General features: G+C 43.9%; 1 protein-coding gene across 3 annotated transcripts; it reads left to right on the plus strand.

Annotated features, from left to right (window-relative positions):
• The first annotated feature begins 31,775 nt into the window (after window positions 1-31,775).
• On the plus strand, window positions 31,776-121,284 carry LOC141052031 (cytochrome P450 2C8-like). Of its 3 annotated transcripts, XM_073549207.1 has the most exons (19): window positions 31,782-31,949; window positions 34,593-34,827; window positions 39,509-39,671; window positions 43,223-43,372; window positions 43,939-44,099; window positions 44,242-44,418; window positions 63,440-63,581; window positions 77,215-77,402; window positions 77,670-77,811; window positions 81,493-81,655; window positions 96,875-97,067; window positions 98,750-98,912; window positions 99,744-99,893; window positions 101,585-101,745; window positions 101,885-102,061; window positions 102,148-102,289; window positions 119,749-119,936; window positions 120,208-120,349; window positions 120,965-121,284. In XM_073549207.1, the coding sequence occupies exons 2-19, from the start codon at window positions 34,648-34,650 to the stop codon at window positions 121,144-121,146; spliced, it is 2,964 nt and encodes a 987-aa protein (XP_073405308.1). In that variant the 5' UTR covers window positions 31,782-31,949; window positions 34,593-34,647; the 3' UTR covers window positions 121,147-121,284. The 3 variants fall into 3 exon arrangements, 2 of the variants coding, with proteins under 2 accessions (XP_073405309.1, XP_073405308.1); XR_012220730.1 differs by lacking the exon at window positions 120,965-121,284 and having other exon boundaries at window positions 31,776-31,949; window positions 119,858-119,936; window positions 120,208-120,343; XM_073549208.1 differs by lacking the exons at window positions 119,749-119,936; window positions 120,208-120,349 and having other exon boundaries at window positions 31,777-31,949.
• The last annotated feature ends 612 nt before the right edge of the window (window positions 121,285-121,896 follow it).

Genomic DNA, 121,896 nt, shown 5'->3' on the forward strand with positions numbered 1-121,896 from the left:
GTCATGATGACATCTGGGTTACCAGAGGACTGCATGAATCAGGAAGTCTTTCAGTGCTGCTTCATCTGCATGCTATAAAAGCGATTAGCCTGCAAAAAATAATTGTCCCATAGTGGGACAAAGTAAAAAGTCAGAAAAAAGTAAAGAAAAAAAAATTAAACTGTAAAAATATTTTTCAAAAATATAAAAAATCAATATATTCTATCACTAAATAAATATTTGAGAAAAAAAATCTAAAACAATAAAAGTACACATCTTTGGAATCGCCACGTCCATAACGACCTGACCTATAGAACTGTCCAACTAGTTAACCCCTTAAGGCCATGTGCACACGATGCAGATTTGCAGCGTTTCCGCAGCGGATTTTACCGCTCAGAAACGTTGCATATCCGCATTGTGATGTACAGTACCTTTAAAATGAATGAAAAAAAAAAATGCTGTGCAGACGCTGCGGATTTTTCCGCGCGGTTTTCCTGCGGTACAAAATCCGCAGCATGTTACTTCTTTTGTGCGGTTTTCTATCTCCCCTGTTACGAAATCCGCAGGGGGAAGACCGCAATGGAAAACCGCACAAAAACCGCATGAAAACCGTGTGAAAAATGGAAGAAATCCGCAGGAAAAATGCAGGTCATTTGACCTGCGGTTTTCTTCCATTCTGCACGGAAAAATCCGCAGGGCTCAAAACTCCGTCTGCACTCAGCCTTAGTGAACAAAATAAAAACAAGGCAAACAATGCTTTATCATCATACTGCCAAATAAAAAGTGGAATAACACGCGACGGATATAAATAAACATGGTACAGCTGAAAATGTCATCTTGTCCTGCAAAAATCAAGCCCCCATATAGCTAAATCACCAGAAAAATAAAAAGGTTACAGCTCTCAAAATAAAGCATTGCAAAAATAATTATTGTATAAAAGCGCCAAATCATAAAAAAGATATAAATAAGGTATTTGAGGTATTGTTGTAATCATACAAACCAGAAAAATAAAACTGCCTTATCAATTTTACCACACACAAAATGGTATAATTGCCCCCCCCCAAAAAAAAAAGAAACTCATGAATTGCTGGTTTTTGTTCACCCTGCCTCCCAAAAATTGGAATAGACAGCGATCTAAAAATGTCATGTGCCCGAATATGGTACCAATAAAAAAAACGTCAACTTGTCCCGCAAAAAACAAGACCTCACATGACTCTGTGGGCTAAAACATGGAAAATTATAGCTCTCAAAATATGGTGATGCAAAAACTATTTTTTTGCAATAAAAAGCATCTTTTAGTGGATGACAGCAGCCAAATATAAAAACCCGCTACAAGGCTTCTTCTATGTGTCCTGGTATTTCCTGTACCAGAGATATCTGTGTCCGTGTGTGTAATACTTGCGGCACATGTGTGGCATGCATGTGCTGCATCACTACCAAAAGGACGGGCACCAGGAAAGAAGTGTTACAATAAGCGCTGTTTCCCAGCGCCGGGTGCTGAACTCGGCTCTCATCATTCTCCCCTGCTCTGTCGGCGATCAGCGCGAGCAGGGTAGAATGATGAGTTACATTAAAATAGTAAAAGAGACAGCAGGTGGCAGCTGATGGGATGATTACCCCCATCAGCCTACCTCTGCAGGTTCGTAAGGGGCCATGGTTATTGATCCCCCCAACCCAAAAATAGCAGCCTGCAGCTGCCCAGAAAAGGCAAATTTATTAGATGCACCAATTCTGGTGCTTGGCCCGGCTCTTCCCACTTGCCCTGTAGTGGTGGCAAGTGGGGTAATAGTTGTGGAGTTGATGTCACCTTTGCATTGTCTGGCGACATCAAGGCCACCACCAGCTTACCAGCCTGAGAATACCAGCCCCCAGCTGTAAGTTTTGTCTGGCTGGTTATCAAAAATAGGGGGAACCCACGTTTTTTGTTTAACCCCTTTCTGACATCAGACGTACCATCCCGTCCATGTGACCCAGGCCCCTATGCCCATGGACGGGATAGTACGTCTAGCGCGATCAGCGGCGCCCACGTGGTGATCGCCACTGATCGCAGCCGGGTGTAAGCTGATTATCACAGCTGACACCCGGCACTGTGTCAGGGGCGGTCACGGACCGCCCCCAACACGTTAACCCATTGCACACCGCGATCAAACACGATCGCGGTGTACCGGGGGTTAAAGGGAAGCATAGGCAGGGAGGGGGCTTCCTCCGTGCTTCCCTGAACCCCCCGCAGCAGCGCTGCACATTGCTCTTTCCCTGCAGGTCCCCGGATCCAAGATGGCGACGGGGACCTTCGGGGGCCTGCAGGGAGCTGGCTTCCTCAGTGCCTGCAAAGCGCAGGCAAGGAGGAAACCTGCACACTGCCTGTGACAGATTGCTGATCTGTCACAGTGATCTGTGATGTGACAGATCAGCGATCTGTCACAGGACAGTGATGTCCCCCCCTGGGACAACCTAATAAAGTTAAAAAAAAAAGTGTAAAAATAATTTTAAAAAATCGCTAAATAAACTAAAAAAAAATATTCCCTAATAAATTCATTTTTTGGAAATAAAAAAAACCAATAAAAGTACACATATTTGGTATCGCCGCGTCCGTGCCGACCTGCCCTATTAAACTGTCCCATTAGTTAACGCCTTTAGCAAACACCTTAAAAAATAAAAATAAAAAACGAAGCAAAAAATAATCATTTATTATCACACCGCCAAACAAAAAGTGCAATAACGCGCGATCAAAAGGACGCATATAAATATTCATGGTACCGCTGAAAACATCATCCCACAAAAAACGAGCTGCCACACAGCATCATCAGAGAAAAATAAAAAAGTTATAGCTCACAGAATAAAGCGATGCAAAAATAATTATTTTTATATAAAATTGTTTTTATTGCATAAAAGCGCCAAAACATAAAAAAAGACATAAATGAGGTATCGCTGTACCCATACTGGCCAGAGGAATAAAACGGCTTCATCAATTTTACCGCACGCGGAATGGTGTAAACGCACCCCCCAAAAGAAATTCATGAAATGCTGGTTTTTGTTCATTCTGGGTCCCAAAAATCGGAATAAAAAGCGAATAAAAAATGTCACATGCCCGAACATGATACCAATAAAAACGTCAACTCGTCCCACAAAAAATAAGACCTCACATGACTCAGTGGGTCAAAATACGGAAAATTTATAGCTCTCAATATGTGGTGATACAAAAACTATTTTTACAATAAAAAGTGTCTTTTAGCGTGTGACAGCTGCCAAATATAAAAACCGCCATAAATAGTAAATTTAACCCCCCATTATCACCCCCTTAGTTAGGGAAAAATAATAAAATTTAAAAAATGTATTTATTTCCATTTTCCCATTAGGGTTAGGGCTAGGGTTAGGGATAGGGCTAGGGTTAGGGCTGAGATTAGGGTTAGGGGTGTGTTGGGGTTAGGTTTGGAGTTAGAATTGGGGGTTTCCACTGTTTGGGCACATCAGGTGCTCTCCAAACGCAACATGGTGTCTGATCTCAATTCCAGCCAATTCTGCGTTGAAAAAGTCAAATGGTGCTCCTTCCCTTAGAAAGCTCTGCCGTGCGCCCAAACAGTGTTTTACCCCCACATATGGGGTATCAACCTACCCAGGACAAATTGGAAAACAACTTTTTGGGTCCTATTTCTCCTGTTGCACTTAGGAAAATAAAAAATTGGGGACAAAAATATCATTTTTGTGGGAAAAAAATATGATTTTTTTATTTTCACGCCCGGGCGTTATAAACTTCTGAGAAGCCCTTGGGGGTTCAAAGTGCTCACCACACATCTAGATAAGTTCCTTAGGGGGTCTAGTTTCCAAAATGGTGTCATTTGTGGGGGATTTCCACTGTTTAGGTACATCAGGGGCTCTCCAAAGGCAACATGACACCCACAGACCATTCCATCAAAGTCTGCATTCCAAAACGTCACTACTTCCCTTCCGAGCCCCAACATGGGCCCATACAGTAGTTTTCTCCCACATATGGGGCATCAGTGTACTCAGGACAAATTGGACAACAACTTTTGGGTGAAGCCCTTGGGGGTTCAAAATGCTCACCACTAGTGTTGAGCATTCCGATACCGCAAGTATCGGGTATCGGCCGATACTTGCTGTATCGGAATTCCGATACCGACATCCAATATTTTTTCAATATCGGGCATCGGAATCGGAAGTTCAAAGTTGATTGACAGCCGAAATGACGTCATCATGATGCGCGGTGTGTGCGCATCATGATGCGCCGTCATTTCGGGCCTTCCGGGGGTCTCTGCCGGCCTGCCGGGGGGCTGTGCCGGCCTGCCGGGGGGCTGTGTGGACTGCCCGAGGTCTGTACCGGCCTGCCGGGGGGCTGTGCCGGCCTGCCGGTGGTCTGTGCACCCTGTGGGGGTCTGTACCGGCCTGCCGGGGGGCTGTGCCGGCCTGCCGGTGGTCTGTGCACCCTGTGGGGGTCTGTACCGGCCTGCCGGGGGGGCTGTGCTGATGTCCGGGGGTCTGTGCAGGCATCGTCCGATGGGACTACAAGTCCCATCTGGCGATGCCTGCTACCATGACAGTGATTGACACATTAGCCAATGATGGGACAGTAGTAGTCCCATCATCCGGCTAATGTGTTAAATGTTAAAAAAAAAATAAAAAAATACTACATGCATGCTACATACATACTACATGCTACATACATACCACATATATACTACATGCATGCTACATGCTACATACATACTACATATATACTACATACATACTACATGCTACATACATACTACATACATACTACATTCATGCTACATACATACTACATGCTACATACATACTACATACATACTACATGCATTCTACATACATACTACATGCTACATACATACTACATACATAAAAAAAAAATAGTCCCTAGTCTCACTTTTGACATTGCTGTGTGAGAAAGTTCCCACGCAGCTTTTGCCATAAAGTGAGACTAGGGACTTTTTTTTTTTAAGTGGCGGAGGAATACAGTGCGGAAGGATACCTACCTCCCGTCATTGGATTCCTGCAGCCCGTAGAGAGCGGCAGCATCAGCTGATGCTGCAGTTCTTTACCCAAGATCGTCGTGGGACACACTCGTGGACTGCTTCGGATCATGGGTGAGTATTTTTGTGGTTTGTTATGTTAATATTTATTCCGTAAAAGACAATGGCTTTGGGGAACAATGTGACAAGTATTGGTAAGTATGTTACTCAATGTTATATGTACTGTATGTCTATGTATGTATTGTATGAATGTATTGTATGTAGCATGCATGTAGTATGTATGTAGTATGTATGTAGCATGTAGTATGTATGTAGCATGCATGTAGTATATATGTAGTATGTATGTAGCATGTAGTATGCATGTAGCATGCATGTAGTATGTATGTAGTATGTATGTAGCATGTAGCATGCATGTAGTATGTATGTAGCATGCATGTAGTATATATGTAGTATGTATGTAGTATGTATGTAGCATGTAGCATGTATGTAGTATGTATGTAGTATGTATGTAGCATGCATGTAGTATATATGTAGTATGTATGTAGCATGCATGTAGTATGTATGTAGCATGCATGTAGTATATATGTAGTATGTATGTAGTATGTATGTAGCATGTAGTATGTATGTAGTATGTATGTAGCATGTAGTATGTATGTAGCATGCATGTAGTATATATGTAGTATGTATGTAGCATGCATGTAGTATGTATGTAGTATGTATGTAGCATGCATGTAGTATATATGTAGTATGTATGTAGCATGTAGCATGCATGTAGTATGTATGTAGCATGCATGTAGTATATATGTAGTATGTATGTAGTATGTATGTAGCATGTAGTATGTATGTAGTATGTATGTAGCATGTAGTATGTATGTAGCATGCATGTAGTATATATGTAGTATGTATGTAGCATGTAGTATGTATGTAGCATGTAGTATGTATGTAGCATGCATGTAGTATATATGTAGTATGTATGTAGCATGTAGTATGTATGTAGCATGCATGTAGTATGTATGTAGTATGTATGTAGCATGTAGTATGTATGTAGCATGCATGTAGTATGTATGTAGCATGTAGCATGCATGTAGTATATATGTGGTATGTATGTAGCATGTAGTATGTATGTAGCATGCATGTAGTATGTAGATAGTATTTTTTTTTTTTTTTTTTTTAACATTTAACACATTAGCCGGATGATGGGACTACTACTGTCCCATCATTGGCTAATGTGTCAATCACTGTCATGGTAGCAGGCATCGCCCGATGGGACTTGTAGTCCCATTAGACGATGCCTGCACAGACCCCCGGACATCAGCACAGCCCCCCGGCAGGCCGGCACAGCCCCCCGGCAGGCCGGTACAGACCCCCACAGGGTGCACACTCCACCGGCAGGCCGGCACAGCCCCCCAGCAGGCCGGTACAGACCCCGGGCAGTCCGCACAGCCCACCGGCAGGCCGGCACAGCCCCCCGGCAGGCCGGCAGAGACCCCCGGAAGGCCCGTACAGACCCCCGAGAGGCTGTACAAGGGCAGGAAAGGGTTTTTCCAATTCCGATACCGGAAGTCTCATAGACTTGAATGGGACTTCCGGTATCGGCATCGGCGATACCGATACTTTTTTTAAAGATCGGCCGATCCATTCCGATCCGATATTTTGACGTATCGGACTGTATCGCTCAACTCTACTCACCACACACCTAGATAAGTTCCGTAGGGGGTCTAGTTTCCAAAATGGTGTCATTTGTGGGGGGTTTCCACTGTTTAGGTACATCATGGGCTCTCCAAAGGCAACATGACACCCGCAGAGCATTCCATCAAAGTCTGCATTCCAAAACGTCACTACTTCCCTTCCGAGCCCCGACGTGGGCCCATACAGTAGTTTTCTCCCACATATGGTGTATCAGGGTACTCAGGACAAATTGGACAACAACTTTTGGGGTCCATTTTCTCCTGGTACCCTTGGGAAAATAAAAGAAATGGGGACTAAATGATCATGTTTGTGGAAAAAATATGATTTTTTTATTTTCACGCCCGGGCGTTATAAACTTCTGTGAAGCACTGGGGGAGTTCAAAATGCTCACCACACACCTAGATAAGTTCCTTACGGGGTCTAGTTTCCAAAATGTTGTAATTTGTGGGGGGTGTCCACTATTTAGGTACATTAGGGACTCTCCAAAGGCAACATGACACCCGCAGAACATTCCATCAAAGTCTGCATTCCAAAACATCACTACTTCCCTTCCGAGCCCCAACGTGGGCCCATATAGTAGTTTTCTCCCACATATCGGGTATCGGGGTACTCAGGACAAATTGGAAAACAACTTTTGTGGTCCATTTTCTTCTGGTATGCTTGGAAAAATAAAAAAATTGGGGACTAAATGATCATGTTTGTGGAAAAAATAAGATTTTTTTATTTTCACACCCGGGCGTTATAAACTTCTGTGAAGCACTGGGGGAGTTCAAAGTGCTCGAGACACATATAGATAAGTTCCTTATGGGGTCTAGTTTCCAAAATGGGGTCACTTGTGGGGGGATTCCACTGTTTAGGTACATCAGGAGCTTTCCAAACGCAACATGATGTCCGATCTCAATTCCAGCCAAAAAAGTCAAATGGCGCTGCTTCCATTCCGAGCTCTGCCATGCGCCCAAATAGTGGTTTACCCCCACATATGGGGTATCAGCGTACTCAGGACAAATTGCACAATAACTATTAGGGTCCTGTTACCCTTGGGAAAGTAAGAATTGAGGGTGAAAAGATCATTTTTGTGGAAAAAATATGATTTTATAATTTTACGGCTGTACATTATAAACTTCTGTGAAGCCCTTGGGGGTTCAAAGTTCGCACAACATATCTAGATAAGTTCCTTGTGGGGTCTAGTTTCCATAATGGGGTCACTTGTGGGGGGTTTCCACTGTTTAGGTACATCAGGGGCTCTCCAAACGTGACATGGCATCCAATCAGAATTCCAGCCAATTTTACATTGAAAAAGTCAAACGGCGCTCCTTCCCTTCTGAGCTCTGCCATGCGCAGAAACGGTGGTTCCCCCCCACATATCAGGTATCAGCGTACTCAGGACAAATTGCACAATAACTTTTCCAGTCCAATTTCTCCTTTTACCCTTGTAAAATAAAAAAAATTGAACCTGAAATATTTTTTTTGTGAAAAAAAGTTAAATGCTCATTTTTTTTTAAATATTCAAAAAATTCCTGTGAAGCACCTGAAGGGTTAATAAACTTCTTGAATGTGGTTTTGAGCACCTTGAAGGGTGCAATTTTTAGATTGGTGTCACTTTTGGGTATTTTCTATCATATAGACCCCTCAAAGTGGCTTCAAATGTGATGTGGTTCGTAAAAATAAAATGGTGTTGTCAAAATGAGAAATCGCTGGTCAACTTTTAACCCTTATAACTTCCTAACAAAAAAAATTTTGGTTCCAAAATTGTGCTGATGTAAAGTAAACATGTGGGAAATGTTACTTATTTAGTTTTTTTGCCGTATCTCTGTGATTTAAGGGCATAAAAATTCATAGTTGGAAAATTGCGAAATTTCAAAATTTTCGCAAAATTTCTGTTTTTTTCACAAATAAACGCTAGTTATATGAATGAAATTTTACCACTAACATGAAGTACAATATGTAATGAGAAAACATTGTCAGAATCACCGGGATCCTTTGAAGCATTTCAGAGTTATTACCTCATAAAGGGACAGTGGTCAGAATTGTAAAAATTGGCCCAGTCATGAACGTGCACACCACCCTTTGGGGGTAAAGGGGTTAATAACCGTATTTAGTATTTATTTACAGTGCAGGAGCAGCAGATGAATACTCCCGCTGTTCTTGCTGTCACTGTTATTATGTTATTAGCAGCAGGGGTTGGCTGATGGGAGTAATAGCCCCATCAGCCGCCATCTCTTGTATTACTTAAATGTAGCTCATCATTCTCCCCTGCGCCGATTGTCGGCAAAGCAGGGGAGAATGATGAGAGCCATGTTCAGCACCTGACAATCTGCTAGCGGGATCCGTTAGATAGCGGCGCTAACGCTATCTAACAGATTCGTTAGCGCACCCATTGCCCGCAATGTTAATAACGCATACTAACTCATGCCGAAATCGGCATGCATTAGCAAGTATGTGTTATTTCATAACGCACCCTTGAACGCTGCTTGCAGCGTTTTTGGGTGCGTTGGCAATAACGCACAGCGAACGGACCCTTTGGCTGTGCATAGGAATGTATGGGCTAACGCATGGTAGCGCTAGGTACCGGAGCGCTACCATGCATTAACACATATCATTTGCACTATGGCGCTAGAGATACCAAAAATGACATTAGCGTAAGCGTATCCATCTAACGGATCCGTTAAACAGATGCCCTAACGCAATGTGAACCTAGCCTAACAGTAAAATCTGGCGCTGCTTGCCTTCTGAGCTCTGCCATGTGCCCAAACAGTGGTTTACCCCTACATATGGGGTATCAGCATACTCGGGACAGATTGCACAACAACTTTTGGGGTCCAATTTCTCTTGTTACCCTTGAGGAAATAAAAAATTGGGGGCAAAAAGATCAGTTTTGTGAACAAAAATATGATTTTTTGCTTTTACGGCTCTACGCTATAAACTTCTGTGAAGAACTTGTGGGTTCAAAGTGCTCACCACACATCTAGATAATCTCCTTGGCGGGGTCTACTTTCCAAAATGGTGTCACTTGAGGGAGGTTTAGACTGTTCAGGCACATCAGGGTCTCTCCAAATGCGACATGGCGGCCGATCTTAATTCCAGCCAATTTTGTGTTGAAAAAGTAAAACGGCGCTCTTTCCCTTCCGAGCTCTTGCATGCACCCAAAAAGTGGTTTACCTGCATATATGTGGTATCGGCGTACTCAGTACAAATTGTACAACAATGTTTGGGGTCCAATTTCTCCTGTTACCCTTGGTAAAATAAAACAAATTGAATCTGAATTAAATTTTTTGTGAAAAAAATTTAAACGTTCATTATTTTTAAACATTCCAAAAATTCCAGTGAAGCACCTGAAGGGTTAATAAGCTTCTTGAATGTGGTTTTTAGCACCTTCAGGGGTGCAGTTTTTAGAATGGTGTCACTTTTGGGTATTTTCTATCATATTGACCCCTCAAAGTGACTTCAAATGTGAAGTGGTCCCTAAAAAAAAATGGTGTTGTAAAAAAGAGAAATCACTGGTCAACTTTTAATCTTTAGGGTATGTGCACACGCTGCGGATTCCGCTGCGTTTCCGCAGCGGTTTTGGCCGCTGCGGACCCGCAGCAGTTTTAGCTGCGGTGTACAGTATCATTCAAATGAATGGTAATAAAAAAACGCTGTGTAGACGTTGCAGAAAAATCCGCGCGGATTTGCTGCGGTTTTGAAACCGCAGAAAGAAGTGACATGTCAATTCTTTCTGCGGAATCCGCAGCGGGTTCCTATCTCCACCATCGTGGAGATGGTGAATCCACAACACCAAACCGCAGATAATCCGCAGGTCTTTTGACCTGCGGTTTATCTGCGGTTTTTGCAAAATCCGTGCGGATTAATCCGCAGCGGATTCCGCAGCGTCTGCACACACCCTTAGAGTATGTGCACACGTTGCGGATTTGTTGCGGATCTGCAGTGGATTTGCCCCTGCGGATCCACTGCAGATCTGCAAGTGATTTACAGTACAATGGGGAAAAAAACACTGTGCACATGCTGAGGAAAAATCCACGTGGAAACGCATGTCAATTCTTTGTGCGGATTCCGCAGCGCTTTTACACCCATTCCATTATAGGAATCCGCAGGTGTAAAGACGCCATACCAAATCCGCACAAAATCTACAATAAATCCACATAGAAAACGCGCTGATTTTGACCTGCGGATTCTGCCAAAAGATGCAGATTCCACACGGAAAATTCTGCACAGCAATCCGCAACGTGTGCACATACCCTTATGACTTCCTAACAAAAAATTTGGTTCCAAAATTGTGCTGATGTAAACTAGACATGTGACAAATGTTACTTATTAACTATTTTGTGAGATATGACTCTGCTTTAATTAAGGGCATCAAAATTAAAGTTAGAAAATGGTGAATTTTTCAACTTTTCACCAAATTTCAGTTTTTTTTTCACAAATAAACGCAAGTCATATCGAAGAAATTTTACTGCTGTCATAAAGTACAATATAAATTACAGAAAACTGACGGCACATCTAGAACTAGTCTGAACAGGTGCATACCAAAAAACAGCTTACATATCAAAATTAGAAAATTGTTGCACTCAATTGCATTAAGGCATATCAATGTGAAATACAAGAAGTGTGAATAGCGTAATGGCTTTTGAAATTTAGGAAAAACACACGAGATACTTAGCACAAAATGTGGCCAAAAATGTGAGCCCATTCACCAACGTCAAGGTGATCTCATTGAATGGGTCCCAGACCTGACTGCCTAATGTGAACACTTACCTATGGTTAATAACTTGGTAAAGCCTGTATTTATAGAAAGATCGAAACCAAATGTGATTGGATGGAATTAAAATCACAGCATGGTGAAGGGCAGAGTGCTCAGTCAGAAAGCTAGCATACAAATTACAGAAAACTGACGGCACATCTAGAACTAGTCTGAACAGGTACATACCAAAAAGCAGCTTACATACCAAAATTAGGAAATGGTTGCACTCAATTGCATTAAGGCATATCAATGTGAAATACTAGAAGTGTGAATAGCATAATGGCTTTTGAATTTTAGGAAAAACACACGAGATACTTAGCACATAATTTGGCCAGAAAACATGAGCCCATTCACCAACGTCAAGGTGATCTCATTGAATGGGTCCCTAAATTTTCCAAAATTTCAAAAGCTATTACACTATTCACACTTCTTGTATTTCACATTGATGTGCCTTAATGCAAATAAGTTCAACCATTTTCTAATTTTGATAAAGTACAGTATGTCATGAGAAAACAGAATCAGTGGAATCCGTTGAAGCGTTCCAGAGTTATTAACTCATAAAGGGATAGTGGTCAGGATTGTAAAAATTGGCCGGGTCAGAAAGGAGAAAACAGGCTGGGTCGCAAAGGGGTTAGGGCAGAGGTTGAGTGCCCAGGTGGAGGCCCTAAAGGAAGTGGAGGAGGCAAGATCACTGGAGGAAGTATTAGACACAGATGTCTGTTCCGCAAGCCCAGGGGATTCCAAGATATGGCGTCTAGTGACACCTTGTTGTCTAGTGCTTTAAGTCTCCATCCACTGGTGTGTAGTAGTTTAGTTCTCCAAACCCTGTTGTCTATTAGCTTAGTTCTCCATCTTATGGTGTGTAGTGGTTTACTTTTCTATCCCCAAGCACTTGGCAAGCCTTGGGGATTGCAAAAATTGTGGAGACTGCCGCTACAGCTACCAGCCACACTGTGCCAAGTCATTTAGATGTAACTCCCCTGTTTGATCATCCAGGTGTCATTGTTGAAATGTACCCTGGCAGATGTAGAATTTTTCAGGGAACGGGTGATGTCTGCGACTTGTTGCTGTAGCGCAGGCACATCTTTTTTAGAGAAGTATTGATAACTGGGAAATTGGTATTATGGGGACTGTGACGGCCATCAGCTTTCAGAAACCATCTGTATCCAGACGGCATAAAGGCTAGTGATGAGCGAGCATGCTTGGTAATGCTCATTACTCGCCCGAATATCGCTGTACTCGTGGTACTCGACGAGCACCGAGCATTTCTGGTATTATTTGGCGGGAGTTTGGGTCTCCGCCCTGCAAGTTTGGCGCTCTTTAGAGCGCCAATCAACATGCAGGGATTGTCTGCCGCACACTGTAATGCAGCAGCTATCCTTGTTGTGGTATTACAGTGATTGGCTGGCAGCACAGTGTCATCAGGTCTATAAGAGACCTGCCGCCGCCCTGATCATCACAGGCACGTCCGGAGTCAGACAGTGTAGGGAAAGCTGCTGCTGACATAGGGTCAGATTTGGAGGGTTAATAAGTTAGTGTGGGTATACCATCATAGAAGCCACAAACCCAGCTAAACAAACAGTCCTTCTAAGGACTAATTATGGGGTATATAGATTGCAGTGCTAGGTAGGCAGGTGAGTGCATGAGGCTATATACATATCAGTGCAAGACATGCAGGCACTGTATGTGGGTATATAGATCTCATTGCATACATCAAGAGGGTTCATTCCAATACTGTCTGCTGCTGCTTCTGCTGCTGCCTATTACATATATACCTAGCTCCATGTACCAGTGGCTAGAAATATTTTTTTTGCATCTAGAGGCTAGTTTCACACTAGCGCTTTTGAGCGCAGCAGCCTGCGCACGGCCGCCGCTAAGCCCCGCCCCCTGCCGCGCCTCCGCCGGTAGCTCCGCCTACCGGCACAAGACGCTGCATGCGTCCTGCGTCCCCTATCTTTATCACTGGGGCGCAGGCCGTGCGCAATATGCGCTTGGCTGCGCATGCGTCCTTTTGACGGTGTGCCGACCTGCGCCAAACGCAACCTGCTGCAGTTTGGTTGCGCTCAGCGCACCGTCAAAAAGGCACATGCGCCGCCAAACACATATTGCGCACGGCCTGCGCTCCAGTGATAAAGATAGGGGAAGCAGGACGCATGCAGCGTCATGCGCCAGTAGGCGGAGCTACCAGCGGAGGCGCGACAGGGGCGGGGCTTAGCGGCGGCCGTGCGCAGGCCGTCGCTGCGCTCAAAAGCGCTAGTGTGAAACTAGCCTAATCCTGATTATTTTATTCCAAAGCAATCCAGAACACTTTTTTTTCCTCCATTTGCTTGTTGACACTGCAGACTACAGCCAGATACTAAATGCATGCAATATACATACTACATATATACCACATATATACTACATGCATACTACATATATACCACATGCATGCAACATACATATATACTACATATATACTACATGCATACTACATATATACCACATATATACTACATGCATGCAACATACATATAGACTACATATATACTACATGCAACATATATACTACATGTATACTACATGCATGCAACATACATACTACATACATACTACATATATACTACATGCACACTACATATATACCACATGCATGCAACATACATACATACAACATATATACTACATGCATGCAATATGCATACTACATATATACCACATATATACTACATGCATGGAACATACATATATACTACATATATGCTACATGCAACATGCATACTACATATATACTACATGCATGCAACATATATACCACATGCATGCAACATACATATATACTACATGCATGCAACATGCATACTACATATATACAACATACTGTATATACTACATGCATACTACATATATACCACATGCATACAACATACATATATACTACATATATACTACATGCATACTACATATATACCACATATATACTACACGCATGCAACATACATATATACTACATATATACTACATGCAACATACATACTACATATATACCTCATGCATGCAACATACATACTACATACATACTACATATATACTACATGCATGCTACATATATACCACATGCATGCAACATCCATCCAACATATATACTACATGCATGCAACATGCATACTACATATATACCACATATATACTACATGCATGCAACATACATACATACAACATATATACTACATGCATGCAACATGCATACTACATATATACCACATATATACCACATGCATGCAACATACATATATACTGCATGCAACATGCATACTACATATATACTACATGCATGCAACATACATACTACATATATACCACATGCATGCAACAAAAATACTACATATATACCACATATATACTACATATATACCACATGCATGCAACATACATATATACTACATGCATACTACATATATACCACATATATACTACATGCATGCAACAAACATACTACATATACCACATATGTACTACATGCATACTACATATATACCACATGCATGCAACATACATATATAGTACATATATACTACATGCATGCAATATACATATATACTACATGCATGCTACATACATACTACATATATACCACATGCATGCAACATGCACACTACATATATACTACATGCATGCAACATACATATATACTACATACAATACATTCATACAATACATACATATTGAAATACAGTACATATAACATAGAGTACATACTCACAATCACTTCTCACTTTGATCCCCAAAGCCATTGTCGTCTGTGGAATAAATATTAAAATAACAAACCACCAATATACTTACCCCTGATCCGCAGAAGTCCACGAGTGTCCCACGATGATCTTGTGTGGAGAACAGCATCAGCTGATGCTACCGTTCTCTACGGGCTCCAGGAAACCAATGACGGGAGGTAGGTATCTTTCCGCACTGTATTCCTCCACCACTGTAAAAAAAAAAAAAAGTCCCTAATCTCATTTTATGGCATTGCTGTGTGAGAAATTTCCCATACAGCTTTTGCCATAAAGTGAGACTAGGGACTTTTTTTTACAGTGGCAGAGGAATACAGTGCGGAAGGATACCTACCTCCCATCATTGGATTCCTGGAGCCCATAGAGAATGGTAGCATCAGCTGATGCTGCTGTTCTCCACGCAAGATCGTCGTGGGACACTCGTGGACTTCTGCGGATCAGGGGTAAGTATATTGGTGGTTTGTTATTTTAATATTTATTCCACAGATGACAATGGCTTCGGGGATCAAAGTGACAAGTGATTGTGAGTATGTACTCTATGTTATATGTACTGTATATCTATATGTATGCATTGTATGAATGTATTGTATGTAGTATATATGTATGTTGCATGCATGTAGTATATATGTAGTATGCATGTTGCATGCATGTGGTATATATGTAGTATGTATGTTGCATGCATGTAGTATATATGTATATTGCATGCATGTAGTATATATGTAGTATATATGTAGTATGCATGTTGCATGCATGTGGTATATATGTAGTATGTATGTTGCATGTAGTATATATGTAGTATATATGTATGTTGCATGCATGTAGTATATGTTGTATATATGTAGTATGCATGTTGCATGCATGTAGTATGTATGTTGCATGCATGTAGTATATATGTGGTATATATGTAGTATGCATGTGGCATGCATGTGGCATATATGTAGTATGTATGTTGCATGCATGTAGTATATATGTAGTATGCATGTTGCATGTAGTATATATGTTGCATGCATGTAGTATATATGTGGTATACATGTAGTATGCATGTTGCATGCATGTGGTATATATGTAGTATATATGTAGTATGCATGCTGCATGCATGTGGTATATGTAGTATGTATGTTGCATGCATGTAGTATATATGTAGTATGCATGTGGTATATATGTAGCATGCATGTTGCATGTAGTATATATGTATGATGCATGCATGTAGTATATATGTTGTATGTATGTTGCATGCATGTATTATATGTGGTATATATGTAGTATGCATGTTGCATGTAGTATATATCTATATATGTTGCATGCCATGCATGTAGTATATATGTGGTATATATGTAGTATGCATGTTGCATGCGTGTAGTATATATGTTGTATGTATGCATGTTGCATGCATGTAGTATATATGTGGTATATATGTAGTATGCATGTTGCATGCATGTAGTATATATGTTGTATAGATGTATGTTGCATGCATGTGGTATATATGTAGCATGCATGTTGCATGTAGTATATATGTAGTATATATGTAGTATATATATATATTGCATGCATGTAGTATATATGTAGTATGTATGTTGCATGCATGTAGTATATATGTGGTATATATGTAGTATGCATGTTGCATGCATGTAGTATGCATGTGGTTTATATGTTGTATGCATGTATGTTGCATGCATGTAGTATATATGTAGTATGCATGTTTCATGTAGTATATATGTTGCATGCATGTAGCATATATGTGGTATGCATGTTGCATGCATGTGATATATATGTAGTATATATGTAGTATGCATGTTGCATGCATGTGGTATATATGTAGTATGTACGTATGTTGCATGCATGTAGTATGCATGTGGTATATGTGTAGTATGCATGTTGCATGTAGTATATATGTATGTTGCATGCATGTAGTATATATGTTGTATGTATGTATGTTGCATGCATGTATTATATGTGGTATATATGTAGTATGCATGTTGCAAGCATGTAGTATATATGTAGTATGCATGTTGCATGTAGTATATACAGTATATGTTGCATGCATGTAGTATATATGTGGTATATATGTAGTATGCATGTGGCATGCATGTGGCATATATGTAGTATGTATGTTGCATGCATGTAGTATATATGTAGTATGCATGTTGCATGTAGTATATATGTTGCATGCATGTAGTATATATGTGGTATACATGTAGTATGCATGTTGCATGCATGTGGTATATATGTAGTATATATGTAGTATGCATGTTGCATGCATGTGGTATATGTAGTATGTATGTTGCATGGATGTAGTATATATGTAGTATGCATGTGGTATATATGTAGCATGCATGTTGCATGTAGTATATATGTATGATGCATGCATGTAGTATATATGTTGTATGTATGTTGCATGCATGTATTATATGTGGTATATATGTAGTATGCATGTTGCATGCATGTAGTATATATGTAGTATGCATGTAGTATATATGTATATATGTTGCATGCCATGCATGTAGTATATATGTGATATATATGTAGTATGCATGTTGCATGCGTGTAGTATATATGTTGTATGTATGCATGTTGCATGCATGTAGTATATATGTGGTATATATGTAGTATGCATGTTGCATGCATGTAGTATATATGTTGTATAGATGTATGTTGCATGCATGTGGTATATATGTAGCATGCATGTTGCATGTAGTATATATGTAGTATATATATATATATATATATATATATATATATATATATGTTGCATGCATGTAGTATATATGCAGTATGTATGTTGCATGCATGTAGTATATATGTGGTATATATGTAGTATGCATGTTGCATGCATGTAGTATGCATGTGGTTTATATGTTGTATGCATGTATGTTGCATGCATGTAGTATATATGTAGTATGCATGTTTCATGTAGTATATATGTTGCATGCATGTAGTATATATGTGGTATGCATGTTGCATGCATGTGATATATATGTAGTATATATGTAGTATGCATGTTGCATGCATGTGGTATATATGTAGTATGTACGTATGTTGCATGCATGTAGTATGCATGTGGTATATGTGTAGTATGCATGTTGCATGTAGTATATATGTATGTTGCATGCATGTAGTATATATGTTGTATGTATGTATGTTGCATGCATGTATTATATGTGGTATATATGTAGTATGCATGTTGCAAGCATGTAGTATATATGTAGTATGCATGTTGCATGTAGTATATATGTAGTATATACAGTATATGTTGCATGCATGTAGTATATATGTGGTATATATGTAGTATGTATGTTGCATGCATGTAGTATATATGTTGTATGTATGTTGCATGCATATAGTATATATGTGGTATATATGTAGTATGCATGTTGCATGCATGTAGTATATATGTTGTATATATGTATGTTGCATGCATGTGGTATATATGTAGTATTCATGTAGTATATATGTAGTATGTATGTAGTATGTATGTTGCATGCATGTAGTATATATGTAGTATGTATGTTGCATATAGTATATATGTATGTTGCATGCATGTAGTATATATGTAGTATGTATGTTGCATGTAGTATATATGTTGTATATATGTATGTTGCATGCATGTAGTATATATGCAGTATATATGTAGTATGCATGTTGCATGCATGTGGTATATACTGTATGTAGTATATATGTTGTATGTATGTATGTTGCATGTAGTATGTATGTAGTATGTATGTTACATGTATGTAGCATGTATGTACTATGTATGTTGCATGTATGTAGCATGTATGTAGTATGTATGTAGCATGTAGTATGTATGTAGTATGTATGTTGCATGTATGTAGTATGTATGTAGCATGTATTATGTATGTAGTATGTTTTTTTTTTACATTCAACACATTAGCCGGATGATGGGACTACTACTGTCCCATCATTGGCTAATGTGTCAATCACCGTCATGGTAGCAGGCATCGCCCGATGGGACTTGTAGTCCCATCGGATGATGCCTGCACAGACCTCCGCAGTCGGCACAGACCCCCGGACAGTCGGCACAGACCACCGGCAGGCCAGCAGAGCCCCCCGGCAGGCCGGTACAGACCCCCGGGCAGTCGGCACAGAACCCCGGAAGGCTGGTACATACCCCCGGGCAGTCATCACAGACCCCCCAGAAGGCCCGAACTGACGGCGCATCATGATGCGCACAGACCGTGCATCATGATGATGTCATTTCGGCAGCCAATCAGAGCCACAGCAGTGGCTCATTGCATTATGGGAACTTCCTATTCCGATATCCGATATTGAAAAAATATCGGTACTCGGTATCGGAATTCCGATACAGAGAATATCGGCTGATACCCGATATTTGCAGTATCGGAATGCTCAACACTAGTCACAACTGGTGGACGATGATGAGACACAATTGCCAGAAAGTCAGGAGGAGGACCAGGGTGCAGAAGTGGAAGCCGAGGTGGTGGATGATATAGTAACTGACCCAACCTGGCAGGAGGACATGCAGGGCAAGGACAGCAACACACAGGGGGAGGGAGGCATAGCACCCCAACAGGAAGGAAGAAGCAGTGTGGTGTCCGCAGACAGAAGGTAGGCAACCGTTCCTCATAACACCAACATGACGGAAGTTGGCAGCACAATGGTTAGGTCTTCTCGAGTCTTGCTGCTTTTTAAAGACTCTGCCAATAATCCCAAACAGGTCATTTGTACCATCTGCCATGCACGCATCAGCACGGGTAGCAAAACTAACAGCCTGTCCACCACCAGCATGATCAGGCACATGGCAGCAAAGCACCTGACTTTGTGGGCCGAACACCAGGCTCCAGGAACAGTGTCTGTGTGTGAAAACACATCTTCTACTGATGTGCGTGCATGCCAATCCCCAGTCCATGTTGCATGTGACGATGCCTCCTGCCCTGCACCTGTTGCTGCCCACACTCAACTACCACCATCATCAAGCACGTCCACGTCCTTCTCCCAGCATAGCCTTCAGTTGTCCATACATCAGTCATTAGAATGCAAGCGGTTATACACAGCCAACGCCTCACAGGCCACAGTATTAAATTCGCACATTTCTCATCTGCTTGCGCTCGAAGTGTTGCCTTTTAGGCTTGTGGAGATGAAAGCTTTCCACAACCTGATGGAGGCGGCCGTCACAAGTTACTTGTTCCCCAGCCGCCACTATTTCTCCAGGTTTGCTGTCCTGGCATTATACAAGCACCTGTCCCACAACATTACCCGTGTCCTGAACAATGATGCTACTGGGAAAGTCCACCTTACCATGGACACGTGGACAAGTGCTTGTGGGCAGGGATGCTACATCTCGCTAACGGCACACTGGGTTAACATAGAGAAAGTCAGGACCCAGATGGACCTTGGAATGGAACACGTCCTCCCGACGCAGAGGATTGAGAACCCTACATCAATCAGGGTTGCCCCCACAGTCTACAGCTCCTGCACTTAATCCTCCTCCTCTTCAGCCTCCATCTCCAAAATGATCACATCAGTCACAAGCTGGGAAGCACTGCAGCACTGCCTCAGCCAAGCGTCCTCAGGCTGTGCTGAAGCCAATATGCTTAGGTAACAAACTGAACAATGCTGAAGCATTGTGGACAGCCCTGAAAGAGCAGGCAGATGTGTGGCTAACACCGCTGAACCTACAGCCAGGCATGGTCATGTGTGACAATGGCCAGAACCTGGTGACGGCTGTGAGACTAGGTGAGTTCACACACGTAGCATGCCTGGCCCATGTGCTTAACCTTGCTGTTCAACGGTTTCTCAAAAGCTACCTGGAGCTGCCGGATCTGTTTGTCAAAGTACGCCGCCTGTGTGCCCATTTTAGAAAGTCAGCTGCAGCTTCCACCGCTCTTGCCGTGCTTCAGTAGCGTTTGCAGCTTCCGACTCACCGACTGGTGTGTGATGTCCCCACGCTTTGGAACTCAACGCTTCACATGTTGTAAAGTATTTGTGAGCAGAAGAAGGCATTTGTTGACTACCAGCATGAAAAAGGCTGTCGGTACTCAGTTCAGACTCCACACATAAGACCTCAGGAGTGGAGATGGATGTCAGACATATGCACCATCCTACAAAACTTTGAGGAGTCCACCAAGATGGTGAGCGGCGATGATACCATAAGTAGTGTCACCATCCCGCTTCTCTGTCTTCTGAAACGCTCTCTGCTCACAATCAAAGAGGTGGCATTGCAGGCTGTTCACGATGAGATGGATCAAGGAAGCATACAGGGTGATTACACAAAGTCCAGCCTCATGTCATTCCAACGTGGATTGGTTGACAATGAGGAAGAAGAGGAAGAACAGCAGCTAGTTTCATCCGCTATAGACGGCCTGAGGACAGGTAGGAGGAGGGGGAGGAGAGCATGGTCAGTCGTCCTCTTGGTGAGAACACTGCCTGTTAGCAGTCTGCCACGCATGGCTGAGTTTATGTTACGCTGCCTTTCCCGTGCCCTCATATTGTCAAAATTTTTTCTGACAGTCATTAACCCCTTAATCCCATATGACGTACTATCCCGTCCATGTGCCCTGGGACTTAATTCCCAGGGACGGGATAGTACGTCATAGCGATCAGCGGCGCTCACGTGGTGAGCGCCGCTGATCGCGGCCGGGTGTCAGCTGATTATCACAGCTGACACCCGGCATAATGTGGCAGGGGCGGTCACGGACCGCCTCGACATGTTAACCCCTTGTACACCACGATCAAACACGATCGCGGTGTACCAGGGGTTAAAGGAAAGCATCGGCAGGGAGGGGGCTCCCTCCGTGCTTCCCTGAGCCCCCCACGGCATCGCAATGTGCAGCGCTGCTGCGGGGGGCTCTTTCCCTACAGGCCCCCGGATCCAAGATGGCGACGGGGACCTTCGGGGACCTGTAGGGAGCTGACTTCCTCACTGCCTGCAAAGCGCAGGCATGAGGAAGTCTGCGTCTATGCCTGTGACAGATCGCTGATCTGTCACAGTGATCTGTGATGTGACAGATCAGCGATCTGTCACAGGACAGTGATGTCCCACCTGGGACAATGTAATAAAGTTAAAAAAAAAAGTGTAAAAATAATTCTTAAAAAAATCGCTAAATAAATTAGTAAAAAAAAAAAATTTCCCCAATAAATTCATTTTTTGAAAATAAAAAAAACAATAAAAGTACACATATTTGGTATCGCCGCATCCGTAACGACCCGTCCTATAAAACTGTCCCATTAGTTAACCCCTTTAGCGAACCCCTTAAAAAATAAAAATAAAAAGCGAAGCAAAAAATAATGATTTATTATCATACCACCGAACAAAAAGTGCAATAACGCACGATCAAAAAGACGCATATAAATATCCATGGTACCGCTGAAAACATCAGCTTGTCCCGCAAGAAACGAGCCACCATACAGTATTATCTGCAAAAAAATAAAAAAGTTATAGCTCGCAGAATAAAGCGATGCAAAAATAATTATTTTTTATATAAAATCGTTTTCATTGCATAAAATCGACAAAACGTAAAAAAAAGACCTAAATGAGGTATCACTGTAACCGTATTGACCCGAAGAATAAAACCGCTTTATCAATTTTACCGCACGTGGAACGGTGTAAACGTACCCCCCAAAAGAAATTCATGAAACGCTGGTTTTTGTTCATTCTGCGTCCCAAAAATCGGAATAAAAAGCGATCAAAAAGTCTCACGTGCCCGAAAATGGTACGAATAAAAACGTCAACTCGTCCCGCAAAGAATAAGACCTCACATGACTCAGTGGGTCAAAATACGGAAAAATTATGTGGTGATGCGAAAACTATTTTTACAATAAAAAGCGTCTTTTAGCATGTGACAGCTGCCAAACATAAAAACCGCCATAAATAGTAAATCAAACCCCCCGTTTTCACCCCCTTAGTTAGGGAAAAATAAAAAACTAAAAGAAAATGTATTTTTTTCCATTTTCCCATTAGGGTTAGGGTTAGGGCTAGGGCTAGAGTTAGGGCTAGGGTTAGGGCTAGGGTTAGGGGTGTGTTGGGGTTAGGGTTGGAGTTAGAATTGGGGGGTTTCCACTGTTTGCGCACATCAGGTGCTCTCCAAATGCAACATGGCGTCTGATCTCAATTCCAGCTAATTCTGCGTTGAAAAAGTCAAAAAGGGTGCTCCTTCCCTTCCAAGCTCTGCCATGCGCCCAAACAGTGTTTTACCCCCACATATAGGGTATCAGCATACTCAGGACAAATTGCAAAACAACTTTTGGGGTCCAATTTCTCCTGTTACCCTTAGGAAAATGAAAAATTCGGGGGAAAAATATCATTTTTGTGGAAAAAAATGATTTTTTTATTTTCACGCCCAGGCGTTATAAACTTCTGTGAAGCCCTTGGGGGTTCAAAGTTCTCACCACATATCTAGATAAGTTCCTTGGGGGGTCTAGCTTCCAAAATGGGGTCACTTGTGGGGGGTTTCCACTGTTTAGGTACATCAGGGGCTCTCCAAACGCGACATGGCGTCCAATCTGAATTCTAGCCAATTTTGCATTGAAAAAGTCAAACGGCGCTCCTTCCCTTCTGAGGTCTGCCATGCGCCGAAACAGTGGTTCCCCCCACATATCAGGTATCAGCGTACTCAGAACAAATTGCACAATAACCTTTGCAGTCCAATTTCTCCTGTTACCCTTGGTAAAATAAAAAAAAATTGAACCTGAAATATTTTTTTTGTGAAAAAATGTTAAATGTTCATTTTTTTTAAATATTCAAAACATTCCTGTGACGCACCTAAAGGGTTAATGAACTTCTTGAATGTGGTTTTGAGCACCTTAAGGGGTGCAGTTTTTAGAATGGTGTCACTTTTGGGTATTTTCTATCATATAGACCCGTCAAAGTGGCTTCAAATGTGATGTGGTCCTTAAAAATAAAATGGTGTTGCCAAAATGAGAAATCGCTGGTCAATTTTTAACCCTTATAACTTCCTAAAAAAAAAATTTTGGTTCCAAAATTGAGCTGATGTAAAGTAAACATGTGGGAAATGTTACTTATCAAGTTTTTTGTGTGCTGTATCTCTGTGATTTAAAGGCATAAAAAGTTGGAAAATTGCGAAATTTTCAAAATTTTCGCCAAATTTCCGTTTTTTTCACAAATAAACGCAAGTTATATGAATGAAATGTTACCACTATCATGAAGTACAATTTGTCACGAGAAAACAGTGTCAGAATCACCGGGATCCATGGAAACGTTTTAGAGTTATTGCCTCATAAAAGGACAGTGGTCAGAATTGTAAAAATTTGCCCGGTCATGAACGTGCAAACCACCCTTGGGGCTTAAGGGGTTAATGGTTGGTGACAATTCTAGACCCATGCTACCAGGAGAGCTTTCAATCTTTTCTTCCAGACAGGTGTACTAAAATATTGCAGTATGGCCGGAGTCACACTACAGCGAGATACGGCCGAGTCTCGCAGGTTAAAACCAAGCTCTGGCACCGGCACTCCAGAGCGGAGCGTGCAGCTCCATGTATTGCTGTGTGGCTGCACGTTCCACTCTGGAGTGCCAGCGCCAGAGCTTGGTTTTAACCTGCGAGACTCGGCCGCATCTCGCTGTGTGTGATCCAGGCCTAAAAGAAGGCCCTTGTTGTAGAATTATTCAAAAAAATTCCCATCTGAAAACGCTGGCGGCAGAGGTCACAGTTCATTGGATTGGACAACCAAGGAGTACAGGCGAGAGAGACATAACTCCAATCCAGCAGAGGCAGGGGAACACTGGCAAAGTTCTGGGAAGAGTTTTCTCAGACACCCCCATCGCCCTGGCCCTGAGGCACAGAGTGATGTCACAAGGACTGGAATGTTTTCTTAAGAAGCTGAGGGAGTACCTTGGTGATCGTACCAACGTCTTCCAAGCCTCCTCTGTGCCTTTTAATTATTGGTCTCAATGCTGGATACGTGGCATGAACTGGTTCTCTACACCTTGGAGGTCCTGGCCTGTCCTGCCGCTAGCGTTTTGTCAGAGCACGTCTTTAGTGCCGCTGGTGGAATTATAACTGATAAGCACATCTGCCTGTTAACTGAAAATGCTGACAGGTTGACTCTTATAAAGATGAACAAGGGCTGGATTGGGCCAGACTTCTGTACACCACCACATGATAACAGTGAAACCTAACCTCAAATCCAGTGTCTTTTTTTGGGAAGTATATTCCCATGCACCTCTTCACACCCACACATGGGTATACGCTTCATGATTTTGTCTATTTTCTGTTATCCTCCTTCTTCTTCTCAATGTATACCAAATAAATAATGTGAACTTGGTTTTCCTGTGGCCATCCAGTACGTTGGTTAAAAGGCTTATTGGGGTACGTGTAACTTTGGCGCAGGGCAGGCCTTGCATTCAATGCATAAGCAAACAGTATGGGAGTACCAAATGAATACTTGGAACTTTGGTTGCATGTGGTCATCCATGACGTCTGTTCAATGGGTTGTTGGGGTGTGTCCAAATTTTTGGCAGCCCAGCCACTCACTGCATATGCAATAACAGTATAAGGGTATTTGCACACGCTGCGGATCTGCTGCGGATCCGCAGCAGATCCGCAAGCAATGTACAGTACCATGTTAACCAATGGGATTTCAAAACCGCAGTGCCCATGGTGCAGATTTTTCCGTGCGGATTTGCTGCCGTTTTAAATCCGCAGCATGTCAATTCTTTCTGCGGATTCCGCAGCGGTTTGACACCTGTTCTACTGTCCAGGTGTCAATCCACAGGGGAAAACCGCTGGCAAATCCGCAGGAAAACTGCAGGTCACTTTACCTGCAGTTTTTCCTGCAAATCCGTGAGGAAAAATCTGCAGGTGAATCCGCACTGTGTGCACATACCCTAAGGCTACTATCACACTTGCGTTTTATTGCGCTGCGCACCGTGCGCAGTGCAAACGCACATAAAAAACGCATCATGCATTTGTGTGTGTTTTTGCGCATGTTTTTTTTTTAAAAAACGCATTACCATGCGCACATCAGCGCACCCATAGACTATAATGTGTTTTGGGGTGAATTTCGTGTGCATGCGTTTTTTTGAGACAGGTCGGACGCACAAAAAATGCAACAGGGGAAGAGTCTTGAGGAGATCATTTGCATATTCCCAGTGCCTTCTGGGATAAGTGAAGAGTCTCCGCGAGCTCAACGATCACTGGGTTTTGGCGGTTGCAGCTGAAAAGAGGAAATCGGAAAACCAGGGGAAGAGTCTTGAGGAGATCATTTGCATATTCCCAGTGCCTTCTGGGATAAGTGAAGAGTCTCCGCGAGCTCAACGATCACTGGGTTTTGGCGGTTGCAGCTGAAAAGAGGAAATCGGAAAACCAGGGGAAGAGTCTTGAGGAGATCATTTGCATATTCCCAGTGCCTTCTGGGATAAGTGAAGAGTCTCCGCGAGCTCAACGATCACTGGGTTTTGGCGGTTGCAGCTGAAAAGAGGAAATCGGAAAACCAAGGGAAGAGTCTTGAGGAGATCATTTGCATATTCCCAGTGCCTTCTGGGATAAGTGAAGAGTCTCCGCGAGCTCAACGATCACTGGGTTTTGGCGGTTGCAGCTGAAAAGAGGAAATCGGAAAACCAGGGGAAGAGTCTTGAGGAGATCATTTGCATATTCCCAGTGCCTTCTGGGATAAGTGAAGAGTCTCCGCGAGCTCAACGATCACTGGGTTTTGGCGGTTGTAGCTGAAAAGAGGAAATCGGAAAACCAGGGGAAGAGTCTTGAGGAGATCATTTGCATATTCCCAGTGCCTTCTGGGATAAGGGAAGAGTCTCCGCGAGCTCAACAATCACTGGGTTTTGGCGGTTGCAGCTGAAAAGAGGAAATCGGAAAAACCGCGCGCCGATAGGCGCGCGAAATTTGGCTCATCTTTCATCGTTTTTAAGAAATCTCAAGATGGAAGAGGCCAGGAGCCATTTGGTGAGCTGCATTTCTTGCTACATGTTCACAGATTTACCAGTGGAAAAGCCAAACTTCACATGCCACAAATGCAAGCTTGTGTCCCTGTTGGAGGAAAAGTTGCAAAATCTCGAAGAGAGGTTAGCTACGTTGAAGATCATTAAGGAAGGTGAAGAGTTCTTGGACAGAGCAGAATTATCTCTTCATGTTACAGAAAGAGAAGAAATTCGAAGTGCACCTGAAGAAACAGAGGAATGGAGACATGTGACCCAGAGAAGCAGGAGGATCAGGAGGCAGTCAGCACCCATACTGCTCAGAAACCAGTACCAGGCTCTCACGCAGGAAAACGATGAAGAAATACATCAGGATAAGACTTTGCCAACAAACAGCAACCTTGTACGCCCTCAGAGTCCTCCTGGATGGAGAAAGAAAAATGTTGTGAAGAAGAAACGGAGAGTGGTGGTCATGGGGGATTCCCTGCTGAGAGGAACAGAGGCCGCTATCTGCAGACCGGATATAACTACAAGAGAAATGTGCTGTCTTCCAGGTGCAAAAATTAAAGATGTGTCTGACAGGATATCAGGACTCTTCAGACCTACAGATGACTACCCATTCCTGCTACTACATGTGGGGACAAATGACACCGCAAGAAACGACCTGGAAATCATCTGCAGAGACTTTAAAGACTTAGGCAAGAAAGTGAAAGAACTGGGAGCGCAGGTGGTCTTCTCTTCCATCCTCCCAGTGGATGGCCATGGAACAAGGAGGTGGAATAAGATTCTGCAGGTGAACAACTGGCTACGTCGATGGTGCCGTCAGCAACGATTTGGATTTCTGGATCACGGAGTGAACTACTTATACGATGGACTACTTGCTAGAGATGGGGTGCACCTTACAAAGACTGGAAAGCATGTATTTGGAAGTCGCCTTGCTACACTTGTAAGGAGAGCTTTAAACTAGAACAACATGGGAAGGGAAGCAAAAGACCAGAAAAAGCCATACACCTGACAAATGCTATTGAGAACTCTGCTATTAGAAGTGGAAAGGAAGAACAAAGACGAAAGAATCTAATTAATAAAAATATTGGAGAAAGAGAAACCAATCACAAACTAAAATGTTTCTATACTAATGCACAAAGCATGGGCAACAAACAAGGAGAATTGGAACTACTAACACAGGAACAGAAATATGATGTAATTGGAATCACTGAAACTTGGTGGGACAATACACATGATTGGAATACAAGACTAGAAGGATACAACTTATTTGCAAGAAACAGACTTGATAAACGAGGAGGGGGTGTCGCATTGTATGTTCGAAACGCGTATATCTGCACAGAGATTGAAGCTTCAGAGACTGGGAGTTCTGTGGAAACTGTTTGGGTAAGAATACAAGGACAGAACAATGGAAAGGACACCATTGTAGGCATTTACTACAGGCCGCCTGTGCAAGCCGAAGATATAGATGAACTCTTTATGCATCAGATGGCCAAGTTCTCCAAAAAATATGACTTAGTTGTCATGGGAGATTTCAACTATCCAGACATTTGTTGGGAATCTCTCTCGGGCAAAACTAACAGGTCAAGGAAATTCTTATCCTCTCTTGCTGACAACTTTATCTTCCAAAAGGTAAGGGAGAAAACAAGGGGAACTGCTACCTTGGATCTAATCCTTATAAACAGGGAGGAAATGGTTGAGGAGGTAAAAGTGGCTGGGACCCTAGGAGGTAGCGACCATGCTATTTTAGAATTTTGGATTACTAGAGGTGGAAGACCTGTGAAGACTCAGACGTCAAGGTTAGATTTCAGAAAGGCAGATTTTAAGGGATTCAGAAAGAGAATTGGAGGGATCCAATGGCTGGATATCCTTAAAGACAAAAATGTCCAGGAAGGATGGGAAATCTTGAAAAATGAAATTCTCAAAGCACAGTTGTTAACAATTCCGAAAAGAGGGAAGAATAGGAAGCATTTAAGGAAACCAGGATGGATGAACACAGAACTTAAGCACATGCTAAAAAGGAAGAAAAAAATGTTTATAAAATGGAAAGAGGGAGGCATATCTAAAGAAGAATATAATGCTGTCTGCAGAACCTGCAGGGCACAAATCAGATTAGCTAAAGCTGAAAATGAACTGAGGCTTGCAAGAGATGTCAAAAGCAATAATAAAGGATTTTGGGGATATGTCAAAAGTAAAAGAAAAGTCAAAGATGCTATAGGATTTTTACAGGATGAAAATGATGAAATGGTAAGACAGGATGTTGAGAAGGCTGAACTTTTAAATTCCTATTTTGCATCTGTTTTCTCTCAGAAAGGAAATGCAACATCAACTGTTATTCACTGTCCTATTAAGGGAATAGAAGAATCCAGGATATCTATAAACAGAAAGATAGTGAGGAAACACTTAGCTAACCTAAATGAATTCAAATCTCCAGGTCCAGATGAATTACACCCCAGAGTACTGAAGGAGATAGCAGAAGAAATTTTTGAACCCCTCTCCATAATCTTTGAAAATTCTTGGAGAACAGGAGAAGTGCCAGAAGACTGGAGAAGAGCAAATGTTGTTCCTATCTTCAAAAAGGGGAAGAAGGTGGACCCAGGCAACTATAGGCCGGTGAGTCTGACTTCTATACCAGGAAAGATCTTTGAACAAATTATTAAACAACATGTATGTCAATACCTGGATAAGAATGAAGTGATTAAACAGAGTCAGCATGGGTTTGTAACTAATAAGTCATGTCAGACTAACTTAATTTCCTTCTATGACGGTATCACTGATTGGGTGGATCAAGGAAATGCTGTAGATATAGTATATCTTGACTTCAGCAAAGCATTTGACAAAGTCTCTCATACAATCCTTATTGATAAAATGACTAAGTATGGAATGGACAAGGCAACTGTTAGGTGGATTCATAACTGGCTTAGTGATCGGACCCAAAGAGTGGTCGTAAATGGCTGCACATCCAGTTGGAAGAATGTCTCAAGTGGGGTACCACAGGGCTCTGTCCTGGGCCCTGTATTGTTCAACATCTTTATCAACGATTTAGATGAAGGAATTGAGGGTAAACTGATTAAATTTGCTGATGACACAAAGCTAGGAGGGATAGCTAATACTAGAGAAGAGAGAGAGAGGATTCAAAAAGATTTAAATAAACTGGAGAAGTGGGCAGCAACTAACAGAATGGTTTTTAACAGGGAGAAATGCAAAGTACTACATCTGGGCAATAAAAATGAAAAAAGCATATATAGAATGGGAGGAATAGGGCTAAGTGACAGCACATGTGAAAAAGACTTTGGTATACTAATAGATCACAGACTGAATATGAGTCAACAGTGTGATGCAGCAGCAAAAAAGGCAAATGCAATTCTAGGATGTATTAACAGAAGCATACAGTCTAGATCACGTGAAGTCATTATTTCCCTCTACTCCTCTTTGGTCAGACCTCATCTGGAATATTGTGTCCAGTTTTGGGCACCACATTTTAAAAAAGACATCAACAAACTGGAGCAAGTTCAGAAAAGAGCGACCAGAATGGTGACCGGTCTGCAAACCCTGTCTTATGAGGAAAGGTTGCAGGATTTGGGAATGTTTAGTTTGCAAAAGAGAAGACTGAGAGGAGACTTAATAGCTGTCTACAAATATCTAAAGGGCTGTCACATTGTAGAAGGATCAACTTTATTCTCATTTGCACAAGGAAAGACTAGAAGCAATGGAATGAAACTGAATGGGAAGAGACACAGATTAGATATTAGAAAAAACTTTTTGACAGTTAGAGTGATCAATGAGTGGAACAGGCTGCCACGAGAAGTGGTGAGTTCTCCTTCAATGGAAGTCTTCAAACAGAGGCTGGACAGACATCTGACTGGGATGATTTAGCGAATCCTGCTTTGAGCAGGGGGTTGGACCAGATGGCCCAGGAGGTCCCTTCCAACTCGACGATTCTATGATTCTATGATTCTATACAAAAAAACGCATGCACATACAAATGCATACAAACGCATGTGTATGTGCACCCATGTTAAGCATAGGAAAAAAAACGCATGCGTTTTTTTGCGCAAAAACACAGCACAAAAAAATGCAAGTGTGAAACCAGCCTAAGAGACCCAATGTTTTATAATGGGAACAACAAAGGATAGCTGGCTGATGGCTCTCTAATAGAATAGTGAAGGCCGACTGCTGGCCCTATAAAAATAGACTCTGTAGGCTGTAGGCTCTTAAAAGGTGCAAATTAAAAGAATAGGGTGTTGATGGAAAAAGGCTGAAATCGACAAAAAACAGACACAAAAGAAGCAAATGCAATAATAAAACAAGTCCTATGTGTATTTGTTTTGCTTTTGTTTGTTTTTTTGTTTTTTTTTGTGACCAGAAACCAATGGGACTAGATGTTGGTTGTAAGTTAATAGGAATATATGAAGCGCGCAACAAAAAGTTTGTCTAAATTTTTGTTTTTATCTTTTAGATGGGGCCTTTTTGTGTTTTGTTTTGTTTGTTTTTTCTTGACGCTTTCCGAAAGGTTTCTCTATGGAGAATAAAAGCCTACAAAATGTATTTGGGTATTAAAATGAAAACAACACAAATAAAAGTATTTACAAATACAGAAGGAAGGGAAAAAAATATCCTATGTAAAAAAAAAATGAAAAAGAAGCAACATAAACAGCATAGAATACAGTGAAAAGTAGAGGATGTGATGAAGGGAAGAGGGGGCGGTTACACTGTTGCACACAGCAGACTGAATAGGTTTCCTACAGAGGAGAGGAGCAGCCCTACAGTGTATAGAATCTATAATGCTGCTTCCTGATCAGATGGGGAAGGGAGGCAGACACAACCCAAGGGAGGACATAGTTCACAATGCCTGCTGCTTGTAGGAGACATTGCACCTCCTAGGTGTGACAGAGATCCAGGTGAGCGCTTCTTCTTTCCTCTATTCATTCTATTACTTTGTAAATCCTTCTATCTGACTTAAATCTTAAAGAGGCGCTGCATCAATAAATGTCCTATCTGCTTGATTTTCCATCGAATGCAATCCATAACGTTATTAGATGTTGTAGTCTTTTCGATAGCGCTAGATACAAGTTTGATCTTACAAATACATTTTTGTTTTTTAAGAAAATGTCCTTTTATATGCTGCTTGTACTTTAACAATATCCCCAGGCTGTGTCACGGTGGGGGTTGGGATGTGGGTGTGCTGTGTATACAGATTAACATGGATGTTTATAGCCTGAGCTCACTGGTGAGAGCACAGATAGTCTCTGACAACAGGACTGAAGGAAATGACACCGCGCAGACGTGCATTTTCTCTAAAAATAGAAAATTGGATAACAACTAGTGATAACGAGCGAATGTGTTATCTGAGCATGCTCATGTGCTAACCGAGTGTCTTCGTCGCACTCAAAAAATATATTCTGGTCCCCGCGGCTTCATGTCTCATGGTTGTTCGACAGCTGCAACACATGCAGAGATTGCCTGTTTACTAGACAATCCCTGCATGTGTTCTGTCAAACAGCCGTGAGACATGCAGAAATAGGGACCAGAACATACTTTTCGAGCACGCCGAAGACACTCGGATAGCACATGAGCATGCTCAGATAACACCTTATCTGAGCACATTCGCTCATCACTAGTGACACTGATGTGGCCATCGCCATTGTAGTTTTCATGGAAGTAAGTTGTCAGGTGGCTTCTCCTGGGTTCTGAAAGGCAAGTCTGTACAGCAAGGTGTAGATTCACTGAGAGTTTTTCTAGATAAATTGACAATAGATTTGAAGGAATCAATACTAGATGTCATCCAGCCTTCCTAGAGGCCAGTGGCATATCACTAATAGTACGTTATTCTCTGTGCAGTATATTATAATATTTGGAGGGTTATTTAGAAGTCGTTATGCAGTTTGGAGGGCTGTGTGTGGGCCATTATGCTATTTGGAGAGCTATGTGGGGGGGGCATTATACTGTTTGAAGGGCTAGTGGGGTACATTATTCTCTGTTCAGTATATTATACTATTTGGAGGGTTATGTTGAAGTCATTATACTGTTTGGAGGACTATGTGGGGGACATTAAATTATTTTGAGTGCTAGTGGGGCACATTATTCTCTGTGCAGTATATTATACTATTTGGAGGGTATGTAGAAGTCTTTATGCTGTTTGGAGGACTATGTGAGGGCCATTATACTATTTGGAGAGCTTTGTAGGGGCCAATATACTATTTGGAGGGCTAGTGGAGTACATTATTCTCTGTGCAGTATATTATACTATTTGGAGAGCTATGTGGGGGACATTATGCTATTTGGAGGACTAGTGGGGTACATTATTCTCTGTTCAGTATATTATACTATTTGGAGGGTTATGTTGAAGTCATTATACAGTTTGGAGGACTATGTGGGGGACATTAAATTATTTGGAGTGCTAGTGGGGTACATTATTCTCTGTGCAGTATACTATACTATTTGGAGGGCTATGTGGGGGGCATTATGCTATTTGGAGGACTAGTGGGGTACATTATTCTCTGTGCAGCATATTAGACTTTTTGGAGGGTTATGTAGAAGTCATTATGCAGTTAGGAGGACTATCTGTGGACCATTATACTATTTGGAGGGCTATGTCCGTCCGCCATACTGTGGTGGGCTCACCATACTTTGCAGGATGGGGGTAATGTAGGGTCATCCATCTGTACATCTGGAGGATGCTGTGTAAGAATTCACTGTGGGGGTATCATACTGTGTTTGGGGGGGACACTTTTGTGAGCATCAGTCTTTATGGGGGCTTAAATAGGAGGAAAATTACTTTGTAATAGCTGCAATTTTGTAAGATGTGATCTTCTGTGACCCTACTGAATAAGACATTTTTTTTTCTTTTCTTTTTATCTTTTGTGAGGGAGGAATGTGGGGAGCACAATTTACACTTCTCCTATGGGGCCCCATGATTTGTATGTACAGCCCTGCTAGAAGTAGACATACCAGATGGATAAAATACAACACTCTGTACAAAGTGCATGGAGCTGTGCTGTCCAGCTGGATGACAGATGACCTGGGGGTGGGGTGCCGGGTATAGGACCCCCACTGATTTCAATTTTGATGACCCATGCTAATGGTATGTGTACATGGTGACTTTTACAGGTGGATTCCAGGAACTCTTGTACAACTTTTTTTTTTTCCTGCATGTTCGCCATTGTTAACAAGGTTTGGAGTTTTCCAGATATTTTTGGATGATTTATGAACTGCAACTTTTTTAAAAGTTGAAACTTTGGCGCAAATTTACTCTAGCTTGGCCCTCCCTAGACTTTTTTTATGTTCACTGTTTATTTTTTAGCAACTTTTGCGATATTCAGCGAATTGTCATACTTTTTACAGAAAAAAAGGTTTAAGGGAGGGAAAAAAAAGTACATTTTTAATTTTGCACAAAAATTCATGATAAGCCATGGCTGCCACTTTGATGAATTTGTCGTAAATAAACTTCAACAAATAAAAAAAAGGACTGAAAAAAAAATGCAAATGATGAATGTGGTCCTATATGACAGTAATAACACTATAGTAATTCCATGTCCTTCTAGGGAAAGACGTAAACCTCTTGTTCCTGAGTGTAGATCTGGCACGATATTGTCCACAATGGAGCTGGGAGTATCTGGGACTCTTCTCCTCGTCGTCTTGATCAGCCTTATCCTGTATTTCTTCACATGGAGGAGGAATCTAAGACAGAAAAATATGCCCCCCGGACCACCACCACTGCCCTTATTGGGCAGCCTGCTGGACTTGAACACTAAAGAAATTCCTATGTCTCTGATGAAGGTGAGTCCGGGTTATACAATAAGTACTATGACGTATGCAAAAGCGTCCTATGTTCCTATATGTCCTGTAGTACTAATACTACGACCCGCGATCTCACTATTGTCGGTACAAAATCCTCATTCATTATTTTTCCATTGATCACATACAGTAAAATTCTATTTATTTGGCACCAATGGGATCTGATTTGGTAGCGACGTTAACCCTTTGTAAACCTGCGTGTTTCATACTCGACTGTTCTTAATCACAGTTTACTAAGACCTGATAAATGCAGCTCAAGTGCAGTATGGCTATCGGAGCTCTATCCGGTAACGAGCCGCGCGCTTGTGAGGTTGGCGTGTACTGGAAGAAAAAAATGGCTCTTCCTACTGAATGACAGCAAGCAGAGATCTTAGAAATAAAATTTGAGCATGTCATGTCCCTAAAATGTATTTACCTGCAGATTTAGGTGTAATCTACTGGAAAATAGCTTTACAATGCTATCCAATCACCTACTGGAAAAAAAATTACTTTTATTTCTTCTGGAAGCTGCCGATTTTCAGTCATGTGGGCATGCACGGCGCAGCTAAAGTCACAATTCCAACACTTTGAGCAAGCTGCCATTCAAAGTGTCCGGACAAGCCAGGAACTCACTGTGTACTGAGCCGCTCAATGCATGCCCCCTTGACTGAAAGTCGGTGGCTCCTAGGAGGAAGTAAGCTCATTTTTCCCCAGTAGCCTTGTTTTCTGTAAGGTGACTGGGCAGCCTTGTAACCCTACTTGCATTCTGTATTTAATCAATGTGTAATACCCCCCCACACACACTTTTTTTTTATTCTCTATAAAATATCAATTCTTGAACATCTCGTCAGAGAACTCTGCATTGACTTGTTCTGTTCTACCACCAGAGGCCCATCAGTAACATTGATTCCATTGTCCCACTCTTCAGCTTCCTGCAGATATCACTTGATCCTCATTCACAAGGTATACCAAAAAATATTTCAGCTTAAAAATCCATTTTTAATGGCTGCATGTTTTGTAGACAGTGAATGTGTCACTATATGCTTTAGCCACCTTGCCATTGTATCTGATGCCAGTTCCTTGCCCTAGACTAGGAGCCCTCTGTGAGCACATGCAGCAGCGGGCATTTAAGGGGTTGTTAACATCAAGAAAACTTCATGATATGTACAGCTAGTTGTAATGTCCGCCAATAAAACTGCAACTCTGTCCCCTTCTCCACATTTTTCCCTCACGCTATTCCCATTTGCTCACCCACTTCTATTGCTGCCTCCTCTTCCCACTGTCACATATCATTGTACCCACTCATATTACCACCCCTCTGCCCTCAATATTCTGTGCCTCCTTTTTACACTGCCCCTTTAATGCTGCCCCTATCTCCTTCTTGTCCCGCTCACACTTACTGTTTCTCAAGCTTTTGCTGCATTCACATTGTTGAACTGGCAATCAAACTGAGTTATCTGGATTTACCTTAATCCCACTTATATGCACTGCTGCTCATATAGTTGGCAACATTCCTGGGACGATGGGACATTCCAAGACACTACTCTGTCCTCCTCCTCCTGGACCTGTCGTCTGCCTTTGACACAGTGGACTATTCCCTATTACTACAGACCCTCTCATACCTTGGTATCTCAGACTTGGCCCTATCTTGGATCGCGTCATACCTAACAGACCGGACATTCAGCGTCTCCCACTCGCTCACCACCTCCTCACCGCGCCCCCTATCCATTGGAGTTCTGCAAGGTTCAGTCCTAGGGCCCCTGCTCTTCTCCATTTACACCTTCGGCCTCGGACAGCTCATTGAATCTCACGGCTCTCAGTATCACCTCTATGCTGATGACACACAGATCTACATCTCTGGACCAGATATCACCTCCCTACTAAACAGAATCCCTCAATGTCTGTCTGCTATTTCATCCTTCTTCGCCGCTAGATTTCTATAACTTAATATGGACAAAACAGAATTCATCATCTTTCCCCCATCTCAAGTGACCCCCCCCCCAACGGACCTATTCATTAAAGTAAACAGCTGCCCACTCTCTCCAGTCTCACAAGCTCGCTGCATCGGGGTTATCCTTGACACTGATCTCTCTTTCAAACCACATATCCAAGCCCTTTCCACTTCCTGCTGACTTCAACTCAAAAACATTTCACGGATCCGTACATTCCTCAACCAAGAATCTGCAAAAACCCTAGTCCATGCCCTCATCATCTCCCGCCTTGACTACTGCAACGTCCTGCTCTGTGGCCTCCCCTCTAACACTCTCACTCCCCTGCAATCTATTCTAAACTCTGCTGCCTGGCTAATCCACCTGTCCCCCCGCTATTCCCCGGCCACTCCCCTCTGTCAATCCCTGCACTGGCTCCCCATTACCCAAAGACTCCAGCTCAAAACCCTAACCATGACATACAAAGCCATGCACAACCTGAGTCCTCCAAAAATCTGTGTCCTCATCTCCCAGTACTTACCTGTACGCAACCTCCGATCCTCACAAGATCTCCTTCTCTACTCCCCTCTTATCTCCTCTTCCCACAATTGCATACAAGATTTCTCCCGCTTATCCCCCCTACTCTGGAACTCTCTACCACAACATATCAGTCTCTCGTCTACCATGGAAGCCTTCAAAAAGAACCTGAAGACCTACCTCTTCTGACAAGCCTACAACCTGCAGTAACCACTGATCCACCAAATCGCTGCATGACCAGCTCTTCCCTCGCCTACTGTATCCTCACCCATCCCTTGTACATTATGAGCCCTCGTGGGCAGGGTCCTCTCTCCTCCTGTACCAGTTGTGACTTGTATTGTTTAAGATTTCTGTACTTGTATTTATTATGTATGTTAGCGTGGGTGGTCAGGAGCCAGAATCTCCAGGAGTGGACCCTCTGGACCGTGGCACCGAGGGGCCCCGGGCGAGCTGCCAGGTGGAACCGACCCCTATACAGGGAACGTTAGGAGCAGGAGCAGGGGTTCAAGTACCACGGTAGCCGGTACCGAGAGGGGCGGCTCAGGATGGACTGGAGTAGGACTGTGGGACAAAAGTGTAGATGACAGAACAGAGCTGGAACACAGGAGACAGGAGTTGAGTAAGACTGTAGACTGGAACGTGGAGGGACTGAAGTGTAGATGACAGAACAGAGCTGGAACACAGGAGACAGGAGTGGAGTAAGACTGTAGACTGGAACGTGGAGGGATGGCTGGAGCAGGAACACAGGAGACAGGATTAGAGGAGGACGGAAGGACTGGAGCAGGATGGAACAGGAACACTGGAGGCAGGACTGGAGTAGGACGGCAGGACTGGAGCAGGATGGAACAGGAACACCGGAGGCAGGATTTGAGTAGGCTGGAAAAGGAACACAGGAACAAGGCAGGAGTCGGAGGAAACAGGAACACTGGAGCAGGATTGAGAATACTGCAGGGAACACAGAAGACAGGCTGCGAGGCTGCTGCTGGAAACACCGAGGATGGCACCGAGAGGCTGCAGAGAGCACAGGAGGAAGCAGGGCCCAATGTGCAAGGTAACACAATGATCAGGTGCCTCCCTCAGGGGGAGGCGGCCTGATATGGCCCCGTCTGGTCTGCCATTGGTTCGAAGCTGCTTCCGGGTCAGGGCACAGCCGGAGCACAAGAAGCAGAAGGGAGGTGCGGCCGCGGCCTATGGCGCATGCGCATTACATGCAGACATGGCGTCGGCCGCGAGCCTGTCAGAGGTGACCACCATGGCCGTCGGGTGGCGAGAGCCTGCGGCGTGGGAGCGGAGGCTGGGTGAATATGCAGAGACGGCGTGGGAGCGGAGGCCGGGTGAGTATGTCGGAGCGGTGTAACAATGTATACCCTTGTCACATGTTAAGCGCCATGGAATAAATGGCGCTATAATATTAAATAATAATAATGTGTTAGTATGCCTTGCCCCTCCCAGGAACACCTCTCATCCATTCAGGGAAGGTCACTATATACCCCAGAATACCCCCTTTTTTGACAAGAAAAATGAGAACATTATTTACAGTGTTTTATGGCTTTCTTTCTCTATTAGTATGTCTAACTTATGAGATGTGATGTCCTCTCACACTACAGATTCACCACTAAATGTGGGCTGCATTCCCTGCTTCTGCTTTTATACAGACTATTATAGTCCCTGCTAAATGGCTGTGTGATGTGATAACTGCAAGACTGATGCAATCTTCTGCAATCTGTAAAATATGGTGGCCATTTTAGATTCTTGCATAGTGACCGGTGTCTTGTTTGAAGTCACCAACTTCCTAAAAAATTTAACATGAATATGATGCCCATTCAATCTACATGCTTTTCTCTAATTACCATATGTCTACATATGTAATAATGCTTCACAGGCAAAAACATTTAATGCGGCTATAGTGATAAACTGCTAGCTGCTTCACTGCACTATTCCCTTATACAATCCATATATACAGACTATGCATATGATAGAGAAACTGCAACTGCATCTCCCTCCTCCCATTCATCCAGTAGTAATGTAACGTTTTATAAGCTTTTCTTTTTTTTTATATACTGGCATTCACATAAGCTGTTAAACAAATGTATTCTTAAATACATTACAAAAAATATCTTTATTCGCCATACATTTGTGATCCCTGTGCCAAAATCTTCATAATCGGTGGAACAGGGTAGATGGGTGAATTCAGCATTGATTTGTTCTTTCTCTTCCAGTTGAGTGAGACCTATGGTCCGGTGTTCACCGTCTACTTGTCCAGCACTCCTGCAGTGGTCCTTATAGGTTATGACTGTGTGAAAGAGGCATTGATAGACAATGGGGATGTGTTCAGCATGAGAGGTCACTTGGAATTCACTCAACTGATTACTAATGGCTATGGTGAGTAACAGTTCTCTCACAGAGACAATAGGGTCCTGTGTAAACATATCACAGTTATGGTTAGTAACAGTTCTTACACATACCGCAGTATCATGATTTGCCTTATAAAAAAAAACTACATAGCTGGGGTGGAAAAATAGTTTTTTGCAGAAAAAATAGAAAAATAACCAATACTCTCAGAAAAAGATAATGCAAAAGTAGAAAAGCCGGAACAAAAAAATAAAATGTATATAGTTTATAAATTTGGTATCACTGCAATCATACCAAAAATAAAACCAAAATGTCACTTATACTAAATAGTGAATATAAGTCAGAAAAACCCAATAAACAAACTCAAGAACTATTGAAAACTGCTATTTATGTAAAAGAAAAAAAAAAAAAATAGGAAAACTAGTGTATATTTTAGCTGAAATCAGCTTCTGACTGGCATAGATGTGTTTTTCTGGCTAAATTTAAATTAATCTTGATTTATTCTCGCTTTTGACTAGACAGTAGATTTGAGTTGATTTTTCACTTGTTGAAATTTTCCTTTAATTTCTTTGCTGCAAATCAATTTTTTAGGGGGGAATTTCAAATAATCTGCTCATCTCTACTAGTTAGTCTTAAATGGAACTTGTCCCCAGGAAAAACGCTAATAACCTGCAGTTATTTGGTTAATCTGTCGGTTATTAGTTAATTACCTGCCCAGTGCCCACACTTAGCCGAACACTGTAGGAAAAAATGAACTTTATTCCCTCCGGAGTGTTCCGGTTTGAGTCACGGGGGGTGTGGCTACGGCGTTGATTCAGTCACCGCTTTTAGTATGCAGAGCAGCATCTGTAACCTCGCCTCCGGCCCCAGTGCAGAGCTGGTTTTAGTTAGGCCTGTAATGGAAAAAAAAAATTGCTCACCTATTCAGCCCTTCCCCTTTTAACAGTCCCCTGTCCATTTTTTTGTCTCATCTTGTCACCTCCTCAAATGCTGAAATCTCAAGCCTCTTCATAGACTGAGACTTATGGCTCAGATGAAACGGTTGTGCGAATGTACACGTACGGTCACGGCTAATGTGGATTTTTGTCAAATACCAGTAAAATCCAATTCTACTTGTATAGAGGCTCTAATTTCTTGTCTGAAAATGTACAGGATTTATTACAGTGGTTCATACTATTTGATAAATCTGGGGTATCTTTACCCTGCCTAATCTGTTTGTGCCACCTATTGTTCGGCTTACTTTGTGCCAAGAATTTCCACCAAAATTTTTCACTTTATGCACCTTTGCTAATAAACTGTAGCCATCAAATGGCCATAACAACTGAAACATTCAGTGTCAAAATGGCTGCATCCGGAAGGGTAAACGCTAAAAACTGTTCTCACTTTCCTGACTTTTTAAAAAATGTTTAAATTCTGACTAGTGTCACTTTATGAGATAATAACTGTGGAACACTTCAACAAATCCCAGTGATTCCAAGATTTTTTTTGTGACAAGTTGCATTTTATGATAGTGGTGGATTTTGGTCCATTTGATTTGCAGTTATTTATGAAAATATCAAAAAAATTGCCAAAATGTGAAAATTTTGCAATTTTCAAACTTTTTTTGTTTCATTTTTATGCCCTTAAACCAGATAATTATGCCAGACAAAATAGTATATAAATCACATTTACCACATGTCTTCTTTACATCATTAATTTCTCATTTTTCCAAGAAAATTAGCAAAACCAATATTTTTTTTAGGGACCATATCTAACTTTAAGGGACTTTAAGGGACCGATACCCTTATGTGGCAAAAAATGCCCAAAAGTGACACCAAAACTGCATCATTTAAAGTGCTCAGAATCATATTCAAAAAGTTTATTAAGCCTTTAGGGGCATCACAGGAATTAGAGCAATGTGGTATCATAAAATTAAAATTGAACTTTTTACCGCAAAAATGTTACTGTATACCTTAATTTTGCATTTTCTAAAGGATAACAGTGTCATGATCCAGGACGGGGTTTCGCTTTGACCCATCCTGGTTAGACTATGGGTTAATTGTGCTGCCTCTCTCTGGCAGCAGGAGGCTATTTAGTGCTCACTGGACCTGGGTCCGGTGTCAGTTATACTCTTGCCCTCGGCTGAGTTAAGTGACCTCTTGTATACATGTGCCTTGTGCCTGATATCTTGCTTGCTTGTTCGGTTGTGATCTGGTTCTGTCCCTGTTACGAGTTCTGCCTGACCCTCTTGTACTGCGCTACCTCTCATGTATGACTCTCTGCTTGTGACCCGACTTCTCTCTGCTTGTCCCCTTGGTACCACGTCGCCCTCTTGTGTATGACCTTTGGCTTTGTCTGACTACCCGTCTATTTATCCCTCCTGTACCTCGTTTGCCCGTACTGCTGTGACCTCTGTTTTGCCTGACTCTGAGTTGTTGTATGGTGTCCTGTCCTATCTGTAAACAGGACGCTAAGCCCCACCCCCTTGCAGTCACATGACCATAGGTCCCGTGCCAGATTATTCATTTTCAGTGTCCGCAGGTCCCGTGCCTCTTTACTTTCCAGCGCTGACTGGACCCTGACACTATTAGCCTGAAGCACGCATGGTCACCTCTGCTGCCCTTCTCCACAGGTATCTTTTAGCACTGCTGCTGTACTCAGGACACACGCACTGGCTCTATGAGCAAGTGCAGTGCGGTGTCTCTGACAAACAGGAGAAAACAGACAATACCATTTGTTTATCCTGAGCACATCGATACCCCATATGTTGTGGAAAACTACAGTTTGGGTGCAGGACAGAGCTTGGAAGGGGAAAGAGGAGCATTTGACTTATGGAACGTAAAATTGGCTAAAATAGATACCTGTCGCCATGTCACATTTGCAGAGCCCCTGATGTGTCCAAACAGTGGAACCCCACAATTTACTACATCCTTCAAGTACGTTATCTAGAGGTGTAGTGATTACATTGAACCCACAGATGCTTCACATAATTTTATAACTTGATCCTTGAAAATGAAAAAAAATATATATTTTTTTCCCCAAATAATTTAATTTTTTACATGGGTAACATTAAATTTGTTGTGCAATTTCTTCTGATGACATTGATACCTCATATGTGGTAGAAAACGACTATTTGGCCACACGGTAGGGCTGAGAAGGAAAGGAGCGCCAGTTGAGTTCTAGAACGCAAAATTGACTGGAATAGATTGCAGATGCCATGTCACATTTGAAGAGCCCCTTCAAATGCTGCGATCGATATTGATTGTATTGACGTACCTGTACATCATGGGTCGGGAATCCCTTCCTGGCCATGACATATAGGTAGAGTTGAGCGAATTTATTCAGATTTGGTCGCCAAATCTGAATTTGCCATATTCGTGCCATATTGGTTCCCTATTCGTGCTGAATGTATGTTTCATGCTCTGTTCCAAACATATTCGATAATGTCTACTCCCATTGACACAAATGACATTCGGCTGTGTTCGACGACACATTTGCTCAACTCTACATATAGGTACTTCAAAGGTCGTGAAAGGGTTAATGCATTGCTACTTGCTGTTAAAGTACAGTATATATCTTTGTTTATTGTCTTCTAATCTCAGGCATATTAATAAGTAACGGGGAGAGATGTAAACAGCTACGTCGATTTTCTCTTTCTACCCTGAGAAATTTTGGCATGGGGAAGAGAAGCATTGAAGAACGAATACAAGAGGAAGTTCGTTACATAGTGGAAGAGATTGAGAAGAGCGGAGGTGAGTCAACAAAAGTGGAAGAGGAGATGAGAGGTTGAAGCATGTCTTACATTATTTCAATTTTGGATTCTGGAATGATCTGATATCATTTAATAAAAATACACCATATAAATTATGATAGATTATATCACATTTTGGTTTATAATATACTGTAAGTTTCCTCATCATTTATCTGGAACATTACAGAGCTTTTCCCAAGAATACACATTGATGGCCTATCCATCACTGTGTGATCGGTGGTTGTCCTAAATACGGAACCCCAACTATTCAGCAGAACAATGAGACTGAATTGCAGTACCAGGTACAGCCTGTGTGTAAGAGTAAAATCTGAAAAAAAATCTAACTGATCCCCAATTAGAGACACTAATTCCACAGGAAACAAAATGTATCACAATATCCAAGCTGCAATACACATCGCAAGAACTGGGTAGCCATACATAGACATCTCATGAGTGGTGGTCATCTCAAGTCTCACATCTCTCGTGATGTCGAGTCAACAGCAAAGGTAAAGAATGACACATCTGTGTTACATCATTGATTCAACAGATATGAACATCTTCTTGTAGGCACCCAGTTTGACCCAACAGATCTGCTGACCTTGTTTGTCTCCAATATTATCTGCTTTATTGTGTTTGGAGAACGTTTTGACTATGAAGACGTCAAATTCATGACCATTCTTAACCTACTAAAAGAAATGTTCGTAATTATGTCTTCTAATTGGGGAATGGTAAGTTTCAAAATTTTTTTTAACTCTTGATAAACTCCTTGTTGAACCAGTTTCCTATTGAAAGGATTGCTAGATGATCAAATATCAACTCCTGTGTCTGTTATACGGAGCTTACTGACCCTCTTGTTTTACTACTTTTCAGCTTCTTAATGTCTTTCCCAAGATTATTAGTCTTCTTCCTGGACCCCACCAAAAGATATTTACAAATTTGGAGAAGCTAAAATATTTTGTTGCAGAATCCTTGGAAGATCACAAAGCGACTCTTGACCCAAATTGTCCACAGGATTTAATTGACTGCTTTCTAATAAAGATGGAAGAGGTAATGTATAAAACTTTTATATAAAGATTTTCATAAAAAATGAAATAGTCTACACTATGTGCATAATTACTAAGCAATTTGGATTTTTCCTAGCGTTGTAGCTTAACAAAAAACAATTAAACTATTGGCCAATACAATCTTAAGAGAATATCTGTGTGTGCAGAATTATTAAGGAACTAAATGAAAAACGCAAATTTTACCATCTGAATTATTCATTTTTATCTGTTAAAGTAAGAATAATTAAACAACTCAATGTACAATAATACATTTCTGACATTTGCAAAAGAAAACACCAGTGACCAATATTGTAATATAGCTGCTGCTCTTTTCAATAACAGTCATAAACTTTCCATCCATGGAGTTTGCCAATTTCTTAATCTGTTGATTTATTAACTTTTTGGGAGACACCAACCATAATAACCTCCCATACGTTGTTCTGAAAGGTGACTGTTTTGCTTCACCCTAAATCTCCCATTTAAGAAGGGCTCACAAGTTCTCAATAGGGTTTAGATCAGGTGAGGAAGGGACCTCTGCATTTAATATTATACTTGCCATCCACTGTCTTCTGCTGTTATCATTCCCGCTCCGGTCGGTCTCCAGCAGTTTGTGACCTGATTTATTGTTTGAGTTTTTGCTTGAGCGAGCCGGAGGTGATTTTTCAATATAAGTCTATGAGAGCCTTGTTCTGACTCTTATGTACTCACTTTGGGAGCTTGGATAAAATTAGACAGTGTCTAATCCAGGGTGTTCAATAAAACAATAGTTTTATTTTGACATCATGCAAATGCAAGGTTTTGACCTATTAAAGGTCTTTGTCAAGCACTTGATAAAGACCTTCAATAGGTCGAAACGTTATATTTGCATGATGACGAAATAAAGCTCTATTCTTTGTTTGAACATCCTGGATTGGATGCTGTCTAATTTTATTCTTGCTGATGATTTCCATGTGGGTTTCTAAGAGCATTTGGACATGCATCGTGACATTGAGTGCTGTCAGCTCATTGCTCATTGAGAGCTTGTGACCATTACTTCTGACTTACGGTCAGTCAGAAGTTGCGGTCACAAGTAGGCAACGTGGGATTGGAGGGGCGCTGGGAACAGCTGAAGACGGCGGCTGATGAGTATAATACCAGGGTCAGGGAACTTACATTAGTAGTGCCACTCCATTGCTGAAATAAAATAAAAAGTTGCAGGGGTGCTTTCAGGCCTTTAGTCGCAGCCGAGCAGTGGAGAGTTTGATGCGATGAAGCTATGAAAATCAAGGTTTTCTTGAAAGTCACAGACTTTTTCCTGTACTACAGCTTGAACAAAGTGTCTTCTATAAACTGGTAGTAGGTTTGGTAGTAGATTATGACTCCATCTTCAAGTCAAAAAGATCCAACTTGCTCCTCTTTAATAATACTACAAGATTCCTACCTACCAGCAGAGGTTGGCACCCTAAATACGTTATTTGGCACACCCGCTCCAAGGCAGCTCACCCTCACTTGTCCTATAGGCCCAATGCTAATTAAGCTATAGGGAACCTAGACTAGACAATAAGCAATAGGCTACAGGTTGGGAAGGAATGCAAGACACCACATGATATATCAAAGCGAATGTTACTTATCATCAAGATGCTTGTTAATACACATTGCTTCTATACCTCTGCCTCAGGCAGATATATTATGTGGTGTCCTGCATTACTTCCCCACCTGTAGCCTAGTTGCTTAGGGTGCCAACCTTCGCTGGTAAGTAAGGATGTTGTAGCGGATAAGTAGGTCGTCCTATGCCTTGTGTGGTAGTACCTGAAACCTTGCCCATAGAACTAATCTAGTCCACTTGTCCTTCCTGTGACTGTGAAATTTATCCTCATATTTTGGAGTGTTTTAAGAAGAGACAAAGGGAGTGGTGTTCTATCGGAGTCTTTTCACTGTCTAAGGATACAGTTTATCTATGTGTATGTTTATTTCAATTGTTGTGTACTGAGGGTTTCCTTAGTTTATTTAGATTTTTTATTAAACATTTGTTTTAAGGGCTATATGTTCACAATTGTTTGTCCCTTATAGCTATGTATACCTCTACTAGATGGTGGCCCGATTCTAACGCATCCGGTATTCTAGAATATGGTCAACGGGAGACCGACGTTCAAATTATGGTTCAGGACGATCCACCACGATCGGCGATCTCACAGTGGGGGCCTGGTCGCTGCTGCGTGTCACACTGAGGCTAAGTACCCACGTTGCAGAAATTTCCGCAGCATTTCCGCAACTCCCGCCGGGGGAAAAACGCATGTGAATTTGCATGTGTTTTCCCGCAGAAAACATGCGTTTTTCATGCGATTTTCACATGCAGAATTCAAGCGCATACCAAGCGATTTGAAGCGAAAATTGAGTGCTGCGCCAGTCATCTCCCGGCTGCGTCGCCGCTGACCTCCGTGCGGCAGGAGATGACCTGAGGCAACCGTTGGGAGATCAGCGGCTAGCGCCGCAGATCTCCCGACAGTAGCGGTGGCATGCGTCGTTTGAGTTACGCGTCAATTCGCGGCCGGACCGCGCCTGTCCCTGATTGGTTGCGCCCGGCCGGGCGCAACCAATCAGCAACGCGGGATTTCCGTTACAGACAGACAGAAAGAATTAGACGATTATATAGTAGATTCATTACTGTTTACAATTTGTAATAAAACCTTTGAGCGTGCTATGATCTTACCAATTTCAGGAGACTAGTAACAATGTTTGACTTTAGAGAGGAAAAGGTCTTAAAATCAAGTGCCAAATATTGAAAGTGACATTCTTAAAAGTCAATATGATCCCTTTAACGAGCCTTGCCACATGAATTGGTATAAAAGCCCAACCAGAATCTCAATTTACAGGCATGTGTTTCAGGGTATTGCCCCTCGTCAGTGCAAAGTATGAGATCTTATTTGGCTGTATAAGGCTAGTTTCACACTAGTGTTACAGGGCGCAGCGCACGGACGCCACTAAGCTCCGCCCCCGGCCGCACCCCCTCCGGTCATCTCCTCCTCTGATCGCATGACGCTGCATGCGATCAGCGTACCCTATATTTAGCGTTGGGTATACTGGTCGAGTAAATGGTATAAATTGGTGCACTGCTAATACCTCAATAAATACAGGGCGGAGGTGCAAACCAGTGGTCTATGACATGAGCACAAAACAAAAAAGAAAAAGCAGGCCACTGATAGGAATGCGCACTACCAATATATCATAAAAAGAGATGACTTCATTGATAACAAATGATTAAAAACATTAAAAAAACACAGTGAAAACCGCATAGGTCCTGTGCACACCATAAGCATTATAAAGATGGTAAAAATAACAGCTCCATAGAAAAAAGCCAAGTGAACATCAAATACAATCATATAAATGGCAATTCATGTAACTATGCAGAAGATTCCAAACAGACATAAATGGTCACTAAATAAAGAGCTGCATAATAAATCCCCCATGGAAAAAGCGGACCACTATACCACATAAAACAATTAAGGCATGAATCAGCCTGGAAAAAAGGAATGCACACCATAGCATACTGAAATAAATATGACAAAGCAGCTGATATAACTACCAAATATATCAATCTGTGAGAGTGCAAACGCACATGCAAATGGCCGACAGAAAATGCCAAGATGAAAGCATCCACACAAGAAAAGGCACAAGGCCTAGCATGAGGGTGGCGGTCCCTTAGAATTTCAGAAAGAGTCCGTTTATAACATGCCATAAATGGAACCATGGGAGATCAATTGGTGAGCGCAGAGGCGGAGACCCAACACGTGTCGCCATTACAAGGACGACTTCGTCAGGGGAAGCGAGTATTGTTATCCACACAGCCATTAAATACCTCAAATGTAAGTGGTAAACATCTACATGTGTGCAGGAATCCACCGGACCGGAAGCAGAAGTGATGGCTAATACAAAGTGCTGGCAGACGTCTCTGCCAGTACAAGCCCAGTGCGCATGCGCCGGTACAACCAGCGTGATGCACGGGACCAAATGCAAGAAAAAAGGCCTATAGCGCATGCGGGAGCAAAAATATGTATACAGCCATAAGAGCCCAATGTGAATGCACTCTAACAGGTGCGAATAGATTGAATAAAGCCTCAACAATGGGAATGTGGACAGACCAAGTGTGACACCAGAGATAATGCCCCATGGAATGATGAAAAGATTAAATAAGTTGTTTATATAGATAGAAGATTGAACACATTATACACAAATAAACAAAAAGGATTATTTTGTGTTTTTTCATTCTTGTATGTAACATGAATATATGCAAGTCATAACAGACACATTGTGCATGTATTGATAAATGCATAAAAAAAAATTTTCAAGGGAAAAATATGTAAAAATAAAAATGAAAATAAACATGAGAAAATGAATATAAAAATAAAGAGATTAACCCACCGTGCCAATGAATGACACGGTAAAGTATGTGTGGGCAGAAATGCACATGGACACACACATGCACAAAAAGCGCGTGCGTATGCAGGTACACACGCATGTGCAACAATGAGCCCACCTGAAATGAGGCCGAAATGTGAAATATGTGTGCAAAAATTCGCTTATATAAACAAAGAGCAAAAATATAAAGTGTTGAAACTGCTCTGTTAAGAGATGCCTGGTCATACAAACGTCGGATGACCTAGATGAAAAATTTGAGAAGGGGTGCAAAGAATCCCCCCCACACAGAGACATTGTGTGATGTAAGGTTCTCAGGTTGAAATATCATGCATCAAGAGAAGCACAGGCCCAAAACAAAATGTCCAAAGTATCTGAAAGAAACTATAGATCCAATCTTCTATACGTTAGATAAAAACAAGGAGTCAAAGGAATTTTTTCTTCCAACCTTGAAAAAAGTCACATATTCCTATTGAGTAAGGACACATGAATCCAACAGGAACCTCCAAATAAGGGATAAAAGGATCTATCCCCAATCCATTATGGAAGCCAATCCACGACTAGTGTTGAGCATTCCGATACCGCAAATATCGGGTAACAGCCTATATTCGCGGTTTCGGAATTCCGATACTGAGTTCCGATACTTTCAGCATATCGAATACCGGAATCGGAAGTTCCCATAATGCTATGAGCCAGTTTGATTTGATTCAGCCAATGACAATCCTCAGAAGTGTGGGCACATCCTGTTAGGCATGTAGGCATGTTAGATAATGGCATGGCTGTGATTGGCTGCTGAAATGATGTCATGATGCACTATAAAAGCCGCCACCGCCATTTAGGGTTCACTCTGCTGTGAATTCAGTTAGGGACAGGCTGCTGTTCAAGACTCTGAGGGACAGTTAGAGATAACGATTTTCAAAATAATATTGTGCTTTACCCAGGCTACATAGTCAACCACTGTAGCTTTCTTTTGCCTTGCAGCAGTATTCACAGCTGTCTGCAAAGTCTGTGTGAGTGCAGCTCACGCTGTGCAGTGTGTCCTGCAGCCACGTCTGGTTGTAGGCTGCTCAGCGTGTGTCACTGCCTCATACATATTTTTCTTTTATTGCTGCTCATTTTTTATTCTCCTATTATCCTATTAGTGTGCATCCATCCGTATCCATATAGATTGGTTGCAAACACTATAGGAGTAGACAGCGGAGCCTTTCTGCAGCCTTTCAGTGCTAGTGCCCAATTATCTGCACTGTTCACTGCTGTCTGAGAGGTCTCTGTGTGTGAGTGCAGATCACGCTGTAGTGTGTCCTGCAGCCACGTCTGGTTGTAGGCCACTCAGCGTGCGTCACTGCCTCATACATATTTTTCTTTTATTGCAGCTCAATTTTCCTGATTTTTTTTGTCCTATTAGTATGCATCCATCCGTATCCATCAACATTGGTTGGTTGCAAATACTATTTAGGAGTAGATAGAGGAGCCTTTTTTCTGGATTGTGCCCTGCAGCCGCAGCCAGATTAGTATTACCCTATTTTTTGGAGCCTCATCTTTTGCTTTGTAGGTTACCTTCCTGCATTGTAATAGCTCCAAAAAGTTTGTGATGCTATCACTTTCAAATCTTTGGTCACATCCTTTTTATTTTTTTTTTTTAAAAAAAAACAAAATAACACTCCATTTGACAGTTGTGTAGGCCACATTAGCTCATATTAAAGTGTAGTCCACACACTTTATAAAATTAGTGTTTCTTATACCTGTTAGCAGCTGTTCAGGAATAAGCACACTAAGCCTCCCCTTTGTACTTTTCTGCCTATCTTTATCAGTCTACCAAGATGAAGAAGGCAGGGAGTAAGGCACGTGGTCGTGGGCGTGGAGTTGCAGCAGGGAGAGGACGTGGGGATTCAGCAGGGAGAGGACGTGGGGATTCTGTGCCTGCTGCGGGCAGCAGTGAGTCAGCATCCCCCAGTTTTACCAGGCAACAGTCCTTTATGCGCAGCTTTGTAGGACCTCGCCGTACCCCACTGCTGCGTGACGAACAAATTGAAGCCATTGTCAGATGGATGGCAGCTAACGCATCGACTTCAATGACTTCCACATCCTCTCAGGGCCAGAGCACTGAAGAGCAACAATCTGTCTCTTCACCACCTGCCAAATTGCCTAGGCAGTCAGAGAGCCCTAGACAGGAGCCATCACAGTCTCTACTTATGTTCTCTGAATCTGTTGGCTTGGAAAGAGGGGGCCAGCCAAGCAGCATTCAAGAATGTGAAGTAGAGGGAGTATGCAGTGATGCGCAACTGCTTTGTCACTCTGAATCTGAAGAGGCGGGTGGGCCAGTGCCTATGGTCAGCACACCTCAGTACGCATCAGATGATGAGACTCAGGTGCCACTTTCTGGTGCGTAGGGTGCTGCCGAGGCTAGCCAGCAGAAGCAGGTGTTTGAAGAGGGGAGTGTAGATGATTTGGTCCTTGACCCATCATGGCGCGAGGAACAGAAAGGTGGTGGGAGCAGCTCTGAGGAAGAGATTCTCCGAATGGCCAAAAGAGGAGGGAGAGGGAAGGGGCAGACTTGATTGCCTGTAGCCTCCACTTCGGCACCCGTTAAGAGCATTCCTCTTCCAAAAGCAAAAACGGGCGCTCCCAAGACTTGCAGTGCGTGGTCCTTTTTTGACACAGTTGCAGATGACATTTGCTTTGTCAAATGCAAGCTGTGTCATCAGAAAGTCAAAAGAGGGAAAAGTGTCAGCAACCTCAATACCACAAATATGTGGAAACATGTGCGGACCAAGCATGTGGTTGAGTTATAAAGACACACTGAAGACGTAGGCCAACCTACAGCACCACCTACCACCTCTTCAGCTCGTGATGTAGCCTCTTCCTCCAGCTCACACACAGCTGGTTCAGCTTCCTCACAGGATCGCCATGGAAGAACCTCTGGCACTGTTGTCCAGAGACCCAGTGACATTCCACCCACAGCACCACGTTCCCACGTTTACGCTACAGCCATCGATAGCACAGGCATGGGAGAAAAGGCGGCCATAATCGGCAAACAATCCCCGAGCACAGGCTCTGAATGCTGGCATTGCAAAATTACTGGCCTTTGAAATGCTCTCATTCAGGCTGGTGGAGACTGACACCTTCCAGAACTTCATGGCATTCGCAGTCCCACAATACACTGTGCCCAGCCGCTTTTATTTCAGCCGGCAAGCCGTCCCTGCCCTGCAAAAGTATGTGGAGGCAAAAATTAAACATGCGCTACTAAACGCCGTCAGTAGCAAGGTCCACCTGACCACCGATGCATGGACCAGTACCCATGGACAGGGACGATACATTTCCCTCACTGCCCTGTTGTGATTTCATTTTTCCCTTCACCGTTGATGTCTCATGAACTCCCTCCTCTGGTGAAGGAAGGTAGTGAGGCTGATTACCAAACACCTGGGCAGCTAGATGACACTGTGGTGGAGAGAATGCACCAGATCTGGGACCAAGTAGTGGATAAGTTGTCTCTCTCCCAGGAAAAGGCCCAGCGGTTTTCCAACCGGCGTAGGACCATTGGTCCCCAGTTTAAGGTGGGTGATATGGTTTGGTTGTCATCAAAAAATATCGCTATGAAGGTGGCTTCTCCTAAGTTTAAGCCTAGATTTATTGGACCTTACAAGATTTTGGAGATTATTAATCCGGTCTCTTTTCGGTTGGCTCTTCCTGTCACATTTAAAATTCTTAATGTGTTTCATAAGTCCTTGTTGAAGAGGTTTGTTGAACCAGTAGTTCCTGTGGTGGCACCTCCTGACCATGTATTGGTTGAAGGTAACATGGAATATGAGGTAGAGAAGATAATGGATTCCCGTCTGGCTAGACGGAGACTCCAGTATTTGGTTAAGTGGAAGGGTTATGGTCAGGAGGATAATTCCTGGGTCTCTGCCTCTGATATTCATGCCGAAAGATTGGTGCGTGCCTTTCATCGGGATCACCCGGATCGCCCTGGTGGCATGGATGAGGGTTCGGTGATCCCTCCTCAAGGGGGAGGTACTGTTGTGAGTTCATTTTTCCCTTCACCGTTGAGGTCTGATGAACTCCCTCCTCTGGTGAAGGAAGGTAGTGAGGCTGATTACCAAACTTTCCTGTTCCCTCTGGTCTTGACGATTCTATGTCATTAGCCATTCAGGTGGATCGGCGTTTACGTGAACGCAAAACTACACGAGAGATGTTGCCACCTGTTGAACAAATGCTTCAACCTATGCAATGTGATAGAGTTATGTCTAGGGTGCAACGTCAGGAGTTCAGAAGGCGTAATAAGCTGTGTTTTTTTTTGTAGAGATGCCTCGCATATTATTTCTGTCTGCCCTAAACGAGAGAAACGTTGTGCACACACGTTTTCTGTGGGTGGTGTTCAACCTAAGTTTCTTCTGGCAATTACTCTGATCTGCTCCCTGTCCACATTTTCCGCCAAGGCTTTTGTGGATTCGGGAGCAGCTCTGAACCTGATGGACTTGATTTTGCTAAACGTTGTGGATTTCCTATGACACCTCTGCGGACGCCTATCCCTTTGAGGGGTATTGATGCTACTCCTTTGGCGAAGAATAAACCTCAGTTTTGGACCCAGGTGGTAATGCGGGTCGCCCCAGACCATCAAGAAAATTGCAGATTTTTGGTGTTGCATAATTTGCATGATACCATTGTTCTGGGGTTTCCCTGGTTGCAAATCCATAATCCAGTTCTGGATTGGAAATCTTTGTCTGTGGTGAGTTGGGGTTGTCGGTGTGCCCTTAGTGATGCTCCTGTTTTCTCCACCTCTCCCCAGTCGCATGATGTTCCTTACTATTTGGCTGACTTTTATGATGTATTTAGTGAGAATGAGTCTGCGTCTTTGCCTCCTCATAGGAGTTATGCAATTGAGCTGAACCCGGGGTGTAAATTCCCCAAGGGTCGGCTTTTCAATTTATCTGTACCCGAGCATGAGGCTATGCGATCCTATATTAAGGAGTCGTTGGAGAAGGGTCATATTAGACCATCCTCTTCACCCTTAGGTGCTGGGTTTTTTTTGTGGCTAAAAAGGATGGTTCATTAAGGCCTTGTATTGACTATCGTGCCCTCAACAAAATTACTGTTAAATATCAGTATCCGTTACCCCTGAATTCTGATCTATTCTCCAGAGTTAAAGGTGCTTGCTGGTTTACCAAGCTTGACCTCAGGGGGGCGTATAATCTTATTCGCATTAAGCATGGGGATGAATGGAAGACGGCGTTTAATACTCCGGAGGGACATTTTGAGTACCTGGTGATGCCTTTTGGGCTCACTAATGCCCCTTCTGTCTTCCAGTGCTTCACGAATGATATATTCCGAGACTTTGTGGATAAATTTTTGATTATCTTTCTGGATGATATTTTGATCTTCTCCAAGAATTGGGACTCTCATGTGGAACATGTTCGGACTGTGTTCTGGATTTTGAGGGAGAATTCCCTGTATGTCAAGGGATCGAAATGCCTTTTTGGGGTACAGAGGATTTCATTTTTGGGATTTATTTTGTCTCCGTCAACTATTGAAATGGACCCGGCGAAGGTACAGGCCATTTATGATTGGGTTCAGCCCACTTCTTTGAAGGCCCTCCAGAAGTTTTTGGGTTTTGCTAATTTTTATCGGAAATTTATAGCTAATTTTTCTGGTATTGCCAAGCCATTGACTGATTTGACTAGGAAGGGTGCTGATGTGCTGAATTGATCTCCGGAGGCTGTTTCTTCCTTTCAGGAGCTGAAGCGAAGATTCACTTCTGCTCCGGTTTTACGGCAACCTGATGTCTCACTCCCGTTCCAGGTGGAGGTGGATGCTTCTGAGATTGGTGCAGGAGCGGTGTTGTCCCAAAAAGATCCTGTGACATCTAAAATGAATCCTTGTGCTTTCTTTTCCCGAAAGTTCTCCCCATCCGAACATAACTATGATGTGGGGAATCGGGAACTGTTGGCCATGAAATGGGCATTTGAGGAGTGGAGACATTGGTTGGAGGGAGCCAAACACCAAGTCGTGGTCCTTACTGACCACAAGAATTTGATTTGCCTGGAGTCGGCCAGGCGTTTGAATCCTAGACAGGCTAGGTGGGCCTTGTTTTTCACACGTTTTGATTTTGTGGTCTCTTTTCTTCCGGGCACTAAGAATGTCAAGGCAGACGCCCTCTCTAGGAGTTTCCTTGCTGATTCTCCTGTTGTGACTAAGCCTGCTACCATCTTAGGCGAGGGGGTAGTTCTTCCTGCCATCTTGCCCGATTTGAGACGTGCTCTGGAAGAGTTTCAGGAGGACCAACTTGAGCGTTGTCCCAGTGGAAAGTTGTATGTTCCTGCTTTGCTTTAAATAATAGAGCTAGTTCTTCCACAGATCATGAGAGTGGCGCTGTACGTGTTCTGCCAACTCCAAGGATTGTAGGAATCCAGTCTGTACACATTGACTCCTCCTCATACTCCAGTTCCTCAGAATCAGCGGTGCATGAGTCTGTTACGACCGATAAGAGCACAGCCGTGGCCAAACGTCAACAGGCCGTACTGAAATTAATTTCTTTGGGGAATCGAAGCCACACAGCGCAGGAGCTCTGGAATGCCATCAAGCAGGAGAGCGAAGTGTGATTTGTGCCAGCGAATCTCCAGCCAGGCTTGGTAGTGTGTGACAATGGCCGAAATCTGGTGGCAGCTCTGGGCCTAGGCAACCTCACTCACATCCCATGTCTGGCACATGTGCTCAACTTGGTCGTGCAGAGCTTACTGAGGGACTATCCGGACATTGATGCACTGCTGCACAACGTCCGCATAGAGTGCGCTCACTTGCAGCGCTCCAGCATGGCAAGATCGCGCATTGCAGCTCTGCAGCACCGATTACGCCTTCTGGAACATCGCATCATATGTGACCTACCCACCAGGTGGAATTCAACGTTACATATGTTGGAGCGGTTGTGTGAGCAGCAGGCAGCAGTCATGGAGTACCAGCTGCATCAGGCGCAAACAAGTCGCACTGTGCATCGGTCACACTTCAGCACCACTGAGTGGGCCTCTATGAAGGACATCTGCCTCGTTTTGCGTGCCTTCGATGATTCCACGTGGATGGCGAGTGCAGATGATGCACTAGTCAGCATGACTGTCCCCCTTATCTGCCTGCTTCAAAAAACACTGCAAGCACTAAGGGAGGAGGTTTTGGAAGAGGTGGAGGATGAGGAGTCACAAATGCCATCTGCTTCAGGACAGTCTGCGCTACGTGGTTCCTCACAAAGGCCTAGGCAGGGGACACTTTGTGAGGAGGATGAGGAGGAGTCAATGGAGGAGGAAGACATCTCTCCAGAGGAGGGAGGTACACAATGCTCTAGTCAGTATGTACAGTGAGGGTGGGGTGATGCAGAGCAGGCAGAGATGATGCCTCAAGCAGGCGACAGCGTTTCTTGGGAAGTTGGGAGTCTGCAGCACATGTTGATTTCATGCTGCAGTGCCTGAGAAACGACCACCACATTGCCCACATTCTCAACACGGCTGATTCAAAAAATGGTAGTGGGAATGTGGATAGAGCAGGAGACATTGCCGGACACACATCAGGGGATCAGCTGTCGTTACTGAACCCCAGTAACACAGGAACAAGTGTTGCTAGTGCAGATGGCACTTCTGAGCAACAACTGGCGGTGTTGGATGCCAGGGAAAATACTAGAGACAGAGTGGAGCCAGAGGCCTAATTGGGGCACGTTTAAAATAAGTAGTAGTCTACAACAGATATAAAACTTGATGGAATTAGGCCTCAGCCTACACCCTGATTGACCCTGGGCTCCAACATCGCCAGTTGCTGCTCAGAAGTGTCTTTGACACAGGTACTCCCTCCTGCCCAGCCTGGTTCCAGCACGCCTGCTGTTTCCGGGTAGTGTCAACGTCACTTTGCCACCAATACGTTCTCCTGTCTTGTTGCCGTCTGGTTAGCCGAGTCTATGGTGCCTGCAGTTTATGGGCTTCCTATGTGGGCTGCGGGTTTGGGTAATAAAGGCTGGTTCCGTAGTGCCAATAGGATAAGCATCCCCTGTAGGACTGTGGGTTTCGGTAACTGCGACTGGCTCGCGGCCTTGCAACTTTGTTTTTCATGGGTACCTTCTGCTACCCATCTGGGTTCCAGCACCGTCAGCTGGTTCCAGGCAGAGCCTTTGGCCTAGGTGCCTCCTTCTCGGTATCCGAGTTCCAGCACCGTCTGCTGGTCCTTGGTAGTGCTTTCTAGCACAGGTACGTCCTGCTTAGTAACCGTGTTCCAGCACCGTCAGCTGGTCCACGGTTGTGCCATTGGCTCTAGTTCCTTCTGCTGCCCCTCCGGGTTCCAGCACCGTCAGCTGGTCCTCGCTAGTTCCATTTGCTCTTGCAGCTTCTGCTACCCATCCAGGTTCCAGCACCCTCAGCTGGTTCTCGGCAGTGCCTTTGGCTTAGGTGCCTCCTTCTCGGTATCTGAGTTCCAGCACCGTCTGCTGGTCCTTTGTAGTGCTTTCTAGCACAGGTACCTCCTGCTTAGTAACCGTGTTCCAGCACCATCAGCTGGTCCACAGTTGTACCATTGGCTCTTGTTCCTTCTGCTGCCCCTCCGGGTTCCTGCACCGTCAGCTGGTCCTCGGTAGTTCCATAGGCTCTTGTAGCTTCTGCTACCCATCCGGGTTCCAGCACTGTCAACTGATTCTCTGCAGTGTCTTTGGCATGGGTACTCCCTCCTGCCCAGCCTGGTTCCAGCACGCCTACTGTTTCCGGGTAGTGTCAACGTCACTTTGCCACCAATACGTTGTCCTGTCGTGTTGCGGTCGGGTTAGCCGAGTCTATGGTGCCTGCAGTTTCGGTGCTTCCTATGTGGGCTGCGTGTTCTGGTAATAAAGTCTGGTTCCGTAGTGCCAATAGGACAAGCACCCCCTGTAGGACTGTGGGTTTCGGTAACTGCGGCCGGCTCGCGGCCTTGCAACTTTGTTTTTCATGGGTACCTTCTGCTACCCATCCGGCTTCCAGCACTGTCAGCTGGTTCCAGGCAGAGGCTTTGGCCTAGGTGCCTCCTTCTCAGTATCCAAGTTCCAGCACTGTCTGGTGGTCCTTGGTAGTGCTTTCTAGCACAGGTATCTCCTGCTTAGTAACCGGGTTCCAGTACCATCAGCTGGTCCTCGTTAGTGCCATTGGCTCTTGTTCCTTCTGCTGCCCCTCCGGGTTCCAGCACTGTCAGCTGGCCCTCGGTAGTTCCATTGGCTCTTGTAGCTTCTGCTACCCATCTGGGTTCCAGCACCGTCAGCTGGTTCTCGGCAGTGTCTTTGGCACGAGTACTCCCTCCTGCCCAGCCTGGTTCTAGCACGCCTGCTGTTTCTGGGTAGTGTCAACGTCACTTTGCCACCAATACGTTCTCCTGTCGTGTTGCGGTCAGGTTAGCCGAGTCTATGGTGCCTGCAGTTTATGGGCTTCCTATGTGGGCTGAGGGTTCTGGCAATAAAGGCTGGTTCCGTAGTGCCAATAGGACAAGCACCCCTGTAGGACTGTGGGTTTCGATAACTGCGGCCGGCTCGCGGAATTGCAACTTTGCTTTTCATGGGTACCTTCTGCTACCCATCCGGGTTCCAGCAACGTCAGCTGGTTCCAGGCAGAGTCTTTGGCCTAGGTGCCTCCTTCTCGGTATCCGAGTTCCAGCACTGTCTGCTGGTCCTTTTTTAGTGCTTTCTAGCACAGGTACCTCTTGCTTAGTAACCGTGTTCCAGCACCGTCAGCTGGTCCACGGTTGTGCCATTGGCTCTTGTTCCTTCTGCTGCCCCTCTGGGTTCCAGCACCGTCAGCTGGTCCTCACTAGTTCCATTTGCTCTTGCAGCTTCTGCTACCCATCCGGGTTCCAGCACCGTCAGCTGGTTCCAGGCAGAGCCTTTGGCCTAGGTGCCTCCTTCTCGGTATCCGAGTTCCAGCACCGTCTGCTGGTCCTTGGTAGTGCTTTCTAGCACAGGTACCTCCTGCTTAGTAACCGTGTTCCAGCACCGTCAGCAAGTCCACGGTTGTGCCATTGGCTCTTGTTCCTTCTGCTGCCCCTCCGGGTTCCAGCACCGTCAGCTGGTCCTCGCTAGTTCCATTGGCTCTTGTAGCTTCTGCTACCCATCCGGGTTCCAGCACCGTCAGCTGGTTCCAGGCAGAGCCTTTGGCCTAGGTGCCTCCTTCTCTGTATCCGAGTTCCAGCACCATCTGCTGGTCCTTGGTAGTGCTTTCTAGCACAGGTACCTCCTGCCTAGTAACCGTGTTCCAGCAACGTCAGCTGGTCCACAGTTGTGCCATTGGCTCTTGTTCCTTCTGCTGCCCCTCCGGGTTCCAGCACCGTCAGCTGGTCCTCGCTAGTTCCATTTGCTCTTGTTCCTTCTGCTACCCATCCGGGTTCCAGTACCGTCAGCTGGTTCTCGGCAGTTCCTCAGCCTTCTTGTACCTTCTGCTACTTTTCCAAGTTCAAGCTTTTTGAAATGGTTTTTGGTAATCACTCTGGATCTCCCTGACGACGACCCTGAAGACCACCCCAAAGAAGACGACGACCCCAAAGACGACGACCCTGAAAACGACGACCCTGAAGACCACCACAAAGAAGACAAAAAAGATGACCCTGAAGAAGATGACCAAGAGGACAAAGAACATGAAGACAACCACCAAGATACAGAAGACCAAGAAGCAGAAGAAAAAAAGCAGAAGAACAAAAGCAGAAGAACATTAAGCATAAGACTAAAAATCAGAGCAAAAGATATTATCTAAATTATAAGCAGAAGAAGACTAAGCAGTGCATGGAGTCCATTCCTCCTTGTGGTGCCCCTGGAAAATGCCTGCTGCTGCAGGCCAAACTGAACGCGGACAAATCCTGTTGTAAATCTTTTGTGACAGGCAGAACGGAAGGTGTACTCTTCAAACTTTTATAGATAACAACTACAGGAATGCCTGTCACAAATAAGAATATGATGAAGAAGAAGAATAGGAAGAAGATGAAGAAGTAGAATATGAAGAAGAATAATAGTTGAATATGAAAAATATGAAGAATGTACAAAAAAAGAATAATAGGAAGAAGGTGAAGAAGAAGATGAATAAGGTGAAGAAGAAGTTGATGAAAAAGATGCTGCTGCTGAGGATCATGAAGGAGAAAGTGTGGGAGAAGTAAAAAAGGTGAAGAGCATGGAAGTTGTGAAACATACATATCTGACAAAATATAAAAAAGGTTAACATAGTCAATATCTTTGTAACTCTGAACGTCTTAAAAAAAAAAAAATATTACTGCTTTTCCATTTGATTGGGCTAAACCTCTATGCCTTTAATGTCTCCTCCACCTCCCCCAATACATTCTACATTATTCTTAGTTGCTTTTCTTCATGTACAATTAACCTACAAGGAAAGAAAGGGTTTTTTTTAATTCCGATATTTCTGTCCCATTGACTTGAATGGGGCTTCCGGTATCGGAATCGGCGATACCCGATACTTTTTGTTTATCGATCCAATCCAATCCGATCCGATATTTCACGATATCGGATGGTATCGCTCAACACTATCCACGACACAAAGATCCAACCAGAACCTCAAAGGAAGAGGATGAAGCCCATTCTCCATCCACTATAGACATAGTGAGTTCAGACCCACAAAGATGGTGCAATTCAACCTAGAAAGCCTTTGAACAAAAGATCTTCATTAATTCCAGTTGGTGCTGTGGAATGCAGTGAAAAAATCCACCGTGATTCTGCCTGTAATAATTTATTTTCAAGAGGTCCACCTCTACCCGATCCATACACTTGTTCAAGCCCCACAACTAAGGAATTAGAATATCTACCTCCATGGTACTTAAGAAAGTGTGAGGCCACCGAAGTTAGGGTCTTACCTTTCCGGGTGTCAACAGAAGCTGAGTTAATGGTGGAGAAATGTTTTTGAATCCTCCCGTGTAACGCCTGGGAGGTTTGACCAACATAAATCTGTGGACACGGGCAGACAATGGCATAGACAACATTGGTTGTTTTACAGTTAATATATAACTTAAGTTTGTCTTTCGTCTGATCAATGGGTTTGGAAAAGGTATTACGCGTGGGATGCATGAATGGACAGATATTGCAATTCCCACACGGGAAAGAACCCCTCAGAACTATAACCCGATTTATTCTGGTAGTAGGTCTGGTATAATGACTCCTTGTGAGAATATCTCTTAAGTTAGGAGCTCTTTTTGCAGTGATCAATGGACGTTCACTGACCACCGAAGCCGTTTGCAAATCAGTGGTTTGAATGGCCCAGTGTTTCTCCAAGATGTTCCTTACCTGCGACCAATGAGTATTAAAGCTGGTAATGAACTGCACATGATTATCCATAGATCTCTTCGTAGACATCAGAAGTGAAGTTTGAGAATGCAGATTAGCCCCCTGATAAGCCCGGGAGATGCACTTGTTGGGATAACTTCTCATTTTAAATCTCTCAGTGAGATCACATACCTCCCTGCGAAAATCTTGATCACTGGTGCAGTTCCTTCTGACCCTTAAGAATTGCCCGATCGGGACCCCTTTCTTAATATGTGATGGATGAAAACTACGATATTCAAGCAAACTGTTGGTGGCTGTGGGCTTGCGGTAAAGACAAGTAGACAGCACACCATCCTGGCACATAATTTTGAGGTCCAAGAAATTAACTGAAACAGATGAATAAGTGTGGGTTAAAAAGATGTTCAAAAGGTTGTCGTTAAGAGACTTCAAGAAGGACAGGCATTCATCTGGAGAACCAGACCAGATAAAAAATATGTCGTCTATGAATCTAGATCAATGACATACCTTGTCCTTAAACCACTTGGAGGTGTAAACTACTGTAGCCTCCCACCATCCCAAAAAGAGATTCGTGAAAGATGGGGCACAGCGCGCCCCCATTGCCAGACCAGAGATTTGAAGATAATATGTCCTGTCAAATAAGAAAAAATTATGCTTAAGAGCAAACTCAAGAAGATCACAGATGAAGGAATCATGCATTCTGTCAGAATTTGACTGTTTGTCCAAAAAGAAAAGCACCGCCTGCATACCGATGTCGTGATTGATGCTCGAATAAAGAGTCTCAACGTCACAAGTAACCATGATCTCATTCGGGGACAGAGTGACACCCTGATATAACATAATAAAATGTGATGAGTCCCTAATATATGAGGGCAACTGGAGCACCAGAGGCTGCAAAAAGAAATCAATGTATGTACATGCTTTCTTACACAGGCTACCTATGCTGGAGACGATAGGTCTGCCCGGTGGTTTGACAAGATCTTTATGAACTTTGGGTAGCATGTAGAAGGTAGACGTGGTAGGTTGTTCTACCCTAATGAAGTCACGCTAACCTGAATTGATAATGCCCAATTCAAGGGCCTTCTCAATTAGAGATCTCAATTTGGTGGAATACAGACCAGTCGGGTTTGAAGGGAGCTTACGATATAGGTTCTGATTGTCCAATTGTCTATGGGCTTCTTCTTGGTACAGATTGTGGGGCCATAACACTATGTTGCCCCCTTTGTCGGCCTCCCTAATAATAAACTCCTTAGCAGATCTCAAATTGGCCAGGGCACGTTTCTCTGCCGATTTCAAATTGGAGGTAACAGGAATAGTCATTGGTAAAGCTTCAATATCCCGTTTAGTCATTTAAAAAAAATTCTAACAGCAGGCACAATAGAGAAAGGAGGTGAGATGCGAGATCTATTCCTTCGTGGAAACCTGGGCCTACCTGTAGTTGTCTCTCCCTCTCCCTGTAAATCCATCGAGTCCTGGAAGACTCTTTGATCTGTTTGGTCAAGAAAAGAAGACATTGAGTTTGTTATGAAGAACTTGAAGGATAATTTTCCTGCAGAATAAAAAAAGATCTTTGACCAGTGTGAACTTGTCCATACGTTGGACAGGCGAAAACGTTAAGCCCTTACTCAACACAGACATCTCAGTGGACGTTAGAACATAATCAGATAAATTGATAATTTGGAAAGTTTCTGTTTCCAAATTATGCGCCGACATGCGCCAAATGCACTGTGTTGCATTTTTGTGCGCACGGCGCAGCACCAAAAGGGCAGATGCGCCAGCAAAAGTGTACCAGCGCATGACCAGTGTACCCAACGCTAAATATAGGGTATGCTGATCGCATGCAACGTCATGCAATCAGAGGAGGAAATGACCGAAGGGGGCGCGGCCGGGGGTGGAGCTTAGCGGCGGCCCTGCTCTGCGCCCTGTAACACTAGTGTGAAACTATCCTAAGATACTTAAAAATAGGAATGTTTTTCATTGTGGAGTGACATGCTTGCCATGCCATTGCTGGGAGGCTTATACGCCATACATCCTCCTGTGGGAAATTAATTATGCAAATTGACTCTCAGAGAGGAAGAGGACATGAACTCTAGTGTCACCTATTGGAGCAATCCTAGAAGAGTTCAAATCCTCTTCCTCTCCCTCTCTGAAGAGGCAATTTGCATATTTAATTTCCCAGAGAAGCATTGCATGGCATATAAGCCTCATTATACTGCAGAGGAAGTTAAATCTCTTTTTGTCTCATTTTGAGCGAGGAAAACAAGCTGCCTAATAATTCTGCACACAGTCTAGTTTCCATAGTATTTACAAAGGATTATACCATGATCCAACCACACTGCCTATACCAGACAATTACAAATATTCTGTGACTTTGCAGGAGAAGAACAATCCGAAAACCGAATTTCACTTTGACAATTTATTTGGCACAGTCATCGACCTCTTTTTTGCTGGCATAGAAACGTTAAGCAGAACGCTGCAGTATGGTTTACTCTACCTGCTCAAATATCCAGACGTGGAAAGTAAGTGCTTCTTAGCATATTACCAGAGGGTTTAGGACTTAATAGTCATAAAGGCTCTGTCCAGGATTATAAAAAAAAAATAATTTGGTTTCTAGGAACCTTCCACGACAGTCACCTTGGAGGATGTTTCCCCACCCTAATGGGGGACAGGAAACACAAAGAGGTTAAATAACCCTCCCCTTCCTGCTATCTCCAGGGTTTTTTCTGGACATTCTAGGGCATTGCTCTAGAATCACTGCGTTGAGAAACATGTGATGGTGTCTCCGCAGTGTTGGATGTTGATTTCCATGAGTTCATTCATCCTCATTTTTCACACTTTTTTCTGGACATACTAGCATGAATAGTTACCGACAATAGAGCAGGAATCGTCCAGTAAAGATATTAGATAGGGAGGGAAATTAGTGCTGTCGTGGAAGGTTCCTAGAAACCGAATTACCGGTAAGTCTAATTCTATTTTCTCCAGTCACCTTCCATGACAGTCACCTTGGAGTTATACCAACACTAATTTTTAGGGAGGGGCCAAATGTTAGATACCTATTAAAATTTAATCTGTAGTGTCTGGTAAAGGTGTGTACAGAGGACCAGGGGGCAGCTCTGCATATCTGCTTCGATGACGTGTTCCCGCTTGCTGCCCATGATGTAGCGACTGATCGAGTGGAGTGGGCCTTCAGCATCTCGGGAGGAGAGAGATCTTTTGATGAATATGCCAGGGAGATGGACTGCTTGATCCAACTTGCTATTGTGTTTTTTGCCACCTTCTTTCCCTTATTCTATCCTGAATATTGAACAAACAGGTTCTGGTCGATTCTCCAGTCCTTGGTTAGTTCAAGGTAATGGAGAACCACCCTGGGGACAACCAGGGTGTGGAACTTTTCTTCCTTCGTATAAGAAGGATTTGGGCAAAATGAGGGCAACACAATATCCTGACCTCTATGGAAGTCTGACACCACTTTGGGCATAAAGGAGGGGTCTAGGCACAGTACTATACTGTCCGAGTTGAGCAGGAGGTATGGTTCTTGTACCGATAGGGCCTGTAGTTCCCCTACTTGTCTAGCAGTGGTGATTGCTACGAGAAAGACTGTTTTGAGTGTGAGGATTAGAGTTGAGCGAAACGGGTCGAAAAAATTCAAAAGTCGCCGACTTTTGGCAAAGTCGGGTTTCATGAAACGAAACCCGACCCTAGGATGAGGTCGGCCACAAGGTCGGCGACTTACGCGCCAAAGTCGCGTTTCAAAAGTTTGTTTTGCGCTCTTTTTCAGCCAATCAGGATCCACGGACACTGTGGGCAACGTGATGACATAGGCACGGGTCACCACCATCTTTCAGAAGGGCATGCAAGTGATTGGCTTGCTTTGGTGGGCGTCACAGGGGGTATAAAAGGGCGTGCACGCCGACCGCCATCTTACTTCTGCCGATCTTAGCATAGGGAGAGGTTGCTGCTGATTCTGTAGGGAGAGCGTTAGGCAGGGAAGAAGACAAAAAAACTGCTTCTGCTGCTAGCGATATGGCCTGCACAACACACCAGTCACTGTGTGTGCAGTGCAAGGGGAGGCTATATAGTGGTGTATCAGTGGTGTTGGTTGTTGGGCTGCCTTCTAAGGCTTCCTGACAGGCTGGCATTGCTGTTTACCCACTGCTCCGCAAACTGCTTTTTTAAAAGCAATCCAATCTCCCTTATCCTCTAGTCACTTTGGTCACAGCTGCGCCATCGAGCCTGTCACATAGCGCTCAGATATTCATTGGGCTCAAACTGCTTAAGCAATCCCAATTTTTTTTTTTTGTCCTGCTGAGAAGAAAAAAAAACTGCTTCTGCTGCTGATAGCAATTTGGCCTGCACAACACACCAGTCACTGTGTGTGCAGTGCAAGGGGAGGCTATATAGTGGTGTATCAGTGGTGTTGGTTGTTGGGCTGCCTTTTAAGGCTTCCTGACAGGCTGGCATTGCTGTTTACCCACTGCTCCGCAAACTGCTTTTTTAAAAGCAATCCAATCTCCCTTATCCTCTAGTCACTTTGGTCACAGCTGTGCCATCGAGCCTGTCACATAGCGCTCAGATATCAGTGGGCCTCACACAATCCAAAAGTGTCCAGTGTCCAAAAGTGTGTGCAGATATTCAAAATCTCCCTTATCCTCTAGTCACTTAGGTCACAGCAGTGCCATCGAGCCTGTCACATAGCGCTGAGATATCAGTGGGCCTCACACAATCCAAAAGTGTCCAGTGTCCAAAAGTGTGTGCAGATATTCAAAATCTCCCTTATCCTCTAGTCACTTAGGTCACAGCAGTGCCATCGAGCCTGTCACATAGCGCTGAGATAACAGTGGGCCTCACACAATCCAAAAGTGTCCACTGTCCAAAAGTGTGTGCAGATATTCAAAATCTCCCTTATCCTCTAGTCACTTTTGTCACAGCAGTGCCATCGAGCCTGTCACATAGCGCTCAGATATCAGTGGGCCTCACACAATCCAAAAGTGTCCAGTGTCCAAAAGTGTGTGCAGATATTCAAAATCTCCCTTATCCTCTAGTCACTTTTGTCACAGCAGTGCCATCGAGCCTGTCACATAGCGCTGAGATATCAGTGGGCCTCACACAATCCAAAAGTGTCCAGTGTCCAAAAGTGTGTGCAGATATTCAAAATCTCCCTTATCCTCTAGTCACTTTTGTCACAGCAGTGTCATCGAGCCTGTCACATAGCACTCAGATATCAGTGGGCCTCACACAATCCAAAAGTGTCCAGTGTCCAAAAGTGTGTGCAGATATTCAAAATCTCCCTTAACCTCTAGTCACTTTTGTCACAGCAGTGCCATCGAGCCTGTCACATAGCGCTGAGATATCAGTGGGCCTCACACAATCCAAAAGTGTCCAGTGTCCAAAAGTGTGTGCAGATATTCAAAATCTCCCTTATCCTCTAGTCACTTTTGTCACAGCAGTGCCATCGAGCCTGTCACATAGCGCTGAGATATCAGTGGGCCTCACACAATCCAAAAGTGTCCAGTGTCCAAAAGTGTGTGCAGATATTCAAAATCTCCCTTATCCTCTAGTCACTTTTGTCACAGCAGTGCCATCGAGCCTGTCACATAGCGCTGAGATATCAGTGGGCCTCACACAATCCAAAAGTGTCCAGTGTCCAAAAGTGTGTGCAGATATTCAAAATCTCCCTTATCCTCTAGTCACTTAGGTCACAGCAGTGCCATCGAGCCTGTCACATAGCGCTGAGATAACAGTGGGCCTCACACAATCCAAAAGTGTCCACTGTCCAAAAGTGTGTGCAGATATTCAAAATCTCCCTTATCCTCTAGTCACTTTTGTCACAGCAGTGCCATTGAGCCTGTCACATAGCGCTGAGATATCAGTGGGCCTCACACAATCCAAAAGTGTCCAGTGTCCAAAAGTGTGTGCAGATATTCAAAATCTCCCTTATCCTCTAGTCACTTTTGTCACAGCAGTGCCATCGAGCCTGTCACATAGCGCTGAGATATCAGTGGGCCTCACACAATCCAAAAGTGTCCAGTGTCCAAAAGTGTGTGCAGATATTCAAAATCTCCCTTATCCTCTAGTCACTTTTGTCACAGCAGTGCCATCGAGCCTGTCACATAGCGCTGAGATATCAGTGGGCCTCACACAATCCAAAAGTGTCCAGTGTCCAAAAGTGTGTGCAGATATTCAAAATCTCCCTTATCCTCTAGTAACTTTTGTCACAGCAGTGCCATCGAGCCTGTCACATAGCGCTCAGATATCAGTGGGCCTCACACAATCCAAAAGTGTCCAGTGTCCAAAAGTGTGTGCAGATATTCAAAATCTCCCTTATCCTCTAGTCACTTTTGTCACAGCAGTGCCATCGAGCCTGTCACATAGCGCTGAGATATCAGTGGGCCTCACACAATCCAAAAGTGTCCAGTGTCCAAAAGTGTGTGCAGATATTCAAAATCTCCCTTATCCTCTAGTCACTTTTGTCACAGCAGTGCCATCGAGCCTGTCACATAGCGCTCAGATATCAGTGGGCCTCACACAATCCAAAAGTGTCCAGTGTCCAAAAGTGTGTGCAGATATTCAAAATCTCCCCTGTCCTATAGACACCTTGTACCTTGTTTTACATTACTATATAGTTTGTTGGATTTTGTCTACATTTCTACCAAAAATGAGGAAGGCTGGTGGAAGAGGCCGTGGAATTGGGCGGGGGTTGGCAGCTGGTAATGATGGTGTTGGTGGTGGATCTGATGGTAGTGGCAAGAGCAAAATAGGACCGAATGCAGGAGGTGCTGACCCTGCGTCATCGTCTGGGTACATAAGGCCTCGAACGCTTAGTTTTCTAGGAGTTGGCAAACCGCTTTTAAAGCCAGAGCATCAGGAAAAAGTTTTGTCTTACATTGCTGACTCAGCCTCCAGCTCTATCGGCTCCTCTTCTTCAGTTGTAAAAAGTAAAAGCACTGAGTCGTCATTGGAGGCTCATGTTCATGAACCACACCTTTCCTTGTGTCCTTCACCCCAACCAAGATTGAAGGATGACGCAGGCCATACTACTGATTACTCCATGGAGCTGTTTTCACATACCATGCCTGGATTATCAAGTGAAATGGTGAATTACCCAGGCCAAGATGAATCTGACATGGAGTGCACTGATGCACAGCCGCTGATGGATGATTCTGCTGGTACATTCACTCAGAGCACTACATTGTCCTCGCAGTGTACAGAGCCAGATTCTGACCCTGATGAGACTCAGGTGCCCCTTCCCGCACACTATACCACCATACACGGTGACACAGAGGAAAGTGCACATGACATAGAAGAGGAGGTGATGGATGACCCAGTTGTTGACCCAGATTGGCATCCATTGGGGGAAGAGGGTGCTGCTTCCAATAGCTCAGATGAGTAGCATCCACAGCAGACATCGACATCGCAACAGCTGTTATCTGGCAGGCCCGGAGCACTCCAAAGACAGGTTCCAAACATCAAAAGAGTTGCTGGACAGCTTGTCCAGAGGGTCAAAAGATCACAGTGTGCTAGGCCGCAAAATGTCTGCCAAAGTAGGAAGAGTGCAGTGTGGCACTTTTTTGAACAAAATCCTCATGATCAGGCCAAGGTTATCTGTAAGAAGTGCGCAAAGACCTTTAGCCGAGGGAAAAATCTGAAAAATTTGAATACCAGTTGCATGCTTAGACATTTAACCAGCATGCACTTGCAAGCGTGGACACAACACCAAACCTCAAGTGCCACATGTGCAACTGATCACAACGAAGGTAGTCAGCAACGCTACATTGTTTCCCCCACTGTAAGCCCACCGGTTAGCACAGCAGCAAATGTTGAGGTGTCGTTGCAAGACCACAGCAGTCAGGGAATCCCACTGTTATATCAACGAAAGACTGATTCTAGGCCATCAGAAAGAACACCAACTCCATCACCATCATCAACCCTCTCTCAGTCCGCCCTGTCCACCGCTACTTCCACCATATGCAGCTCTCAAGTCCAGCTCACCAAACCAGACACTATGAGTAGGTCAAGAAAGTACTCAGTCTCTCATCCGCGTACACTGGGTTTGAATGCCCACATTGCCAAACTAATCTCGTTTGAGATGATGCCCTTTCGGTTTGTGGAAAGCACAGCTTTCCGCGAACTCATGGCCTATGCAGTACCATGCTATGACTTACCCAGTCGCCACTTCTTCTCTCGCAAAGCCATCACAGCCCTCCACCATCATGTGAAAGACCGCATTGTCCATGCACTCAAGCAGTCAGTGAGCGGAAAGGTGCACCTCACAACTGATGCATGGTCCAGTCGGCATGGCCAGGGCCGTTACGTGTCCATCACTGCGCACTGGGTTAATGTGGTGGATGCAGGGTCCACAGGGGACAGCGGTGGTGGGACAGTGCTGCCTAGCCCACGGTATAGGAAACAGTTGGCTGTAGGCGTTCGACCCTCCTCCTCCTCCTCCTCCTCCTCCAGAAGCGAAAGCTCGTCCACAGAGCGCAGTCGTACGAGCACTCCATCTGCAGCTGCCACTGTTGCACACGATGTGTCCCCCTATCGAGCAGCTAGTGGAAAGCGTCAGCAGGCTGTGTTGCAGATGATGTGTTTGGGCAACAGACACACCGCCGAGGTGCTGGCCGAGTACTTGAAGCGACAAACTGAGTCATGGCTGGGCAGTGTACATCTTGAGGCAGGCAAGGTAGTTAGTGATAACGGCCGTAATTTTGTGGCAGCCATAGCCCTTTCAAAACTCAGCCACATACCTTGCTTGGCTCACACCTTGAACCTGGTGGTGCAGTGCTTCCTCAAAAATTATCCGGAGTTAACAGCCCTGCTCCATAAGGTGCGAAGACTGTGCGCGCACATCCGCCGGTCGCCTGTACACTCCGTTCGTATGCAGAAGCTGCAGCGATTGCTCCACCTTCCCAACCACCGCCTCATTATCGACATTGCAACAAGGTGGAACTCCACCCTGCACATGGTGGAGCGGCTGTGCGAGCAGAGGCAGGCCATAATGCATTTGTGGGAGGATACACGGCCAGGCACTTTGAGAGCAGACATGGAGTTGACAGGTGTGCAGTGGTCGAAGCTGAAAGACCTTTGTAAAGTCCTTCAGTGTTTTGAGGAATGCACACGGCTGGTAAGCGCAGACGACGCCATCCTAAGCATGAGCATCCCACTTATGCGTCTGCTCATGCAAACTTTGACGCACCTTAAGGAGCAGGCGTCTGCAGCCAATGTTGATGAGGAGGAAGAGGAGGAGGGAATCCTTGATGACATTCAGCCATTGTCTGCTCAGGGACCTCTCCTGGACGAGGTGGAGGAAGAAGAGGAGGAGGAGGATGATGATGGGGATGATTACTTAGGGGAGGAGGATGCATCTCGTGGGGCAAGTGAAAATGTTGGCGTGGCAAGGTCTGGTACAGGGTTTGTGCGTGACTGGAGGGATGTGGATTTGCCAGAAAGTGCTCCTCCACCCAGCACTCGCAGTGCATCATTGACACCGGGAACATTGGCCCACATGTCAGATTATGCCTTGTGGATCCTAAAAAGGGACCCCCGCATTGCCAAAATGATGAACGATGACGACTACTGGTTGGCCAGCATCCTGGATCCACGCTATAAAGGCAAATTACAAAACATCATGCCACAGGAGAACCTTGACCTAATATTGGCTAATAAACAAGCAACTCTGGTAAATCGGTTGCTTGAGGCATTCCCAGCACACAGCAGCGGTGATGGTTCTTACACGAGCCGTACGGGCCGGGGGCAGCTTGGCAGAGGTGTTCGTGGTGCACACAGCAGAAGTGGCGTTGGAGACAGGGGTTTCATGACAATGTTGTGGACTGATTTTTCAAATACCGCTCACACAACTGGTAATACTGCATCGATGGAAAGTGACAGGAGACAGCAGTTGTCAACTATGGTTACAAACTACTTTTCCTCCCATATCGATGTTCTCCCACACAGGTCATTCCCCTTTGACTATTGGGCCGCTAAACTGGACACCTGGCCTGAATTGGCCCAATATGCCTTACAGGAGCTCGCTTGCCCAGCTGCAAGTGTGCTATCGGAAAGAGTCTTCAGTGCAGCTGGATCAATCCTGACAGAAAAAAGGACCCGTCTGTCAACCCAAAATGTGGATGATCTAACCTTCATTAAAATGAACCACGCATGGGTTTCCAAGGATTTTGTCCCACCTTCCCCTGATGACACATAGGGTGACAGAAAAATGGCTTGCTTTGGTCCACCTCTTCCTGGTACTTCACCTATTTCGCCTTTTGCATCAGCTGAATGTCCAACATCAACATATGCCACTTTCTAAAACTCCCTAACTGTGCTGCCTCCCCCCCCATGGCCGGGGTCACCACCTAGCGCACGACACCGTGCAAGTGCCGTTGCCCTGGACAGGTTGGTAGGCCGACTCTTGGGCGCGGGCACTGGCACAGGGTCCCTCATAGTGCAATCAAGTGTCTCTGACGGTGGTGGTGCACACCCGCCGTCAGACACACCGCTGTACTATGAGGGGCCCAGTGCCAGTACCGACGCCCACGAGTGGGCCCCCCTTGTTGGGCAGGGCCCCAGCATTTGCAATCTTTACCTCTCCCTGCTCCTCCGCTGTGTAATCTGGGCCGTCAAATCCATACTGTGCCTGACACCGTCTGAGCCTGCCTCCTGATGTATAGACATATATTTTGAATGTGTACGCTATCCATACATGTTATCCGGGGATATGGTACCCTTTCTAACCTTTGTGCTATCACGTGCAATCCATACTGGGCCTAACACCGTCTGAGCCTGCCTCCTGAGACATATATTTTGAATGTGTACGCTATCCATACATGTTATCCGGGGATACGGTACCCTTTCTAACCTTTGTGCAATCACGTGCAATCCATACTGGGCCTAACACCGTCTGAGCCTGCCTCATGCTGTATAGACATATATTTTGAATGTGTACGCTATCCATACATGTTATCCGGTGATACGGTACCCTTTCTAACCTTTGTGCAATCACGTGCAATCCATACTGGGCCTAACACCGTCTGAGCCTGCCTCATGCTGTATAGACATATATTTTGAATGTGTACGCTATCCATACATGTTATCCGGGGATACGGTACCCTTTATAACCTTTGTGCAATCACGTGCAATCCATACTGGGCCTAACACCGTCTGAGCCTGCCTCATGCTGTATAGACATATATTTTGAATGTGTACGCTATCCATACATGTTATCCGGTGATACGGTACTCTTTCTAACCTTTGTGCAATCACGTGCAATCCATACTGGGCCTAACACCGTCTGAGCCTGCCTCATGCTGTATAGACATATATTTTGAATGTGTACGCTATCCATACATGTTATCTGGTGATACGGTACCCTTTCTAACCTTTGTGCAATCACATGCAATCCATACTGGGCCTAACACCGTCTGAGCCTGCCTCATGCTGTATAGACATATATTTTGAATGTGTACGCTATCCATACATGTTATCCAGGGATACGGTACCCTTTCTAACCTTTGTGCAATCACGTGCAATCCATACTGGGCCTAACACCGTCTGAGCCTGCCTCATGCTGTATAGACATATATTTTGAATGTGTACGCTATCCATACATGTTATCCGGGGATACGGTACCCTTTCTAACCTTTGTGCAATCCATACTGGGCCTAACACCGTCTGAGCCTGCCTCATGCTGTATAGACATATATTTTGAATGTGTACGCTATCCATACATGTTATCTGGGGATACGGTACCCTTTCTCACCTTTGTGCAATCACGTGTAATCCATACTGGGCGTGAGAACGGCTGGCGAGCTGTTAAGCAAGCTACAGCACCTGTCCAGACAAGTACAGGGATTCCCTAGCGAGGAGACTTATTTGATTGTTTTCAATGTTGGGACAGCAATTTTTGGGGAGCACTATACTCTGGAGAATGATAGATGGGGCCCACCATACACTGGAACATTCCAAAGGTGGACATCAGACACTGGAGCATCATTTACAGGGCCCATTATACACTAGAGCATTAGAAATGGGGCCCATTATGTTTGGAGCATTATTTGGGCCCATAAGACAGTGGAGCTTCATCCATGGGGACCAACATATACTGTAGCATTATGTGGAGCTCATCATATACTGTTTCAAACATTATATGGGACCAATGATTCTGTATGGAGAAATAGATGGGCCTCGTCATGAGATGTAAAAAGTGAGGTATTTTTCATTGGACTATACCGCTATTTCTCTGCCGTATCGGAGCATGATGAGTTGTGGTATGTGTTAAAGGGGCGCTCTTTCGCCCAGGGCACATGAAAACCTGGAGCCAGCCCTCCCCCCCCACAGTTTGTAGCCAAATAACCCCCATTTTTCAGTGCGTAACTTGTATTATGAAGTTAATTAAGGTTGACAAGCTTAAGAAAGAAGAATTGATGCTTTTGGCATTCAAATGGGCACTGTAGGTGTGTTTCCTGTCCTCCTCTCACTGCCGACTTTCATTCCCCATTGACTTACATTGGGTTTTGTGTTTCGGGACGACCCCGACTTTTCCCTATAATCGGACGATCTTGCTCGACCCGACTTTTGGAAAAGTCGGGTTTCACGAAACGAAACGCGACCCTAAAAAACCAAAAGTCGCTCAACTCTAGTGAGGATCCTTAATTAAATTTCTGACAGGGGCTCAAACGGGGCCTGTGTTAGGTTATTCAGCACTATATTAAGATCCCAGGGGGAACCCGACTAGGGAGTGTAGGCCGTATTCTGCTTCAGCGATCATGAATCGTTTAACCCAACGGTGTCTGTCTAGGTCCTGGTCAAAAAAGGAACTAAGGGCAGATACTTGTACCCTTAGCGTGCTTGGAGTAAGTCCTAGCTCTAATCCTTTTTGTAGGAAATCTAGGACCTGGGCAATATTTTGGATGGAAGGGGTCAGGGACCTCAGGAAAACACCAGGAAGAGAACTTCTTCCATATTTTGCCATATATGGCATTTGTTACCGGCTTTCTGCTTTTTTGAAGGGTCCGGATTACCTCATCCGATAGCCCTTTGGCCTTCAGAATGTTGGCCTCAATAGCCAAGCTGCTAGATTTGCTGGGGTTTGGGTGCAGTAAGGGACCCTGGAAAAGGAGGTCAATTTTTGGGGGTAGAAGCAAGGGACCTTCCAGGGCCATGTCTAACAGGGCGCTGTACCAGCTTCGTCCTGGCCACATTGGAGCCACCAGGATTGTCGTGACCCTGTCTGATCGGATTTTCTGCAGCGTCCTTGCCAGCATAGGGATCGGCAGAAAGGCATAGGCCAGTCTGAAGACCCATGAATGGGCGAACGCGTCCGTCCCCAGGGCTCCGTACGTGGGACCGAGGGAGAAATAGATTGCTGTTTTTGCATTTTGAGCTTTCGCAAATAGGTCGACTTCTGGATCTCCCCATTTTGTGGTCAGAGACTGTGGAAGACCTCTTGATTCAGACACCACTCTCCCGGATGGACGTCATTCCTGCTTAGGAAGTCGGCCTGGATGTTTTCCGACCTTTTCAGGTGTACCGTACAGATGGATAATAGGTGCTTTTCTGCCTAGAGGAAAATTCTTGTTGCCACTGTCTTCAGACTGGCATACTTCGTACCCCCCTGATGTCTGAGATATGCTACCTTGGTTACGTTGTCAGAATAGATCCAAACATGATGGTTCTGGATAAGGGATGAAGCGGCTTTTAGTGCTTCCTCCACTGCCTTCAATTCCCTTTAGATTCGAGGATCTGGTTCTTATGTTCTGTGACCATCGTCCCTGGAAGTTAGACTCCTCCACCACGGCTCTTCAACCTCTCAGACTGGCATCGGTACAAAGTATTTTCAGAGGAAGCTGGTCCCAGTTTATTCCCCGCCTCAAGTTCCGGTAATTCAGCCACCACAAGAGGGCCGATTTTACGTGTCCTGGAAGTGAAATCCTTTTTGACAGATTGTTTTGATACTTCCTTGAGTTTACCAGGACGTATGACTGGATGATTCGCGTATATGCCTGTGCCCAAGATACCGCCTGAATACATGATGTCAGGGACCCCAGGATAGACATGGCGTCCCTCAGAGTCTGTGCCCTTTGTTCTCTGAACCGGATAATTCTCTGACGAAGGTCTGATTGACGATCCTTGGGAAGAAAGCATGTCCTTTTTTCCGAGTCTAAGAGGATCCCCAGGAATTTTTTCCTTGGGGAAGGATGAAGGTCCGACTTCTGAAGATTCGGGATCCAACCTAGGGAATCGAGGATCTGTAGGGTCTTTGATATGTCCTGGTTCAGCCGGGATACCGATGGAGTGACAATGAGCTGATCATGTAAATATGGGACAATGCATATTCCCTGGATAGAAATGACTGCTTCCCTCATAATTTTCGTAAATACTCTTGGTGCTGGGGATATGCCAAATGGGAGGGCGTTGAACTGGAGATGGCTGATCCCCTGGTCATGGGAGACCGTGAACCTCAGGAACTTCCTGTGATCCGGATGAATTGGGACATGGTAATAATCGTCCCTTAGGTCTATCGTAGCCACCAGCCAGCCCTGCCCAATAAGAGGGATTGCCAATTTTACTGACTCCATCTTGAACCTCCGGTATCTGATAAAGCGATTCAGGGGTTTCAGGTTTATGATAAGCCTGTACTTTCCAGAGGGCTTCTTCACCAGTAATAGGCGGGAGTAATGTCCTCTACCTATTTCCTGTTGAGGTACGTATGAGATTACTCCTTCCCGTAATAGATCTTGTATCTGGAGAAGTAGAATCTTTTGGAGACTTGGGGACTGTGCAGGGGTGACTCTTAAACAGTGGGGGGGGGTGTTCGAACTCCAGTTTCAGCCCAAATTGTACAGTGTGCAGGATCCACTGGTTCGAGGTCGTGGCCTGCCATTGGGCGAAAAACTGAGTGAGTCGACCCCCTACCGGGGAGTCACTGTTTGTCCGGGGTTGCTGTTGCTGAGGGACAAGGATGTTCTTCCCTCTACCCCCCTTTGGGTAGCTCCATCGTTCCGTCTTGCCTTTCCCTCTTAACTCCTTCTGGGAGGACTGCTTTTTTTTTTTCTTCCCTGTGAGTATATTAATAGTTTAATAATAGTGAGACAGTTTGGTCTCTGGATACATATGACTGTAGATGTCTTCCATAAGGAAAAAAATAGTAGTTTTCGACATATGAAAATAACAGTAGTCTTCGATATATGAATATGCATTGTAATTTATCTCTCGATGTAACCATTTTTCTACTTGTGCAGTAAGTTGTATTTATGCTTTTTGTATATTGTAATGCATCTCAGCATATTTTTAATTCACTAATGTCACTTAGACAGCAGCTGTGGAGAGAGGAGGTACGGAGTGATGTGATTTCCATATGAACCCGGCACTTCCCCCCACTGTTTGACCCGTTGAAGCGCTCGAGCAGCGCGAAACGGCCGTTGTCAGCCTACCTTGCAATCCTTATGTCACTCCCCCAACTTGACATGTTCAATAAATCAGTGAAACTTCAATCTCGATGAGTGAGACCTCTTCTCTTTGCATGGATTCCCAGGATTGACTGTTTCCAGGTCTGGCACCCGAGATTCCCAGCTGCTGGGCTTCTGCATGCCGCACATCATTTGAAGTCACACGGTAACAGCTGTGCCGTCCGCTTTTTATCTTGAGTTTTTTGCTAGTTAAAAATAATACCCATATAGGGTCAATGGACTATGAAATACATGGTAGAAAATCAAGATCCCCAAAACTTAATGCCATAGTTAATGCACAAATGAACAACATTCCCTTATACAACCTGATGAGATGAGTGATGAGAGAGGTTACCCCAAGGAGTGTTTCGGTTAGGGGTATATGTTAATTGGTTTTCCAATATAGACAATTCCTACGTATTAGAAAATAATTAATCAGATGTGAATAAAAATTACATTATTGATTTTGTAAAAAATATAAATATAAAATATCCCCTAAATTATTTTGGGTAATCCAGGAGATGGTAGCTTTTGTTAGAATCAAACTAGAGCCTTGCTGATTTGGGCACCTCAAAATGTCTACCTTCCTGGCGCCATGTCTTCTGGGGTTTTACTATAAGAAGTATACCATAAAGATAATAGGTAACAGAATAATTTTATATTTTGGTCATACCTTTCAAACCATGAATTGTTATATGTGCCCACAAAGGTAAGATTCATGAGGAGATGGATCGTGTGATTGGTCAGAACCAATGTCCTTCTGTAGAAGATCGAGTCCAGATGCCTTACACAGATGCCGTTATACATGAAATTCAGAGGTTTGCAGCCATCGCACCTTTGGGACTTCCACATGCAACCAGTCAGGATACAACATTCCGAGGATATCACATTCCCAAGGTCAGAAACAATAAACTGTTACCTTAATGCTGGATCCCAGCATCTGTTATATTTACTATGGGTCTCAAATATAGCCATGACATACTGTATACAGATACTCAAAAGATATAAAGGTTTTTTGAAGTTCAAAGATGCTAAACCATATACAGAATATGAGTGTAACAAATAAATACAGTGAAAAGAGGAAAAAAGTCATGTGATGGGAAACCTTATAAAATTATGATGCTGTCAAGTTTTTGAGCTGAAGTTCACCCTCTGGTTTTGCAGGGCACTACCGTTGTTACAACGCTGACATCCGTCTTGAGGGATCCCAAATATTTTAAAAACCCGGAACAGTTTGATCCAACAAACTTTCTGAACGACGATGGCAGCTTCCGGAAGAATGAAGCATTTGTGCCTTTTTCATTAGGTAATGTGTTGCTACATTAGTTAAAATTTCATAGGCTTCCTTACTTTTGTCCGACATTTCTCTAACACAATTTAATCACAATACTAATTGACCTCTTTAAGGGCTCATACTCACTGGTGATAAAATCGGACCTTTGCTATCTGATTTAAAATCGGATTGCACTCTGACCAATGTTAGTCAATGGGTGACACCTCACTTGTGATTTTTTTCCCATCCAAAATCGGACTGAGAAAAAAATCTCAGCATGCTGTGATTTGCTGCGATTTTTGCCAATGCAAGTCAATTGGTGCGATTAAAAAAACGGACCAAAAACGGACCATCCGTTTTCCATCCGTTTTAAACGGATACATTACCATTCTGTGGCATAGAACACTGTAAATAGTCCTGTAAATGACTGTAGAAAAATGGTTGCTGCGAAAAAAAAAACGATTTGCAAACGGATGTAAAACGGATAGAAAACGGATGGAAAGATTAAAAATCACATAGAAATCGCATGACACTCGCATAGCACTCCACCCTTTTTTACAGTCCAGAAATCGGACCGTTTTTTTAATCGCCAATGGGTATGAGGCCTAAATCATATAAAACAATGTCAAAAGTGTATCATGGGGGTTGTCAACTGATGGTAGTATAGAAGATTCATGTAGAATCATCTTATTTACCCAGGAATGAGACAAGTATTAGCTATCACCCACCAGTATGTTAAATTTAGGATGGACTTACATATTATGTATATGCACTAGTTTTAGAATTTGGTTGTGAAATCAGCACTGAAATCCTATTTTGTTTTCTGAAAATGGCATTGATTTCAAGCAGAGATGTCTCATAGGTTAGCCATAATTCAGACATGACTTACAACTTTTAACACTAATGTCCTCTTCTACTGGGAATGTATGTAGTCCATCAGTGGCTTCTCTATGGAATTGTACCGGTTGGACCTCAGTGGGATAAAAAATGGGTAGTAGACATAATAGATGTTAAAGGATCCAACTAAAAGTGGCTTAGGCTACTTTCACACTTGCGTTTTTTTTGCGCTGCGCACCGTGCGCAGTGCAAACGCACATAAAAAACTTTGTGTGTGTTTTTTTGCGGTTTTGTGCATGGTTTTAAAAAAAACGCATGCTTTTTTTTTTGCGCTGACATTCGCAATACCATGCGCACCCATAGACTATAATGAGTGTTTAGGTGAATTTTGTGCGCATTGTGTGCGCATGCGTTTTTTTGGGACAAGTCGGACACACAAAAAATGCAACAGGATGCATTTTGTGCGCCCGAGGGCACACGACAAAAAAACGCATGTGCATACAAACGCGTTAAAACGCATGTGTATGCGCACCCATGTAAAGTATAGGAAAAAATGCATGCGTTTTTTTGCGCAAAAAACGCAAGTGTGAAACCAGCCATACACATTGCCTACCTTGACTAATATCTCCTTGACTGTTTAAGATCTATATAGATTTAAATTGAAACGACTAGCATTGCAGCCGATATGAAGCCTCCAGAAGATGAGAGAAATCTGAACAACAGATACTGAAGAGACAAGGCAGTCTAAACTGGAATGTACAGTTAGGTCCATATATATTTGGACAGAGACAACATTTTTCTAATTTTGGTTCTAGACATTACCACAATGAATTTTAAACAAAACAATTCAGATGCAGTTGAAGTTCAGACTTTCAGCTTTCATTTGAGGGTATCCACATTAAAATTGGATGAAGGATTTCGGAGTTTCAGCTCCTGAACATGTGCCACCCTGTTTTTAAAGGGACCAAAAGTAATTGGACAGATTAAATAATTGTAAATAAAATGTTCATTTCTAGTACTTGGTTGAAAACCCTTTGTTGGCAATGACTGCCTGAAGTCTTGAACTCATGGACATCACCAGACGCTGTGTTTTCTCCTTTTTGATGCTCTGCCAGGCCTTCACTGCGGTGGTTTTCAGTTGCTGTTTGTTTGTGGGCCTTTCTGTCTGAAGTTTAGTGTTTAACAAGTGAAATGCATGCTCAATTGGGTTGAGATCAGGTGACTGACTTGGCCATTCTAGAATATTCCACTTCTTTGCTTTAATAAACTGCTGGGCTGCTTTGGCTTTATGTTTTGGGTCATTGTCCATCTGTAGTATGAAACGACGACCAATCAGTTTGGCTGCATTTGGCTGGATCTGAGCACACAGTATGGCTCTGAATACCTCAGAATTAATTCGGCTGCTTCTGTCCTGTGTCACATCATCAATAAACACTAGTGACCCAATGCCACAGGCAGCCATGCATGCCCAAGTCATCACACTGCCTCCGCCGTGTTTTACAGATGTGGTATGCTTTGGATCATGAGCTGTACCTCGCCTTCACCATACTTTTCTCTTTCCATCATTCTGGTGGAGGTTGATCTTGGTTTCATCTGTCCAAAGAATGTACTTCCAGAACTGTGCTGGCTTTTTTAGATGTTTTTTAGCAAAGTCCAGTCTAGCCTTTTGATTCTTGATGCTTATGAGTGGCTTGCACCGTGCAGTGAACCCTCTGTATTTACGTTCATGCAGTCTTCTCTTTATGGTAGATTTGGATATTGATACGCCTACCTCCTGGAGAGTGTTGTTCACTTGGTTGCCTGTTGTGAAGGGTTTTCTCTTCACCATGGAGACTATTCTGCGATCATCCACCACTGTTGTCTTCCGTGGGCACCCAGGTCTTTTTGCATTGATGAGTTCACCAGTGCTTTCTTTCTTTCTCAGGATGTACTAAACTGTAGATTTTGCCACTCCTAATGTTGTAGCAATTTCTTGGATGGGTTTTTTCTGTTTTTGCAGCTTAAGGATGGCTTGTTTCACCTGTATGGAGAGCTCCTTTGACCGCTGTTTCCTTCATAGCAAAACCTTCCAAATGCAAGCATCACACCTCAATCAACTCCAGGCCTTTTATCTGCTTAATTGAGAATGACATAACAAAGGGATTGTCCACACCTGTCCATGAAATAGCCTTGGAGTCAATTGTCCAATTACTTTTGAGCCCTTTAAAACCAGGGTGGCACATGTTAAGGAGCTGAAACTCCTAAACCCTTCATCCAATTTTAATGTGGATACCCTCAAATGAAAGCTGAAAGTCTGAACTTCAACTGCATCAGAATTGTTTTGCTTAAAATTCATTGTGGTAATGTCTAGAACCAAAATTAGAAAAATGTTGTCTCTGTCCAAATATATATGGACCTAACTGTAGAGGGCATCTGAAAGGACACAGTAGTGAAAATCATGACAGAGTTTGTAGTTATCTCACATATAAAGTGCCATAGAATAAATGGCACTATAATAATAAATAATAATAATAATAATAATACTAAAGGGAGTACTTTCAATGTTCAGTTATGTCTCCTCATGGAAACTTTCCACTGTAGCAACAATTTCAAAACTTATATGAAATCTCTGTGTGATGACTTGATCCTTAAATTATTATTTTTTCTCTAAAACAAAAATAAAGAGTAAAAAGTCTTGTAATGCAGTTGTAACAAATGTCTTATTTCGCACTGTTTTAGGATAAAACTTAAAAGATGATAAATCTCATCACAAGTATCGCACTTTACAATACAAATATATACTTGTGTCCAGGTCTTATGAAAGTTGTGATCTCGTTTTTCATTGGTACATGTCGAAATGAGCTTCTCATTATCATTATTGGTACCCCTTTACTACAGGCAAAAGGAGTTGCATCGGAGAAGGTCTGGCACAGGTGGAAATATTTCTTTTTTTTACCACCATATTGCAGAAATTTAACCTGAAATCAGTAATAGACAAAGAGGATATTGAAATCACCCCAGAACCAAATAAAAACGGAGTAATACCAAGGACCTACAAGATGTATGTGATTCCCAGATGATGGAAGAGACTAGAAAGTTCTCTTTTATTTTTTTGCTTGGTTAACCACCTAAATAAATAAATTACAAGATCTCCTTCTTTGCCCTATGCCCTACTTTTGTCTGCTCATCCTACAATTCTCTCTAAGATCTTTCCCATCAATCTCCCATGTTTTGGGAAATTGCTATCTCGACACATACTGTAAGATCTTTTCTCATGATTGAAGCCTCCAAGCGGAACCTGAAAAGTCGACAACCATCAATAATTCTGCTACCACCCATCTACCACCTGAGCGGTTTTCGACCCCCTTATACATTGTCTTTTCCACCATAGCTTATAAGTTGTAAGCCTTGTGAGGACAGGGTCCTGTTTAGCTCAGAGCCAGTTTGTGAAATTTAGTTCACGTTAATTATAACTGCGTTTTTATATTTTGTGTGTCTGAACCCATTTAACGTTCATGCACAGTACAACACCAAGAATTACCAGCGCTTTAAAATAAATTATAATTCGGGAGAAGCAAATTGATTCATTCTGCAAGAATCCGTTTCAGCGCATTTCTTTTAACTCAGAAAAGTTAGCAAATCTGTATAATTCTTGATTTGTTTCATACAAATTGCCTAAAATAGTCATTGTCATGTTTCTGGATACCCACCCCCCGAAGAAGCAAGAGGTGAAACACGTGTTGGGGTGAGGTGGACACCGCTCTATCCAGGCTTTTTCCTGCCGTCCAACTCTGTAGGTAGTTTATTGGCTATGACATTTATTTTATTTGTTGTGCGATGTGTACGGCATCTTACATCCTTTGGTATATTAATATTATGATAGAGTCTAGGTAGACTTACCATATTAGGGAAGGTATTAGTAACACCACAGCTATTTTCTAGTGTATATTTATGGGCCCATGTCATTACATTATGTGATTTTGTGTTCTGTATGTATATTATATTGATAGCAGGTTTGTTTTGCATAGTTTATTGCTATAGGTTTTGCCTTGTTTTCTGATATTCAGTACATATGCGTTGACGTACTCTCTGACCCATTTGATATAATTACGTGGAAGATCATTTGATGCTGATTTACCATATTTTTTGGACTATAAGACGCACCGGACCATAAGATGCACCCCAAATTTTCAGTAGAAAAACTGAGGGTCTGTCTTATAGTCCTGAATTCAGTTTACCCTGGGGGAATCGGCAACACTGGTGGAGTGCAGTTACAGTGGGTTTTGGATGTCCGGCAATGATATGACCCAGACTGGTGCGGCAGGTTAGACGGTGCTCTGTGGTGCATGAGCTCCGGCGACATTTTGTGAAAGCCCAGAGCCCCTGCACTTCCATTGCCTCAATGCTGTGGTCTCTGGGAAAATGGCCACCAGAGGTAGTGCATGTGCAGATTGAGATCTCAACACCGAGATCTCGGGAAGAGATCTAGTCGCGGAGATCTCAATCTGCGAAAGCGTTGACTCCGGTGGCCATTTTCCCAGAGACCACAGCATAGAGGCTATGGAAGAGCAGGGGCTCCGGGGTTTCACAAAATGTCGCCAGAGCCCCTGCATCACTGAGCACAACTGAACCTGCCGCACCAGGCTAGGATGGGAATGAGATCATCGCCCTTCAGCGTTGCCCTGCATCACTGAGCACAACTGAACCTGCCGCACCAGGCTAGGATGGGAATGAAATCATCGCCCTTCAGCGTTGCACCACCAGAAGAATCGCCCGACTCCTGCTGTCACTATAATATGCAGGTGCTGGGATGCAGTAACACAAATGCTGCAGGGGTTAACTAGATTTAATTAATCAACAGTAGCAAAGTATCTGGTTAACAGATCACTTATCGTGGTTCCGCAGCCTGTCACTTGCTTAAGGTCCCATGGATAGCAGGATGCTGGCAGCTGTCGGTGTGGTGTCTGCTGGCATCCTCGCCCAGCACACAGTCTTACTTCTGGTGGCAGTGGGCGGTCTCCGATTTTGGCCGCTGAGCCCCTAGTCCATATATTTGCAGAGCAAAAGAATAGATCTCTCCACAGGTTTCCTCTCTTTCAGCAGCCACCGTCACCTGAAGGGCTGTGCGGCAATGCTCTGCCCGATGTGCACCTCTCTGGATGTCAGAGCAGCGATACTCCGTCGGTCGCACACTCCACTGTGCACCCGCTGGTTTCGGTGAGTCCCTCACTATGCCACCCTTTCTCTTTATGCCGCATGCGGCCTGTCGCTCCCCTCACAGCATTTGCAGTCTGTACTGCATCAGCGTTCTAGAGGGAAGACGGCTTCTGTTGCCATGCAACCAATTTTACCTCACACTAACTGGCCACACCCCCTTTACCCTGGTTACTGGCTCGCTCTGGCTGCAATCATGTTCCCCCCCAAGAACAGGAGGTTCGACCCCAGCAGTTCCACACCCAGCGCTTCAGCAGCTCTGGCATCCCGGTCCTCCCTTCTACAACACCACACTATTTGTAAGTACATTCCAACTATAAGACACACCCCTGTTTTCCCCAAAAAATTTTGGGTGGAAAAAGTGCGTCTTATAGTCTGAAAAATACGGTAATTAGATTTCTGTTCTTATGGAATGTTCTTCTATATTCATATAGCTATTTAGCTTTTATTATTCTGGTTAGTGTGGAGTCCCTTGACTAGGAACTCTGTGATATTTAATTATGTTTTAGTAGAATGTTTAAATAAAGATTCATTGTATTTTATTTTATTCGATCTCCTCCTCATTACATGTGATTGTCTCCATACCGCAACCACTGTTTTTTTCATTGTTTGAAGTCCAATTGATATATTTGCATTGGACATATTTTAGATAATCAAGTTTTCCCTACTTTTGTCTGCTCATAACACAATCATCTCTAAGATCTTTCCCATGAATCCCCCATGTTTTGGGAAATTTCTACCTTGGCTTATTCTCTAAAGTTGTTCTCCATGAATGAAGGCTTCCAAGCGCAACCCGAAAAGCCTACAACCGTCAAAACCGTCTGCTACCACCATAGCTGTGTTCAACCACCTTATCCATTGTCTTTTCCACCATACTTTATAGGTTGTAAACCTTGTCAGGACAAGGTCCACTTTACCTCTGAGCCAGTTTGTGACTTTTAGTTGATGTTAATTGTATCTGCTTTATATCTTGTGTGTGAACCCATTTAGCGTTCATGTACATGGTAAAAACCTTGGAATTAACAGCGTTTTAAAATAAATAATAATTAGGAATGAGCAAATTGCATTCTGCAAGAATCCAAGAATCAGTTTCAGAGCATTTTTTTAATTCAGAAAAGTAAATAATTTTGTTGTTGAAATCACCTAAAATAGCCATTGTAATATTCCAGATAACGCAAGAGAGATAAGAAGGATAGTGGGTCGCCCTCCCAGGGCAGTGGGGTACTCGGTACCGGGCCGATATCTCAGAGGGAAGTGTCACAGTAGCGGTGACCCTGGTCGGTGGCCCTTGGCGCCCATGTAAAAGGGGTTAAGAGTGGCTTGTTAAAGTTTATAAGTCGATGATTCGTGATGCCACCTGTGGTGTTCGGCAATGAAGGTGTTAAGCCGACGCTGCAGACAGATCCTCTGGGACAGATGGTGTGGTGCAGCAATGATGGTGTAGCCCTCCACAGGCAGGGCCGTTGTCCCAGGGCAGTGTAGATGAAGAGGATAGGTGTTGAGGAAGAGGGAGTAGTGTTTGGCACAGAGATGTAGCAGTGCTGGAGAGTTTGCAGGAAGAAGGCAAGGACACAATAGGGTGCAGTTTCTTTTACCTTTACTTTGCTTGGTAAATGCAGTCCAGAATTCCAGATTACAGATGGAACAGAGGCTGGCCGGCCTGGAAGCAACTTAGGAATCTCTCTATCAGATGGGTTGTGTAGTCTCCTTTCTAGCGCTTATCTTAGGTACTTGCAGTACTGTGTTACACTGAAGTTCCACTTGCTTGTTCTCATTTAGAACTCCCTCGTATGGCAGACAGCTGTAGCCTTCTTCTTCTTCTGGCTCACCCGTTGCTGTTGTGCCTCCGAGTCTTATATGGGAACAGAGCATTTACAGCTTCCTATTCCTCCGGTTTCTGTTGCAGGAACATCAGTATCCATACAACCTTGGAGACCGGGCTCCAGATCATGCGCTATAGCTAGAAGTGAGCTCTGAACTCTGCTCAATCTTCCAGCTCCTCTCCTCCACGTCCACACATGTTGCCCTTCTCACATGAACTCCTAATTTCCCCTTCCTGGCCCTCAGAGAGCAGCTCTTCCCCCAGTTTTGGGTTCGGAGCTCCCTCTGCTGGCCTGGAGTGGGAGCTGTGTTGTGTGTTGTGATTAACTGCCAGAGAGATCCTTTATTGCTTCCAAGCATGACATAACACTCCTTAGGAGGAAGGTAATGCCACTGTGGCGACCATACTCCTGGGGGTGCCACAATAGCATGACCAGCTCGGCTGATAATGTAGTTCGGGCATCTCAACCTATAGAAGAGCACATCATGTATGACTTTAGAGGTCACCGACAACTCACAGCCCATGCAAGAGCTCAACTAGGAGATGCAGCTGCCTTTTTTCTGGGGAATGTGTATAGCTCATATGGTACATGGAATGCAGATAGACTGTGAATGAGAAGATAATTTATTATTCTCAACTTATTATTTTTTCTATTGTTTTGCAGTTGTGCAGTGCAAATGCTGCAACCATGAATATCTTATTTGCTTTTATTCTTCAAACTAGGATTTAATTACTGTTACTGTAGTTCAGTCTGGGACAAGTTAGTGTTTATTTCTCAAAGAAAGTCATTCTGGCTTTGTATTGTCACAAGGAGGAAAGCATGGGCACCTTCTTAAAGTTCATATTAGGCAGCCAAGCACACTAAATAAATCATCAATGTGTGGAACAACAATTACAGTGTCATGGTCCAGTCCGGAGTTTATCTTCTGCTGTCTTCACTCCGGACTGGTCATGCGGGGGTTAATCTCCTCAGCCTCGTTCTGGAGCTAGCTGGGCTATTTCAATCCCTCACAGCCTGCTGACCAGTGTTAGTGATAGCTCAAGCTTGCAGTTTAGAGCCGCTGACCCTTGTACCCTGGTGATCCTCCTGCCTTTGACTGATATTCACGTGTATGACCCGGACTGATTTCTGACCCCGTCTCTTGGTATTCGTCTCTGCTGTTACGTTCCCTCTCTGGCATCTGACTCCCTGGCTTGTACCCCGACCACGTATTTCGTCTCACATTTTGGACCCCGTGCTCATGTTCTGGCTTTCTGACTCTCGGCTTTGGTATTTTGACTACGTGTATTGCTGCTCCTTCTGGTACATCTGCTCCTGTTAGTTTCTGACTCGGTTCGTCTGACTATTCTCTCTCGTTACCTGTGGCACCTGTGCTGTTGCTCAGGGTTGCTGCTCTTAGTGTATAACCTCTCTTCCCTCACCAGCTCCCCCTGGTGGAGGTTTCACTACATTCAGCCAGGAAAAGTACCTGTCATTTACAACCCACTGGGTTAATATTCTGTGTGGCTCACAAGAGAAACTAATACCTTGTAATATAACTTTTGATTATCATCAATAAAAATACACAGCATAATACACTACTCTACTACACTTCAAGAGGCCAAATAACACCGGTCATAGATTGTTTTGATGGTATCCCAGAAAAAATTATTATATCCCTGGCCTTTTTTTCCCCTATAATATCCTACTGTGCCCCTACCTAACGCGGAGGTTAGCACCCTAGCTTGAACACAATATTGGCACCCTCGCTCAACGATGGCTCCCCCTAGATACACCCTGTTACTCCCTGTCTAGCCAAGAATGGTGTCCCGTTATAGCCACCAGGACTAAGCCCATAAATGTTAATATCCAACAGGGTACACTGTGAAAGGGGTGGTTAGGAGCGGTGAAGTGAAAATTAAGGGACTTAAAATAAGTGCTCAGGGGTGATGATGACTAGTTTTCTATAACGGACACTTGTCTGATACAAATAGTGTCACCAAAACACTATTCCAAAAAAGAGACCACAAGGCAGATCACTGCCAACTAGAATTTAATTGGATATACTCTCAATATGGCTGGGGTCAGACTTGCGAGAAACTCGCACGAGTCTCGCACGTCAGTACCCGGCACTGCCGCTGGCACTCGGGACTGGAGGGTTCAGCTGCATAGAAATACAAACAGCCACACTCTACGGTCTCGAGTGCTGGGTATTGACATGCGAGACTCATGCGAGTTTCTCGCAAGTCTGACCCCAGCCTCAAAACAAAATCACTCTGGAGGGTAACCGAGGTTTTTATCTTACATAACTTGCCCTCAGGTCTCCCTACCCAAAAGTCCCTGCCTTCCTGCGGAGATTGGCACCCTAAACTTGTACGCAATATGGCGCCCCGCTAAACGGTGGCTCACCCTCACTTCCCCTAGATACTCCCCCTCTACCTGTCTATTAGATCAAAAGGATGGGAGAAAGGGAAAGAGCCAAAAGGGTGAGCGGGACAGCAAAAACATGGTGTTTGTAAAGATAGGTCAGGTGAAAAAGTGCTGAAGTGCATATAACAATCGATGAAAAAAGCTCTGTATCATACAGCTTTTCTATAATATTGCACAATGCCCTGGAGATCTTAACACCTGATATTGTGGTATTTAATCCCCCAGTAGTTACCACAGAAAACCTGCCATTTTATCACATATCCTAAAAGGCCATAGGGGTAAATAAACCCCAATTCAACAAGAAATACCACCTATTTTTTGTAACAAAAAAATTCTCACAATTCTCACTCCACTAGCAATGTGGAGAAAAATTTGAAGGTAAAAAAGTCGAAACAAAAGTGCGATATCTAAAGGCCCCGTCACACACAGTGATCTCGCTAGCGAGATCACTGATTTCGTGATGCCACAGCGATCAGCGACTGGCCCCCCCTGCCGGGTATCGATGATCGGCCTGGGCCATTTTTTGATCGCTGGTCTCCCGCTGGCCAACGAGAGACCAGCGATAAGCGACGCTGGTATCTAATGTAAACATCGGGTATCCAGGAGCCGTGACTCTTGGATACCCGCTGTTTACCTTGGAAACCGGCATACACACTGGTTTCCAAGGTAAACAGCGGGTATCCAAGAGCCACGGCTCCTGGATACCCGATGTTTACATTAGATACCAGCTTGCTCGCTGGTCCTGATCGCTGGGGCTGTCTATGTGACAGCTCACCAGCGATCAGCCTAACGATGTCCCAGCGATCCCATCCACGTCAGATCGTTGGTGGGATCGCTGGGACATCGTTATGTGTAACAGGGCCTTAAGTCTGAGCTAAATTTAACAAACACTAGGATAAATTTAGTGCAAAGAAAGGCAACCTTGCCACAAGGTAAAATCACTGTAAAAATTGTAAGAACGCCCTGTTTGCAATTTGTTATGGTATTTTCTCCCCCTTGTGGCAGATATTAGCTGTAAGTTAATAGTAAACTATGAAACACCCTGCAAATATTGATTTATTTTTTTTTTAATGTAATGTATCCTGTTTTAGTTGTGGCTTTACAGGCTGAATGCCACAAAACACGCATGAAAATCTAAATGATTAAGAAAAAATCCTACAGAAAGCCGTATATAAAGAAAGCCTTATCAAAAGATACACTAAAACAAAAGAAAAAGTTGCAACATGTAGACTGTTTAGGATGTGATTTGAATGGTTTTCCTTTCACTGTTGCATGTACCGTAGACCAAATCCTTTTGTAGCAGAGCTGCAAGGAACAGCCCTGAATGTATGATGTTACTTCCTGCTCAGATGGGGAGGGCGACATACACAACACAAGAGAGTCTCGCCCAGTGTACTGCAGCCATCGCCTGCACTAAATAACTCTATAACTCTGCAGCTGACCCTACTTCTTCCAGCTGCACCTGAAGGAGCACAGAGATCCAGGTGAGTCCAAGCTTCCTGCATGCTTCCTTCTTCTCTTTCAGAACCTACAGTTTTGGAAATCCATTTCCTGGCCTGCCATGTTTTGTATTTGGTCAGTATTTTATGACCGTATTTGTAAGCCAAAACCAGGAGTGGGTGATAAATATAGAAGTAGTGATGTGTTTCTACTATACTTTTCTTCTGATTGTTCCTCTCCTGATATTGACTTACAAATACTGATGTAAAAAACTGACCAAATACTGAATATGAGCTTTAGAGTAGGCAGTCCGCATAATCTAATACTTTGGGGGTCACCAACAGACCCTGTGCACTACCTGTGTGTGACCAGCATCCTATACAAGCCTTGTTTGAGTGCAATTTTAATACTAAGCAATTACCTCCTCCATGAACTGGTAGGTTTTGAGTGGATGTCCATTAGTTCTATGACCTGGGCAGCTAAATACTGCTGCCCTTTTTTGCTGTGTTAATGCACTTTAATGGCACTACCGAAGCAAAATCCCTTTGGTAACAGTTCTCTCATGAACCTCTTAGCAATAGACCCACAAGTCCTTACAATATCTCCTGAATGGTTTTCTTAAAGGGAACCTGTCACCCCCCAGGGCGTTGTTCAGTTAAAGAGCCACCTTCAGCAGCACTAAGGCTGCATTCTGTGACGGTGGCTCTCCTGTTTTTGACCCCTGGCAATGCTGAAATATCGACTTTTATAACTAGCTCCTCATACCTGTAATGTGTCCCATAGGTATGGTGTCTCCCCCCTGTATCAGCCGCCTACCATCCGTCCATTATGCCCCTTGTCTTGTGTCTGGGCACCGCCCACCATCCGTCCATCATTATGCCCCTGTGCGTCGCTGCCTCCTCCTGTTTTGAATGCCGGTGCCTACGCTGTGACAAGAGTTCTCGGGCATGCGCAGTGCGCGCTGCCCGAGAACAGACATCAGGCTATTACGCCTGCGTGTTGCGGATGCCCCAGCCCCGCAGTGTGAATACATCATAACACACTGCGGGGTGGGATCTGGGACCTCCACAACACGCAGGTGCAATAGCCTGATGTCGGTTCTCAGGCAACGCGCACTGCGCATGCCCAAGAACTCTTGTCACAGCGGAGGTGCCGGCATTCAAAACAAGTGGATGCAGCGATGCACAGGGGCATCATGATGGACGGATGGTAGGCGGCGCCGAGACGCAGGACAGGCATGATGGACGGATGGTAGGCTGCTGATACAGGGGGACACACCATAACTATGGGACACATTACAAGTATGAGGAGCTAGTTATAAAAGTCGATATTTCAGCCTTACTAGGGGTCAGAAACAGAAGAGCCACCTTCACAGAATGCAGCCTTAGTGCTGCTGAAGGTGGCTCTTTAACTGAAAAACGCCCTGGGGGGGTGACAGGTTCCCTTTAATAACCGATCAACAGTTGAACTACAAATCCCAGCAGTAGCCAGTCTGGGGACAGGCAAGGATCTAGCTTGGATCTTAGGGTCCATATGCCTGGGGCACAGGGGATTCGTTCCCTTAGAAAAGCCAGGTGGCTGTGGACATCTCTTGGTGACCCAGCTGGTCTGTAGGGTTATCTTTTCTCCTCACACACGGAACAGCTGGACGATTAGCACTTACTCTGCGCCTTTGTTTTCTACTCTGCAAGATCAGACTCTCACCAGTCTTTAATGGAGGATTACACACATCTCTCTATGAGGTAACGAGGAGCAAAGTTTGCTGGGAGTTGTAGTTCAGGGCAGTGCAGCAAAAGAAGCTTTAATATCTGCTGTTGTGACTGTCTGTGTATTCCCAACATCAGTAGTCTGTATAGACAATGCAATATTGGGAAAATATGCATAATTGTAATGTGGACAGGCACCTAAAATAGAGACAGCCCGAGTCAATTTTGCCAGGATATTCACTTTAGGATATGTGCTGGGTAGGCTGAAGACATGCTTTGCTCTAGGTGCAGCAGCGATCACAGGCGCAGCTCATTTTGTTAGGAGGCACAAAGTAAAAGCATATTTCAGAGGGATGTTAGTGTAATGCTTAGTATCTTTAACCACCTAAACACTCAGGAGGCATGTCACCGCCTGAGTCGGTCTAAGAGGACCTAAGCTTGTTATAGCGGAGGTGCACCTGAGTTACCATGGTAATAAGAGGAGCATGCGAGTAGAGGGAAGGCTGGTGGGGAAGATACAGAGTTGGGATATGTGAATTACAATGATTTGGTAATATGCAGTTGTGCTATTATTAGATACTAGATTAAGGCCCGATGCTATCGCATCGAGAGGATAGTGACACACCTCTTGCCATGTTAACCCTCAATACACACACACCTCCTCAACACACACTCCTCTCACCTTTCACCATCTCCACTAACATCCACTCACTCTTTCACTCCACATACGACCCTTTCTCTCACTCCGTCTCTCATACTCACACTGTCATCGTCGCTGCTCCATGATCCCCGACATCTTCTTCCGCCGGCGCCATCCTGGATCCCGACGTTGTCCACGCCGGCGACATGTTCTTGCGGCCATGCCATCTTGAGTATTCTGAAATCCAGCGAGTGGACATTAGTGGCGATAGTGAAAGGTGAGAGGAGTGTATGTTGAGGAGTGGTGTGTTGAGGGTTTACATGGCAAGAGGTGTGCTGTGACGTCACCAGTTACAACTGGACGGAAGTTGTTACAACCCGGAAGCTGCTTAGCGCATTTATTATAGTAGATTAAGGCCCGATGCTATCGCATTGAGAGGATAGTGACACACCTCTTGCCATGTTAACCCTCAATACACACACACCTCCTCAACACACACTCCTCTCACCTTTCACCATCTCCACTCACATCCACTCACTCTTTCACTCCACATACGACCCTTTCTCTCACTCCGTCTCTCATACTCACTCACACCGTCATCGTCGCTGCTCCACGATCCCCGACATCTTCTTCCGCCGGCGCCATCCTGGATCCCGACATTGTCCACGCCGGCGACATGTTCTTGCGGCCATGCCATCTTGAGTATTCTGAAATCCTGCGAGTGGACATTAGTGGCTCACCATTGTCATTTTGAAACATGACTGCTACTTCACTGACAGTGGGATTATTGTAGCGTCGAGGGTCTTGAGTACGATCTTGTTTAATAGCCATAGTGATGTTTGGCATGACAGTTCCGTTTTGTAGAGATTTAATTTTTTCTTGTTCTTCCACATCACGTAACATTTGATAAGCTTCCACAAAAGGATTAATAGTTTGGATTTGAAGGGCAATAATGTTCATCAATGTAGGATGACATTTTTGATTTTCTTTACATCGTAAGCGTTGTTCGTTTGCGGTAGTGGTATCGAGAATGTAAAGTTGGGCAAATGCGCGTTGCTGGTCATCTGAGGGATGTAGTGTTTCAGTTCTATGATAGATCTGGCCATGTATGCGGAAACAGTATGGGCCATATCCAGGAGGTGGTGAAATATTTGCACCCATGGAGGCAAAAGCAAAGGAACTGTTAATACTTCGAATATTATCCATGAAATTTTTGCTAAATTCACTTTTCCCTTTCAGCAAACGTGTAAAGACATCAGGATATTGTAGTATGGGTACATGGACTTTACCCTTCTGACAGCAGAGCGTAAAGTTGTTATCAGAAGGTATCTCTGCTACAAAATGCAAAGCTTAGCAATGCTCACATACATGGGTCATGTCACCACAGCTGTGTTCGGTAATACTATTTTCATCATTAGTGAAAATGTGAGGTTGTAGTAGAAGTGCATGTCCAACCGATGGGGTGCGCCTAGTTTTGAGACCAACGTATATTTGTCTTGGTTGCACTTTCTGCGGGCTAACTGCAGCTTGTATGTGAAGAAACTGTGCGTTGGTATTGAATAATGGTGGTATTGATAGGGAAGAAACAGATTGCTGATTAGTTATGTCAGTGAACGGCATATAGGATGAAGTGTGGTAGTAACTTGTTCCACATGCTGATGTGAAAGCATCCTGTTGTGAGTCTACTAATAATGATGAGGAAGAAGCCGTCTGTTGTTGGCGGTGATGGCGTGTAGAGGCTTCTTCAGCCAATGTAATAGATTTAGAGTTAGGGGATTCGTGTGTGAGATGACGGCGTTTATAAGCCTTAATCTTGTCAAGTCGATGCTGTTTTTCCTCAGGAGTCTCATTAGCACGGCGTTGTTTTTGTCGTAGTGCTAAAGCTGCTTTCCTTTCACTGGCATTGGCATACTGTGCATCGGTATTGAATGGTGGTATTGATAGGGCAGAAACAGATTGCTGATTAGTTATGTCAGTGAACGGCATATGGGATGAAGTGTAGCAGTAAATTGTTCCACATGCTGATGTGGAAGCATCCTGTTGTGAGTCTAATAATAATGATGAGGAAGAGGCCGTCTGTTGTCGGCGGTGACGGCGTGCAGAGGCTTCTTCAGCCAATCTTATGGATTTAGAGTTAGGGGATTCGTGTGTGAGGCGACGGCATTTATAAGCCTTAATCTTCTCAAAGCGATGGTGTTTTTCCTCAGGAGTCTCATTAGCACGGCGTTGTTTTTGTCGTAGTGCTAAAGCTGCTTTCCTTTCACTGGCATTGGCATACTTTTTGTTATGACTCATGTTGGCACAGGTAAAGGAGTCTATTTGGCAGTTATCTGGCAGTGAAGAAGGCGTCCTGGAGTATTGTAGAGTAAACAGATACTAATTGACCCTGTAATTGCCCAGCAGTAGTTATGAAGTGGTAGTGGCAAATTGGCCCTGTAGTTAGACACCGGCAGAGGAGCAAGGCAGCAGTAGTTATGGCGGTAGAGGCAAATTGGCCTTGTAATTAGACACCGGCAGAGGAGCAAGGCAGCAGTAGTTATGGCGGTAGAGGCAAATTGGCCTTGTAATTAGACACCGGCAGTAAACAGGCAGATGACCAAAGCAGCAGTAGTTATGGCGATAGAGGCAAATTGGCCCTGTAATTAGACACTGGCAGAGGACAAAGGCAGCAGTAGTTATGGCGGTAGAGGCAAATTGGCCTTGTAATTAGACACCGGCAGAGGAGCAAGGCAGCAGTAGTTATGGCGGTAGAGGCAAATTGGCCTTGTAATTAGACACCGGCAGTAAACAGGCAGATGACCAAAGCAGCAGTAGCTATGGCGATAGAGGCAAATTGGCCCTGTAATTAGACACCTGCAGAGGAGCAAGGCAGCAGTAGTTATGGCGATAGGGGCAAATTGGCCCTGTAATTAGACACCGGCAGAGGACAAAGGCAGTAGTTATGGCGGTATAGGCAAATTGGTCCTGTAATTAGACACCGGCAGAGGAGCAAGGCAGCAGTAGTTATGGCGGTACAGGCAAATTGGTCCAGTAATTAGACACCGGCAGTAAACAGGCATAGGACCAAGGCAGCAGTAGTTATGGTGGTACAGGCAATGCCAAGCGTCCGCACAGCAAGTCGGCGTGAGGTAAATGACGCAATTTCACGAATGCAAGATGGCGTCGGCGAAATCTCGTGAGATTTCGCCGACGTCGTTAACACCTCTTGCCATGTTAACCCTCAACACACCACACCGCCTCAACACACACTCCTCTCACCTTTCACCTCCACTCATGTCCACTCACTCTTTCACTCCACATACGTTCCTTTCTCTCACTCCGTTTCTCATACTCACACCGTCATCGTCGCTGCCCCGACATCTTCCTCCGCCGCCGCGATCCAGGATCCAGACGTTCTCCAGGCCGCCGACATGTTCTTGCGGGACGCCATCTTGGATTTCGTGAAATCCCGCGATATTCAAGATAGCGTCGCCGCAACAACATGTCGCTGGCGTGGATGACATCGGGATCCAAAAAGATGGCGTCGGCGAAATCTCGCGAGATTACGCCGACGCCATTTTGGATCCCGATGTCGCCCACGCCAGCGACATATTCTTGCGGGACGCCATCTTGGATGTCGTGAAGTCCCGCGATATTCAAGATGGCGTCGCCGCAACAACATGTCGCTGGCATGGGCGACATCGGGATCCAAAATGGCGTCAGCGTAATCTCGCGAGATTTTGCCGACGCCATCTTTTTGGATCACGATGTCGTCCACGCCAGCGACATATTGTTGCGGCGACGCCATCTTGAATCTCGCGGGATTTCACGACATCCAAGATGGCATCCCGCAAGAACATGTCGGCGGCCTGGAGAACGTCTGGATCCTGGATCGCGGCGGCGGAGGAAGATGTCGGGGCAGCGACGATGATGGTGTGAGTATGAGAAACGGAGTGAGAGAAAGGAACGTATGTGGAGTGAAAGAGTGAGTGGACATGAGTGGAGGTGAAAGGTGAGAGGAGTGTGTGTTGAGGCGGTGTGGTGTGTTGAGGGTTAACATGTGCATGTGTGTGTGGTGACGGCACCGGTTACAACTGGACGGAAGTTGTTACAACCGGAAGCTGCTTAGGGCATTTATTATTATAGATAGTAATATAATATTATTAGGACCGTTTGTTTCACAAGGAGACATAATATGTTTAGATGCATTCCACATCGCTCTCCTCTTATTAGTCCATTGCTGGCTGCATCCTGCTCTTATAGGGAGAGACGCAAACCTCTTCTCCATCTGCTGAGCTCCTTAGTATGACAGAAAGTGTAAAGGTTAAAAACTGCTGAGATGGTTATGGATTTTAGGAAAGATCAACATGAGATACTTCCAATCTACATCCATGACGAAGTGGTTCTTAGGGTCACAGAGACCAAATTCCTTGGTGTTATCATCTCTCATGATCTTAAATGGAAAAACGTGGATGCTGTTATAAGAAAAGCACAACAGAGGATGTTCTTCCTGCGTCAGCTGAAAAGATATGGTTTGTCTAAGAATCTGCTGATCTTATTCTTTAATGCTGTCATCAGATCTGTGATTTGTTCCACTCTGATAGTCTGGTATGGGGGAGCCACTGCGCATGACAAACTCCGCTTACAAAGGACTTTCAGAACAGCAGAGAGAATTATAGGTTCCCCCCTGCCTAAAATCCAGGATCTTTATGATAAGAGTATTCGATCCCACGCATTGAAAATTTCATCAGATCCCTCTCACCCGGGTCACTCCTCATTCCAACTACTCCCTTCAGGACGTCGCTTCAGAGTCCCCAAATGCAGCACCAACCGCCATATGAACAGCTTCTATCCACTCTCTGTTCAACAATTAAATCGTCATGTGTAGACTATATACTGTATCTGTCTTGTTAGATGTTACTTGTTGTATCTGTTGTTATATATTATGTTGCCTCTTTGCCACAAAGAATTCCTTGTATATATGTAATATGTACTTGGCAATAATAAATTTGATTGATTGATTGATTGAATTTGATGTTGTATATTTAAGCGCCTCTCCCTGTACTCAGATTACAGACCACAATGGAGCTGGGAGTATCCGGGACTCTTCTACTTGTCGTCTTGATCAGCCTTATCCTATATTTCTTCACTTGGAGGAGGAATATAAAAAATAAAAATTTGCCCCCTGGACCACAACCACTGCCCTTACTGGGCACCATGCTGCATGTGAGCACTAAAGAAATGCCACAGTCACTGATGAAGGTGAGTCTGGGTTCCCCAAAAAAAACATTTTATACTGACTGTGCTACATGTCCTGTATTTTTATGTCATCGTACTAATACTACAACCCATAATGTCACTAACTGACGTACAATATGCTAGGGCAGGTGCAGACGGCTGTAGGCTATGTGCACATGGTGCGGATTCTGCTGCGGATCCGCAGCGTTTCAGGCTCTGTGGGTCCGCAGCAGATTTAGCTGCGTTGTACAGTACCATTGTTTTCAAGGGTAAACTGAAAAACGCAGTGCACATGCTGCGGATTTTTAAGCACGCGGATTTGCTGCGGGTCCAAATCCGCAGCATGTCAATTCTTTGTGCGGATTCTGCTGCGGTTTCACACCTTCTCCATTGTAGAGGTGTGAAATCGCAGGGCTAAACCACAGGCTAATCCGCAGGTAAACCGCAGGTCTTTTGACCTGAGAATTTGCCTGCGGATTTTTCCAAATCCGCGCAGAAAAATCCGCAGGACCTAAATCTACGTGTGCAATTCATCCGAGAGAATTGGGGCGATTATACAAAACACACTCTGATAAGAGTTTTATCAGAGTGTCAGAATAATGCGATCTGATTCTCTTGGCTGAGGAGAAGATGGAGGAAAAAATGTCTCCATCTTCTCTATTCTATGAGGCTACAGAAATTGGATTAAACACAGATGTCATCCGAGTGCAGTCCAATGTTTTCCACCAACTTATTGACTTGCATGGCCAAGTGTGATCTGAATATTGGATCAAACTCGGGCATGCAGCAATTTGCTTCTCTCAGACAGACTCTGTTAAAGCTAAAAATCAGACATATGCACAGTCCCATAGAATAACATTGGACCGAGCACGATCATATGTTTTTGACTGATTGCACTCAGGCAGCAAATACTCGTCTGTAATCTGCACGAGCCCTAACACACTTGTCTGCGCTACATAAGTAGGTCATGTTATTATTTATGTGATAAAAGAGTAACATGTTCAAGTCGTCCCTCTGGGGAGCTAATACATAATGCAAAATATATATATTAAAAAATGCTTACAAATGCTTTAGGAATGCAAACAAAATAGAAAATCCAATTTTTCAGAATTAAAAAATTGTTGTTTGTGTAGCGGATTATACTTAAAGTAGGCAGCAGTGAACATCAAATAAAACCAAAGAGAGACCCCTAGTGCTTGGTGGCACTTTGGAGAGATTTTTCAAACTGGAAATGTAATTCAGGGTAAAGAATGTACAGCTGAACTTGGCCTTCTCCTATGAAACTTCCAGCACTCCTATCTAGACTTAGAGGGTTTTTCTCATCTTCATAGATAGATGTTGAAGGATAGTGCTTGTATTACTGAGCCCTTTTGCAATTTACTACTTTATTTAAGTTTGCAGTCGTCCTATCTTTTACAGCTGGCAAGCGTCAGATTGCTTTATCTGGCAAGCTTCAGTCCCTCTGCACTTTCCCCGTATTGCAGATGAAAATCTGCATCTGCCAACAGCATGGGAGAGTACTCCGTTCAGATCAGGAGACAGGAGTAGACTGCTCTAGAAGATAAGACTATTTTAAAATCACATGTACGAAAAAACAATTTTGCCTGGTCTTGAACTGGAGATATTGCCCAGTCTTGAACTGGCTAAATTGGTAAATAGTAAAAAGAAAAAATTAAATATAACTACTTTTATTGTGTCTCTTCCAGCTCAGCGAGACCTATGGTCCAGTGTTTACCATCTACCTAGCCCACTTGCCTGCAGTGGTCCTTGTTGGCCATGATTGTGTGAAAGAAGCTTTGGTAGAGAATGGAAATATGTTCAGTGGAAGAGGACATTTTGAAATGTCTAATTTGCTCACCAATGATTGTGGTGAGTGACAGATCTTCCAGAGAGTCAATTGGATTTCAAGTAACCAAATCACAGTATAAGGGTTTGATAAATTCAAAAATATTGTACAGCCTGGATTTTCTATATTGAATCTATAAATGTGCAAGGGATTTATGACACTGTATAAAAAAAAAATGTTAAAATGTTGAGTGAGTCTCAAATTCAAATTTGCTCAATTCAGTGGGGATGGTCAACTCACACTGAATAAATTTGGTGTGACTCAAATCTACAGGAAGTAGGTTAAAAAAAAAATCTCATACTCCTCTCCTCAGCCCTTCCCACAACTGTCCTGTTGCCACTACTCTCTTTTACCTGCCCGGACCTACAGTCAGCTCCTATTTTTTTTTTCTTTTACTTGCTGGCCTTTCATTGGGCACTATGGCTCATGTTGACCAAGCTCCCCTGTGTCACACAATGTGAGACAATGACATGAGCAGCACCACAAAAGATTAATAGAAGGAAGAGGAACTGATGCAAGGACAGATGGGGAGCATCGGTGATTAGCCAGGTATAGGGAGGACCGAGGCGAGTATGAGAGGTAATTTTTTTAATCCTTTTCCAGCTCTTAGAATTCAGTTAAATGGAAGCCAATTTCCAATTTTTTCGGGGGAACAATGGGTGTGGACAATGCAAAGTAAGTAGATCAAAATTTGAATTGGTCTAAATCCACGAGATTTCGGGAAATTTTAAAGAAATTCAAATTTGCTCATATCTCCTAAAAGATATATGAAATTTATGAAAAAAAAAATCAATCAGAGAATCTTAAAGGGGCACATTTTTTTGTTGTTATTAATTACAACTATTTTATCTCAGGAGTGGCATTCACCAACGGTGAGAGGTGGAAACAGTTACGCAGGTTTTCCCTCACCACTCTTAGAAATTTTGGAATGGGGAAGACAAGCATTGAAGAACGTTTACAAGAGGAAGCACGTTACCTGACAGAAGAGATTGAGAAAACTGGAGGTGAGCCTACAAAATTTAGAAATAAGCTTGTGAGAGCATGTTAGTAATTGTTTTTAACCCCTTTTTCCAAGAGCCATAACTTTTTTCCTTCGACATAGCTATATTAAGTTTGTAAAAGAAGGAAAAAGATGCGGCACTCACTCAGATTTGCAGTGCAGTGTTTCTTTATTCAACCATTAAAGGTCACACAATAAAGGACGGGCAGGTAACATGAGGCATGCGGGAAAAAAGTCCGTCTTTTTTCCCCGCATGCCTCATGTTATCTGCCCGTCCTTTATTGTGTGACCTTTAATGGTTGAATAAAGAAACACTGCACTGCAAATCTGGGTGAGTGCCGCATCTTTTTCCTTCTTTTACAAATCTAGCATGTTTTTTCTAATGCTGAGCACCGTTATTCCCAGCAGTGTTTTACACACTGTGTGCCTGTGATTGATCCCCGACTTGTTGCTGGTGGATTACAGCCTTGGTGCCGTTCATTTGGGCTTTCTTTGAATTTAATAGCTATATTAAGGCTTGTTTTTTTTGCATTGAAGTGAAATGGTGAAAAAGAAAAAAGAAAAAATTAAATTGTTCCACTTAAATATTGTCTCAGCCCCAAATTTTTCATTTTTATAATTTGTTATGATGCGCTTTCTACCAGACACACCGTATGTAGTTTTACACCACTGTTTGGGCACATAGTTGGGCTCAGAAAAGAGATTGGCTATTGGAATGTAGATTTCATTTGAACAGATTGTGTGTGCTATTAGCAGAGCCCCATGAGGTGACAAAAGGTAGAACAATCCCAAGTGACCCATTTTAGGAAACCTCACCGCTCAGAAATGGGAGAGAGACATTTAGTTTTGGAAGCTCACATTTCGCTCGATTTTTATTTTTCGGAGTGAAGACCAAATTCCAGAACTTTTGAAATACATGCGATATGGAAACCCCCTATTTTTCTGTCAACAACTGATTGACTGAGTGGAGATTTAGTTTTTTTGCGAATTTAGTTGACATTTTTATTGGTAGCACTTTGGAGAACACAGCATTTTTTGTTAATTTCATATTTAACCTGTGCTCAACGCAAAATAATTGTCTTTTTTTAAATCAAAATTTGAAAAAGAACACGAATCAAATAAACTCAGATGAAACCATTCACTATAATATAGCAGAATAATTCACTTTGTACTGCGTCTGGCCTCTGTTTTGACAAAATCCCATCTTTTTTAGGCCACCCTTTTTGTGACCTAAAAGGATGCCTAAAGATGGACACCACCAGCAGAGGCCGGATGAATCCAACTGCCTCATTATTGTGATAATTTCAGAGATTAATAGCAGCATTTAAGTGGTTAAGAGCTCAGCTCCACATGCTGCTGTTATTGGAAGATGCTGTCTTTATGAACTTGCAGCAAAGACTGAGACAAAAAATATAAGGTTAATGTATTTCATATATCATGAAGTTTAACACCATATCATTGCAAGCTACAAAAATACTTGACTTGCTGCACTCCACATCACCATCTCTGAATGGTAATACATAAACCATAGACATTCCATGGCAGAGTACCTTGAGATTGTGTTTTTTATTTGTTTTAAACCTGGCTATCTTGTGCAACACCTCTCAGTATATGTCAAACCAAAAATCAAGGTAAGGAGGAACACCTCTACATTCCTTGGTCGCTAATTCAACACATATGGCCATCTCCTTTCAGGTACCTCCTTTGACCCAACTCATATGCTGACCTTGGCTGTCTCTAATGTTATCTGTTCCATCGTGTTTGGAGAACGTTTTGACTATGAAGATGTCAAATTTAAGACACTTCTTTCCTTACTAAAAGAAATGGTTCTTCTTATGTCTTCCACTTGGGGAATGGTAAGTTAATATTTGACAACACTCTTGGTAACGTCTCTGTGCTCTACCATAGCAAAGAACTTTGAAATATCTAACATGAGAAACTGTAGTTATTCAGAATAAACTTACTGACCCTCCTGTTTCCCCTCTTTTTTTTCAGCTTCTCAGTCTCTTCCCCAAGATTTTCAGCATTGTTCCTGGACCCCACCAAAAGATATTCACACATATTGAGAAGCTGAGAGTCTTCGTCTTTGAGTCCTTGAAAAGTCACAAAGCGACATTTGACCCAAATTGTCCTCGGGATTTTATTGACTACTTCCTAATAAAAATGGAGGAGGTAATATATTTAATCATATTTAAAAAAGTGGCCAACTACAATGCCAACGAAAGACTGATAATTATAAATACTCTGTGACCTTGCAGGAGAAAAAAAATCCGAAAACTGAATTCCATTCTGATAATTTATTTGGCACGGTCATGGACCTCTTTTTTGCTGGCACAGATACAACAAGTACAATCCTGAGATATGGTTTACTCTATCTGCTCAAATACCCAGAAGTGGAAGGTAAGCACTTCTTTGTAGTATCTTAACAGAGGGCTGTTAAAGCTTTGTGAATATCACTGATTTTATGCTGGGAGAAGATAGGTAGTCTTAATACGACAGTCTCATACCCTGTAGGACCTGTCATGTCCAGCATTAAATGGGTGCTCTGAAACTTTGTTCTATTTTACCCCTAAATCTCTATTTAATGTCATAATCCAATCTTTTTTCAAATATACTTTAATCAAAATTTTTTTCTTCCTACAAGATCCTGTTTGATGCTTCGTTCAGTGCATGCTGGGGTACTCAAATGAGTAGTCATTAGGGGGAGGTCCTCCCGGGTCTTCCCTACCTGGGGGGGACTTTCCTCCCTGAAATAATAAAGCGTCATCAGTGGCGTCCATTTCAGGGGCTGGGTTGGTCCCTGCTCTAATGAGCATGCGCTGGTTGTCAGTTCTGATGTACAGTATGCTCAGTAGGATCTTGTCACTGTGCACTGTTTTTCTAAGTGCACAGTGACAATTAGAGTTGAGCGAAACGGGTCGAAAAAATTCAAAAGTCGCCGACTTTCGCCAAAGTCGGGTTTAATGAAACGAAACCCGACCTCAGCGTGAAGTCGGCCACGAGGTCGACGACTTTAGCGCCAAAGTCGCATTTCAAAAGATGCTTTAGCGCCCTTTTTCAGCCAATCAGGAAGAACGGACACTGTGGGCAACGTGATGACATAGGCAGCGGTCACCACCATCTTGGAGAAGGGCATGCAAGTGATTGGCTTGCTTTGTGTGGCGTCACAGGAGGTATAAAAGGGCAGGAACACCGACCGCCATGTTACTCATGCTGATCTCAGAATAGGGAGAGCTGCTGCAGCTGCTGATTTTGTAGGGAGAGTGTTAGGAAGAAAAAAAAACTGCTTCTGCTGCTAGCGCTTTTCACTGTAGTTACTGTGCAGTGAAAGGTGAAGATTTTTGCTTTTGTGCAGCATCGCTGGTGGTGATTAGCCTGCCTTTTAAGGCTAGCTGCATTGCTGTGTGTACACTGGTGTTCAAACTGTTTTTTAAAAGCAATCCAAATTGTATTGTTTTGTCCTGGTGAGGTAGTGAGCGATCATTTTTTCACACACCGTACAGCGGTGTACGCTCCTCACACAGTACCGTGTAACGGCTGTTATCACGGCCAAATTGAAGCTATCTAAGTGTGTGACTCTGTAAGGAAAAGCCGAGGAGTTTGTCGGTTCTAACAGACCTACACCTTATAGTTTTGTCCGTTTTTCAAACAGTTTAGTATATTTGCTGTTTGATTACATTTAAAACTAGAGAGAGACAGCGTGTGTCAGTCCGTATTCAAAAGCACGGAGCTTGACAATTTTACATACACCGTACAGCGGTGTACGTGCACGCTCCTCTCTCAGTACCGTGTAACGGCTGTTATCACAGTCAAATTGAAGCTATCTAGGTGTGACTCTGTAAGGAAAAGTCGAGGAGTTTGTCCATTCTTACAGACGTACACCTTATAGTTTTGTCCGTTTTTCAAACAGTTTAGTATATTTGCTGTTTGATTACATTCAAAACTAGAGAGAGACAGCATGTGTCAGTGTGTATACAAAAACACGGAGCTTGACAATTTTACATACACCTTACAGCAGTGTACGTGCACGCTCCTCTCTCAGTACCGTGTAACGGCTGTTATCAAGGCCAAATTGACGCTATCTACGTGTGTGACTCTGTAAGGAAAAGTCGAGGAGTTTGTCCATTCTTACAGACCTACACCTTAGAGTTTTGCCCGTTTTTCAAACAGTTTAGTATATTTGCTGTTTGATTATATTCAAAACTAGAGAGAGACAGCGTGTGTCAGTGTGTATACAAAAACACGGAGCTTGACAATTTTACATACACTGTACAGCGGTGTACATGTACGCTCCTCTCTCAGTACCGTGTAACAGCTGTTATCATGGACAAATTGAAGCTATCTAAGTGTGTGACTCTGCAAGGAAAAACCGAGGAGTTTGTCCGTTCTTACAGACCTACACTCTAGGGAGATTCCAATTCTGCCCAATTCTATATACACCTTGCAGTTTGTCATACACTAGGCAATTTCTGCCAGTCACATTGCAGTGTTATAGACACAGGGCCTGACAGAATCCAACTGTGTCCTGAAGTCTAGAGAGATTCCAATTCTCCACAGTCCTCTATACACCTTTCTTACAACATCCAGAATCTACCTGTCACATTGTGGTGTAAAATAAACAGGGCCTGACAGAATCCAACTGTGTTCTGAAGTCTAGAGAGATTCCAATTCTCCACAGTCCTCTATACACCTTTGTTACACCATCCAGAATCTGCCTGTCACATTGCGGTGTAAAATAAACAGGGCCTGACAGAATCCAACGGTGTCCTGAAGTCTAGAGAGATTCCAATTCTCCACAGTCCTCTATACACCTTTCTTTCCCCATCCAGAATCTGTCTGTCACATTGCGGTGTAAAATAAACAGGGCCTGACAGAATCCAACTGTGTCCTGAAGTCTAGAGAGATTACAATTCTCCACAGTCCTCTATCGACCTTTATTACACCATCCAGAATCTGCCTGTCACATTGCGGTGTAAATTAAACAGGGCCTGACAGAATCCAACTGTGTCCTGAAGTCTAGAGAGATTCCAATTCTCCACAGTCCTCTATACACCTTTATTACACCATACAGAATCTGCCTGTCACATTGCGGTGTAAAATAAACAGGACTTGACAGAATCCAACTGTGTCCTGAAGTCTAGAGAGATTCAAATTCTCCCCACTACTAAATACACCTTGCACCTTGTTTTACATTACCATATAGTTGGTGGTTTTTTGGGTACATTTTCCCCAAAAATTAGGGAGTGTGGTGGAAGTGTCCGTGGAAGTGGGCGGGGGTTGGCAGCTGGTAATGATCATGTTGGTGTTGGTGGTGGATCTGCTGGTAGTGGCAAAAGCAAAATAGCACCTAATGCAGGAGGTGTTGAGCCTGCATCATCGTCTGGCTCCACAAGGCCTCGAAGGCTCCCTTTTCTGGGAGTAGGTAAACCACTTTTAAAGCTGGAGCTTCAAGAGCAAGTTTTGGCTTACATTGCTGACTCAGCCTCCAGCTCTATCGCCTCCTTTTCTGAAGTTTTAAAAAATAGTAGCACTGAGTCATCATTGGAGGCTCATGGTCATGAACCACACCTTTCCTCGTGTCCTTCACCCCAACCAAAATTGTAGGATGTGGCAGGCCACACTACAGATTACTCCATGGAGCTGTTTTCACATACCATGCCTGGGTTATCAAGTCAAATCATGAATTACCCAGGCAAAGATGAATCTGACATGGAGTGCACTGATGCACAGCCACTGATAGATGATTCTGCTGGTACATTCACTCAGAACACTACATTGTCCTCGCAGCGTACTGAGCCAGAATCTGACCCAGATGAAACTCAGGTGCCCCTTCCCGCATACTATACCACCATACACGGTGACACAGAGGAAGGTGCATATGACATTGAAGAGGAGGTGATGGATGACCCAATTGTTGACCCTGATTGGCATCCATTGGGGGTAGAGGGAGCCGCTGCCAATAGCTCAGAAGAGGAGGGGGAGCATCCGCAGCGGGCATCGACATCGCAACAGCTGTTAACTGGCAAGCCCAGAGCAGTCCAAAAACGGGTTACAAAAAACAAAAGTGTTGCAGGACAGCTTGGCCATACGGTCAAAATAGCACAGTGTGCAAGGCCTCAAAATGTCTTCCATAGTAGGAAGAGTGCAGTGTGGCAGTTTTTTGAACAAAATCCTAATGATTAGGCAAAGGTTATCTGTAAGAATTGCGCAAAGACCTTTAGCCGAGGGAAAAATCTGAGAAACTTGAATACCAGTTGCATGCTAAGACATTTAACCACCATGCACTTGCAAGTGTGGACGGACTACCAAAACTCACGTACCACATGTGCTACTGCTCCCAAAGAAGGTAGTCAGCAACGCTACATTGTTTCCCCCACTGTAAGTCCACCGGTTAGCACACCACTAGCAGCAAATGTTGAGTTGTCGTCGTAAGGGCAAATCAGTCAGGGAATCACACTGTTATTGCAACGAAAGACTGAATCTAGGCCATCAGAAAGAACACCAACTCCATCACCATCATCAACCCTCTCTCAGTCCGCCATGTCCACCGCTAGTTCCACCATATGCAGCTCTCAAGTCCAGCTCACCCTACCAGAGACTATGAGTAGGACAAGAAAGTACTCATCCTCTCATCCGCGTACACTGGGTTTGAACGCCCACATTGCCAAACTAATCTCGTTAGAGATGATACCCTATCGGTTGGTTGAAAGAGCAGCTTTCAGCGAACTCATGGCCTACGCAGTACCACGCTATGACCTACCCAGTCGCCACTTCTTTTCTCGCAAAGCCATCCCAGCCCTCCACCTTCATGTGAAAGACCGCATTGTCCATGCACTCAAGCAATCAGTGAGTGGAAAGGTGCACCTCACAACTGATGCATGGTCCAGCAGGCATGGCCAGGGCCGTTACGTGTCCATCATTGCACACTGGGTTAATGTGGTGGATGCAGGGTCCACAGGGGACAGCGGTGGTGGCACAGTGCTGCCTAGCCCACGGTGTAGGAAACAATTGGCTGTAGGCATTCGACCCTCCTCCTCCAGAAGCGAAAGCTGATCCACAGAGTGCAGTCACACGAGCACTGCATCCGCAGCTGACAGTGTTGCACACGAGGTGTCCCACTATCAATCAGCTAGTGGAAAGCATCAGCACGCTGTGTTGCAGATGATGTGTTTGGGCGACTGACACACGGTGGAGGTACTGGCCGACTACTTTCAGCGAAATACTGAGTCATGGCTGGGCTGTCTACATCTTGAGGCAGGCAAGGTAGTTAGTGATAACGGCTGGAATTTTGTGGCAGCCATAGCCCTTTCAAAACTCAGACACATACCTTGCTTGGCTCACACCTTGAACCTGGTGGTGCAGTGCTTCCTCACAAATTATCCGGAGTTATCAGACCTGCTCCATAAGGTTCGAAGACTGTGCTCGCACATCCGCCGGTCGCCGGTACACTCCAGTCGTATGCAGAAGCTGCAGCGATTGCTCCACCTTCCCAAGCACCGCCTAATTATCGACGTTGCAACAAGGTGGATCTCCACCCTGCACATGGTTGAGCGGCTGTGCGAACAGAGGCAGGCCGTAATGCATTTGTGGGAGAATACACGGGCAGGCACTTTGAGGGCAGACATGGAGTTGACAGGTGTGCAGTGGTCGAAGCTGAAAGACCTCTGTAAAGTCCTTCAGTGTTTTGAGGAATGCACACGGCTGGTAAGCGCAGACGACGCCATCACAAGCATGAGCATCTCACTTATGCGTCTGCTCATGCAAACTTTGACGCACATCAAGGAGCAGGCGTCTGCAGCCGAGGATGATGAGGAAGAGGAGGAGGGAAGCCTTGATGACAGTTTAGCCATTGTCTGGTCAGGGAACTGTCATGGACGAGGTGGAGGAAGAAGAGGAAGAGGAGGAGGATGATGATGGGGATGATTATTTAGGGGAGGAGGATGCTTCTCGCGGGGCAAGAGAAAATGTTGGCGTGGCAAGATCTGGTACTGGGTTTGTGCGTGACTGGAGGGATGTGGATTTGCCTGAAAGTGCTCCTCCACCCAGCACTCACAGTGCATCATTGACACCGGGAACATTGGCCCACATGTCAGATTATGCCTTGCAGATCCTAAAAAGGGACCCCCGCATTGCAAAAATGATGAACGATGATGACTACTGGTCGGCCAGCATCCTGGATCCACGCTATAAAGGCAAATTCCAAAACATCATGCCACAGGAGAACCTTGACCTAATATTGGCTAACAAACAAGCAACTCTGGTAAAACGGTTGGTTGAGGCATTCCCAGCACACAGCAGCGGTGATGGTTCTCACACGAGCCGTAGGGGCCGGGGGCAACTTGGAAGAGGTGTTGGTGGTGCACACATCAGAAGTGGCGTTGGAGACAGGTGTTTCATGACCATGTTTGTGGACTGATTTTTCAAGTCCCGCTCACACGACTGGTAATACTGCATCAATTGAAAGTGACAGGAGACAGCAGTTGTCAACTATGGTTACAAACTACTTATCCTCCCATATTGATGTTCTCCCTCACAGGTCATTCTCATTTGACTATTGGGCAGCTAATCTGGACACCTGGCCTGAATTGGCACAATATGCCTTACAGGAGCTCGCTTGCCCAGCTGCAAGTGTGCTATCAGAAAGAGTCTTCAGTGCTGCTGGATCAATCCTGACAGAAAAAAGGACTCGTCTGTCGACCCAAAATGTGGATGATCTAACCTTCATTAAAATGAACCATGCTTGGGTTTCCAAGGATTTTGTCACACCTTACCCTGATGACACATAGGTTGACAGAAAAATGGCTTTCTTTGGTCCGCCTCTTCCTGGGACTTGACCAATTTTGCCTTAGCAGCAGGTGAATGTCCCACATCAACATATGCCATTTTGTAAACCTCCCTAACTGGGCTGCCTCCTCTCCCCATGGCCGAGGTCACCACCTAGCGCACGCAGCCGTGCGAGTGCCGTTGCCCTGGACAGGTGGGTGGGCCGACTCTTGGGGGCGGGCACTGGCACAGGGTCCAACATGGTGCAATCAAGTGTCTCTGATGGTGGGGGTGCACACCCGTCGTCAGACACACCGCCGTACTATGAGGGGCCCAGTGCCAGTACCGATGCCCACGAGTGGGCCCCCCTTGCTTGGGCAGGGCCCCAGCATTTGCAATGTTTACCTCTCCCTGCTCCTCCGCTGTGTAGTCTGGGCTGTCAAATCCTTCACTGGGACTGCCACTACAAATTTGGTGAACTGATAGAAGATGATGGTTTTGACGTAGCTATGCCCTGTCCCGCTGGCCAGGATCTAGCTTCAGATGATCAATGGCTTCCATTTCTTATGGACATCGACTCACAATGAGATGCAATGGTGGTTTCTCATCAGCTTTCACAGTTTTCCTACCCACAGACATTCCAGCGCACATTTTTAAATGTGCCCTCTCATGCCAATCCAAATGAATCGCCTACGGCCTGTGGCTTCTGTCTTTTGCACTCCAAAGTTACGTGACAGAGCATGATAGGCAGTGAGCACCATGTTTACATCTCTCCCTGTGATCAAAATTGGATGGATATGAGTAATGGCGATGGGATTAACGGTACTGCGATACAGCAACACTTTCTTCACAAAGAAAGGTTTTTGCTGTCTCCACACACTAATTAATTGAGGGTCTGCATCGCCTCTGAGAATTGTGATGGAAGTTTATCCCGTGAATAGGAATTCCTAGATTTCTGCAATCACTAGAATTTATGTCAGTAATTGTATGCATCTCATTTCCTATTGCGGAGAGTCTGGACTGTCTTACTGAGACAGAAATATATATGAAGATTTAAAAATACCACCAAAAGTGTATACTGGTGTACGCTTCAAATACATTTCCTTTTTTCTACTTTTTAGATTGTTGTGTAATCCACACTGAGAACTTGGAGATTTTAAATATTTAAACTATGCTATATATACCTGCTATCCAGTGATAATGTACACTTTCTCAACTTTGTATAAGCTGGTCAAATCCATACTGGGCCTGAGACTGTCTGAGCCTGCCTCCTGATCTATAGACATAGGTTTTTAATGTGTAATCTATGCTATACATACCTGTAATCCGGTGATACGTTACCCTTTCTCAGCTTTGTCCAATCACGTCTAATCCATACTGGGCCTGAGACCATCTGAGCCTGCCTCCTGATATATAGACCTACGTTTTTAATGTGTAAACTATGCTATACATACCTGTAATCCAGTGATACGTTACCCTTTCTCACCTTTGTCCAATCACGTCTAATCCATACTGGGCCTGAGACCATCTGAGCCTGCTTCCTGATATATAGACATAGGTTTTTAATGTGTAAACTATGCTACATATATATGTATTATCCGGTGAAACTGTACCCTTTATCAACTTTCTAGAATCTTGTCGAATCCATACTGGGCCTGAGAACGGCTGCCGAGCTGTTAACCCCTTCACCCCCAAGGGTGGTTTGCACGTTCATGACCGGGCCAATTTTTACAATTCTGACCACTGTGCCTTTATGAGGTCATAACTCTCGAACGCTTCCATGGATCCCGGTGATTCTGACACTGCTTTCTCGTGACATATTGTACTTCATGTTAGTGGTAAAATTTCATTCAAATAACTTGCGTTTATTTGTGAGAAAAACAGAAATTTGGCGAAAATTTTGAAAATTTCGCAATTTTCCAACTTTGAATTTTTATGCCCTTAAATCACAGAGATACGGCACACAAAAAACTTGATAACTAACATTTCCCACATGTTTACTTTACATCAGCACAATTTTGGAACCAAAATTTTTTTTTGTTAGGAAGTTATAAGGGTTAAAAGTTGACCAGCGATTTCTCATTTTTACACCACCATTTTATTTTTAGGACCACATCACATTTGAAGCCACTTTGAGGGGTCTATATGATAGAAAATACACAAAAGTGACACCATTCTAAAAACTGCACCCCTTAAGGTGCTCAAAACCACATTCAAGAAGTTTATTAACCCTTTAGGTGCGTCACAGGAATTTTTTTGAATATTTAAAAAAAAATGAACATCTAACTTTTTTTCATAAAAAAAATACTTCAGGTTCAATTTTTTTTATTTTACCAAGGTTAACAGGAGAAATTGAACTGCAAAAGTTATTGTGCAATTTGTCCTGAGTACGCAGATACCTGATATGTGGGGGGGAACGACTGTTTCGGCGCATGGCAGAGCTCAGAATGGAAGGAGCGCAGTTTGACTTTTTCAATGCAAAATTGGCTGGAATTCAGATTGGACGCCATGTCACGTTTGGAGAGTCCCTGATGTACCTAAACAGTGGAAACCCCCTACAAGTGACCCCATTTTGGAAACTAGACCCCCCAAGGAACTTATCTAGATATGTGGTGAGAACTTTGAACCCACAAGGGCTTTACAGAAGTTTATAACGTACAGCGGTACAATTAAAAAATCATATTTTTTCCACAAAAATGATCTTTTCACCCCAATTTTTATTTTCCCAAGGGTAACAGGACCCTAAAAGTTATTGTGCAATTTGTCCTGAGTACGCTGATACCCCACATGTGGGGGTAAACCACTATTTGGGCGCATGGCAGAGCTCGGAAGGGAAGCAGCGCCATTTGACGTTTTTGGCTGGAATTGAGATCGGACACCATGTCGCGTTTGGAAAACCCCTGATGTATCAAAACAGTGGAAACCCCCCACAAATGACACCATTTTGGAAACTAGACCCCCTAAGGAACTTATCTAGATGTGTGGTGAGAACTTTGAACCCCCATGGGCTTCACAGAAGTTTATAACATAAAGCCATACAATTAAAAAATCATATTTTTTCCACAAAAATGATCTTTTCACCCTCAATTCTTATTTTTCCAAGGGTAACAGGACCCTAAAAGTTATTGTGCAATTTGTCCTGAGTACGCTGATACCCCACATGTGGGGGTAAACCACTATTTGGGGGCATGGCAGAGCTCGGAAGGGAAGCAGCGCCATTTGACGTTTTTGGCTGGAATTGAGATCGGACACCATGTCGCGTTTGGAAAACTCCTGATGTACCAAAACAGTGGAACCCCCCACAAATGACACCATTTTGGAAACTAGACCCCCTAAGGAACTTATCTAGATGTGTGGTGAGCACTTTCACCCCCCCAGTGCTTCACAGAAGTTTACAACGCCCGGGCGTGAAAATAAAAAATTCATATTTTTTCCACAAACATGATCTTTTAGTCACCATTTTTTTATTTTCCCAAGGGTACCAGGAGAAATTGGACCCCAAAAGTTGTTGTCCAATTTGTCCTGAGTATGCTGATACCCCATATGTGGGAGAAAACTACTGTATGGGCACACGTCGGGGCTCGGAAGGGAAGTAGTGACGTTTTGGAATGCAGACTTTGATGGAATGGTCTGCGGGTGTCATATTGCCTTTGGAGAGCCCCTAATGTACCTAAACAGTGGAAACCCCCCACAAATGACACCATTTTGTAAACTAGACCCCCCAAGGAACTTATCTAGATGTGTGGTGAGCACTTTGACCCCCCCAGTGCTTCACAGAAGTTTACAACGCCCGGGCGTGAAAATAAAAAATTCGTATTTTTTCCACAAACATGATCTTTTAGTCACCATTTTTTTATTTTCCCAAGGGTACCAGGATAAATTGGACCCCAAAAGTTGTTTTCCAATTTGTCCTGAGTACGCTGCTACCCCATATGTGGGAGAAAACTACTGTATGGGCACACGTCAGGGCTCGGAAGGGAAGTAGTGACGTTTTGGAATGCAGACTTTGATGGAATGGTCTGCGGGTGTCATGTTGCCTTTGGAGAGCCCCTAATGTACCTAAACAGTGGAAACCCCCCACAAATGACACCATTTTGTAAACTAGACCCCCCAAGGAACTTATCTAGATGTGTGGTGAGCACTTTGACCCCCCCAGTGCTTCACAGAAGTTTACAACGCCCGGGCGTGAAAATAAAAAAATCGTATTTTTTCCACAAACATGATCTTTTAGTCACCATTTTTTTTATTTTCCCAAGGGTACCAGGAGAAATTGGACCCCAAAAGTTGTTGTCCAATTTGTCCTGAGTACGCTGACACCCCATATGTGGGAGAAAACTACTGTATGGACACACGTCGGGGCTCGGAAGGGAAGCAGTGACGTTTTGGAATGCAGACTTTGATGGAATGGTCTGCGGGTGTCATGTGCGTTTGGAGAGCCCCTGATGTACCTAAACTATTGAAACTCCCCACAAGTGACCCCATTTTGGACACTAGACCCCCCACGGAACTTATCTAGATGTGTGGTGAGCACTTTGAACCCCCAAGTGCTTCACAGAAGTTTATAACACTCGGACGTGAAAATAAAAAAATCATTTTTTTCCACAAAAATGATATTTTTGCCCCCAATTTTTTATTTTCCTAAGGGTAACAGGAGAAATTGGACCCCAAAAATTGTTTTGCAATTTGTCCTGAGTAGGCTGATACCCTACATGAGGGGGTAAAACACTGTTTGGGCGCATAGCAGAGCTTGGAAGGGAAGGAGCACCATTTGACTTTTTCAACTCAGAATTGGCTGGAATTGAGATCAGACGCCATGTTGCATTTGGAGAGCCCCTGATGTGCCCAAACAGTGGAAACCCCCAATTCTAACTCCAACCCGAACCCCAACACGCCCCTAACCCTAGCCCTAACCCTAGCCCTAACCCTAGCCCTAGCCCTAGCCCTAACCCTAACCCTAGCCCTAACCCTAACCCTAGCCCTAACCCTAACCCTAACCCTAACCTAACCCTACCCCAACACACCCCTAGCCCTAACCCTAGCCCTAACCCTAATGGAAAAATGGAAATAAATACATTTTTTTTATTTTATTATTTTTCCCTAACTAAAGGGGTGATAACGGGGGGTTTGATTTACTATTTATGGCGGTTTTTATGTTTGGCGGCTGTCGCACGCTAAAAGACGCTTTTTATTGTAAAAATAGTTTTTGCATCACCACATATTGAGAGCTATAATTTTTCCATATTTTGACCCACCGAGTCATGTGAGGTCTTATTTTTTGCGGGACGAGTTGACGTTTTTATTGGTACCATTTTCGGGCATGTGAAATTTTTTGATCGCTTTTTATTCCGATTTTTGGGACGCAGAATGAACAAAAACCAGCGTTTCATGAATTTCTTTTGGGGGGGTGCGTTTACACCGTTCCGCGTGCGGTAAAATTGATAAAGCGGTTTTATTCTTCGGGTCAGTACGGTTACAGCGATACCTCATTTAGGTCGTTTTTTTATGTTTTTGTCGGTTTTATGCAATGAAAACTATTTTATATAAAAAATAATTATTTTTGCATCGCTTTATTCTGCGAGTTATAACTTTTTTATTTTTTCGCTGATGATGCTGTATGGTGGCTTGTTTTTTGCGGGACAAGATGACGTTTTCAGCGGTACCATGGATATTTATATGCATCTTTTTGATCGCGCGTTATTGCACTTTTTGTTTGGCGGTATGATAATAAATCATTATTTTTTGCTTCGTTTTTTATTTTTATTTTTTAAGGGGTTCGCTAAAGGGGTTAACTAATGGGACAGTTTTATAGGGCAGGTCGTTACGGACGCGGCGATACCTAATATGTGTACATTTATTGTTTTTTTTTATTATTATTTTAAAAAAATGAATTTATTGGGGAATATTTTTTTTTTTTTTTACTAATTTATTTGGCGATTTTTTTTAATTTATTTTTACACTTTTCTTTTAATTTTTTTTTACTTTATTACATAGTCCCAGGTGGGACATCACTGTCCTGTGACAGATCGCTGATCTGTCACATCACAGATCACTGTGACAGATCAGCAATCTGTCACAGGCAGTGCACAAGGCTTCCTCATGCCTGCGCTTTGCAGGCACTGAGGAAGCCAGCTTCCCCAGGCCCCCGAAGGCCCCCGTCGCCATCTTGGATTCGGGGGCCTGGAGGATAGGAGTCCCCCGCAGCAGCGCTGCACATTGCGCTGCCGTGGGGGGCTCAGGGAAGCACGGAGGGAGCCCCCTCCCTGCCGATGCTTCCCTTTAACTCCCGGTACACCGCGATCGCGTTTGATCGCGGTGTGCAAGGGGTTAACGTGTCGGGGGCGGTCCGTGACCGCCCCTGACACATTGTGCCGGGTGTCAGCTGTGATAATCACGTGGGCGCCGCTGATCGCGGTAGACGTACTATCCCGTCCCCGGTCATACGGGCCCGGGTACCGTGGACGGGATAGTACGTCTCATGTCAGGAAGGGGTTAAGCAAGATACAGCAACTGTGGTTTGGACACATAATTTTTTGCATTTTTTCAGGAATGCCGGTTAGGCCTAATTCAGGAATTGCGGTTGACCTGCACTTACTGGGAAATCATCGTTCGCGGGGAATAATTGGAATCACAGATCCCCATCACTAATGGTGTTCTTCTGGTTATCTGCACCTGTAAGCGACAAAAGCTGGTCCTTTCAGTGTAGCACGCATGCAGCCTCGGACATGTAATGCCATGATAGACCTGTTATTGCTCGATCTCGCGTGCCAGAGCCTCGCGTATCCCTCTAGTAAGCTTGACGCGTACCGCAGGGGCATGCAGGAGTCTCATTCGTTAACGGAATAAAGCTGACAAATTGCTAGTACAACTACAAACGGACATACCACACCACACACACAATCGACAAAGCTTTCAATGTGTGCATCTTTTCTTGAGGTGGCATGGTTGTGGTTTCCCGGGTGGAGTCCAATTAAGCCGCAGGCTCCACTCCTTTTGGACATTCCTTTAAGATTCAGCTTTGCAATCATACTGCCCCCGGAAAGCAAACACTTTGCCTTCATGGACGCTGTTTGGGTGTTCATGGGAATAACGCCGCCCGATCGCCAGTTGGCATAATTTATTGGTGGGAAGTCCAACGGTATATGATCGTGTTCGATTTCCGAATTTTTTTCTTTTGGTTGGTATTTTACATTTTTATTCCAGCCTTTCTTGACTTCATAAGGGAATGACAAGCCTATATCTGTGTCTCCTCCACCTCCTCCTTTTACTCCTCCACCTCTTTTCTAAATGTAGTTGCCCTTTTTCATATGTAATTTTTGTCTTCTGAGCATTTTCTCTGCTTTGGGACACCTTTTAAGGTGTTTTGTAATTGTTTTCTATGTGTTTGTATGTGTTTGTGTTTGCCTGCCATTGTTTTCAATGGGGTTCGATGAACATTCGACGAACTTGCCTCCTGTGTGACGAACCAAAACACTAGCGTGGTGGCTCAACACTACTCCTGATATATAGACGTACATTGTTAATGTTTAAACTATGCCATATATACCTGCTATCTGATGATACTGTACACTTTGTCTACTTTTTATATTCTTGTCTAATCCATACTGAGCCTGTGAGCGTCTCTGTGTGACTGATGGAATATATATGGAGATTGACACTTATCCTTTGACTGAATAGAGCTGTACGCTTCTGATACAGTGCCATATATCTGATGTTATTTTGTGTCTATTTTGTGCAAAATTTTGAAGTTTGGTGGAAGAGGCCGCGGACGTGGGCGCGGGGGGGGCCAGCTGGTGATGATGGTGTTGGTGCATCTGCTGGTAGTGGCAAAAGCACAATAGCAGCTAAGGCAGGAGGCGTTGAGCCTGCATCATGGTCTGGCTCCGGAACGCCTGGAATGATACCTTTTCTGGGAGTAGGTTAACCGCTTTTAAAGGCGGAGCATGAGGAACTGGTTTTGGCTTACATTGCCGAACCAGACTCCATCAAATATGCCCGCCTCTTCTGAAGTTTCAAAAAATGCAAGCACTGAGTGGTCAAGTGCTGGCTCCTGGTCAGGAAGAACCCCTTTCCTTGTGTCCTGCACCCCCACCCAAACTGAATGAGGCAGCAGGCCACACTTCACATTAGTCCATGTAGCTCTTTCTATCATTCCATGCCAGGGTTATCAAGTCAAATCGTGAATTCCCCAGTCCAAGATGAATCTGACATGGAGTGTGGGTGGCCAGCCAGGGCAGTGGGGTTAATCGGTACCGGGCCGGTGTCTCACAGGGATGTGTCGTGGTGGTGACCCGTTCCGTGGCCCTGGGCGTCCATGCAAAGGGGTGAATTACGTTTATAGGTGAATGATACGTGATGCCACCTCTGGTTTCTGATTAGATTGACCAGCGCTGCAGTGTCGCTTCTCTGGGACAGATGTTGTGGTGCAGCTAAGATGTAGAAGACCTGCACAGGTAGGGCCGTAGTCGCAGGGCAGATGAAAGAGTTGGTAGATGGTGTGCAGTGCAGGATGTAGCTGAGCTGTGCACCAGGCACAGGAGAATGATGACAGACACAGTCGTGCAGTTCCTTTACCTGTACTTGGTAGGTGCTGTCCAGGACCCAGAGTACAGATGGAGAAGGAGTTGGTCAGCCTGGAAGCCAATTTGGATTTCTCTCTCTGCAGATAGGTAGTGTGGCCTCCATTCTAGCGCTTATCTGAGGTACTCGCAGTGCTGAGTTCAATGAAGTTCCCCCTGTTGACTCTCTTTTGGAACTTTCTCGTATGGCTGGCAGCCATAGCCTTTTCCTTCTGGTTCACACACGTCGATGCTGGGGCCTCCGAGCCTCAGTTGGGTACAGAGCATTTACAGCTGCTACTTCCTCTGGATTCTGCTGCAGGAACGTCAGTGTCCCTACAAACTCAGAGACCGGAATCCGGACCATGCGCTCCAGCTAGGAGTGAGCCTTAACTTTGCTCATCCTCCAGCTCCTCTTCTCATGTCTACACACTTCCCCTTCCCTGCACAGAATGGCATAACTTACCTCCTCCCGACCACAGAGAGCAGCTCCTCAGCAGTCATCTTCAGAGGTCTCCCTGCTGGCATGGAGTGGGAAATGTGTTGTGTGTTGGTTTAACTGCTAGAGAGATCCTTCGTTGCTCCCAAGCATGACATCACACTCGCTAGGAGGAAGGTAATGCCACTGTGGCGTCCGTACTCCTGGGGACGCCACAAGTGCACTGATGCCCAGCCACTGCTAGATGATTCTGCTGGTACATTGACCCAGACCACTACATTCCCCTCACACTCTACACAGTCAGAATCTGACCCAGAGGAAACTCAGGTTCCCCTTCCCGCATACTATACCACCTTACACAGTGACAAAGAGGAAGGTGCAGATGAAAGTGCAGGTTCCTTGAGCTGGTGGGGGGGCATACTCATGGGCGACGGCACTGGCACAGGGCTTCTCATAGAATGCAAAAGTGTCTCTGCAGGTGGGAGGGCCCACCCGCTGTCAGACAGACTGCCACACACCGCCGTACTATTAGAGGGGCCCTGTGCCTCTGCCGTCACCAACGAGTGGACATCAGACACTGGAGCAGCATTTACAGGGCACATTATACACTAGAGCATTAGAAATGGGGCCCATTATGTATGGAGCATTATTTGGGCCCATAAAACAGTGGACCTTCATCCATGGGGACCAACATATACTGAAGCATTATGTGGAGCTCATCATATACAGTTTCAAACATTATATGGGACCAATGATTCTGTATGGTGACATATATGGGCCTCATTACTCTGTATAGCGCACTATAAGGTGGCCATAATACTGTATGGAGTAATATACTGTCCGTTTTTGTAGCTATTGGAGAATTTGAAATGGATATCAGTCATGAGATGTAAAAAGTGAAGTATTTTTCATTGTACTATGCCGCTATTTCACTGCCGTATCTGAGCATCATGAGTTGTGGTATGTGTTAAAGGGGCGCTCTTTGGCCCAGGGCACATGAAAACCTGGAGCCAGCCCTACCCCCCCCACAAATTTAGCCAAATAACCCCCATTTTTCAGTGCGTAACTAGTATTATGAAGTAAATTAAGGTTGAAAAGCTTCAGTAATCAGAATTGATGTTTTTGGCATTCAAAAGGGCACTGTAGTTGTGTTTCCTGGCCTCCACTCCCTGCCGACTTTGCTTCCCCATTGACTTGCATTGGGTTTCGTGTTTCAGTCAGCCTTCGACTTTTCATGATAATCGGCCGATTTCATTCGACCCGACTTTTGCGAAAGTCGGGTTTCATGAAACCCGACTCGACCAGAAAAAAGGCAAAGTCGCTCATCTCTAGTGACAATGCTCTCTAACGTCAGTTCTGATCAGAAGTGATGAGCCAGCAACAGAGTTCACTGTCATTGCACATATCCATTGATTGGAATAGGTATTGTGTATAGACCTTTTTTTTTGTGGTGGGGCTACAGAAAAATGAATCACTCACTTCAGGGTTTTCCGTCTATAAACAGCTAAGGGTTCCAGGAGTGTGACACTTTATGATCAATTTACTCTTAAGTGTGGGACCCTTGAAAAAAGTAGAAATATAATAAATTAAACTCGTGTGGATTAAAAAAATAGTAAAAAATATAGGTCCTAAATTAATTTTCTTATGGTCCCAAACCTTAGTTTCTTAGCTATTCTAATCATCTTGCATCTCTACCAACAGAAAACTATTTTAGTTAAACTTTAATTGAAACCTCTATTTGTAGAATGCAAAAGCTGAGGGAATTTTGTATAACCTCTTTTTAATCATCTTGGATAATAAGACTGTTAACATAGAAATCCTGAATTCCAAGTAGATATTGTATTCAGTCGCCATATGCCATGGAAAATGCTCTATGAGCCCTCAAACCAACAGGAACTCTTTAGTATTTGTTGACTCCAGAACAATGCTACACTGGATCTTAAATTTTGTAAATTAATAATTTGATTATTTCCTAAATTATTTGCAGTATTATCATACAATGCTTCAAAATAATAAATATATCATGGCAATATTAGGCTAAGGAAAAATTTTATATCTTGGTTAACCCTTTAAATCAATAAACGTAATATGTACCCATAAAGGTAAGATTCATGAGGAGTTGGATCGCGTGATTGGCCAGAATCAATGTCCTTCTGTAGAAGATCGAGTCCAGATGCCTTACACTGATGCCTTTATACATGAAACTCTCAGGTTTGCGGACATCACACCACTGGGACTGATGCGGGCAACAGTTGAGGACACAACATTCCGAGGATACCACCTTCCCAAGGTCAGAGTCAAGAGAACTGCGAGTACAATGTGAGGTGTGGGATGTATGTGGCATTTTCTAGCAACTTTTATTTTTGACATGGGTCTGACTTAAATCCAATTAAAAATGTTTTAAGAAGGTCAAAGAAAGAAACCCATGAACCACAGGCTGACAAATTGACAGTAAAATGAGCCAGACCATCCCATGAAAGGAAACTCTAAACGATCCTAGTTTTGACAATTGTTCTTTTATTTGGGATGCAAAATTCATGTTCTGTTATTCATCTCTGCAGGACATCATAGTTTTCCCTATGTTCACATCTGTTTTGAAAGATCACAAATGTTTTAAGAACTCAGAAAAATTTGATCCCACAAACTTCCTGAATGATGATGGCAGCTTAAGAAAGAACGAGGCGTTTGTGCCTTTCTCATTAGGTAACGTTTTTGATTACTGTTCTTTAAGTGGATATTCGATTCTCTTCCATGCTTTCCCAATCTAACCATCACAATGATATTTATTGTCTGCAATGATCAAATAGTTCAATGAGAAGAGGGTGTATAACAGTTGTGGTCAAAGTACTATTAGTTCTCTGTGACTGACAGCACTGAGGTGCAGGATTTCAGCAGTGCTCACTCAAGACAGTGCTCACTCAAGCGAAACCAGCTTTGTCAATCAAAGAGATGGAGGCAGAGATGGGTAGGCAAACTATAAGTAATTTTTTTGGCACAGGTCCAGCGAATTTTAGGGCAAAGGGTATTATTATTGTTGGGTTAAATTGCCCTATATGACAATTGCTTAGTTTAGCAAATTATCTTGCCCTGACAGATCGTCTTTAAACATCAAAGCCTTTGAGCTGGAGTGAGCTGCAACTGGGGAAAGTATCACAATGTGATACTTTTCTCCACACAGGCTATTATTCAATCAGGAGTTTTATCGTATACGTTTTAATGCAAATTATTGCTGCGAGGTTCAGGTCTTTAAGATATATATTAGTATATTACATAAAGTTCAAATTGGCTACATGTCATTTATGTATCCCCTTTCCACAGGCAAAAGAAGTTGCATTGGAGAGAGTCTGGCACGGATGGAAATATTTCTCTTTCTTACCACCATATTGCAAAGATTTAACCTAAAATCAGAAGTAGATCCTGAGGATATTGAAATCACCCCAGAGCCAAATAAAAATGGAATGCTACCAAGAACCTACCAGATGTATGTGACCCCAAGATGAAGGACGTGTTCCTAGGAAACCTTTCCTTATTTGCTTTTCCATTAACCATTGTGTTAAATAGAGGTTAAGGGATGTTTGTTGTAAAATTATAATTTTTTTTCTAATGAGAAACCTATATGTTAAAAGTTTACAGCATGACCTATTGTTGTGTGTTATTTCGGTGTAAGCAAAGGTAATGCATGTGGCAGCAACACAGATTAGCGGATTGATCCTCAGGGGATCGAATTCAAAACAAATTTCTTGAAGTTTGCGGCTCCATCCAAATTCGAATACTATGATTCATTACACACCGAGGAGAACTCAACAGTGATACACACATACAATAATTTTTTCAGTATTTAAATTTGTGACATATTTATTCATCGCAAATCAGAATTTTGAGGGAAAATTCGATGAAGCTGGTGAATTTCAAACGATCTGCCCAACTCTAGATGGCACTTTTCTGTGCTTCACAACTTTCATTTAGCGATTTACTGATTCTGATGAGTGCCATACTAAGGGTATGTTCACATGTTCAGCATTTGGTCAGTATTTTATCAGCCAAAATCAGAAGTGGAACAATCAGTAGAAGGTATAATAGAAACACATGCACAACGTCCATATTTTTTTGCCCACTCCTGGCTTTGGCTTATAAATACTTATGTAAAATACTGACCAAATACTGAACGTGAGAACATGGCCTAACAGAGGTACTCCTTTTATAAGCATAGTATTGAATGCTGCGCTGAGACAAGGATGTGGATATCATTG

Source organism: Dendrobates tinctorius, unplaced genomic scaffold, assembly GCF_039654945.1.
Source record: "Dendrobates tinctorius isolate UK_male_01 unplaced genomic scaffold, ASM3965494v1 ptg000158l, whole genome shotgun sequence".
In the NCBI taxonomy this organism is placed as follows: domain Eukaryota; kingdom Metazoa; phylum Chordata; class Amphibia; order Anura; family Dendrobatidae; genus Dendrobates; species Dendrobates tinctorius.

What these genes read in the sequence shown, in the direction of transcription:
- LOC141052031 (XM_073549207.1), top strand. Translation starts at nt 34,648, where the DNA reads ATGGAGCTGGGAGTATCTGGGACTCTTCTCCTCGTCGTCTTGATCAGC. An exon ending in TTCTAATAAAGATGGAAGAG is followed by an intron (nt 44,419 to 63,439) that starts GTAATGTATAAA and finishes GTGACTTTGCAG; the next exon opens with GAGAAGAACAATCCGAAAAC. An exon ending in ATACCAAGGACCTACAAGAT is followed by an intron (nt 81,656 to 96,874) that starts GTATGTGATTCC and finishes CCCTGTACTCAG; the next exon opens with ATTACAGACCACAATGGAGC.